The sequence below is a fragment of the Phocoena phocoena genome, chromosome 7, assembly GCF_963924675.1.
Source record: "Phocoena phocoena chromosome 7, mPhoPho1.1, whole genome shotgun sequence".
NCBI classification, from domain to species: domain Eukaryota; kingdom Metazoa; phylum Chordata; class Mammalia; order Artiodactyla; family Phocoenidae; genus Phocoena; species Phocoena phocoena.
In genome coordinates, this window is record NC_089225.1 from 85,280,850 (window position 1) to 85,408,829 (window position 127,980).

Below are 127,980 nucleotides of genomic sequence, written 5' to 3' on the forward strand. Positions count from 1 at the left end.
CTGGCTAATGGTTTATCAATTTTGTTTACCTTCTCAAAGAACCAGCTTTTAGTCTCATTGATCTTTGCTATTGTTTTCTTTGTTTCTATTTCATTTATTTCTGCTCTGATCTTTATGATTTCTTTCCTTCTGCTAACTTTGGGTTTTGTTTGTTCTTCTTTCTCTAGTTCCTTTAGGTATGAGGTTGGATTGTTTACTTGAGATCTTTATTATTTCTTGAGGTAGGCTTGTATTGTTATAAACTTCCCTCTTAGAACTGCTTTTGCTGCCTCCCATAGGTTTTGGATCGTCATGTTTTCATTGTCATTTGTCTGTAAGTATTTTTTGATTTCCTCTTTGATTTCTTCAGTGATCTCTTGGTTATTTAGTAACGTATTGTTTAGACTCCATGTGTTTGTGTTTTTTATGTTTTCTTCCCTGTAACTGATTTCGAATCTCATGGCGTCATGGTCAGAAAAGATGCTTGATATGATTTCAATTTTCTTAAATTTACTGAGGCTTGATTTGTGACCCGAGATGTGATCTATCCTGGAGAATGTTCTGTGTGCACTTGAGAAGAAAGTGTAATCTGCTGTTTTGGGATCGAATGTCCTATAAACATAATTAAATCTATCTGGTCTATTGTGTCATTTAAAGCTTGTGTTTCCTTATTAATTTTCTGTTTGGATGATCTGTCCATTGGTGTAATTGAGGTGTTAAAGTCCCTCACTATTATTGTCGGTTTCCTCTTTTAGAGCTGTTAGCAGTTGCTTTATGTATTGAGGTGCTCCTATGTTGGTGCATATATATTTATAATTGTTATATCTTCTTCTTGGATTGGTCCCTTGATCATTATGTAGTGTCTTTCCTTGTCTCTTGTAACATTCTTTATTTTAAAGTCTATCTTATCTAATATGAGTATTGCTACTTCAGATTTCTTTTGATTTCCATTTGTGTGGAATATCTTTTTCCGTCCCCCACTTTCAGTCTGTATGTGTCCCTAGGTCTGAAGTGGGTCTTTTGTAGACAGCATATATATGGGTCTTGTTTTTGTATCCATTCAGCAAGCCTGTGTCTTTTGGTTGGAGCATTTAATCCATTCACGTTTAAGGTAATTATCAAGATGTATGTTCCTATTACCTATTTTCTTAATTGTTATGAGTTTGTTTTTGTAGGTCCTTTTCTTCTCTTTGTTTCCCACTTAGAGAAGTTCCTTTAACATTTGTTGTAGAGCCAGTTTGGTTGTTCTGTGTTCTTTTAGCATTTGCTTGTCTGTAAAGCTTTTGATTTCTCTGTCAAATCTGAATGAGATCCTTGCCAGATAAAGTAATCTTGGTTGTAGGTTCTTCCCTTTCATCACTTTAAATATGTCATGCTACTCCCTTCTGGCTTGTAGATTTCTGCTGACAAATCAGTGTTAGCCTTATGGGAGTTCCCTTGTATGTTATTTGTCACTTTTCCCTTTTTGTTTTCAATAATTTTTCTTTGCCTTTAATTTTTGTCAGTTTGATTACTATGTGTCTTGGAATGTTTCTCCTTGGGTTTATCCTGCCTGGGACTCTCTGCACTTCCTGGACTTGGGTAGCTTTTTCCTTTCCCATGTTAGGGAAGTTTTTGATAACGCTTCAAATATTTTCTTGCGTCCTTTCTCTCTCTCTTCTCCTTCTGGGACCCCTATGATGAGAATATTGTTGCATTCAATGTTGTCCCAGAGTTCTCTTAGGCTGCCTTCATTTCTTTTCATTCTTTTTTCTTTTTTCTGTTCTGCCACAGTGAATTCCACCATTCTGTCTTCCAGGTCACTTATCCATTCTTCTGCCTCAGTTATTCTGCTATTGATTCCTTCTAGTGTATTTTTCATTTCAGTTATTGTACTGTTCATCTCTGTTTGTTCTTTAATTCTTCTAGGTGTTTGTTCTTTAATTCTTCTAGGTCTTTGTTAAACATTTCTTGCATTTTCTCGATCTTTGACTCCATTCTTTTTCTGAGGTCCTGGATCATCTTCACTCTCATTATTCTGAATTCTTTTTCTGTAAGGTTGCCTATCTCCACTTCATTTAGTTGTTTTTCTGGGGTTTTTTCTTGTTCCTTCATCTGGTACATAGCTCTCTGCCTTTTCATCTTGTCTATCTTTCTCTGAATGTGATTTTTATTCCACAGGCTGCAGGATTGTAGTTCTTCTTGCTTCTGCTGTCTGCCCTCTGGAGGATGAGACTATCTAAGAGGCTTGTCAAGAAATGGAAAATTTTATTCAAGCCAAATTATAACCCAGGAAGAGCATCTCAGAAAACTCTGAGAACTGTTCCACCCGTTAGAAGTCAAGGCACGGTTATAAAAGTTTTCTGAGACAGATAGCTGTGCATCAAATGATGTATTATTGACAGTTTACACAATCCAGATCTAAGCATCATTGTGGCCCCTTACAAGGTCAAGAAGCAATGTTATCTTATAAGGAGTTGTGTTATTGATGCTGGAAGAATGTTGCTCTTTTTGGCTGAGGATGTATTTCTGCCAATGTAGGAGGTTTGGTCGATGCATAATGCAGAAACACAATGCACAGTCAGGGGAGAGCCGGGAGGTCAAAGGGCAGAGAAAAAATGTTTTATGTTTAAATTTTTCCTGTTTTGCCATAAACTATGAATTTTATTTCACACATGTAACCTAGCAGTAAAGAGACAGGACTGTTAATTTATCCCCCAATGCTGATATCATCATTTTGGGAGAATGGGGGAGAGAAAGACAGAGTGGAGGGAAGAGTGTATAAGGAGCTAACTCCTCAACTACCAGGAAGCCAAGAGATGTGTCCAAAATGGATAAGTACTACACAGTAACATGAGCATATTATTTATCAATATGGACTAAATACAATGGGGGCCTATGGAGAGTAGACAGAAATGGAGCAGTAAATGAATGTTTTTCTTTATAAGCCTTTTGATACACGTTGACTTTTCAGCTATGTGTACGTATGTCTTTGACTAAATAAAAGAAAAGGAAATAGACTAGAATGAAGGAGATGCATGGGAAGGTATGGCAGATAGTGAGATCTGGGGCCCGGGGTTGCCTTCCTTCTCCTTTCTGATATTTCCAAATTTTCTGTAATAAAAGTGTAATGTGTTTATAATTGAAACATTTCAACAAACACTTTTTAAAAAACATACTTACAAATATTTATGCCAAAGTCATAGTCCCAAAATGTTGATGTGCATAGACATTACCTGTGGAGTTACTTAAAATGCAGAAGCCCAGGTTTTACCCTCTGAGATTCTGGACCATTATGGATGCCCTAAATAGACCAGAAGTGCCACATATTGTTCAAAATATAAAGCAATACCAAGCCAGGAAACTTTTCTTTAATTTCCTAAATTACCCAATCCATAATACATATAGAATGGATAGGACGCTTAAATAGTGTTTTTCTAGACTGGACGATTTTCTAATCTGTGTGTGTTCCTGCAAATGCCTCTGCTTTGCTAGTGCTCCCAGCAGCTGCCAGCTGGGGTACAGAAATGTGCATTGCAGCACTCTCCCCGGTTACGTGAGAAACACTGCTCCGGGACCCCATTCCACACGGGGGCGCTCTCCCAGTTTGGTCCCTGTACCTCAGAGTCCATACGAGATCCAGTTCTTCCTTCCACTCCCAACATCTGGGACCACTCCGTAACCACAGGGGCAAGAGACACACTTGGAGCTTTCCTGGAAAGTACAATTTGTTTCAGAGCAGGAACAGCAGCTAGTAAATTCAACTGAAAAAAAAAATTAGCATAGTGAAGCAAGTTCCCTCAGGCAATGGGAGTCCCAGCCTCCGCTGGAAGTGTTCAAGCATTACTCATTCTGCTCTACCACCCCCCAACCCCTCATCAGGGGGTGACATAGAGAGCTTCCCACAGCCAGGAAATGGCTGGATTTCAAGGTCCCTCATAACCCGAGAGTGGTAGTTACCTACAGCAATTTTGCCTTTCCCCATACCACCCCCACAATCCCCCACACCCACCCACCCCCAGGGACATTTAACAATGTTTAGAGACATTTTTCTTTGTTACAACTGGGGACTGGGGTGGGGTACCTACCACCTTCTACTAGGTAGAAGCCAGGACTGCTGCTAAAAATTCTACAATGCACAGGACAGCTCCCTCCACACACTCCAATAAAGTATTATCTGACCCAAAATGTAAGCAGAGCCTAGATTGACAAACCATGTGCTAGAAACTGTGATACAATTATTCAAATGAGGTTAAAAAATAAGCTGTCCTCTTCTTTTACCACAATAAAGCTCTATTATCTATTAATACTTGGCTTGATAAAATGTGTTCTATGTGCAGAAATTAAAACCATTTACAGACAGGTGCATCAGTCAACCTTTCCCAAATAGGATCCAAACACACATTATTGCCACCTCTCCTTAGCAGGCACAGCTGTAATCTCATAAAAGATGCTTTGCATGATATGCTTTTCTTTAAGTCTTATTTCACAACAGAAGCTGGAGATGGTAAAAAATAAAATCTGTATACAAATCTAGTGAGAAAAACAATTTGACAAGTGATGTCCAATGCTAAAAATAAAGTAAGAGGTGTTGGTTTACTAGTATTGAGGAGAATATAAGATGCTATAAAGCAAGTTCAAGAATATAAGATGCTATAAAGCATGACATTTGTTGGAACGGATGGTACAATTGCGACATCATACCAGAAATAAAAGATCTGGCAATGTGCTAAGGTAAGGTGGTCTGTTATGTTTTATTATCATGTAGATGTGGTGAGGCCAACAGATTAGGAGATGACTGATTGTCACTGAAAAGGATGTTTGTAACTCATACTTCTCCAGAGGAGAGGGAATGGTGTGCCACACAGGGCCACACGATGAAGCACCAGTGTCAGTTAGGAGGCAGAAGAGGGAAGCAACAGCAAGAGTATTGCAGTTTTTATGGGAAGGAATGGGTGAAACAGGGTAAGCAGACTAGTTTGAATAATTTCATCAGGCTGGACACAAAGGGTGTCTCTAGCTGTCTGGTACCTGGCCCCAGGTGAATAGGGCAGGTGGATAGTGGTCCAGAGTGTGACAGCCCCAGTGAAGGAGGTGATTGGGGTGTGGGCTCTGGATCCGTTTCTTTCCTTCTGACAAGCACACTGGAGGGCAAGCTGTTTACTATCTCTAGGAATTGGCTAACCCTGGGAGGGGCAGTCCCCTCAGGGTCATCAAGGCCCCAAATAACAAAGCATCAGAATACAGAAAATAAAAGACATGGTTAATACACAAAGGGAATGTCAGAATGAATAACGAAATATCAAAACAGTAAGCTTATTCCTGTTGAGTGTACATGGGTCCATGGGAAGGAGATATATGTCCAAGAAAGGTGAATGAAGCATGAGAGAGAGGTTTCTCTCTCCTCCGTACATCAGGTTTAATTCAAATGGCTGGGTCATATAATGGGTGAACAAAACCAGACATACACCCAAGCGCACATCAACTGATGAGTGTATAAATAAAATGTGGCATATTCATACAGTGGAATATTATTCACCAATAAAAAGGAATGAAGTACTGATACATGCTACATCACAGATGAACCTTGAAAATCTCATGCTCCGTCAAAGAAGCCAGACACAGAGGGTCACATATTGTATGACTCTATGTATATGAAATGTTCAGAACAGCCGTTGTACATAGATTAGTGGTTGCCAGTGCCTGAGGGGAAGGGGGAATGAGAAATGATTGCTAACAGGTACAAAGTTTCTTTTGGGGGTGATGAAAATGTTCTTAAATTAGATAGCAGTAACGGTTGTATGTCTAAGAATATACTAAAAAAATTAAACCGTACACTTTAAAAGGGTGAAATTTATGCTATATTAATTATATCCAAATAAAGTTGTTATTAAAATAAATAAATAAGCAGACTGTGCAAGTTTCCTCCTAAGACACAGTGATGGATTTATAGTGACTGAATAAGAAGGTAGGGCTCGGGGCTGGCTGTCAGCCCAGGGGAAGGGCCTGCCCCCAAATCCCTTCCCGACTGCCTGGTGTGGGTAATTGTATTCCACCCGTAGCTATTTATAACTTTGAGACTTGAAGGCCTTTGATACTCGAGAGCCTCCTATTAACATGCAAATAATCCTGGGAGAGTTGTAAAATAGCAATCACTCCCCAAAGTGGAATGCAGTCTTGCAAAAGAAACTGCTGGCCACCTGCATTCAAATGTGTTAGTGTAGGTATTGCAAAAACTGCCGTGAGCCTCAGCTCAGTAGGTGACAGCAGGTAAAAGGACGGAGGGTGTCTCAATCTGGGACAGAGAGCGAAGGAGGTGGAGCCTGGGAACATCCCGGGCTTCACAGGGAGGCATGGAGGTGAAGGCAGAGAGTGGCAGAGACAAGCCCGCACACCCCACGCCGAGAAGACTCTCTTCATTCTCCCTGAGTTGACAGTACGGCCACCCACATCAGGATGGGACTAGGGTACAGACTGGAAAAGACCTCAAGTAGGCTCGGGGGAAAATGGAGCAGGACAGGAAGTTAAAGAAAGGCACAGCATCACAGGCCAAGAGGCAGGGCAGGGCTCAGCTGGCCTCAGCCAGGTAGGAGAGGATAGAGGATGCTGAGTTCCAGGGATGGGACCTTAAGGCAGCAGCACCAGGACAAGCACAATGAGCCTGAATCTCTCCCCATATCAGGTTCTGACTGTGGTTCGGTTCTGTACAAAGTGAACACCAATGACAGAAGGACCAGGCCAGCCCTCACCAGCCTCAGTAGAAGGGTGTGCTCTAAGAAATATGTTGGTGATCGATAGATTGCCGTGACCTCCCTGTGTCAGTAAACATTACTGACGTTCTACCTGACACAGGCCCTGCATCATGTGGAGAGATTGACACTTAGTCCCAAAACGGAGCGGGGAGCTAGTTACACCCAGAGTTGGAAAGAAGGCAGAAGATGTGCCTCCTGTGGTCCCTGGCAGAGAAAGGCATCCTCCTTTTAGACTTTGGAGCAGCGTCACTTCAGACAAGAGGGCTGGGGGCGGTGGCATAAACCGTGTCACTGCCTCCTATTTTGTGAGCAGATATTATCTGACAGCCTGGAGAAAAGGTACTTAAGAAGGGGAAGGGGGAAGGCACACACGGAGATGCTGCTGTACCCAGAAGCGGGAAAGCCATCCTGCATCCTGGTCTCAAACTTGAGTGAGAATCGGAGTCACCTGGAACAGAAAGGCACATGGCTTCGTTAAGTCCGGGGTGGAGCCTAACAATCCCCAGACGACACTGATGCAGATACTGCCCATCCCGCAGCCAGAAATTATGAACCAGCGCCCTGGATAAACTATCTCACCTGTTTTCTCAGGTCATCTGAGCAGACGGGTCCTGAGAAGAAACACACACAAGTCTACAAGGAAATGTCCAGTGCCACACAAGCTGGCTAGGGAGAAACAGAGGGAGAGCTTCCACTGAAAAACACAAGTAGTGGAATAATAACAGCAGCTAACATGGATTTATTGTGCCCTTAGCGTGTGGGGAGGACACTCTAAGTGCTCTATGATTTATCTCATTCAAACCACAGGACAAGCCCACAACGGTGGTGCTATTCATATGCCCGTATCCCCTGTTTAGTTGGAAAGGGAAACCCAAGAACAAGGGTGAAAAGCAGCTGGCCGGTGCCAAGATTCAGTTCCAGGTCAAGTGGACCCACATCCTTAACCACTGTGCCCTGCTGTTGGCAGAGGAAACAGAAATGACACTGGAAACAGAGATGCTAGAATCTTCTTTCCCTCATGAATCCTCCTGCTAGGCCTTCAGGAAGGCACCTCAACTTTGCAAGCTAGTCTCTTTTTGGAGAGAAGGAGGTGAAAAGGGAAGTGTATTCATTTGGTAGAGATGCCCAGCCAAAGTACCACAAACTGAGTGCCTTAAACAACAGAAACGTAGTGTTTCCCAGTTCTGGAGGCTGACAGTCCAAGAGAGAGGTGCCGGCAGGTTTCCATCCTTCTGCTGGCTGCAAGGGAGAATCTGGTCCACGCCTCTTGCTTAGTTTCTGGTGGTTTGCCGGCCATCTTTGGCGTTCCTCGGTGGATGGACATATCACCCCATCTTTGCCTTCATGTTCTCACGATGTGTGTGTCTGTCTCCAAATTTCCCCTTTTTGTAAGGACACATTCATACAGGATTAGGGGCCTCATCACACCTGCAATGACCTAAATTCCAAATAAGGCCATACTCTGAGGTGCTAAGGGTTAGGACTTCAACATATAATTTGAGGGGGACATAATTCAACCCATAAGAGGAAGCAAAAATCTTCCTGGTATGAACTCCAAATGCTAGATCCTAAAGATATCAAAAATACTTTGGGAATTCCCTGGCAGTCCAGTGGTTAGGGCTCTGTGCTTTCACTGCCGAGGGCCCAGGTTCAATCCCTGGTCAGGGAACTAAGATCCCACAAGCCACAGAGCGCGGCCAAAACAAAAATACTTCCCTGGGCAGGGCCAACCCACCATATGTATACACTAAATAAGAAGCCCCACTTTTATCCAAGACTTTAGAAATCAGCGCCTACGATGTAGAACCAAGTAGGAAAAAAAGAGGAGTACATTAAGGGAATTTTATAATGAGAATTCTTTTTTTCCTAACACTTTTCTTCAACTTTAATGCTTCTCTTTCAGGTATATCTACCATCCAATTATAAAGTAGGAATGCAGCAAGTCAGGTGAAAACGGTCTTTTGGTACCTGCCACTAACCACTGTGTGAACCTCTCCTCTTTGAACAGCATTTGAATAAAAGCTGTGTTCATTTGAGGAGAGCAAGGTTGAAACAGAGAAGATGGATGTGAAGATTTCTCGGAACAAAGGTCTAAGAAGTAAAGCAAAGAGAACTGATGTTCTGTATCAAAGCGCCTGGGAAAGACAGCAATCCAGTGATTTCATTATTTGACATTTTCCCACTCCCTTCCACGACTCAGGGTGGGGTGTGCCAAAGGTAGAAAAACGCAGTGTCTGAATCTCACAAGAAGTTCCTGTGACTGGGGACGGGCAGAACAACTTTTCTTTGGGGACAGAATGCAGCATCCTAATTAATTGGAGAGAGCACGGCAAGGGCATTCTTGAGGATGCCAATTTACATCCAGCACAGAATTCAATCTGCCTTCATGTATATCATGATTGTTTAGAGAGGGGATGATGAAGAGACTTGGGGTCCAGCCTTTGCTATAAATACCTCATTCACTCTCTCCTTTATTCACTGTTTGTTGGACTCCGATGATGTGCCAGGTGTTGTGAAAACAGTGAGTTAGAAAGTGAGATTGAACCAGCGCCTCCTCTTGTGGGGCTCTTCGACCTTCAGCAGTACTTTTCTTCATGTGTTAGTTCCTCAATCCGAAATTTGAAAATTGAATTTCCCTAAAGGATTCAACTCGGGCTTCCCTGGTGGCGTGGTGGTTGAGAGTCTGCCTGCCGATGCAGGGGACACGGGTTCGTGCCCCGGTCCGGGAAAATCCCACATGCCGCGGAGCGGCTGGGCCCGTGAGCCATGGCCGCTGAGCCTGGGCGTCCGGAGCCTGTGCTCTGCAACAGGAGAGGCCGCAACAGTGAGAGGCCCGGGTACCACAAAAAAATAAATAAATAAATAAATAATAATAATAAAAAATTATTGTAATAGCATCCTCCAGGCATATTAAAGACCACAGAAGTGAGCTCTGCCCTACAGGGTGCCACAGGTGAACATTTGCATATGTCAGAGTAAAGAGCATTTCCACCAGCCTTCCCTGTTCTCCAGAGACAACCCTGGGGCCTCGCAAGTATTGGCAGAATTTTAGCAGACGGTGAAATGACACACACATGTACACTCCCACTGCATGTGTGTGTATGGTGAATGTGTGTGTGTGTGTACACGTGAACACAGATATCTATGATCTGTTGGGTTGATGATGCTGGCAGTGAGGCAAGGTGGGGAGGAGAGAAAAAAAAAGTGTTGAGAAAGAGGAAAGCGGAGAGATATTTAATCTAAATGTAACCTTTCAGTGACATTTCTTTCTGCAGTAGCCATCTAGCTAGTGAATGATGCAGCTATTCTTGGGTTAACACCTTAAGAGAATTTTTTGATTGAAAATGTGGATTCTTTTCAAGAAAATAGGGAAAGCTACATATTTAGATGCAAGCCATTCAGGCCAAAGGCACAGCAGGCTAGGCCTTATTGGGTATGAATGTGCCAATGACAGCCTTGTCCTGTCAAGCCTTTGCTGTAATTAATTACACACGCCCTTCGAGATTTCAACAGAAATGAAGCTCTGAGGGTTTCCTGGGGACGATCCACAAAAGCCACAAAGCAGATCTCTTTGACACAGACTGAAAACATCAGGTAGTAAGGGGTTCCCTCGGCTTGATTCATGGGAAATAAAAGGAAAAATAACTTAATTTTGGTATTTGTGACAGGCAAGGCCTAAAAATCTGCAAAGGCTCCACAGGCAACAATCTGGTTTCCTCCTTTTCCATGAATGATGCGCTGGGAAGGCCGAGCCGGAAGAAATAAAAAAACAACAGCCCTTCATTCAAAGTAGTTCCTTGGAGGAGCAAGGTCAGAGGGGTGAGAAGGATGGGAACATGTGACCCAGAGGACACACAAAAGCCAGGGAGGGGGCAGGGTGGGAGGGCTGTCACTGCCAACCCCCCCCCAGCTCTCCCCACCAAAGCCAGGGTCACAGTGTCAAGTTCTCCCCTAAGATCTCTTTTTACTCTCAGGAAAAAAATTTTTTTTCTACTTGACATCTATTTTTAAAGATATTTTTCCTCCTATAGTGTACATGCTCAGGTCAAAAAGTTCACTCAGGGACTTCCCTGGTGGTCCAGTGGTTGAGATTTCACCTTCCAATGCAGGGGGTGCAGGTTCAATCCCCGGTCAGGGAGCTAAGATCCCACATGGCTCGGGGCCAAAAATCCAAAACATAAAACAGAAGCAATATTGTAACAAATTCAATGAACACTTTAAAAATGGTCTACATCAAAAAAAAAAATCTTAAAAATATAAAAGTTCACTCAGTCCGCTTTCAAAATGCCCCTGTGGTGCCCTTGTCTGAGCAGCTGACACAGGCGCTGGGGGCTGGGGCTTCGAACCTGCCCAAACTTACTTTGCAATAGTACAGAGTAAGAAAGGGCCAAGCAAGGGATGGGGCCGGGGAGGGAAAAGCACTGACTCCTGGGCAGAGAGAGGCGGGAGTGTCTGAGGCCAGCTGCTACCTCAAGTATTTCAGCATCAAAAGCTGATCCAGCTGGAGTTACGGGAGCTCCATGTAACTAACTAGCATTTTCTCTTTTCTTCCTGGCTAATGGCGTGTGTGTGTGTGTGTGTGTGTGTGTGAGAGAGAGAGAGAGAGAGAGAGAGAGAGAAGATCCACTCAAAGTCCTGTCGAGAAACAACCGAGGGACTTCCCTAGCAGTCCAGTGGTTAGGACTCCATGCTTCCACTACAGGGGGCACAGACAGGTTAACTGAGGGGTGAAACAAGATGTTTTCTAGCCAAGAGGAGAATACACATAGATGTGTGTGTGTGTGTGTGTGTGTATGAAATGGGTATTTGTATCCCTCAAACATATATTTCTCAATTATTTTGTGAAGAAATTGAGAGTAGGAGATAAAACAGAGCGTTAATATTCACTTCTCATTTTCAGCCCGAGGAGTTCATTGGGCCTGAGCAGGTCTGAGGCTATTACTTAGATTGGGCTTGTTATTCGTTTCTCCATTTATATCCATTTATTGCATGTATATTTATTTTCTTTATGAAAATCATCGTTTCTATGTACAGCAGAATATCCATGTTTAGTTCTCCCTCAGTTCCCCTCATTCTTTTTTCTGGATATTGAAAAATCTCCTTTTCAGAAAAAAGTTGATTAGACTTGTTTACTGGGTGAAAAAAATCCATTCTCCAAGTGTAAAATGAATTAGTAGGAAAGGAGCTTTTTGGAAAAAATAGAATTATTGAATCTAGATTGGCGTAACATATATTATACTGCAGTTTACTCTGAAGAGAGAGATGAGATATGGATGACATCATTCTAACAGAAAATCTCTCTAGAAAAATAGTTTCCTGCTTTGAAAGAATTTTAACAAATGGTATTTTAGATGTAAGATTGAATCACATTGTAGGTCAAAAACAATTAAACATCCACAATTTCAATGACTGATTCGAATACAAGAGGACTGAGAAAAGCGTCATGATTTTTTTACTTAAATACAAAAAGTTCCGCTTGAATTGTACATTTAAAATGGGTGAATCTTATGGCATATAAATTACATCTCAATGTTGTAAATTAAATGTTTGTGTACCCTCCAAAATTCATGTCAAAACCCTATGCTTCAGTGTGGCCTTTGGGAGATAATTAGGATTAGACGAGGCCATGAGGATGAAGTCTTCACGCGTGGGATTAGTGCCCTAATAAGAGTGGGGAGAGAGCTTGCTTCCCTCTCTGCTCCCTGCCATGTGAAAATACGAGAAGGTAGCTATCACAACCTGGAAGAATTCAACCATGCTAGCACCCTGATCTCGGACTTTCGACCAGGGAGAAATAAATTTCTATGGTTTACAGGCCATCCAGTTTATGATACTTTGTTATATAGCAGCCCAAATGGACTAAGACATGCGATAAAGCTGTTACAAATACTATTGAGTTATTTATTCATAACTATTTGCAAAGCACTAACCCATTATTTATAGGTAGGAGATCTACTGAGGGTCCATGAAGCTCTATGAGTTATCTAACTTATCCAGAGAAGGGGAGAAAAACAAGCCACAATGAAAAGCCCAGACCTTGCTCCTCTTGGCTCAGTCCCCTACCTCACAAGACTTGAGTGTAAAAGGGCCCAATCTATTGCCAGCATTTGCAGTTCTCCAGGACAGGAGGATAATTAAGCCAAGGTCACAGAAGTTTGTAGAAAAAGAGCCAGAAACCAAAGTCCACCGTCTCAACTGCTTCTTTCTCCATGGTAAGTTAACCATTAACTTGAGACCAAACAGGGACTTCGTCTTTTTCTCTGAGGCTTCCCTCTTCTACTGTGACACACCTGCTTCTCCCTACCCCACCTCCTAGCCCACCCTGGAAAGTGTTATCAGACAACAGCCTCCCTGTGGAAGTTCACCTCAACCCAAAGGGTCCATGCTGGGAGATAGGAAGAAAAACAGAATTGGCAGTAACACTCTGAAAGTCTCTTGGGTGCTGTCCAGCATGCCACCCGCTAGCATGCTTTCCTGGTAGCAGATGGATCCACTAAACCTACAGGAAGCCCTCTGAGAGGTGCTTCTCAAATTTGAATCTGCAGCAGATCTAAAATGCAGGTTCTGATCCTTTAGGTCTGGGCTGAGCTCTGAGAGTCTGTATTTCTCGCAAGATCTCGGGAAATGTTGATGCTGCTTGAGCAGGTACCACACTAAGCAGTGAGTTTTTGAACAGCACTGCTCAGAAGAAATGTAAGGCAAGGCAAAAACGTGAGCCCCGCAGACAATTTTAAATTTTCTGGTAGCTACATTAAAAAAGTAAAAAGAGGGACTTTCCTGGCAGTCCAGTGGTTAAGACTCCATGCTTCCACTGCAGGGGACCCGGGTTCGATCTCTGGTTGGGGAACTAAGATCTCACATGCCACCGCGGTGCGACCAAAAGAAAAAAAAAGTAAAAAGAAGCCGATGAAATTAATTTTAATACTACATTTTTAATACATTTAATAAAAATGAACTTATTTACAAAAGAGAAACAGACTTAGAGAACGAACTTATGGTTACTGGGGGAAGGGTTGGGGGGATAGTTAGGGAGTGTGGGATCGACATGTACACACTGCTGTATTTAAAATGGATAATCAACAAGGACCTACTGCATAGCACAGAGATGTCTGCTTAATGAAACGACCTATATGGGAAACATTTAGGTTTCCCACTGAAACAACCTAAATGGGAAACAACCTAAATGGGAAAAGAATTTGAAAAAGAATAGGTACATGAATATGTATAACTGAATCACTTTGTTAATCAACTATACTCCAATATAAAATAAAAAGTTTAAAAAAATTTTAATCCTACCTTTTTATTTAACCCAATAGTTCAGAATGTCATCAAAACTAATGTAAGAATTTATTTTTGAGGTGTTTTACATTCTTTTTTTCATATTAAGTATTTGAAATCTGGTATGTATTTTACACTTACAGCACATCTCAATTCCAACAAGCTGTTTTAAGGGCTCGGTAGCCCCATATGACCAGTGGCCACTGTTACAGGACAGCTCTAGGGACCTCCTCACGTGGCCCTGTAATGCCTGGCCAGGCACCCCACAAGCAGCAAATGCTAAGGGGAATTATTCCCATTCTACTCTATTCTTTCCTGGTGAGAGGTCTGCTAAGAGTTCCTGGAGACTCAGAAAAGGAGACAAGAAATGTCTTGTCTTTTAGGGAGGGGCATGATTCCAAGAGAGGAAGGAGGGCATTTGCATTTGGGAGCCTAGCAAGGACATAGGAAGTTCAGGGTGGCCAAGTGTGGTGGGTGAGAGGCAAGGAAGAGGCCCCAGAGCTCCTGAGCTGCTCGCCGGTCCCTGACTCTTCGCCACCCATCACTGACCTGGTGCTGCATTGGTCCCTGCCCCAGACTCTGAGGTCACGGCCAAACTCACCAACCTCTGACTTGAATTTAGTGCCAAAATCAAAGAGGGTAAGAAAGAAATTAAAGAAGTATAAAATAAAGAGAAAAAGGAAAGTGAGACAAGTGGGAGATAAAAGAACCCCAAGGAAAAGAAAAACTCCTCTAAACACTTAACCTCTATTTACTTTCTCACTTCCTCACTCTTAGTTCCCAGACTACACACAAAAAGATAAATTTTGGAGACTTTTTTTCCTGCCTTAGCCTAGAAACAGGAGGAGGCTTGAAGCTACAGCATTTAGCTTTTACAAAACAAGCATGAGAGTATCCTTCGTGACTCTTCTACAGAATTGGTTTCTGGAAGTCATAGAACTGGAGGACCATCGACTTCAAACTCCCTTCAAGGCAGGAATTCTTTCAGAAACAAGGACAGCCAGCCAGCCCTTCCATGAGAACTTCCAGAAAGAGTTCACTACCTCCATAAGACATCCTTTTCCATTTTTAAGAAATGTTACAAAATTGTTTCTATCAAGTGGAAATTTACCTCCATTTAATGTTCATCCACTCATCCAAGTCCTATTTTCTGGAACTACGCAAAATATATGTCATCCTTATCCTTTAAATAATTGAAGACAGACGTTCTGGTGTGCTTGTCCTAGATCTCTTCCTGTTCAAGTCTGCCAACAGTTTTATATCAATCTGAGACCAATATATATAATATTATAATTGTCCAGAAAGAGAATTAGTTTAGTAAATTATAGTCCTTACATACAATGGATTATTATGCAGCCATTTAAAAATGATGATGGAGATGTAGATTTATTGACATTGAAAGATTTTTACCATATGTTAAATGATTAAAAAGCAGGCCAGAAAACCATATGTATAGTAGGATCCCATTTTAAAAATACATATGTAAGTATAGATAAACAGAGAGAAAAGTCTAGGAGAATACACACTAAAATATCACAGAGGTTATTTATGGGTGAAGGCGTTATAGATATTTTCATCTTTTGGCTTAACAGCATTTTCTCATTCTTTTACAGGAACATGTGGTACTTGTATAGTACAGTTAAATAATGTTTTCTGTAAATAAATTGTAACCAGTCTTCATAGCAGATAAGGATCAGTGACAAATCATTCATCATTCATTTATTCATTCAATGAATGAATGTCTAGTATATGTCAGACACTGTTCTAGGTGCTGGAAGACAACAGTGAACAAGACAGTCAGAAACCCCTGCACTTCTGGAACCGACATTCTAATGAAGAAGACAGATATCAAAAAAGAAATAAGAAAAATATATAGCATATTAGTAGTAACAAGTGGTCTGGAATAAAAATAAAACAGGCAAAGGGTAGCAAGTGTACGGGAGGTTGAAATTTTAGGTAAGATTGTCAGGGAAAGCCTCACAGAGAAGGTGCTAATTGAGTGAAGACCAGAAGTAGGTACAAGGATGTGCCAAGGTGTGTGTGGAAAGAGAGTCAAGGGAGAGTAAGTACAAAGACCCTGAGGCAGGAGCATGGCCCACATTCAGAAACTATCAAAGAGCCCAGCAGGGTTGGAGTGGAGGGAGCTGGGGAGAAGGAGACAAGGTCAGAGAGGAAACAAAGGCCAGATCAGCGGGGCTTCGCATCACTCTAAGATGGGCAGCCCACGGAGGTTTCTGAGCAGAGGGCTCACGTGATCTGACTTGTGTTTTAACAGAATCACTCTGGCTGCTGCTGTTGAGAATAGACTGAAGTGGGTAAGACCAAAAGCAGGGTGACCAGGTGGCCTCTGGAATCATCCAAGCAAGAGATGACAGTGGCTTGGACCACCATGGTAACCGGGGGGTTAATCAGATTAACCAATTGTTAGTGACCAGAGTATATTTTGAGAGTAGAAGCCTCAGGACTAGCTGACGGGCTAGACGTGGGGTATAAAAGACAGAAAGGAGAGCGGAGGTTTTGAGGAGGAACGATTGCAGTGATTGTATTTGAGATGGGGAAGATTGGGGAAGGGGCAGACAGGGTTAGAAGTCAGGAGCTCAGCTTTGAACATTCAATCTGAAAACCTCTTGGTGGTTTTCACCAAGTGGAGGTATCAAGAAGATAAATGTTTCTGGAGACAAAAGGAAAGACGCTGGATAGAGATATGTTAATGAAACAAAATTCAACTGAGAGACAAAAAACATTCAACTGAGAACATTTGAAAGATCTTACCGGCTTCAGGCATTGATTCATGAATCAGGCAGCCTCTAGTCTAGCAGATAGAAAGGAACCCCAAGGAGCTGTACAAAATGAAAAACTTTTATAGGCAGAAGGGTGCAAGAACAAGAAAGTCAGGCAAAAATCGGATCGATTATCACAAGGTTACCTTCCCTTTCGGCAGGGGCCTATCAGGTAGATTATCTAACTGGTGTTGATCAGGGGATTCCCGACTGACTGGTTCAAGGTTCCATCTCTGGGAAAATCAAAACCTTAATTAAGCTAAATCTCGGTTTTGGTGACATGGGGCTTCGCATAAGCAACTCCCTTTGGGGTCCGTTGTTCTTAATAGACATAAATCAGGAGCTGTCAACAGATGGGACTTAAAGGTATGAGACCGCAGGAGATGACAAGACTGTCAGTGTAGGGAGAAGAGCTGCAGGTCTGAGCCCTGGTGCACCCGACGTTATAAGTTCAGGGAGAAGAGGAAGATCCAGAGGGAGACTGAGAAGCAGCTGAGTGGAGAAGGAAAAAAGATGGAGAAACTCTAGCATCCTAAAAGCTAACTGAAAAAAGAGATTGAAGATGGAGGGAATGGTCAACTGTGTCAAGGGCTGCTGCTAGGATAAGTGAAGGGAGGAACGAGGGTGACCTTGGGATTCAGCAACACAGAGTTGTGAGTGAGCTTGGCCAGAGCAGTTCTGGTGGGGCAGTCAGGGCTGGAAGCAGTGGTGAAAATCTCCTAGGAGTAGGATCAAGAGAGGCTGGGAGGAGAGAAACTGGAGACAGCTTTCTGGGAGCTTTGCTCTAAAGTGAAGAAAAATAGAATCATAACTAGAGAGGAGGAATCCAGAGAGGGTTTTTTGTTTTGTTTTTTCTGAGATGTGAAACATAACAGCATGTTTGTCTGTAAGTGGAAATGATCCAGTAGAAACAATAGGGAAGAGAAGGGGAAATTACCGGTGCAGTGTTTTGGGTAGATGAATAGGTATGGGATCCAAGCACCAGTGGAAAGCGAAGCCCTTGCTAGAGGCTCAGGCTCATCCTCCACGGTACCAAGACAGAAGGAGGAAATGGGAACAGATGCATCTACCAGTAAGTAGATATATTGTAGGAGCGTGTAGGGTTGGTCTCTGATTGCTTTAATTTTCTTACTGAAACAGGAGGCAAAGGATATCTGCTCAAGGTGAGGATGAGGTGTGAGGTGAGGTTGGAGGAAAGAGGAGAAAGTGTGAACCTATCATCTAGGAGAGGGAGAAGAGTAAAGGGATTACGGTACTTGTTTGCTAGGCAGCATTAAACGTAGGCACACTTGAATTCAGTGACCATAACATCATGTTTGAGGCCTCTGATTTATAATTCCTTTTTTTTTTTTTTTTTTTGCGGTACGCGGGCCTCTCACTGTTGTGGCCTCTTCTGTTGCGGACCACAGGCTCCGGACGCGCAGGCTCAGCGGCCATGGCTCACGGGCCCAGCCTCTCCGCGGCATGTGGGATCTTCCCAGACCGGGGCACGAACACGTGTCCCCTGCATCGGCAGGCGGACTCAACCACTGCGCCACCAGGGAAGCCCCTACAATTCCTTTTTAAAGAGTAACTAGGAATCAGTCAATGGAAATATTGACTTCACTACTAAAATCACAGAGCCCTAGACTTTTTGAATTGGAGGATACTTTAAATACTATCATTCAGCTTCTTTCTTTCAAAGAGAAAAACATAGGAGACCAGGGAAGTTAAGATGTTTACTAAACGAGGTCCCTAAACAAGTTAGTGGCAGAACTCAGATCCTTATGGAGGCGAAGAGAATAAATAATTGAGTGGTGTGTCCCCCAAATACAGACTACACATTAATAGCTGGAATGTATATAACACTTCCTTGCTAGAGATGTACAATAATGGCATGGGCTACCTGAGAGGGAGTGAAGGTTAAAAGACATCTTTTAAGTGTTGTGAAGGATGGTTCATGCATTACAGAGTTAGTCTAAATTACCCTTCCAATTCCAATGTTCTACCCTTCAGATGAAAAGTTCAAGAATACTATGCATGAGAAAAAGCATACCAGGGGCAGCATTAAGGCTACTAGGGTAACTAAGGCCCACAGCTCACTTAACAAGCCTCCTCCCCTAAAGTCTTCAGTTACGACTTTTGAAATGGCAGAGCTGACTGAAGTTCCTTATCTCCCCTGCCTGTGCTACGGTACCTGTGCTTATCCAGCAGGAAACGTCTATAAAGCAAGTAGCCAGAGGAAGAGGTAGGAGACCTAAGATGCTTGAATATTAACAGGACAGATAATGAGTCCTTGAATAATCGATGCACTTAGGCTCCAAGGCTGTTATTCTGACAAACATTCCTAATGGTGCTAAAACTAATCCAAAGATTTCCCAGTGCCAATCAATGAAAGGACCACAAGTTTGCTCCAAAGGAAGTGTACGGAAATGACGATTATGTTGCTATTCTAATAAATAGGAATTGCCACAGGAGAGAAGTTGCCTTTAAACAAAATCTGGGGAAGTTTCCTTCAATCTAGTTTGTTTCATAGCATGTTCGTAGTTTTTAAATTTTTCTACAGCATGTTGGAAAAGAATTGGGGGAATGATAAGGACAGATATAACGTGTCCACTGATAATTGCCGTGTGTCAAGCGGGGCTGGCAGATTCGGCCAGAGCCCTGTTAGATTCAGTTTATTATTTACATAGCAAAAGAGCAAGGAGCCAAGGTGCCAGCTCCTGCGTCCTCTGTCCCACAGAGGGGGCCAGGTGACTACACCATGGACGATAGGAAGCCCTATTGCAGAGGAGTCATCACCAAGCTCAGCTAAAGAGTTTAAAGCCTGCAGTTGTGTGCTCACGGTAGGGACAAGGCCTCAAACCTCATCAGAGGCTGGGAAACAGTGAGGAACTGTCTCATGTTGGCTTCCCAGGGAGACTGGGAGGCAAGTGCGAAATGCCTGATAGCATCTTCTCACAAGCCTCTCATGTTCTGAGACAATCACAGGGCCTGCGTGGAGACATGCACAGATCGCCACAGCGCCAGGGCGGGGCCGTCCCCTGTACCATGGTGGACTTAGAGTCTCTTGGGAAGGATGGTGAAAGAGAGGGAGGAATGACATGCAGAAATCAGTAAAAATAGTCAAAAGAGCTCTGATTAGGAAGCTGAGTCACTGACTAGTCGGCAAGAGAAAGAGGACCTAAAGGCAGCATTGGCTCATTGAGGGGGGACCCACTAGGGGCAAGGAGCTGACAAATAGCCCATTGGACACAACATAACGGGAGAGTCCAGGGCATCCCCAGCACATGGATCTGAAAACACTACTTCACATCAACAAAATCAAAAGCTATTCAGAACAAAGAATTTTTAACGGCTAACGAACCATTCTGAGAAACATATTATGTTATATAAATATGCAATTGAAGAGTTTCTGTCATAGACGGTGCTCCCTAATTGTTGTGCTCAACAGACTTTGTTAGAATCTGGATCTTCAGACCCTACGCAGCTACAGCCTGGTGGAATAAGCAGGGAAAAGTATAATTTAAAACGAGAGACAGGGCTTCCCTGGTGGCGCAGTGGTTGAGAGTCCGCCTGCCAATGCAGGGGACATGGGTTCAAGCCCTGGTCCGGGAAGATCCCACATGCCGCAGAGCCACTAAGCCCATGCACCACAACTACTGAGCCTGCGCTCTAGAGTCCGCGAGCCACAACTACTGATCCCACATGCCACAACTACTGAAACCCACGTGCCTAGAGCCCATGCTCCGCAACAAGAGAAGCCACCGCAATGAGAAGCCCGCGCCCCGCAATGAAGAGTAGCCCCCGCCCGCCGCAACTAGAGAAAGCCCACATGCAGCAACAAAGACCCAGTACAGCCAAAAATAAATAAATTTTTTAAAAAATAAAAAATAAAATAAAATTACCTTTAAAAAAAAAATCACTTTTGTTCCCCTACTGGACTAGTTCCATAGCATCAAAAATAGCTTCCATTTTTAGTAATTTAAGCATTATTTTATCAGAAATTTAAGAATATGTGACTTTAATGTTTCATTGCATTATCTACCAATATTTTAATTTAGTCTTAGACCCAAAACACTTTCCAAAGGAGAGCATCTCCAATCTGATAATTTATGTCAACAAGAAAATATGATGAATTAATATAAATCAGATTTACTGCCAACTTTTCATGAATAAATTTATTTTGTTAAGTAGCTTATTAATTAGAGTATGATAAGATAAATAAATGATAATAATGCAAATAAATATAGCCCCAAGTTTCTTGTTATTTTCAGAGAGAAATGTTGTAGGTAATAGCCATGAACAGGGAAACATGTTATACTTTCAATAACAAAATTCAAAAATAATTTTGGCATAGCTGCTCCATCAGTATATGAAAATTAATAAATAAAAAAGACACTGGAACACATTCTTTTCTTTTTTAATTTGTTTATCTTATTTATTTATTTTTGGCTGCATTGGGTCTTCGTTGCTGTGCACGGGCTTTCTCAAATTGCGGCGAGCGGGGGCTACTTTTCGTTGTGGAGCACGGGCTCTAGGCACACAGGCTTCAGTAGGTGAGGCACGCAGGCTCAGATATCCTTGATTGTGGCGCATGGGCTTAGTTGCTCCACGGCATGTGGGATCTTCCCGGACCAGGGCTCGAACCCGTGTCCCCTGCATTGGCAGGTGGACTCTTAATCACTGCGCCGCCAGGGAAGCCCCTGGCACACATTCTTAATGATTAATATTCCGCACATAGTTTGAGCGAGACAAGACATGAATAAATGAATGCTGACAATCTAGCATATGCTGTGACAAATGAGTGTCATAGACAAGGTCGGCAACTTGGAATATCAAGATACATTTGAAGATTCCTGGTCTTCTCCCTACCCAGAGAAACCAGATGTATTATTTGGCTTCTGCTAAGCACCACAATGAGCAACAGTTTATTGAGGATCGGCTGTAGGCACTGGGCCACCATCCCAAAACAAGGATTTTTCAAAGACAGCTATCCTAATGTAGCTTGTTCTTCTTGAGCAGACATAGGACATAGAAAGATAAAGAAGTCAAGGAAACATATTTTGCATCAAATTATCACTACAGGTAATGAGTGTTGCCGAGGGAAAGTAACTAAGGATTTCTCTGGAGGAGGAAGTCTTCTTGAGGGTAGGATGGCTTGAAGGAAGGTCGCTCTTAGATATGCAAAGGGCAGGTCTTCCCAGTATGCACTGTCACAGGTCTAGACAGGACTATGGGTATATGCACTCAAGTGTGTATAGATAAGTTTGGCTGGAAGAGAGGAGCTGTGAAGGGAAGCACATTTGTTGTTGATGATCATGCAATGAAATGTGGTTCATACAGGTTAGAAGAGACAAGATGTGGAGCCTTGAAAACCAAACTCTGTTGGGAACTTCCAACAGGGGAATGGAAGGAGATTGAATGAAGGACGTTCCCACTGGAAATCATAAATTGCTCTTGGCCGATTTGGGAGTGTCGTGGGAAGGTCAGTCTGGCAGGAGTATACATAAAGGATGGGTTTGAGGAAGGAGAGATTAGAAGCAGGGATACCAGTCAGAAAACTAATGTGCTGGTTCAGTCACCAAGTGATGAAAAGCTGGGAGGCTGGGAGAAATCAAGATCACTGAAGATTCTAGTGTGGATGACTAGGAGTCTTTATACTTGCTGAATGAATGATTGAACAAGGGAGCGAGGGCAGAAATTCAGAGTGAAAGCTGGTTTAAAAGGGATAGACGGTAAGTTTGGATTTAGACAAACCAAATTTATTGTGATGACTGAATATGGAGGTGGAGGTCCCCAGGAAGCAGCAGGAGATGTGAGACTAATCAGAGCAGTCAGAGCTGTAGACACAGGTTTGGAATTAATCCCCAGGGAGGTCAACGTTTAAGCCATGGCAGTAGAAGGATCCTACACTGGGAGCTCATGTACAGAGAAGAACAACAGAGAAGGCTGAAGAATGAGGTTGAGACATGTTCAAACTTAGGGAGAAGAAAGAGGAGTTGGAACTAACAAAGAACCCAGAAAAGACATAATCTGAGAATTAAATGGAGAAACAGGACAATGAAACGTCGTCAGTGCTGACTGGATCAGAGCGGTTAAGGAGAATGACAGCAAAGATCATCGATAGCCTTGGAAAGAATGGCTTCAGGAAAATAACAAGGTGAAAGCTAAACTGCAATGGATTAAGGAGTAAAGGTGGCAAAAGCAAGTATAATGCTTAGCAGTAGAAAGAAATGACAGCAGTTGAAGGGAAAAGAAAGTAAGGGAAAGATCTTAAAGAAATATCTGTGGTACAGAGCGTAAGTACTGCAGGGCACCATGCTTGACCTCTATGGACTGTGGAGGGGATATATGGTTTGACTCTTTAAATCTGATTTCTACTTTTTAGTTTAGCAGTTGACATGCACATCTTTTGATAAAGGACCCTCTACTAATTCTTTATACTTGTATTTTATTTTCTTAAATACTTTTTAACCCAATGTATATTCTACAAGTAAGGATACAATGATATATTTTGTTCTATTACATGATGCTTTGTACTATATAAGGTTAAATGTAGAATTTATAAAAGTTATAAAGCAAAAGACAAATATATTTTAGTTTACAGGGTTTCAGTAACTGAATACATCCTAGAATATTTTGGAACTTGAGTAAGAGTAACCCTATTTGTTGGTTACCCATGTCCTCTTGCATTACAAAAATCAGCACTCCTTTATCAGACCCTTTATCTTCAGACACTTCTTACCCAATCTTCGTGCCTATCCTCATCCTCCTTCTCCACAGCTAACTTTTGTTCTTTTGCTCATTTTCTTTCCACTTTCCCCTAGACACCTATGTTGTTTGTATCTTCAGTCTTTTCTTCTAGTCATAAAATGAGCATAACTAAAATAACAAAGTGCTTACTTAGTATGTGCCAGGGACTACTGTACATGCTCTCCATGGGTTATATCATGTAATCCTCCCAGTGCATTTTATGGATGACGAAACTGAAGCAGGGAGAGGTTAAATGACTTACCCAAGATCACATAGTTTGTAAAAACAACGAAGCCAAGATTAGAAAACAAAGGAAGTCTTACTCCAAAGTCCATAGCCTTAACCAATTGCTACATTGTCTCTCACCAGATCCTGTAAGTCTCTTCAAATCTGCATTCCTTCCAGTCATGAACTTCTTCAGAGTACTAACTTCATTCAGTAATATTTTCCTGTGATTATGGGCAACCCACATCGTGCCAGGGGCTGGGGGTTCAGGCGCTAAGAGTATGGACACTGGAGCGCCCTGTCCAGGTGAGGTGAACGAGAAGTCATTAGAATGGAGTGTGAGGGGTGAATGCACGTTCACAGGCCCTCACAGGCCAGCGGCAGGGGAGGGGCTGACTTTCCTCAACACCATCACCCCTAGGCAAGTCAGCCTGCTAGCCTTTACTAGATAAGAGACTGGAAAAACTATTGAAGTTCTTTTCAGGTCTGTAAGTAAAATATAACAGATTATGTAGTGTTCTCCAAAATCTGTCCTTATCTTTCTTCTCCATCACTTATAGCTGGCTTCAACAATCAACTGTCCATAGCTTCTGCAACTGCCGCTCTTCTGAGCCCTAACTACAATCAGTTGTCCATGCCAATGGGATGCCCCTGCTTCCAACTCAAACCTTAAGTATTTAAAACCCATTGAGAACCAAACCAAACCAACCCACTGACTCTCTGAAACCATTGTGTGTAGAGAGTGGTGCTGTCCACACCTGCCACCAGCACCACTATTCTTCCAGAAATCCAGGGGAGAAGCCTTTTTATTCTTCCTTCTCCTCCCTTGGTCCTGACATCTAGTCAGTATGTTTCCAAGTTTTTTTTTAATTCCTCCTTCCTTTCCATTTTTTTTTTACTGCCACACCAGTTTCAACTTCCTTAGCAAGCTTAACCATTGCAGTAGCAGCATCCTAACTCACCTCTGCCATGAACCCTGTCTCTTAAATGAGGCCAGATTAGTCTTCCTGAATCACAGCTGACCATCTCTCCCTGTCCCGCTGCCTAGTCTATCCTTCCATGCTCGTTATGCTCTCACCCCCATTAACTTCTCACCACTCTCCTTCATACATCTTATACGTGTCAAGTTAAACTGCTCCCTATTTTCAAACAAACCATGAGGCATCCTGTGTATGCAGCTTCCTGCATCTGGAATACTTTATTTTTGGATGTCCAGATACTGCTCATTCTTTTTTTTTTTTTTTTTTTTTTGTGATACACGGGCCTCCCACTTCTGTGGCCTCTCCCGCCGCGGAGCAACAGGCTCCAGGACACGCAGGCTCAGCGGCCACGGCCCACAGGTGCAGCCACCCCGCGGCATGCGGGACCCTCCCAGACCGGGGCACGAACCGGCGTCCCCCTGCATCGGCAGGCGGACTCCCAACCACTGCGCCACCAGGGAAGCCCACTGCTCATTCTTGAATGCTCTGATCAGATGCAGAATTTTCTCTCTCCTTTGGCTGGAAATGATCTCTTTCTGACATGAACTTACACAGCATTCTATTGCACTTCTAAGCACTTGACGATTTATACCTTGTTTGTGTAGTCGTGCATCTTCTCTCTTCTACGTGGCCGTCTTGGAGTGCACAATCCCGCTGTGATTCATTCTTATATGAATATATACTGTCCTTAACACAAAGTGCTCAAAAATATAAACAAGTGAATAAAAAGAAAATGAATGGAAGGGCAAAAAAGACAAAAGATGGAATGACAGAAGATTGGAAAGATGGAAGAATAGAGGCAGTAATATAGCATACTACCATGGGCTAGAATGACCTTTCAGAATTCTAAGCAGTAGGCATCTTTCCATCACAGGGATTTAAAGTAGGAAAAATAACTGACTATAGTCACATGTTAGAGAAGAATTTTCCAAGAAGCCAGTTATGTGAAAGAAACAAAGCTGAAAGCTAGAAATTAATGCAAATAAGTAGGCTTTTAAACAATACAGGGTTGTTTTTTTTTTTAAAGAATTGTTGTTTTGGAAGGTTTTTAAAAATTAATTTTTATTGGAGTATAGTTGCTTTACAATGTTGTGTTAGTTTCTGCTGTACAGCAAAGTAAATCAGCTATACTTATACATGTATCCCCTCTTTTTTGGATTTCCTTCCCATTAGGTCACCAAAGAGCACTGAGTACCCCGTGCTATACAGTAGGTTCTCATTAGTTATCTATTTTATACATATTAGTGTATATATGTCAATCCCAATCTCCCAATTCATCCCACCCCTCCTTCCCCCCTTGGTATCCTTGTTTGTTCTCTACGTCTGTGTATCTATTTCTGCTTTGCAAATAAGTTCATCTGTATCGTTTTTCTAGATTCCACATATAAGCAATATTATACGATATTTGTTTTTCTCTTTCTGACTTACTTCACTCTGTATGACAGTCTTTAGGTCCATCCACATCTCTGCAGATGGCACAATTTCGTTCCTTTTTATGGCTGAGTAATATTCCACTGTATATATGTTCATCTTCTTTACCCATTCCTCTGTTGATGGACATTTAGGTTGCTTCCATGTCCTGGCTATTGTAAATAGTGCTGCAATGAACATTGGGGTGCATGTATCTTTTTGAATTATGGTTTTTCTCCAGGTATATGCCCAACAGTGGGATTGCTGGGTCGTATGGTAGTTCTATTTTTAGTTTTTGAAGGAACCTCCATACTGTTCTCCATAGTGGCTGTATCAATTTACATTCCCACCAACAGTGCAGGAGGGTTCCCTTTTCTCCACACCCTCTCCTGCATATATTGTTTGTAGATTTTTTGATGATGGCCATTCTAACTGGTGTGAAGTGATACCTCATTGTAGTTAATAAGGGAGATGAAAGAGCAAGGAGCTAGAGATACGCTAATGAAGGAGTTAAGAAAACATATTCTCTTCTAAACTTGAATTTTTGCTTGTACCTGGCAATCCACAGGCTCTCAGCACCACCCCATTAAACACTGCCTAACTCAAACATTTCACTAATAAGCTTATCTCCTTAAGGCTATTTTTAAAAAAATCAAATCAAGAACTCAGCACAATCTCAAAAGTTTCTGCATTTACACAGATATCTAGAAAATTATCCTTAAGTAGAAAAGGAGTTTAAAATCAACTACTGTATAGCTGAAGAAATGGACAGATCAATTTCAAGCATTCTTCTTCATACCCTGTCAATTTCAAATGCAGAGAAACGGAACGAAGCTGTCAGTGCTGCCATTTCACTAGCACTGTGGTCATCTGCTTCTAGCTGCAGAACGTTAATTTCTTTCAGAGAAGCAAAGTGCAATTTTGGAATGTATCTTAAACATGCCTGGATTAGACAGAAATCGAGGAAAAAGTACAAATGTCCCACAAAAATTAAAAATCATAAATCTCTACACAAGGAATGTGTGATTAGAAGATTACTAATTTTTCTTTGTGAATTTTTTCCTAGCCTCTATTTGTACCACAAAATCCCTCAGTACAGGAAATGAAAAGTTCCAATCCACATATTTAAAAAAAAAAAAAATTCAATTCCAAGGAGATACAAGGCACTTGGCAATGCCTTAAAGCAGCGGTCCCCAACCTTTTTGGCACCAGGGACCGGTACCCATCTGTGGCCCAGGGGTTGGGGAACCTTGCCTTAAAGGAAGAGTGTTTCTTCCAGTTTTTTGTTTGTTCTTATACTTATGAAACTATGAAAATGAACAGAGAAAGGGCTCCTGATTAAATGAAATAGAAATTGGCTTGTAAGACCTCCATTATAGCATATAACAATTTCCAATGCAACTTCCAGTTGGATTTCAAGGTTGGATACCACATTAAAGTCATCTTGAGTAGCATTTAATTGATCCACGGTTATTACACAAATATTAATCATTGTTAGTCTAACCATAAAGTACCATGAATATAGCATCCTGGGGGCTTCCCTGGTGGCGCAGTGGTTGAGAGTCCGCCTGCCGATGCAGGGGACGCGGGTTCGTGCCCCGGTCCGGGAAGATCCCACATGCCGCGAAGCGGCTGGGCCCGTGAGCCATGGCCACTGAGCCTGCGCATCCGGAGCCTGTGCTCTGCAACGGTAGAGGCCACAACAGGGAGAGGCCGGCGGTACCGCAAAAAAAAAAAAATATAGCATCCTGGGGTTCTTGACAAAATATAAGGTATAAATAAATAAATAAATACACACACACACACACACACACACACACACACACACACTATTTAAATAACAAAGGGGAAAAAATACCTACCCTGGATTAGCAGCTTCCATCAATATCCAGGCAAAAGAAATTAAACCAAAAGCAAGGCTACTTCACAGCAAGATTTATTAATACATCCAAAAGAAAGAAAGAAAAATCATTTTGTCACACTATATACAGATAATACATACAGTGTTTTATACACATATTACATCAGTTTTTACACAAGAAAAATATACATAAAAATGTAAACCTTTGTATACAAAAACCCTTAAACAAATTAAACAAGGACCAGATAACAAAAGGAGACCAATCCATTATTATTTCATCAAATTTTTAAAACGGTGATACAGTACATTCATTGAGATATATATGGAAAACGTGAGCCATCTCTTCTTGTTTAAAGGGAAATTACAAACCGAAAGCCCATCATCTCCCAAAGTGTGGTCTCCCCCAGCACCTGCACACCCAATGCTATAGATATGCCTTTCCTCAGAACTGGGGCCTCTTCCCAAAATCTGCCAGTCTCCTCATCTAGCTCCTACAGTCTGTGCAGAAACAAGTGGCTCCTAGCTTTTGTGCACATAACTAAGCTTCCAGCCACTACTTACACAAATACAGAGAAGATTCTCGGTTTGTAAGTTCCCTTTAAGCAGCTTTTTTTTTTTGTATATATTTTTCATGTATGGCCTTAAAACATACTTGTGTGCCAAGGTGAAGGAGAACACTGAAAAAGAAGGGCTTTGAGAACGGCTAGTCCTTGCTACCGTGCAGTTACTTCGTTAGAAGAGATTTCGAAACTGTGCAACCTGTCATTTTACCGGTTTCCAATAAGCTACCTCACCTATGATTTCCCACTGCAACTTGGTTTCAATCTGTACTTCAGTACTCTGGTTAGTACCATACAATTGCCAAGAGGCTTGTTAAAGGCTGCTTCTGATATCAAGTTTCAGCTAAGCTACTGTGTGAAATCCCTCAAACCCCAACTTCTAGAGTCTTCAGGGGTACTCTTACTCCACCTGTTTTTTGTTAACATCTTAAGATTTAGGATTGTCCATTTACACACTCCTCTCTCTATAAGGTCTTGAAATGGAATCTGCTGCCAACTCATCACAAAATAAAATATGTAACAGTTTTCTCATAATAGTCTTTCATTCAGTGTATCAAATCGATACACTAATGAAAAATACCTGAAGCTGTGGGGAGTAAGAATTAAATCTAGGTCAAGTGCGTGCAGACTTGGAGTTCTTTAAAAAAAAAAAAAATAATAAAGTCTGGGAAGACCTCTAACTAAATAAATGCAAAACCTACTTAAGACAACTGCATGAGAGAGCTGCCTTCTCTCAAAGCTGAATTTTGAACAAGGCTGAATAACAATTAGGTGATATATTTCCCTGCAGCTAGAGAGTAGTTAACTTCCCCCAGGCAAAATGATCTTAATGATCATTATTTATTAATGAAAGGAAGAGGCAAGTTGGTGAATTAAGTTGGTCTAGGAGATGGTGGATGACATACAGTAATGGAAATGTTAGGATTGCTTTATAACTGAAATAAACAGGTTAGTTTGTGGTACATCTCCATTTCAGAGAGAGGAAAATGCACAAGGTTCACCAAGTGAATCTCCAGCTCTCTTCCTCTCACGGGACAGATGGCATTTTAAAAATGACAGTCTCCCTTTCAGTTAAAAAAAATAAAAATAAAAGGAAAAGGAAGATAAATAAATAATGTGTGGACGTCTTTAGATGAGACTTTTAAATGTTCTTTAAATAACTTTTGATAGTGTATTTTAAATCATTACATACAACTGCCATTGCAGTGACAATATTCCAGTAGGGGCAGCATTTTGCTAAATGTAAAAGATTGCCATTTAAAACTCATACATATACATATGTATATACAGTATATCAACACTATTTATATACATATATATCTAGAGAGCAACATTTCATTGCCTTTGAACATCTATATATCCACTCCCACAATATATACTAGAGACATACTGTGTGAGTATATATGAAAGTATATGTACACATGCTCCGACATGTATATATACACTTTTGTCTGTGTGTGCATAAAAGCTTAAAGGCACGATATATAGGGATGCAAGTTTTCTAGAGAGCTGCAGCAAAGTTAAGACAGGATGTCACCAATGTGAGAAAAGTCAAAAGGAAATATAGCAGAACTCATTACACACGAATTCATTAAAGCAGTTTCATCATGAATAAAATGAATTATAGAATTTAAGAGGCTTAGGTTATAGAATTCAAGAGGCTTTCCATTAAAACGAAAATGGTAAATTTATGATTAAATCACAAAGTAAACCAAACTTTTGAAAGGACAAATTAATGACAATAAATGACAAAATAAACCTAACACTAATGTCAATCATAAAATCATAATTATGTTCTTTTTCAATTTAAGTAAAACGTCCCAAAATTATCTAGGTAAAACTTTCGAAGTGGTCTTGTTTGAATGTTGTTTTTTGGGTTTATTGGTTGTTTGTTTTGAGACAAAGATGATGCCCAATTCTCAAAATTACTATAAAAAGTATTATAGGGCTTCCCTGGTGGCGCAGTGGTTGAGAGTCCGCCTGCCGATGCAGGGGACGCGGGTTTGTGCCCCGGTCCGGGAAGATTCCACATGCCGCGGAGCGGCTGGGCCCGTGAGCCATGGGCGCTGAGCCTGGGCGTCCGGAGCCTGTGCTCCGCAACGGGAGAGGCCACAACGGTGAGAGGCCCGCGTACCGCAAAAAAAAAAAAAAAAAAAAGTATTATATACAAAATTTGTATCTTCTGGGAAATTTCAGAGACAAAAGCTATTTAAAAGAAATGAGTGAAATATTAATGAAATATGGCTAAGCCAAATGATTCCGGCTAGAAAGGACATAATAAAGGGAAAAAAACACAACGAAGTGTGATTTTTAAATGTTGAGAAATTGACTTAGAAGGTAATGAAGATGAAGAATAGTGAGACTGGCAAGTAAGTACAGTTCTAAGAGGAACTCATAAACAAGACTATAATCCTAAGGACTTCCATCTTTGTATGCTCTGACGATTACCCTAGACTGTCACCTCTTCTTGCTTATAGAATAATCCAGAATTTTCCATAGACGTATAATCTTGCTTAACAAAGGCTGTTTATCTATTATACACACACTTTTTTTAGGGAAATATATGTATATATATATTTATCTATACACACACATATACATACGTGTATATATAGATTTATACAAATGTATAAATAAACATAATACTTCTCAATCTTTCCACTGACAAGGCAAGTTCACATTCAGCAAAGTGCCACCACATCCCATATACACATCTCTGTACAGATATACACAAAAGGGTCTATTTTCACCCTTCAATCGGGGGAATTTATTCTAGCAAATCCCATAGTAACTGAAGGGAGAAATGGCACCAATACAACCTCCCTTCTTTCATTTGCATGCATATGTACAAGAAATACGCAGATTTTAAAAACCTATAAAGCAAAGAGTGAATGAAACTGGGAGATGCTGCAAAAAATACAACTGTAAAAAGAACAACGTACAAAGCTTTCCCAGGTCTTGAGTTATCTAAGATGAATGAGGCTTCAAAGGTAACTACAAACTCAGATGGATTATTAGAAGTTGTTTTGACATGTTTCAAAGTATATGATTTTTTAATATTAAAAATAAATGTGATCGGAGCATTTAATAACAACTCTAGCTTTGACTATTTTAGACCACCAGATACTTCAGTAATGAATGTATAGCAAAAAGACAAAACTCAAAATATAGGAATGTATTTTTTTTTAAATTCCAGATAAATCAGGTAAATAGTCAAGGGTAGCAGAACTTTTCATATAGCCAAAATATGGGGGTTGGGGGGGCATGCTAACTTCATAAATAACAACACAACTGAGTAACTTTTTTTTTTTTTTAATTTTGGAAATAACTGAAATCAACCCCGCTTTGAAATGTTCATGGTGAAATGATCCCACCAACTCTTTAAACAAAGCAGCCCCTTAAAAAATGGCATTCTTTATAAAAGGCCTATACTTTTCTTAATTTCACCAAGAAAAGGTGATCAATAATATCTTATAACTCAGAAGATGAAGAAATCTATTATTAACATAAAAAAGGTTCAGCTGATCTCTGGTCCCATCACCCCAATAGATAAACACAGCTCATGTCCAGGTCTGTTTCTCTTATTTTTACTCTCAAAAGTGAGAGGCTGGTCTTTAGAACCTGCTGTTTCTTGAGTTATTTTAAAAACATAGCATAAGTTAATCAAAAGGTTAAAATAAAATGCACATGATATCAGAGCTAGCCTTTTAACATAACATAATCAAGAATTTGGTGTATTTATACAACAGAGACGATGAGAAAGTAACTCCAATACCCTCAACTAAATAAATCATATTTCTACTATACATTGTTACCTTTTTCTCTTTTTACCTAAGCACACATTCATCTCTCTCACACACGTGCCCCCAATGTATATTTTTGCATGTGTGTAAAAGCACAGACATATACATGCACACAAGTACTTTAATTCTATTTTTAAGTCACAGTGGGAATTCCTTAGTGAGGAGGGATAAAAAGTTCCTGAATAAGACACTGAGAACATCTAGATTTATTATTTTCTCTATTTTACTTCCCAACTTAACTGTAATTAAAGAATAAATCCATAGGAAATAAAAGAGGTTTTAAAAACTTAAGTTTACAAATTCCAGCTACAGTAGTTGGGAGCTTTACTTGATCTATGTATTTCTATTTACCCTGTAACTAAGCTTCTAGCCATCGTAAGTGTAAACCACAGATCATTTACTAAAGAGACATCATTCTCAACAGTTCTATGAGCAGTAATAAATGGTCTAAAGGTGTTCTATGTTTTGAGGCCCCAGGATATCCTTTTATTTTATATATCTGCAAGGTAGCAAAGGATAGCTATACACCTTGACACGGCAGAGATCCAGTGTAAAAAGGTGCTTCACTAGTTTGTTTTGTTTAAAAAAAAAAAAAAAAGCTCATATATAATTTTTTAGCTATTAAACACATAGGCAACATAATTCATTACACTCAATACAGCTTTAGTATAAAACTTATAATTTATGAGGTGATGTTAATAGTATAAATTAATATACCTTTTCTCTTAAAATCTACAATAAGTATTCTGAAAGCTCATTGGGGAAGGAAATTTTTTAAATAAAAGTTTTAAAGCTGTGCGTGGTGGGAAAGGATTCTGTATGCTGAGGCTGAGATGAGAGCCTGAAGGAGAAGGAAAAGCGTCCCATGCAAGACACCGTGGGCTACGAAACCAAATGTTTTCTCTTTCTTGCGCTCTCTTCAATGATGAGTCACCTTTAGCTTCTTTTAAAACTATTTTCTTATTTTAAAAACTGCCCTAATTTCCACAAGGAATCCCTGAGACATACTCAACACTATACAGTGAAAAGAACTATCACTGTTGAGAGGAACTGATTCAACCCTTCAGAGCAGATGAAGACACCGTCACAAGCACCAAACCTCCCATCCCTTCCACACTACTCAGCTGGAGCCAACTGTACCTCAACAACGCAGGGTGGAGTCATTTCAGGGCAAATCAGTCTATCCCCCAAGTAAAAGCAAGTGTGGCATTTAGCTGCATTAGAGCCTTCTGCACGGCATGCCGAAAATTTTTCCAAGGGTTAACTTTGGGTGCATATAGAGCTTACTTCAGTGGTCCCCAGCTTAAAAAAACAAACAAAAACCAAGTGAAAGAAGATTCTATTACTCTTAGGCCAGGAGCAGTACAGATTGTGTGTGTGTGTGTGTGTGTGTGTGTGTGTGTGTGTGTGTGTACTTCAGTGCCGGGTCTCTAATAAGACTGTTTTTGGACTGAACTTCAGATCACCAAAACCCTGCCACTCAAAAGTAGCCAAACAGCCCCAAGATTTGGGAACCTGGGGTAAAAAAAGTCATTTCAAGTTTGCTCTCTTTTTTTCTCTCTGAAATGCCATGTTTCTTTTTATTTGCTCTGTATCACAGTGCAGAGAGGAAAGCTAACAAAAAATAAGAGCTGGAGTGAAAAGAGAACTTTTGCTATTTAGAAATAAGGCTAAGTCTGACCCACAATTTTCACATTAATGACACCGGTCATTAGGAGAGACATAATTATTCATTTATGTTTTATGTTTTCTTTCCTAACTCACTGGTTAGGAAAGAAGAAAATGCTTAACGGATATCCAACTATGTCCTTCACTGATATCTTATTACACATCTTTTGAAAGGTGGCATTTAAAAAATGCTACTTTAATCTACTGAACATGGATTTCGGGCCCCTCTAGAATATGATATTGGAAAGCTTTATAAAGTTCAGAATATTAAGAAGTCATTACATTGTTTTACTTTTCTATAGAATGCCCATGAAAATTCAGCTGTTTTCAATGTATTGAGAGAAAAAAAAAAAAATCTACGTTCTATCACATATATATTCCCACCACCCCCCTCCACCCCATCCTCAAGAAATATATTTCTTGTCAGGAAAAAATCCTTGGAGCGATGTAGGTGTCTGTGATGAAAGATCTGGTATGACTACATTTTCTTCCAGGGAATCCTTTAAATTGCCTCATTAAACTGCAGAGTTCTGTTGACCATTTAAAAGACCACTGTATTATTTATTCTATATATACCAGATTAAAAACAGAATTTAACAGAATGTTAAAAGAAGGCTAAAAAGAAAAAGGATGAAGAAACTGGAAACGAGACACCTAAACAAAACTTACAGGAATTTCTAACCCTATAAAACTTGAACTGGTTCGCCTGGTGGTGTTAACATCCTCCTCTTCTTGCGATACCATCCACAGCCATCTTTTGAACTAGCGGGAAGAAAAGGCAACGTGCCCCACACAAGCACTGCCGACGAAGCTACCACCCGTCACCACCGCTCCCACCATGCAGGGGCACAGGAAGGACTGCAGGCAGGTATCAGTGAACTCACAGGATGGGCGTGACCTACATAGGCTCAAATTCTAGTGCCCAATGATAAAAGCCCAACGGTAAAGGTCAACAGAAATACAAATTTCTTCATGTAAGAAGCAAATTGTACAGCTAGGGCATCTGCATGTATCACGGACACTGTTTCCTTCCAAATCAAAGAACTGTCTTTGCCTCTGTGGATTATGATCACTGACTGAGAACGAGCTCTGATAAGGAAAAGCTTTACTGTTAGTCGCAGAAAAGTGATGATTCTTAACTTGCGGTTGAGAGGTTGGGCTTATTAAAGAAATAAATCTTATAAGTAACTATTTGGCAAAGATAAAGTATTAGCTTTCGTTAGCCTTAAACCGCTCAAGACAAAAACTACAAGTTTAAGGAAAAGAAAAAAGTTTTTTCCCAACTTTATCTCCATACCTACTATTTGCTTCTCATTAAATTATACTCTTTTCATGGAAGGACACTAGACACGCCGTACTGCCTGCCAACATGGAATCGCTCAGGAAGTCGTTTATGAAGCAGTTCTGTCTCACATGCTGGGTTACTGGGGAAAATAACCCTTTGCCACATAAGCTATGCGACGATAATTAGAAACTTTTTCCATTGCATAGTCTGTCGCTTGGTGGGTTAAATGTAATTGCTATTTACTATTGCGAATTGTTAACTAACTACATAACCTACCCAGATGTGCAAATTGCTAAGCCATTTGTACAGAAGAAAAACAATGTCTTGAGTACTTTAATTAAAATAATACTAACAATTATGCAGAGGGTGTAAAGGAGAAAAACACATCTTTCCTTCGGATGCTACAGATCACAGCCAGTGAATATTATACATTAGAATGGAATTCTCAGAGCACAGAACGTATCCATTAACTGCAGCAACTTTGTAAATTAAATCACATTAACACAATCTAACTGGCCTTTATGAATGGTCCCAAAGTACTGCAGAAACAGAGTGAACCTTCTCTGCCACTATTTCTCATGAGTTTAACACTAGAGTGAAAGCTAATATCCACCTAATTAAATAGAACCTTATATAAAATTTGTTTTTGATTCCAGTATTGCCTTATTATAGAATAAGTGCTATTTTAAAAGACACTGATTTTCATATTTCTGGAGTAAAAGACACTTCATTCCTTTCTTTACATATTAATAGCCAACCTACTACTAATAGACTAGAATTGCTCCATTAGCTAAAAGAACAACATAACAGATATCTCTGGGTTCATAGATGTTCTTCTCTCTTCCAAAAAGGGACTCACAAGAAACAGCAAGAACAAACAAATCGCAAGCTCGGATATTTGTTTTGAAGTAGACGAAACGAGAAGAAAAATTTGTTTTTTTTGCTAACTCCTCAAACCTACACTGGTACTTTCTACGGGTGCCCTTTCTTCAGCTATCATCGTGGGCATCTACACAAAAATGAATTTACTCAAAGTTTTTGGTGTGAAGCTGTAACTGGCAACATTCCTGATCATTTCATGCCTCCTTAGCAGAAAGCAGAAGAGGGCTTAAAAATGCACAGAAAACAGAAAATTGCAAACAATAAAATGTGCAACTTACTGCAAACTCAGTTTTGATAACTGAAGAATTTTAAGCAGCTACCACAAGGGACAAATAGCCAGAAAAATTCAGATCAACGTCCCATGACTTGCCCTTCACTGTCAAAGAAAGGCTGATGAGAAAGTCAATGTGTATGTACCACTTTTACCTCCGTAAAAAAGAAAGTCAATGGGCTGCTCTGCTACAACCTTTAATTAGTACACAATGGAGACGGAATCGAATCACTGGGAATGGACAGTTATCTCGTGATGATTGTAACGGGATGTGAAGAGTTTAGCAAACTAAATGACACTTTTGAGCAGAGGTAACTACTCATAATCATTTCATTACAGTACATTAAAATAAAAAAGCTTACTAACAGGTTCACAGGTGAAAAATATTCAGATGATCTCTTTTCACCCTTCAGAATAGAAATTTACGGTGCTACCAAATATAATTTTGCTTTGTGACATAATTTTATAATTTAGACATTTCTCAATCTGCAGAAAAGGCAAAGCTATTAAAAAATAAATCTTCCAATCAATTATCATGATTAAAAAAAAAACTAAATATATTACAAACATATTTTTGGCCCACAAAAAGAAACTTCAATAAATACAAAATAGGGCATATAATGATTTCATACAGTCATGTGACATTTCCCCTCCATAATCTCAGGCACGTTTTATCTGCATAATGCCTGCTGATTACCATCATTCCTTTAAAAAGCAGAGAAAGGAAAGCTTTCAAAAGAAGGGACTGGTTAGAATTAGCACGGCATAAAGAGCACACATATAGGAAGTAGGAAAATACATCCAAATCTTTACCTATTGAAAAGGAATTAAGATCAAATATTCCCTGACAAATGAATTATTATATCCCATCATTAATAGATATGTTCTCTCTACTCATCTTAAAATATATATATGTAAATTAGACTAGACTCAGGTATAAATAGCCAATGGTATCTCAAGGGACAGTGAAACCTCTCAGCAAAAGCAGAGTACAGATGCCTTTAAAATCTAGTTCCACCCTTGGGCTGGGGGATCGGGGGTCGGGGAGAAGGCAGGTAAAAAGAAACCTCACATATTCATTTCATAGTCACCAACTTACTAAACTATCCAGTGGGATTTTTAACCCTAAAGTTCTGGTACTTAAAAAAAAAAAAATTTCCCCAAACTTAAACCTAAATACTTAAATTATTTTAAAAGTACCAAAGGGTGGGTAAAATTTGTCTAATTTCCATATTCCGCTTTGAAAGAAACTTTAAAATGTGTATCCTTCAGATATTACACATCACTTCACAACTGGTACATTGATTCTACAAGTGTCTTCAACATTTTACAAATCTTACCAAAGAATCACTACTGTAAACATGAAAAATTCAAAAGCAAAAGATGGATCAAGGAGTTCACAGATCCCATCTTTCCAAACCTATCTGACCTATCCTGCTTTTCACATCAAAATATTTTAATTACATCTTGCGAATATACTCCATGGAAGAGGGGTTTAGAAACAAATCCATGTCTAAAAAAGGCAATATAACCAACCACCAGACCTCAGAATCGCAGCAACCCTGCAGTCCCTCCAGGCAAGCTTTTCACGACATCTGCAGGGCACTGACATGAATTCAGCTTTTTGTGTTCTGGGCTAACTTAGCAGAAAAGGGTTGTGCTATTCACGCCACCAGACCACCACCCTTCTCCATTCAGGAAAGTCAGTTAACTCAGTGGGAAAGAATGACCAACCTTATCAGGGCTGTGAGATGTGGGAAAGGAGAAGAGCCTTCTACTCATTAGGAAAGAAAAAAAAAAAAACAATGGGACAGCTGCTTCCTGCCCTGCACAAAAACACACGCGTGGGTGCACACATACACACAGGCAGTTAAAAGACTAATTTTTTTCTTTTTAATTAAACATGATCACAATTAGGAATGGAATCCTGGCCTCACGTGATGTTTAGCAGTCGGTGCTGAGTCAGAGCCTTGATCTGCCTCTACACACCATTTGCCGTCTCTCACACAGGAACTCAATGAATAGGCTCATTCCATTTAGAACCACCTATGTAAAGACCTGGTATTAGAATGGAAAGCATTGATCTGAATACTAGGAAATAGTAAAGGGCACTGGTAATCTGAGGTATCTTTCACTTCTAGGACTTGCTGCTAAAAGTCGATTCTATCCAGTCACTGTGCTGAGCCACGAAGGAAACCACTGGGGGAGAGTGGACCTGCCAGGAGGGAACGAGCACCAGTGCGAAGGAGCACACGTGAACACTGAAGCGAGGTCCACTGCGGGGTAACCTGCTTAACTGGAAAAGGGAGTTCTCCTCTAGTCCCCATCTGTTATTTTTAAAATCTTCTTTAGGAAAAGGGGAGAGGGGTGATAAAGAGGAAAACAAGATAGAAAACACCAGGTTCCCCACCTGCCTGCAAGCACACAGATACGCTCAGTTAGGGGAGGTAAAAGGAGAAGACGCATTATTGGTACTTGTAGCTGTGGCACCTGTCACTGTGAAGCCTGTGGGAGGCGCTATTGAGCTGTGGCTGGGCTGCAGGTCCTTGGGGATGCCACTGTGAGAACTCAGCTGGTGGCCGAAGGCTGCGCTGAACTGAGGGAGTTGCTGCTTGGGAGAGGTGGAGGCCAGCAGTTCAGCAGAAGGCCCCATGCCACTGAAGCTGGTCTGCGGTAACCCCGGAAGCACACTGGAGCTGCTGGGGGTCACGGTGGCGAAGGCAGGCTGTGTGGTCTCTGAGTTCGAAGTGGTGGGTGGTGTGGATAGGGAAGTGGAAAGAAGATGTCCATCTGCGCCGAGAAGGTTGCTAAATGGAGAGGGATCTCCGAGGCTGACAGGGAGATTGCCCCAGTGAGTTCTGGGGTTTACGACTCCTCCAAGTGGCACCTCAAGTTGGGCTGGGAGCAAGTGCTGCGCCATGATGGGCATCTCTGCTGAAAAGGTAGCTGCCATATTATCACCAGAGTAAGATGCTGTGTGGGGAGAGGTGATATGGTCGCTGTAGGGAGACGGCACGCGCTCACTATCATAATGGCTTCCGTGGGGCGAGGAGTGTGAATGATCACTGCTGTATTGCTGTCGTGAGGTGATTAGGTCATCTGCCTTGCTCAGCAGCTGGGCAGGATGTGGCCTCTGCGAGGCATGGCTGCCATCATGAAGTCCATGAAACTGTCCTGGGAAGGCTCTCTCCCCAAGTGCACTCTGGCTGATCAGAGTGGCAGAAGTAAGGCCAACGTTGGCTGGGGCAGAGAACTGCCCCTGGATCTGCCCTGCCAGGGGTGTAGGTGGGTTAGACAAGGTAGCAGAACGGAGCAGGCTCTCATCCAGCTCTAGACTAGAAAAGTTGTCGTGTACTATACGCCCATTCAGCAGCTCCCCCAGGTCCGTGTTTACCTCTCGGCTCAAGGACTGAATTCCTGAAGCTCCAGTCCCTGTGGAGAACACCCCTATTCCTCTGTCTGACAACTCCTGGACGGGCACACCATCTGACTGGGTGAGCACCCCAATGGTACTCAGGCACTCAAGAGACGTCACGGCCTGCAAGGCCCGCTCAAGCTCCTCGGCTTCTTCGGTGGTGGGGAGGAGGTCCCCGTTCTTGCCTGAGTAAACGAGAGCCATCAACAGTCAGCAGAGCTTTCACCGCCCCAGACCACAAAAATCATACAGCGAAATTATGTGCAACAATATTCTATTAAGGATCGGATGGAGAGGAAAAAAGTGAAATATTCAGCTGCAGGACAGGTGTGAGGGGTCAAGCTGTCCCGGAACCTGAATCACATCGTCAGTTCATTTACAGCACTATCAAAATCCGTCTGAGAGAAGTGTTCAGTGCTTAGGAGTCTAAGCATTACCAATTTAAAACACGTGGTGACTATCTGATTTCACGTATGTTTTTACCCGAAGCTATATTAACGTCATTAAAACGGAAAACATGTCAAATCAGTTCAGATCTGAGACAAAAGGCTGTGTGGGAGGAACCGCCTTTGTTCCTCTACTCTTGGGCTCTTCCAGCTGGAAGGGCAGCTGTGAAGCCTACGATACAGAACTCACGTGCATATCTCAGCGCGACACCAAGCACTCAGCTCACTTCATAGGTTACCTTTTGAAATGCTTTTGCGTTACTCTCTACTCTTCCCCTCTCATCCTTCTCCCCTTTCTAAGTGATTTTCACAAAATGGAAGTCACAGGCCTCACTGATTTCATTTCCAATATAAAAAACCCATTGTTAGGAACTTGACTAATCACCCCCAAAATATCCAGTTTTTAATGGTGAAAGAAACCTTCTTAAGAGTAGAAAAGATTTCCCCTGAAAGCACTAGAGAATTGGCAGTATTAAGTCAACTTTGTTCTGGAAAAGTGCACTTCAATTGAAGTACATGGTGGGGTATTAAAATGAGGACAAGTTCTGAAAGGTTTCAATAAACTCAAATTTTAAATGTCTTTGTTCAAAAATAAACGAAGGGTGTATATGTATAACTGATTCACTTTATTATAAAGCAGAAACTAACACACCATTGTGAAGCAATTATACTCCAATAAAGATGTAAAAGAAATAAAATAAAATAAATAAAATAAAATAAATGAAGGTAGGTGCCTTCCCTGGTGGTCCAGTGGTTAGGACTTAGGGCTTTCACTGCCACGGGCCCACATTCAATCCCTGGTCGGGGAACTAAGATCCCGCGTGCTGCGTGGTAAGGCCAAAGATAATAAATAAGTAAAGGAACGGGACTTCCCTGGTGGTCCAGTGGCTAAGACTCCACGCTCCCAATGCAGGGGGCTCTGGGTTCGATCCCTGGTCAGGGAACTAAGATCCCACATGCTGCAACTAAGAGTTCGCATGCCACAACTAAGACCCGGCACAGCCAAATAAATACATAAATAAAAAAAAAATAATAATAAGTAAAGGAACAAAGTTATAAACCTAGCTCTCAAACCTACTGATCCACTAAGGCTAGGATATCAGTCTAAAAACTGTACATGCCTCACCTTCTAAAAAGAGTAAAACAGTTTTAGTGCTTTACCTTTCCTGTCTCTGGTGAAAGATGTTACACGTGAGGAGGGATACTCCAAACATATCTCAAAAACCTACCTCCCCCTTTAAAAAACTCATTTTAAAAAACAGTTTTCTCCAATCAAAACATTGACCATACCTTCAAAAAAATCAAAATCTTGTAAGTCATCAGGTAGCCGTGGCAGGACGTCTGAAAAGTCCTCCTGGTTCAATTCCAAGTCATGTGGAATGTCAGTGATCTCATTGGCAATGTCATCCGGCAGCTCATCAGCACTCAGCTCTGGCGTGGACGGGCTCCTGGGAAATACGACACGATTGGCCCCGCCCCCCCCACTTGACCTCCACATCAGTGTCCCCAAGACAAGTCTGTCGATGCAAAAACGGAAAATCCTAACTCAAAATGTCTCCCTTCCTACTCTAAGAGAAGGAAATCGGAAACCAAAACGAAAGACCTCACCGTATGCAGTTACACACTTCTGCAACGCTTACCCATGTATTAAGAGAAGACAACCATTTGGAGGTACTATTTTTACTGCAAATTAGAATGAATGACAATTTGGTGCACTAGTAAAATGAATTACAATTTGGTATATCGAGTGTGTCTTAGTACTTTATAGTAGAATTTAAAATCTGGTCAAAATAATAATTAAAAAAAAAAAAAAGAAACAGGGCTTCCCTGGTGGCGTGCTGGTTAAGAACCCGCCTGTGCCAATGCAGGTAACACGCGTTCGAGCCCTGGTCTGGGAAGATGCCACATGCCGCGGGGCAACTAACCCTGGGCGCCACGGCTACTGAGCCTGCGCTCTAGAGCCTGTGCTTCGCGACAAGAGAAGCCACCGCAATGAGAAGCCCACGCACCGTGACAAAGAGTAGCCCCCGCTCGCCGCAACTAGAGAAAGCCCGCGTGCAGCAACGAAGACCCAACGCAGCCAAAATAAATAAATAAATGATGAATGAATGGATGAATGAATGAATGAATAAATAAATTTTAAAAAATGAAACAGATAAAACTGGGATGTTTAGCTGAAACAGAAGCCTCATTCATCTGGTCAAAATGCTTATTACCCCTGACAAAGTTAATAATGCATCAGATTTCTGATGGAATATTTCTGTTGGAACAGAAAAACCTGAGAGTAGTCAATTAAATTCCCAATATCAGCATTTGCTCTCTTGGTTATCAAAAGCTTTACTTCAGATATTTTGTAAAAAATCATATTGAAAACTACAAGTCTAGGCTTATATACCAAATGGTTCCTTTAGCCTACTTCCAATACTAGAAAAGTAAAGGAAGCCAGATGTTCTGAGAACAATCAGAACACGTAAAGCAGACGTAAACTCTGGCGCCATCACTGACCGGATGTGAGAGGCCTCCACTGGCAGTGAGACGCTGGTGGGCATGCTGAGGTTCCCCTGAGGAACTGCAGGGGGAATGGGCTTTTGGGGTCGACGAGGTCCACGCCTTCTCTTCTTCTTGTGTTTTTTGGTAAGTGCAGGAGGCTTGGTTTTTTTCCTGGGTTTCCTCTGCTGCTGGTGCTGAACTTTACGGGAGCTATCTCCTCTCAAGAAATTATCCTTTGGAATGAATAAATGGGTATTTTTAAACTGAGATTATTTGGGAAAAACCAAATAGCTATCTGAAAAAAATACTTATATCTCTTAAAATTCTACATAGTGCCTAAAACGATGCATAACGATAATTAAATGAATAAGAAATTCATTTTAAAATTTAATTCAAATCAATTCAATATATACATACAGCTCATCCCACATTTACAGGCATTGTCATAGGTGCTGTCGTATAAAAAATTGAATAAAATTTGATTTGTGCTCTCAAAGAACTTAGTCTCCCATGGGAAAAACATGACTACAAGGATACATAAATACAGTAGAAAAAATTGGGCAATAATGATATAAACACCTTCTAAGGGTACACAAAAGGAAAATCCTTTATTTGTAGTTAATGTGAGATTAAAGGATAAACAGGATTTTAAGTTGTTGGGATAAGGGGGAAGATCATTCTAGGCTAAAGGAAATGGCACAAACAGACAAAAAGGACAGCAAATAATTGGGTATGACTATTGCTCGGGGTATAATGGAGGACAAAATATAAAAGTAACCTGTAAAGAAGTCTGGAACCAGATCCTGTATGACTTTGAATACTCTGTTAAGTGGGGAATGAGTTTTGATGACAGGAGTACATGTTTTAAAAGGATTAACTATCCTGCTAGCAACGTAAAGGGATAAAGAGAAGAGGCAAGTGAGTGGAGGAAGAAGTTCCAAACAGAGGGCTATTTCAACAAGTATTACGAGACTGATAAATAGCTGAGGGCAAAGTAAGCAGGAATGGAAAAGCGACGGCCTGTTGAGAGAGAATTCTCAAGATGTGACAGATCCTTGGATGTGGTGAGGATGCGGGGAATATAAAATTCTCAAATGTGTCCAGGATTTCTAGCTGAGGTGATTGTTAGGGGATAATGCCATTAGTTGGGATACAGAACACAGCAGAATAAACAGAATCAGGAAAAAAGTTAAGGAATTCAGCTGGGCTCCGATAGAGTTTGAGACGTGAAGACGTCCAGGGAGGCAGGAGAAAACCGTATCTGGTGCACAGGAAGGAAGACAGGGAGACCTGGAAATCGTGACAGTAAAAGTCCTTCAAATAATTTATAGGGACCAGGGAGACATGGTAAAGAGAGAAGACAATGGGCACACAGCTTTATAAAACTGTTGCAATTAAGTGAGGAGGCAAAGGAAGAAGAACCAAGAAGGAATAGAAACCTGCACTACAACTAGCTTTCTTCAGCTAAGTACCCTTAAGTCTGAAGACCCAGATGCACATTTTACTCTCTCTACAATTGGAAAGCATTTTACGATGACGGCATATTATTCCTGCCGTCAGCCAGGTGATGGTCATTACAGTTGGTGCTGCCTACATGTTCAAAGTTGGTCATAGCTCTTTGTACTGTCATTGTTTGAATGAAGGTATATGCATTGTTGGTTTTACACGCAGAGGAAAAACTGCTGTGTATGCAGAAAGGCACAAAAAGTGGCAGTGTGTAAAACTGTTACTGGTGAAGCAAATATTCATTATTGAAGAACTGTCCACAATACCCCCCACCCACCTTTTTATTGCAAAGCCACAACCAAAGGAACAAGGAAAATAATCCACAAAGTGGACAAAGCTGTGTTATAGTAGATGTATGTAGAAAATACTGCCTTTCACACACCAAGAATTAGCTGAAACCAGGGGTGCTACAGAAGATAAAAATATCTATGTCTATCTATCTAAGACTAAAAAAGCTATTTTGGTTAAGTATAAAATAAAAATTTTAAGTGATAAGAAATGCACTGTGCAACATTTTTTCCTTCTTGGTGGTATATAAAACAATCGTGGTTTCTACGATTGATGTCACCTTTGAGTTGATGAACTCAGCAATAACTCTTATAATCAAATACATAAAAAGACCTGAAGACTAGTAATTATCACTAACATCAAACGAATTCAAAGCAAGAATAAAATTAAGCATGAATTCAGGAAATCTAAAAGATGTTTAATCCCAGACAAATACTTGAATCCAAACACAATTACAGACTCAAAATTCACAAATTTAGAAAACAACAAAAAAGAGGCTGCTTCCCAGCCTCTGTAATTCCTTTTGGTTCAACACGTGACGTCTACTTTTTTTATGCCCACTATGTAACTGAATAAATAGTGAATAAGCAGCTACCAGTACCCACCAGGTGCTGGCATCCATTCCAGGATTTCCCTCTAGGACCAGTGTGAATCTTGAGCAGGAGGGAGGAAGAGAGCTCTAGCCAAGAATATACTAATCCTACCGGCTCTGCTTCTAGGCTTCTGTCTTACTCTCAGGCTTATGCTGTGTAGCCACGCAACGTGTTTGGTAAGGTGCCAGCTCCTCCACACGGAAGTGCCCATGACTGAGACCCTGCCTGGCCCTTGGTGTTCCCTTACTTAGCTCCTCCAAAGAACACCTGTGTCCTAGAGGCTTTCCTAAAGCCAACTGTTCATTTACCTACACTACTTACAAACACTGTTCACTCCCAGCATTCTCACTGTCCCATGCTACTTCTATGCAGGACAACGCATTTAGTAACTTACCATCTGTTGTATGGTCTCATACCTGTTGAATACCATGTTCTGTCTGCCAGCCTGGACCTCGGGCAGCTCTAGCCTCTTCTACCAATGGCTGTCCTATCAAGTGGCTGAGTCTAGTTCAGAATCTCACCCCTATCCCCCACAAGCCATGTGCCTAACCGATAATTTATTCAACCATTACTTATGGAGCATCTGTGTTCCAAGCACTGGGGATACAGTAGCATTGAACAAAAAATGTTCCTGCCTTTGTGAAGTTTACATTCTAGTAGGGGGATTCAGACAATAAACAAACTAATTAATACATAATGTTAGGCAAATATAAATGTTAGGAAGAAAAATAAGGTAGAGTACAAGGATAAAAAGTAGCAGGGTAGAGGGGAGGCAGAAATGAACTGACACTTGATCAGAAACCTGAATGAAATGAAGGAGTGAGACATGGAGAATCTGGGGAAAGAACACTCCAGGAAAAGAGAAAAACAAGCAGAAAGTCCCTGAGGTGGGAGCATACTTAGAGTGTTTAAGAAAGAGCAAGAAGGCCAATGTTGCTGGAGCTGTGGAAGTGAGGAGAGGGTATAAGACGAAGCTGGAGCGGTTGCCAGGGCCAGATCAGGAAGTGCCTCATAGGCATAGTAAGAATTTCAGATTGGATTCTAGATGCGATGGGAAGCCAGTGGAAAGTTTTGATCAGGGAACTAAAATGATCAGATGTATATTCTAAAAGGCCTGTTCTAAAGGCTACATACTGAATGATTCCATTTAGAAGACATTCTGGAAAATGTAAAATTATACAGACAGAAACAGATCAGTGTGGATAGAAAAGGGCCGACTACAAAGGGCAACACTAGAGACTTTTGGGGGGTGATGGAATGATTCTGTATCTTGATTATGTATCTGTATGCATGTCAAAATTCATAGTACTGGACACTAAAAAGAGTGAACTTTACTATATGTAAATTCAAAGACAGTGGGACCCACATGCACAGTCTACCCTGGCTGATATGTGAGCAACACATCGGGGCACAGGGGGCGTGGCAGGAAGAAGGGAGACTAATTAGGAGGCTACTACAATAATGCAAGCAAAGATGATGGTAGCCAAGGCTAAAATGGTAGCAGCGAAGTTGGTAAAATGTGTGTGAATTCAAGATATAGTCTGAAAGTAGAGCCATGAGATTTGCACAGTTTCTATCACCCAGTGTTAGCCTCTCACTGGGGGATGGATGGAATACAAGTGTTTGCTCTACTCTTATGTAATTTTAAACTTAAAAATAGCTCAAATGAGGGCTTCCCTGGTGGTGCAGTGGTTGGGAGTCCGCCTGCCGATGCAGGGGACACAGGTTTGTGTCCCGGTCAGGGAAGATCCCACATGCAGCGGAGTGGCTAGGTCCGTGAGCCATGGCCGCTGAGCCTGCGCGCCTGGAGCCTGCGCATCCGGAGCCTGTGCTCCGCTACGGGAGAGGCCACAACAGTGAGAGGCCCGTGTACCGCAAAAACAACAAAAATCATATGGAAGTCATTCTTTAACCGTGATAACATCTCAATAAGCTAACAAAAATGTCTATATTTTAAATGTTTTAAAATTAAAATGGGAAAGTAATTATTCAATATTTGTATACATAGTTTAGTATACAACTTTTCAAAATATATGGTCCATAAAGGAAATCTAGAAAACAAAACAGGTTCCTAGAGAAGAAGCCGGTAAACTTCATACACGGCTACTGAGGTCTAGAAAGGAAGACTCATTAGTCCATGTTATACATATAGCTAGTGGCACAGCCAGGACCACAGTGTTACACTACTAAGTCCTGTCCAATGGCCACTTGGTTACCCTGATGCATCCCTGCAAACTAAAATATGCTCATAGCAGGTAAGAGTTGTCTTATTCAATTTTTTAATACATAGGTACCTAGCACAATACCTTGCAAATAGCAGAACAACTCAGTAAGTGTCTGATGGGTGAAATGCATTTATTTTAAGTGATTATATAATTCAGGTAGTTCACTAATTCAGACTTTTCTCTCCAAATTATTCTGAATTAATTAGGGCTTATGCTACCAGCATTAACTAAAGCAATAATTAAGTCCAATGGAATTATAATAAGGGTTGGTTGGTTTTTGGCTGAAATTTCATCAAATTTCCAAGACATTCGCAGAATTATATATAAGAAAAGCAAAATCCTAGAGAAATGGAGAAAAGAAAGATCTTGGGAAATCTGCCTATGTATAAAAAAATGTATCTTGAGGAGAAGAGAAGTATAGACTAGCTATAGATAATAAACAAAATGACCACATCTAACTAACTACTAAATACTTTCTAGAACAGTGTTTTCTTTCAGTGAGGGTATAATATTAATTCAATCAGTTATGACCAGCATTTCTTTTTCTTTTTTTTAGTGAAATAGAAGAGACTACAAAATATGAGGTACTAAAAGAGTATTGTTTCACAAAACTCGTTTCAGTGATTTACATACACATATAGTTTGTACTAAGTCATAAACTATTTCCTACTCTGGACAGCTATCAAAACTTTGAAAGCCTCAAGCTATTATATATAGGATGGATAAACAAGTTCCTACTGTACAGCACAGGGAACTGCATTCAATATCCTGTGAAAACCATAATGAAAAAGAATATGAAAAAGAGTGTATATACATATATGTATAACTGAGTCACTTTGCTGTACAGAAGAAATTAACAGAACATAGTAAATCAACTACACTTCAATACAATTTAAAAAATATATATATAAACTGAAATCCTCTGTTGCAGAAAATAAAATCTGAACTTACCATTTTTTTGGCATGTTCTTCACACAGAGGTGTCTGGTGTATAATGTCAAAAACGGGCACAGAGCACTGCTGTCCATCTGCAAACTTGGCCGTGCAACTTGAGAAGAGTTGCTGAGAGCGGTTCAAGAGGATATCTGGGTTTTTTTTAAGTTAGGAATAAAATACACTGAAACCATTTAATTTTTCGAGTTCTACATAAAATTTGTTTCTTCCCTAACTTGTGCTTAGTAAGTATAAATTTTATAATCTATAAAAGCTAAAGAACCAACCCAAATACTAATAATAGGAAAATGATAATAGTTGAGCTTATCATCTTTATTTCTCAGAATATACTTCTGAAGGAGTCTATTTTGCTAATGAGCTTCTAACATGAGTCTCCCATTGTGATTTATGGCCATTGTGATTTGTTATTTAGAGAAGCAGGGTCATTTCCTTCCTAACACACTGACTCCTAAAAGTTCCACTATGATGATAAAAAACAAACAAAAAACTTTCTTTTAAGGAAAACTTTTGCCTAAGATACTCATCAAGAATAAATATTTAAAGATATAATTACAAAAAACTTGACTATCCAAATTTGAATTTTTCATTTCACACTTCCAACACCAAACAAACTTATAGCTTATGAAAAATTACTTTTAAATCAAAACTGTACTGTTAAAATTGGAACATCAGCTTTTTATCATCATCATTTTTAAGCATCTATACTTTTAGCCAGCCACTAACTACATTTCCATAGATTTACTTTTTATCTATTAAGGAAATGCCTTTCATTTTTCCTTTATGCTTTTACGGTTAAGGCGATTTATAAAGCCTTTACTGCATAGAAACTACTGCTGAAAAAGCTGTGAAAATACAACACCAAGAACAGAAAGGAAAGCAAAAATCAGATAGATAGCAAAGAAAAGTAATTGCAACTATACAAATTTTTAAAATGCTACTCAACTTCAAATGTTTAATAAAAGTGAAAGTAACAAGATTTCATAACCAGTCTGAAGCTCCTTAACTAGGTTTTCCTCAAGTATATCCTGTCTTAAGATATATTCTTTCCTAGCCAGTGATGTTTGTTATCTTTCATCTCAAATCAGCACCATATCCTATGAAAATAGCAAATTAATACCATACCAAAAAGTGTACTGTAAAACTGCATAACTTTCTTAGAAGACGAAAAACAGTTCCCATCAATGAGTGTCATGGTTGCCTCATACGAACTACCTAGAACCACTGGAAGGACCAGAATCCTATTAACAAAATTTATTTAAGTGACAGCCACTGGAAAAACCTACTACTTGCTGTCAACTTTGCTCATTTTGATATGATTCTTGAATACAGAGTCACAATGATATAAGCAGAAAAAAACTATTCAGAGGACACCAAGAAAATCAGAAGTAATATAAAAATTATTTTCAATTATTACAGTTATGATTTCAAAAGCCATTCATCACTTGGCCTGAGAATGAAATACATCACCCCAATGAATTAGTACTTTTCAATGCACACTTGATTTAGTTAAGAGGATACGTTGGAAACAATGTCTGGTGAATGGAAGGGCTTTGTTGGTGCACTGTTCACCCTTCACGGTCCCACTGCATGCTGCTGGCTCCACCTCCTTCAACTTGGTCCGGCTTATGCTAAGGAACAAAAGCCACAAAACTGATTTTTAAAAATGGTTTAAGAATCCAGGGCAATTATTTAAATAATGTTACTACTCTGTAACACCCACATTTTTAACTACATTCATTATTTAAATGCAAATATGGGGGCTTCCCTGGTGGCGCAGTGGTTAAGAATCCGCCTGCCAATGCAGGGGACATGGGTTCGAGCCCTGGACTGGGACGATCCCACGTGCCGCAGAGCAACTAAGCCTGTGCACCACAAATACTGAGCCTGTGAGCCACACTACTGAGCCCCTGTGCCACAACTACTGAAGCCCGTGCGCCTAGAGCCCGTGCTCCACAAAAAGAGAAGCCACCGCAGTGAGAAGCCCACGCACCGCAACAAAGAGTAGCCCCCACTTGACACAACTAGAGAAAGCCCACACGCAGCAAGACCCAACACAGCCATAAATAAATAAACAAATTTATTTTTTTAAAATGCAAATATGAATTACAATGACCAGTTCCAATCCTTTTCCAACCTACTGACAAAACAAATATTACATTATAATTGGTCTCAGCTATGTCTATCTGTTTTTGTTTTTTTGCTTTTTTAAGTGATATTTTGGTTCCTTTTACTTTACAAAGAGGCAGTAGAGAATAGTGATGAAGACCATAGACTAGATCAGACAGACCTGGTTCTGAATCTCCGTTCTGCCTCTTATTAGCTCTCTGACCTTGGGCAAGTTACTTAGCCTTGCTTAAGCCTCAATTTCCTCACCTGTAAAGTGGAGATAAGAGTACTTCTAGTCGACAGGCAAGCACCAAAAGACATAACACTCCTAAAACACTTACCACATACAGTATATAGTATGGTAAATAGATAGTAAAGAGTCAATGGTTGTTAGCCACCACTATCATCATCATTTTTTTCAGTTTATTTTTTTAAACATCTTTATTGGAGTATAATTGCTTTATAATGGTGTGTTAGTTTCTGCTGTATAACAAAGTGAATCAGCTATATGTATATATATCTCCATATCCCCTCCCTCTTGCGTCTCCCTCCACCCCTCCCATTCCCACCCCTCTAGGTGGTCACAAAGCACTGAGCTGATCTCCCTGTGCTATGCACCTGCTTTCCACTAGCCATCTATTTTACATTTGGTAGTGTATATATGTCAATGCTATTCTCTCACTTCATCCCAGTTTACCCTTCCTTCCCCCTCCCCGTGTCCTCAAGTCCATTCTTTACGTCTGCGTCTTTATTCCTGTCCTGCCTCGTCAAGCTGCTAAACAATACAGCTGCAGAAAACTTAACCTAATACATGAGGAATGGGATACAGAACAGAAAGCTACGCAGTGAAGAATCTCCTTTCCACCCTCGTCTTGATTTGCTAGTTCCCACTCGCTCTATAATAAGTATTCTTTTTTTAAAGGAACTCCTTTATTTATTTATTTATTTATTTTTGGCTGTGTTGGGTCTTCGTTTCTGTGTGAGGGCTTTCTCTAGTTGCGGCGAGCGGGGGCCACTCTTTATCGCGGTGCGCGGGCCTCTCGTTGCGGAGCACAGGCTCCAGACGCGCAGGCTCAGTAATTGTGGCTCACGTGCCTAGTTTCTCCGCGGCATGTGGGATCCTCCCAGACCAGGGCTCGAACCCATGTCCCCTGCATTGGCAGCAGATTCTCAACCACTGCGCCACCAGGGAAGACCAGTATTCATTTTATTAGTTTGTGATCCTTCCATAGATTTATACAAACATAAAAAAAATTTAAAAATAAACAATATTTACATTCTTGAAAGTATCAATATAAAAACTATGCTATCTATGTAATTCTATAAAGCATCACAAACTATTAGGTCTTTACACATGCCTGAGCATGGAAAAAGAATCTACTTAATGCACTGAGTCACAAGTCAGGCATCAAAAATAAAGAAATATTTTGAATTGTTTGTTTCTAATATCTTTCTAAGGATTTAAGTGGAATGATTTACACTAATTAGAGAAGGTCATATAGAATAAGTTACATATGAACTTATTACATAAAATCTAAATAAAAGAATATTTTCATTATAATTGTAACTTTCATATAAACAGTAAATGCAAATAGATGCTGCCGGGTGCTGCCATAGAAGTTGCTTCAATTAAGAATTCTGCAAGGGCTTCCCTGGTGGCGCAGTGGTTGAGAGTCCGCCTGCCCATGCAGGGGACACGGGTTCGTGCCCCGGTCCAGGAAGATCCCACATGCCGTGGAGCGGCTGGGCCCGTGAGCCATGGCCGCTGAGCCTGCGCGTCCGGAGCCTGTGCTCCGCAATGGGAGAGGCCACAGCAGTGAGAGGCCCGCATACCAGAAAAAAAAAAAAAAAAAAAAAAAAAGAGTTCTGCAAGATTTGTCAGATCACAAGAGTGAGGAACTAGGTCATTAAGGCCTGTAAAAAGAATACACACTTTCAAAAAAAAGGAAGCTTTACTAATTTGGCAGCTAAGCCTAATTTCTCTTGGTCTAGATTTAAATAGAAGGTACCTCTCTATTTTGAATGGATAATTTTCATTGAACAGTTTAATAATTTGCTCAGCCAGCTACCAGGCCTAGTGTTACAACACGACCCTCACTTTCTTTAACCTAAACTTCAAAGTAAACCATTGGTTTCATTTTTTAAAATCACCATTATGTTCCAATTCACCAATCTTTCTCTGAAAATAAACCCAAAGTCAGAATTTCAATATCCCCATGGATAATTAAGGTAAAAATGCCTGCTGTGATGTTAGATATATTTTATTATCCAAATAATCCCAACAAAACAAAGGTTTTGATGTTGTTAATATGAAAATATCTACGACGGGCTTCCCATTTGTATGCTCTACTGGATACCCCATTAAAAAGGAAGTTTTCACACAACCAACACTATCTCTCTGCAGGATTGTGGGTTACAAGATACTGAGATTTGGGTTTACATACTTTAAGCTATTTCAATGACTTGTTCCACATATTCACCAATAAATATGACAAAGTTATTATACAAAGAACATTTTAATGTTGTTCAGTTTATATCTAAACTATATTTAAAGAATACCTATTAGAAGGTAGTCACTATAGTTTTAATTTCTAAAATATTTAGTGACTTCCCTGGTGGCGCAGTGGTTAAGAATCTGCCTGCCAATGCAGGGGACTTGGGTCCGATCCCTGGTCTGGGAAGATCCCACATGCTGCAGAACAACTAAGCCTGTGCGCCACAACTACTGAGCCTGCGCTCTAGAGCCCACAGCCACAACTACTGAGCCGGCATGCTGCAACTACTGAAGCCTGCATGCCTAGAGCCCGTGCTCCGCAACGAGAGAAGCCACGGCAATAAGAAGCCCACACACCACAACGAAGAGTAGCCCCCGCTCCCTGCAACTAGAGAAAGCCCACGCACAGCAACATAGCCAAAAATCAATAAATTTATAAATAAATAAAATAAATTAAATATTTAACAGCGGGACTTCCTTGGCAGTCCAGTGGTTAAGACTCCGCGCTTCCACTGCAGAGGGCGCGGGTTTGATCCCAGGGAACTAAGATCCTGCATGCCATGCAGCACAGCCAAAAAATTTTTAAAGAAATAAAATTTTAAAAATTTTAAAATAAAATAAAAATATTTAACAGCAACCTTTTAAATGTCTTTTGTGGAACTAGGTCTTTGAGAACAAAAAGTATTAAACACAGAGGACATTATTCAACTGACAGCTGATTTCTGCAAACCTAAAATATATGTAATGTAAAGCAGCTAGTTACTAATCACCAAGGAATGATTATGGCACACTGTCATATGATTATCAGTGATGCCCTGAGCAATAAACTTTTTACTAATCATGGGAGACATAACCAAATGACATCACATAAATCTGAGAACTATAATCAAGTTCATCTTGGTGTTTGTTTTGTAATACTTAGTTATCATGAAATTTTCTTAAAAACATCACTAAGGGTGGTTTGGGAGATGTTCTGAAAAGGAAGCAGTCGATTCTGCCAGTTAAAAATCATAGGCAAATACAGTTTCCACACAAACAGCGAATTGTCCCAAGCTCACAGTATAGTCTCTTTCATCTCTGACAGGGTCATTATAATATACGAGACCCGATATATACAATGGTCTACATCTAGATTGTTTTATGTTGGACAAAACTCAAATTTCTACTGAAATTATACTCTTGAAAGCATGATATAATATAAATGTTAGATACCATTATTTTAAAACCTATGTCAAACTGAGTGAGTTCTTTCAATAAACAGAGAATAGACCTTCACTTGTTCAATTCTGTTCATTCATTAACACTGGAGATTAAAAACAAAATATACATTGTTCCCGCCCTCATAGAAACCACTGTCTAGCATGACAGACAGACATTAATCTAAGTATAAATTCTACAGTGAAGCAGAGTACAGAGCACAACAGCATATATATCAGGGGGACCCAACACAGTCAGTGGAATCTGGGAATGCTTCTCTGAGAAAGGCAAGTCTCTGAGTCAGAAGTAAGCTAAGATGTTCTAAGATGATCTAAGATGATCTAAGATGTTCTAAGATGTTCTATGATGTAAGCTAAGATGTTCTATGACAGACACTACCTCCATTACGGGGGACTGGGAGCTCTTAAGAGTGAGGGGAGCTTTTTTCGTCTCGGCCGCCGACATGCCATCCAGACTAAGGAAGACCCGGAAACTTAGGGGCCACGTGAGCCATGGCCATGGCCGCATCGGCAAACACCGGAAGCACCCGGGAGGCCGTGGTAATGCTGGTGGCATGCATCACCACAGGATCAACTTCGACAAACATCACCCAGGATACTTTGGGAAAGTTGGTATGAGGCATTACCACTTAAAGGGGAACCAGAGCTTCTGCCCAACTGTCAACCTTGATAAATTGTGGACCTTGGTCAGTGAGCAGACACGGGTAAATGCTGCCAAGAACAAGAATGGAGCTGCTCCTATCATTGACGTGGTGTGATCGGGTTACTACAAAGTTCTGGGGAAGGGAAAGCTCCCAAAGCAGCCTGTCATCGTGAAGGCCAAATTCTTCAGCAGAAGAGCTGAGGAGAAGATTAAGGGTGTTGGTGGGGCTTGTGTCCTGGTAGCTTGAAGCCACATGGTGGGAGATTCATTAAATGATAACAAGTGCTTTTCCAAAAAAAAAAAAGAGTGAGGGGAAATACTGCAGGCTGCAACCACTATGGAGGTATATTAGATATATATACACAGTTCCAAACAACTTAAATATGCCAAGAAGCAGAAAAATCTTAAGGGCATAGTATTTTTTGAGATATCCAACTGAAAAATAGGTTATCTTTTTACAGCAAATATAATGAAAACCAAATTACACAAAATGAAATTTCAAAAATTATATAGGTATGTAAGGAATATGATCAATAGCTACAAAGCAAAGGTTAATTTTTAGTTTTCTGCTTGTTTTAAACCCTTTTTTCCTCAAATGACTCATGCATGATCACTACAGAAAAATTAAAATACACAGACTACAAATTTTTTTTAACTTTATCAATAATTCCACCAGTATCTCTACCAGTGGTTAGAGACAACCACTGGTAATATTTAGGTATATAAACCCCGAAATGTGTTATCTATATAAAGTTTATTTGCGCGTGTGCCCACATGGGCACACACAGAGAAAGACTAGAAGGAGACAGAATCAAAATGTTCACAGTGCTTGGTCTGTTTTGTGAATGGTGACATTATGGTGACTCTCTGCCTTTCTCTAGATTTTTCAATTTTTCACAATAAGCAAGTATCTTCATTATAAACAGAAGGGATTCCCCCCCCCAAGAAATCCAAAGTAATAAAACATTTTGAATACATGATATATGGGATTATGTAAATATTAACAGAAAATACAATGAAAAGAAAATTTTAAAATAAGTAAAAGACATAGAATCCTACTTTTGTGGTTTAAAAAAAGACCTAAATATTACTTTTAAATAACACAAAATTTCTAAGCATTGTATTTTTTTAAAGACAGGTAACATTCTCAAATCCTCTACTGAATAAATTCTAATCAAACTCCAGCAAAATTATAGTAATACTTTTACTGTCACCTCATGGCACGATTATTTTGCCATCATAGAACTTTGAGCAACAAAACCAAAATACAATGCTTAAATATTTCAAGATAATATGCCCACCACTCATTGTGTCGCGACTATCCTCTCAAAAATTAGAGAAAACAGACTGAGGTGAGTTCTTAGAAAGCGGTGGCGGTGTGAGGCTCTGACCTGGTCCGACTGCATGCAGCTCTCTGTAGCTCCTGAATCAACTGGCCAGTACATTCTGGCTCTCTACTGGCCGCCTGCAGCAAAGCTTTCCTAAACGTGTGCCGGCATTTCTTTTGACGAGATTCTGCCCGCTCCAGGCGGCAGAGGTGCTTATATTTCTGCTGAAAGTAAGTGCAAAGTTGGGTCACCCTGGAGCTCCTACTCTCTGTATCATCATCATCCGACCTAGAGAGTGCAGGGAGAGAAGCAGAAAACTTGATTACACGTTAGGCTCATTTTAAAAAGGGGAAAAGCAGATGAGGAAGGGGGTCTGGATGCACAGGGCTGAAACTTGTGGCATGTGAGCACACAGTTAACAAAATTAGAGGAAGAGAATTTCAGTAGAGCCGCTGAAACTCAGTACAGTGTTTTTACAATAAGTGAGCAGTAGAGACAATCCAATGCTCTAAGAAGCTTAACCTTCTTAGCGTGTCACGATTAGACACTCAATGCATCAGTGTCTTCCAAGTTTTAAGTGACTAGGGATTTTGGGGAAGAAAATAATTTCTTTACCTCTACTTACTAAAAAGTCTGAGTAAATGACACGACGGTTATGAGGAAACACTCAGCATAACTGATAGGGCATACCAGAAGTAGAGCAGTGAATTCCAATGGAGCAGTGAATACTATCTAAGAGCTGCTCTTTCAGATGTACTGGTTTTTAACTACCCTTTGTTTGCTAAGCACTTAAAAGAATTTTGATTATAGGGATCACGATCATTCTACAGTATTCTTTTAAACTACAGGAGATATCCTAAACAACATTTCATATAACAGGGAATTACACAGAGGCTTTTCTATCATTACGCTAATGTTGATTGATTTGTGGCCCCTGCTGGAGCACTACACTGAAAAGGATGCTGAGGGCACATTTAGGCTCAACAAGAAAGAGAGCTGTGGTTAGTTAGCAATGTCTACCACCAGGGAGGTTAAAAAGGTCACCTTTCTACAGAATAAATGTGACCTCATTTTTTTTTTACTGTTAGGAATAATGCACACAAGACTTGAAAACTGACCTGTGTTATTTTACCTTCCTTCTCTTATAACATAAACAAACAGCACACATATGACACTACAGATGACATATTTATTATCTTACTAATATTCTGTAAATCCTTTCTTGGTTTCTCTTCTTGAGTGGTATTACCTCTTTTTTCTTCAGAATAGCCCATAACAGGCTACTCTGTAAACTTCTGTTTGGTATATGTCTTAAGAGTCATGTTCTCTTCAGTATAGTTTCTACTACAGATATACCAATTGAAGGATCTCACTTCAACCTTTTCACCTATTAGACATTTACTCTATGTCTATCATGCTTTGTGAAAAAGCTAAGAGCTTTTTAAAATTTCAGTTTCCCAAGACCTACCCTACATCTACTGAACCAGAATTTCCATGGGATGGGATGCAGGAATCTCTATTTTAATTGTTCCCCAAAGTCCCACAGCAGGTCTCCATTTGGGAATTGTAGTAGAGCCAGTACATGCTGTTAGTATCTTTAATGTGAGGTAGAGAATAAGAAACATAGGAGAGGTACAGATAAAATGCTTTTAAAGTTCCCTAGAAAGACTGCTGGATGAAAGGCTTTTTGTAGAGGAGATGACAACAGAACTGAACCTTGAAAAAAGGGTAGAATTTGAAGATGAGCACAGAAAGGTACCTCACAAGGATAAAGCAATGTAAGCCAAGATACAGAGATGGACAGGATGGGGAACAGCAAGGACTGAGTAGCTTGGTTTGGCTAAGGCGTGGGGAATGCAGGGGAGTGCTGGTGGGTTAGGTAGACTTTCTAAAGCTAAAGGCCAGATTAAAGAGTTCAACCTTTATTCCATAGGCAATGAAGAACCTTGTAGATTATTAAGAAAATAGCTAACAATAACAGAGCTATGCATGAGAAAGATTACACTGTCAGCAGATATAAATGGAGGAAGAGACAGAAGAAGAGAACAGTGAGGAAATTATGATAAAACTCCAGGTAAGAAATAACAAGGACCCTACACCAGGGGGGCAGCAGCAGGACTAGAGAATATGAGACGTAATCTGCATGTATAAGAGACTCTGGGGACTTCCCTGGTGGTCCAGTGGTTAAGAATCTACCTTCCAATGCAGGGGACGTGGGTTCAATCCCTGGTCGGGGAACTAAGATCTCAGATGCTGTGGGGCAACTAAGCCCTTGCACCACAACTACTAAGCCAGCGTGTTCTGGACCCCGCATGTTCTGGACCCCGCATGGTGCAACTAGAGAAGCCCACGCACTACAACAAAAGATCCCATGTGCTGCAACGAAGATCCCATGTGCCACAATGAAGACCCGAAGCAACCAAATAATTAAAAAAAGAAAAAAGAGAGAGACAAGACTTTGTCAGCTGGGCAAGGAAGATGGAAGGGACAATAATCACCCAGCTGTTTCCACTGGCAAAAAGAGCAGGAAACAGGAGCAAGAGCAGATCTGGGGTAGGAAATAAATTCCATTTTAGACCTAGGTAATTTAAAGTGCAGATGAGGGGCTTCCCTGGTGGCACAGAGGTTAAGAATCCGCCTGCCAATGCAGGGGACACGGGTTCGAGCCCTGGTCCCGGAAGATCCCACATGCCGCAGAGCAGCTAAGCCCGTGCGCCACAACTACTGAGCCTGCACTCTAGAGCCCGCGAGCCACAACTACTAAGCCCGCGTGCCACAACTACTTAGCTCGCATGCCTAGAGCCCGCGCTCCGCAACAAGAGAAGCCACTGCAATGAGAAACCTGCGCACCGCAACGAAGAGTAGCCCCCACTTGCTGCAACTAGAGAAAGCCCGGGCAGAGCAACGAAGACCCAACTCAGCCACAAATAAATAAATAAATTTATTTTTTAAAAAAGTACAGATGAGGCAACATAGGGAGTGGTGGAAAAACAGTTGGAAATTATAAACTTGGGCACGTTTAGAGAAGAGATACAGATTTCAGAGTCAACGGCTAACAACTGGGAGTGACTAAAAGTAAAAGGCCACAGAGATAATAGAAAGAACACAACACATAAGGGCCATTATCACAAAAGAATTTGGTGACTGGGTATGAAGGATAAGAAAGTCAATAATGACTTTGAATCTGTACAACTAAGAGAATGGAAGCGCCATAACAGAAAGATGAAAGAAGAGAAGCAGTAAGTCTTAAAGGGAAAATAAAGCTAGGGTGGAAAATCAACTGCCAACATTGTTATTTAAAAAGACTCTTATTACTGCAGAGAAAATGGACTAGATGAGTGTTTCTCAAGTTAACCATGTACATCATGATAAAAGTTTTCAAAGCTTATTCATAACTTCCCAAATTATCTTGCTGTGGTCCAGTAACAAGCAGTTTGCAGACTAGCACAGATCTACAGACCATCCTTGGCACTGTCCTAAACTAGAAAATCTTCGATGCCTCCCACTTCTAAGATGCTAGACATTAATATTTCAAATCTGGTTGCTGAGGAAGAGTAGCAAATTAGGAAGAGAAAGGCCAGTTCCCATAATATACCAGCAGTGACAAGGGCTGGTAGCTACAGCATTTCTCGATATGTGTTAAGTTTCCTTCTTTCTTTAACTTTTCTCATCTGGGTGAAATGGAGACACAGCTGGCTCACCTAACTCCCATGATCAAGAGAAAGAAATGATACATGTGAAATCACAATATAAGTACAGGTATTATTATTAAGATGCTACTAATAGCTCCAAATAAATACAGAGCAGTAAATTCCAAACCTGATTTCGTAAAACTTCAGGCTTGTCTGTAATCTCAAGGCATGACGTGAAATTTTCCAAATAAAAGTCACTTTATCTTATTTTATTAAAACAACAAAAGAGCGAAAACTTCCCACAAAGAAAAGATTCATGACCAGATGGCTTCACTGGTGACTTACACAAAATGTTTAAAGAATTAGGGGACTTCCCTGGTGGTCCAGTGGTTAAGACTCTGAGCTTCCACTGCAGGGGGCATGGGTTCAATCCCTGGTCAGGGAGCTAAGATCCCACATGCCACGCATATAGATAAATAAATATTAAGAAAAGAAGGCGTAGTCAGAGCTGAGGAAAAAAAATAAGGCATAGACAGTTACACCTCAATAAAAAATAAATTTTTTAAAGTGACAGCAAAATAAAAACTTTTTCAGACTTTCAAAAGCTGAAAGAATTTATCACTAGAACACCTGCACTACAAGATATATTAAAGGAAACCTCTCATACAGAAGAAAATGACATCAGATGGCAATCTGGAACTACTCAAAGAATGAAGAACTCTCTAGAAATTGTAAAAACGTGGGGGATTATAACATGGGTAGAAGGAAAACGTACGACAACTATAGCACAAAGGATGGGAAAGGAGAAATGGAAGTACACTGTCATACGGTTCTTATACATGAAGGGGTATAACACTTAAAAATACACTAAGGCAATTAAGTATGTATACTGTAAACCCTAAAGCAACCACTATAAAAATAAAACAGAGAAATGCAGCTAATAAGCCAAGAAAGGAGATAAAATGAAATCATAAAAAAATAATCAAAAAAGAAAAACAGGGGAAAAAGGACAAGAACAAATAGGACAAATAGAAAACAAATAAAAGATGTTAGACTTAAATCCAATAGTATCAATAATCACATTAAATTTAAATGGTCTAAATACCCCAAATAAAAAGTAGAGATTGTCAGAGTACATAAAAAAGTAAGACCTAATTATATGCGGCCAACAAGAAACCCACTTCAAATATAAAGACTAAAATAGGTTAAAAGTAAAAGGACTGGGGCTTCCCTGGTGGCACAGTGGTTGAGAGTCCACCTGCCAATGCAGGGGACATGGGTTTGTGCCCCGGTCCAGGAAGATCCCACATGCTGCGGAGCGGCTGGGCCCGTGAGCCATGGCCGCTAAGCCTGCGCGTCTGAAGCCTGTGCTCCACAACGGGAGAGGCCACAGCCACAACAGTGAGAGGCCCGCGTACCGCAAAAAAAAAAAAAAAAAAAAAAAAAAAAAAGTAAAAGGACTGAAAAAAATACCAAGTTAGCAGTAACCAAAAGAAAGCTCGAGTGGCTATACTAATATCACATAAAGTAAGATCTCAGAGCAAACACTATGACTGGGATAAAGAGCGTCATTTTATAAAAATAAAAGGATCACTTCATCAAGAGAACAGAACAATCTTAAATGTTTATGTATCAAATAACAGAACTACAAAATGGGTGAAGTAAAAAGTGAAAGAACTCATACAAATCAATAGCAAAAAGGCAAAAAATCCAATTTTGCAAAAGAAGACATACAGATGGCTAATAGGTATATAAAAAGATGCTCACCATAGTTAATCATCATTAAAACGCAAATCAAAACCACAATAAGATATCACCTCACACCTGTTGGAATGGCTACTACCAAAAAGAAATAAGTGTTGGTGAGGATGCGGAGAAAAGGGAATCCTTGTACACTGTTGGTGGGAATGTAAATTGGAGCAGTCACAATGGGAAACAGTATGGAGGGTCCTCAAAAAATTAAAAATAGAACAGAATTACCACATGATCCAGCAATCTCACTTCTGGGTAAACATAACCAAAGGAAATGAAATCACTGTCTCAAAGAGATATTAGCACCGCCAGGTTCACTGTATCATCATTCACAATAGCTAAGATGTGGAAGCAACATAAGTGCCCACACACAGATGAATGGAAAAAGAAATTGTATGATATGTATACAATGGAATATTATTCAGCCATAAAAAAGAATGAAATGTTGCCATTCATGACATCATGGATGGACATCAAGGGCATTATGCTAAACGAAACAAGTCAGAAATAGAAACAAACACCATATGTTCTTTCTTATATGTGGAATCTTTAACAAAACAAAACAGGGACTTCCCTGGTGGTCCAGTGGGTAAGACTCTACGCTCCCAATGCAGGGGGCCCAGGTTCGATCCCTGGTCGGGGAACTAGATCCCGCATTCATGGTGCACCTAAGAAGCCCGCATGCTGTAACTAAGATCCTGCATGCCACAACTAAGACCCAGTGCAGCCAAAATAAACAAAGAAAACAAAACAAACAAAAACCCCCATCAAGCTCATAGATACAGAGACTTAATTGGTGGTTGCCAGAGACAGGGGTAATGAGTAAGAATAATAGGTGAACTGTGTTTTGGGGGATTTTGTTTTATTTGTTTTTTAGTTTCCATAAATTTTTAAAAATTTATTTATTTTAATTTATTTATTTTTGGCTGCATTGGGTCTTCATTGCTGTGCATGGGCTTTCTCTAGTTGTGGAGAACGGAGGCTACTCTTTGTTGCAGTGCACAGCCTTCTCATTGAGATGGCCTCTCTTGTTACGGAGCACGGGCTCTAGGTGCACGGGATTCAGTGGTTGTGGCACGCAGGCTCAGTAGTTGTGGCTCACGGGCTCTAGAGTGCAGGCTCAGTAGTTGTGGCGCACGGGCTTAGTTGCTCTGTGGCACGTGGGATCTTCCCAGACCAGGGCTTGAACCCACGTTCCCTGCATTGGCAGGCAGATTCTTAACCACTGCACCACCAGGGAAGCCCAGTTTCAATAAACTGAATAATAAAAAACGATCCTGTTTAGTCTCTCATGGTAGAAATAAGACAGCAAAAGAAACGTTGTGAACAATGATACCAAGAGTCTTATTCAGGGGCTGAAGGTCGTCCTGCTCTCCATCAACATTGCCTCACCCCATCTTTCACACCCAAGCATACATATGTTGTTTTTATTGGCTACAAAGCAAATGTGATAATATTAAGGGATAGTTTAAAAATAAAGAATGTAATTTTCAAAAAAAAAAAAAAAAACGTGAGAGAACTAAAAGGAGAAATAATCAAATCCGCAAGTAGAGATTTCAACATCCCTTTCCAGTAACTGACAGAACAAAATGAAAGAAAATCACCAAAGATGAAAAGAAAGCAAATTAAAGAAGACCTGAACAACACTATCAACCAACTTGACTTAATTGACATTTACAGAACACTGTAATCTAAATGTGGTCTCTGAACATAGTACAATTAAATTAAAAACCAATTCCTGATAAATCCCCAAATATGTGGAAACTAAATATCACTTCTAAATAACCCATAGATCAAAGAAGACATCAAAAGGGGTATTAGAGGGAATTCTCCGGTGGTCCAGTGGTTAGGAACTCTACTCTCTCACTGCCAAGGGCCTGGGTTCAATCCCTATTCAGGGAACTAAGATCCCACAAGCCACGCAGCGTGGCCAAAACAGAAAAAGGCGGGGCGGGGCGGGGGAATTAGAAAATACTTTGAATTGAATAAAAATGAAAACATGTCGTATCAAAATTTGTGGGATGCAGCTAAAACCAGTGTTTAGAGGGAAATGTATAGCACCAAGCATCTATGTTAGAAAACAAGAAGGACTTCCCTGGTGATGCTGTGGTTAAGAATCTGCCTGCCAATGCAGGGGACATGGGTTCGATCCCTGGTCTGGGAAGATCCCACATGTCGTGGAGCAACTAAGCCCATGAGCCACAACTGAGCCCACGTGCCGCAACTACTGAAGCCCGCATGCTGCAACTACTGAAGCCCATGCGCCCAGAGCCCATGCTCCGCAACAAGAGAAGCTACTATAATGAGAAGTCCACGCACCGCAACGAAGAGTAGCCCCCACTCGCCACAACTAGAGAAAACCCTCGCAGAGCAACCAAGACCCAAGGCAGCCAAAAAAAAATTAAAAAAAAGAAAACAAGAAATATCTCAGATTTAACTGATTTAAGCTATTACCTTAAAAACGTCAAAAAAATTAAAGCCAAACAAAAGGAAACAAAGAGCAGAAAGCAATGAAATAAAAAACAAGAAATTAAAATTAAAAAAAAAAAAAAATCAATGAAACCAAAAGCTTTCTTCAAAAAGATTAGAATCTGGGCTTCCCTGGTGGTGCAGTGGTTGAGAGTCTGCCTGCCGATGCAGGGGACACGGGTTCGTGCCCCGGTCCGGGAAGATCCCACATGCCACGGAGCGGCTGGGTCGTGAGCCATGGCCATTAAGCCTGAGTGTCTGGAGCCTGTGCTCCGCAATGGTAGAGGCCACAACGGTGAGAGGCCCGTGTACCACACACACACAAAAAAAGATTAAAATCTATTTGAAGCTATTTTTTTATATTTATTAATTTATTTTTTGGCTGTGTTGGGTCTTTGTTGCTGTGCGTGGGTTTTCTCTAGCTGTGGCAAGTGGGGGCTACTCTTCGTTGCAGTGCGTGGGCTTCTCATTGCTGTGGCTTCTCTTGTTGCGGAGCACAGGCTCTAGGCGCTCGGCTTCAGTAGTTGTGGCTCAGCGGGCTCTAGAGCACAGGCTCAGCAGTTATGGTGCACGGGCTTAGTTGCTCTGTGGCATGTGGGATATTCACAGACCAGGGTTCGAACCTGTGTCCCCTGCATTGGCAGGCGGATTCTTAACCACTGCGCCACCAGGGAAATCCCTACTTGAAGCTATTTTAATTAAAACTTTGAAGTTATTTGCACAAGGACAAATAGGCCAATGGAAGAGATTAGAAAATGCACAAACAGACATACACATTTATGTCAAGGCTTCCAATGCAATGAAAAATAAGTGTTCAATAAATAGTACTGCTTAAATAGAGAAGCCATATGGAAAAAGAAAAAAAAAAAAGATCCTTGGCCCTAACTCACATCATATATAAAATATACAAAAATAGATTCCAGAAAGATTGTCAGTGAAACAATAAAGCTTCTAGAAGATAATATGAGAAAATAGCTTCATGACCCTGGGGTAAGCAGTGATTTCTTAAACAGGTCACAAGTTAACCATACAGGAAAAAACTAATAAACTGTACCCATTGAAATTAAGAACTTTATTCTATCAAAGACATCATTAGGAATGTGAAAAGGGAAGCAGTTACTGGCAGTACTTACTGTTCCTTAATACTACATTTAAGATACCAACTTATTTCTGCTACTGAGAGACCTAAGTAAAATCTTAAGAGCTCCACTTTGGCATATGCATCTACAACTAAACTAAGTAACCAAGGCACCTCTGCCAAAACAAGGCCAAATTTTCTCCCCAAATCTAAGTACAATTTTGGTTTAGGAAGAAAGCTCATGAAAAGGTTCTTCGGGGGGAATGTAGCGATCACGCCGCTGTGCCTTTTTTTCCCCCAAAACACAATGAACTCACTGAGCAATTTTAAATGGCGAAATCTTGAGAAATTTCACATGGCCAAAACTTCTTGAAGATATAATGGACAGGCTAGGTAGGGCCAATTTTCTACAGCTCTCCATTTTCTACTACACTGAAGCACAACAAGAAGCTGGAATAAAGTAGTTCTGTAGGTAGCCTAAAACAGAAGGACAGAGGTTCCTGTGAGAGAGCACAGTGGCAGATGCAGATGTGCAGCTGCAGGCACAGAAGGGATGGTAAACCAACGCAATCCCAGCTTCACCCAAGGAAAAGAATGTAGTGCCCCATGCCTGAAGCATAATACTAGTTCAACAAGAATACGCTGAACAAGTGAATAAACAAATGAGTGAAGAGGAAAAGATTAAAGGGACAGCTGGGCAGGAAGTAAGGAAAATTGCTTGTAAAAAGGAGAAATATATACTGAAGGAAAAGAAGAGCCAGTCAAAGAAGAAGCAAGTTAGCCAAACTGGCCACGAAAGTAAAATGCTACAGAGATGAAGACAAAGCTGATGGTCACAAGTCTATAACAGCAAAAGAAATATTCTGAGAACTGCACTAGAAGGCAGAAATGGAATATACATGGCTCCTAATCAAGGGCAAATACTCCCAATACTAACGTTCAGGTAATTTTCAGAATTAAAATAGGATTCTTAGCTATCATTTATCATTTCCCATGAACCAGGTATTGTGCCGAGCATTTAGTTATGTTATCTATTTATAGCATTTGGAAAATTAACCCAAAATATCCCAAGTCAAGCTAAGCTGATTTGAATTATCAACCTTAGGAAGCACAGTTGATATTATCTATAACTTAGAAAGCTTAAGCTCAATTGTACTTCTGTCTGAAAACAAGAAATGCTAATGGTGAGGAAACAGTCTTAAATGACATATAAAATGGAATCTCAGAGAGAGAAAAAAAATATATAGCATTTTCCAATAGTAACTAGGAGACAGGGGAGACAGGGACAACTATACAGGATATAAAGCCCAAGAGTGGAAATGGAGGCATCAGGCTGTTATAGTTTAATGACACTGGCCATTAATAAATCCAGCTAACTCTCCTTGCTCTAATTCCATGTCCAAATAAGCTTCTGACTATAATTTGCTTCCCATATAGTTTTGCTTAGTGAACATCTGTCCTACTTAATGATGATACTTCCTACTAAAAACTGTCATTTTGGCTTATACGTTAGCCTCTAGTGAATCAGCTCCCTAAGCCTAATCATTTCTGGGTGTACTAACAAATCACATTTTTAAGCCTATAAATTCAGAAACCGGACCTTAGAATGTATATGCCTACTATGATACTGTGAAATTCTAGGAGTCGGCCTGGGTGCAGATAGTCTCCCCTCTGTCTTGCTGAACACCTATTCAAACCACAGTACTTAAACGAAAATAATAATTAGCTGAGTCTGTGAGTCATCTTTTAGCCCCACAGAGAGGGATCTATCTCAGTCCTGTCACACCGCACCAAGCATATACCTATGATGCTGAGGCAATCCCCTGAAAGAGAACTAGTCTTCTTACCACTGAAGGGGCTGGGCATTAACCTACAGCTTTCTGATAAGGTAGATATTGAGAACCTCCAACGAGATTATTTCAAAAAAAATATTTTAACATAGAAATATTCAGCGCATTAGAAATATCAGAGAATGGATAGGGATATCTCTCGTGGCACAGTGGTTAAGAGTCTGCCTGCCAATGCAGGGGTCACAGGTTCGAGCCCTGGTCCAGGAAGATCCCACATGCCGTGGAGGAACTAAGCCCGTGCGTCACAAATACTGAGCCTGTGCTCTTGAGCCCACGAGCCACAACTACTAAAGCCCTCGCACCACAACTACTGAAGCCCGTGCTCTGCGACAAGAGAAGCCACCGCAATGAGAAGCCCGTGCACCGCAATGAAGAGTAGCCCTCACTTGCCACAACCAGAGTAAGTCCTCGCACAGCAAAGAAGACCCAACGCAGCCATAAATAAATAAATTTATCTTTAAAAAATAAAATGAGGGCTTTCCTGGTGGCGCAGTGGTTAAGAATCCACCTGCCAATGAGGGGACACGGGTTCGAGCCCTGGTCTGGGAAGATCCCACATGCCGCGGAGCAACTAAGCCCGTGAGCCACAACTACTGAGCCCGCGTGCCTAGAGCCCATGCTCCGCAACAAGAGAAGCCACCGCGGTAAGAAGCCCGCACACCAGAATGAAGACTAGGCCCCACTCGCTGCAACTAGAGAAAGCCCACACACAGCAACGGAGACCCAACGCAGCCAAAAATAAATAAATTTATTTAAAAAATAAAAATAAAATGAAATTAGCATATATAGGAAAAATCAATCTACTACAGGGGAAATTTAAGAATAAAAAGAGGGCTTCCCTGGTGGCGCAGTGGTTGAGAGTCCGCCTGCCGATGCAGGGGACACAGGTTCGTGCCCTGGTCCGGGAAGATCCCACATGCCGTGGAGTGGCTAGGCCCGTGAGCCACGGCCGCTGAGCCTGCGCGTCCGGAGCCTGTGCTCCGCAACGGGAGAGGCCACAACAGTGAGAGGCCCGTGTACCGAAAAAAAAAAAAAGAATAAAAAGAAAAGGAAGACTCACGTGTGTCTTTCGTATCTGAGGGTCTCTCGGATGGACCAGGCAACCTGGTATGGTGAGGCCTGCTCTGAGTCCTCCAGTTCTTCTCCACTCTCTTCAGACCAGTCCAACCCTAGGACAGAGGAGAGGATGTTGCAAGTTAGAAAAAATGAATATTTATTTAAAATTTACATAAAAAGCTACCTGAAATACATAACCCGACACCTATAGCAAGTACTCTCATAGTGTGAATAAATCCCTCCTGATGAGTTTCAGCCCTGTTCTGGCAAAGGTATTAATAATGAATGTATGACATGCACTCGCATTTAAAATAATGACATTACAACAAAAAGGCTATATTCCACGGATGAACTTCTTTCGTCAGATACTTCACAAATGGAGTAGAAACAACACAAAGCAAAGAGAGAGTTCAAGTCAAAAAAAGGGGTAGAATTTCTTAAATATCAAAATGTTATACACTAAAATAATGTCGAAAAACATAAAACATGTTCAAAATGACAGGAAAAGAAGCCTAATTCATGTTCAGGCAAGAAAAAGTCAAAAGGTGCCAGTGGACTCATGCTATACGTCATCAAAGAAGGGGCCTAGAATATATTGTGAAAGGCAGGCACACTCCATCCCCTTTTCCCAACATCATCTCTGGAGGAAAGGACACCATCCACTAGGCAGGGCCATTCCCAGGCTCTTGTCCCTTACGGGAAGAGGGAAGGGCAGGATGGCAATGTTCTATTTCTAGTGTCGCTTGGGGTTTCTTTCAGTTCTTTTAAACAAGAGCTGTCACATTTTGAGTTCCATTTGGAAAACAAGGTTAGAGGGAAAAGTGGAGAAATACAGTATAATAATGCTTATTTATTTTGTTAAATCCTATTATTTTTAATGACTGGATAATTGTTAGCTTCCAACATACAGGTTTTGCCTTTTCTTTTTTTCTTTTTTTTTTTTTGGCCCCACAGCAGAGTATGCGTGATCCTAGTTCCCTGACCAGGGATCGAACCTGTGCCCCCTGCAGTGGAAGCACAGCATCTTAACCACCTGATCGCTAAGGAAGTCCCAAAGGTTTTGCCTTTTTAATTTTGTATCTTGAAGAGGTCTTAAATACTGATGTTGCATAGCCTAAAATACAACAGTGTGTGGACTACATAACCTTAATAAACTCATACCACTATGAAACTTTAATTAGATACCTTGATGACTAGTATTCTATGTCTTCCTTCTTGAGACCCTCAAAAATCAAAAGACCATCTTCATTAGGCACAGTTAGTTAAAAAGGACCTCACAGATTTCTTCCATAATTTAAATGAGTTTACATGTGCCAAATTGGGAAATTAAGAAAAGGTTAATTGAAATGCAAATTATAAATGCTTAAAATTAAATATTGCCATTGGCATAAAGAAACGCCAAATCTAGTTCCAAGATGACTATTCAAAATGTCAGGTCATCTTAAAAACTAAGTTACTTTCTCTAACTAAAATAATTAGTAGTTTGTTAAAGAGTAAATCAAAAAAATAAAAAAACAAATAAGTGACCACATCATCACCTTCAGGATGTTGAAAGGTGAGATCCTTCAAACACAAAGTGAAATCAAGGCACCTTTAAAAATTAGAACATTGAGTTGTTATTTTTTATATTTTCTGTAGAAGTCATAATAATGTCTACTAAGATACCCATGCTTTCTCTGAAAAAGTCAAGATCTAAGTCATAAGAAGTAAGATGGAAGTGTTTCTCCTGTTGTAAAATTAACTGTCCAATAAAGCAAACCTTTGATCTTGGCTTCGTTATCACTAGTTTCAATGTAACTAATTGAGATAACCAGCCCAACAGGACTGTAGAAGCCAATTAAATACTGCGTTTTTCTTTAAGTATTCTTTGCTGACATGAATGCAGAGTACACTTGGTTATAATAGTGCACTGTAATTTCTGGTTTCTCCAAAATAAACTGTTTTAAAAATTTGGGTCCCTCATATGCTTGAATTTTTAAAAAATAAAAAGACAATACTTTTCTATGAGTTTTAGTTCTGTTCAAAATGATTGAAAGTCAGCCCTCAACACAACATAAAATGTCATAGTTTCATAAGTTAAAATATTATCAGCATCTAGAAATAAACAGAAATATAAATAAAAATTTAGCAGATGAAAAAAAAAAATTTAGCAGATGATATGGGTAAAAGGTAGAATAAAAGGCAAACATTTGGAAAGAAAAGTTAGATCTCTGCCTCAAAACTAACGCCTAATGAGTTCCAAACAGATGACTAAAATAATAAAAGGGCTAAAAGAAAATATAGGTGAACATATTTATATACTCTTGGAATGAAGAGAGCCTAAACAAGAGGAGAAAATAAACCTGATTCAAAAGGAAGAAATCTTTAAAAAGAGAGAGAGAATACATAAAAAAATTTAACCTCTAAATTCCAAAACCTTTATAGTAGATACTAAAAGCAAGTAACAAATGGGAGTGAGGAGAGGTTTTGCAACAAACATTAAATATGTATAAAAAGCTCTTACACCTATCAATAAAAAAGAGAAATGCTTAAATAAAAATGGATGAAAAAACTGACAAGATAAAATAGGAAATACATATGTCCAAAAAAAGTAGTATGAACCAATATTCAAAACTACATTAATCTAAAAGAGCAGTCCTTACTCAAAAGTATGGCCCACAGATCCCCAGGGGTCCCTGAAACACTTTTTAGGGAGATGCTTAGGTCAACACTATCTTCAAAACAATACTAAAATGTTATTTGCCTTTTTTACTGTGTTGACATTTGCACTGATGGTAAAAACAACAACAAAAGACCCATGGTGGGTGAAACTGCTGACGCCTTAGCGTGAACCAAGGCAGGGGCACAAAACTGTACTAGTTGTCAATATATATTCCATACCATGACTTGCAATTAAATGAAAACAAGTATACAAAAAACAATTTAAGACCATCCTTGATAAAGCACTCATTTATTAAAGACTTTATTTGATTATATCTTCATTCTTGTGTATATGTCTTTATGATGCTGTGTGTGATGAAATGTGAGGTATATATAAAGCACCTCTACTGCATCCGAAGAAAGTACAGCAGCTGTCTTGAGGAAAAGCACTTTGTGGGACTCTTAGTTGTGACCTGAACTAGCTGCTTTTCCCTCATTCAACACCAATTTTATTTGAAAGAGTGACTGACAAACTATTGGCTATCTGGCAGTCATTTTTTTCTAAAATGAACATAGTGAAACCATCACCCCAAGGAAAACAATGAACAGTATTTATTGCCAATAGTAACATTCAAATGTTCACTTGAAAGCTCAGTTTTGGGGGAAAACTTGAATTTATCACTGAAAGTATGACAAATACCTAAGAGTTGGACTTCTCCGGTAAGACTGGTGCCAATATTAATGAATGCAATCTAAAATTTTTGTATAATGAAATGTGTCAACATTTGGGACATCTGTGTAACTCAGTAGAGCAATATCTTCCAAATGACCAACATACGATGTTACAACATCACTCATGGGTAAAATATTCATTCAAATATCAATGGAGGGGGGCTTCCCTGGTGGCGCAGTGGTTGAGAATCTGCCTGTCAATCCAGGGGACACGGGTTCGAGCCCCGGTCTAGGAAGATCCCACATGCCGCGGAGCAACTACTGAGCCTGCGCTCCGCAACAAGAGAGGCCGCAATAGTGAGAGGCCCGCACATCGCGATGAAGAGTGGCCCCCGCTTGCCGCAAGTAGTGAAAGCCCTCGCGTAGAAACGAAGGCCCAACACTGCCAAAAATAAATTAATTAATTAATTTTAAAAAAAATCAATGGAGGGCTTCCCTGGTGGCGCAGTGGTTGAGAGTCCGCCTGCCGATGCAGGGGACACAGGTTCGTGCCCCGGTCCGGGAAGATCCCACATGCCGTGGAGCGGCTGGGCCCGTGAACCATGGCCGCTGAGCCTGCGCGTCCGGAGCCTGTGCTCCACAAAGGGAGAGGCCACAACAAGTGAGAGGCCCGCGTACCAAAAAAAAAAAAAAAAAAAAAAAACAATGGATTTTAATGTAACAGTATGCAAAATTCCTAGATATGGTTTCAGATTCCATGTTGAAACTAATTTTTAAGAAACTACCACTTGTCAAGTTTTGGTGTAGAACCAATTACAAATATTTACAATTATTTGGAAAAAACTATTAAAATATCCCTCCATTTTCCAGCTGTTGAAACTAATTTTTAAGAAACTACCACTTGTCAAGTTTTGGTGTAGAACCAATTACAAATATCTACAATTATTTGGAAAAAACTATTAAAATATCCCTCCATTTTCCAGCTACAAATGTGTAAGGCCATATTTTTATCTCCTAACCAGAAAAAAAAAAAACCACATATCAGGACACATTGAATGCAGAAGCACATATCTAGCACATCAGACATTAAGATTTGCTAAACAACATCAAACAATACTGCTCTCCCCATTATATGTGTTTTTGTTTTGGAAAACAGTTATTTTTCATAAAAAGAACATGTTAACATGCAGTAAATTTATTGTTATTTTAAAATGAATTAGTATTTTTTTAATTTCTCAGTTTTAACTTCTAATTCAGTAAATATAACTCACATATACAAAATCTCTACCGTGTCCTCGATAATTTTTGAGAGTGCAAAAAAAGTGATTCTCAGGCCAAACACTTGAGAAACACTGATCTAAGGTATGCAAATTAAAGCAAACTTTCTATCAAATTTGCAAAGGCTAAATAATAATAATAATATCTAATATCCAGGGCTATAAAGATGTAGAGAAACTGTCATTCTCATACACTGCTGAAAGAAAAGTAAACTGACAAAACAATTCTGAAGGAAAATTTGGCAATATACATCAGAAACCTTTTTAAAAAGTGCAAAAGCTTGGGATCAGCAATTCTGCTTCCAGGAATCTATTTGAAGGAAAAATTAAAGATGTGACGGTAATTATTTTACTGAGAGGGCTATATAGCTACAACACTTTACACTTTAATAAATTGGAACTGATTTAAATTCAAGAAAGAATTCAGCTGTGACAAACTGTGTATGAAAAATTACTAACGTGATAATACATTACAAAACATTTTAAAACAGGTTACAATACTGTACATACAACAGGAACTTACTTTTATGTATCTAAAAGAATATGCCAAGATATTAACAAATAGGTATTAATAAGGCTTGGGGTGTTTTAATTTATTACTTTGCTTATCTATATTTTTTCTTTAAGTTTTATTAGTTTTTTTAATTACCAAAAGTCATACATGGTTTAATAACAAATGAAATAATAAGCTATAGAAGAAGAAATATCACTCCCATCTCCCCAAAACATATCCTGTCCAATTCCATCCCCCGCCATGGTAGCCAATGTTAACAGACTGATAGTGTACATCCATTCACACTTTAACTATGCTCATACCAGAGAGGCATACATCTATCCATATGATTGATCAATAGATATACTGGTGTCCCTTGTTTGTTCACTTTGCTTATTTTTACAAACATGGGACAGTACAATACCTCTTGGTATTTTTCTACTTGTTAATGTATCATGAGCACATCCAGGTAAAAGATGGAGATTTCATTCATTCTTTTTAATAGCTGCATACTTCATAAAATGTATATGTACCAGAATTTACCCAATTCTGAATTTCCTATAGGTTATAAAGGTTGTTTTCAGATTTTTAATACTGCAAGCAATACTGTAAGCAATGCTGTAGTAAACAACCTGGAACACATATCCTTACGTTCTGATATTTTTTTTTATCCATAGATAGAGTCCCAAAGGTGAGCTTGCTGGCTATACATATACTTTTAATTAGTATATACTGTTGCATTACTCACCAGCAAAGTATGAGATCCCATATCCTCATCAACAACAGATATACTTTTTGCCAATATGATAGTAACTCATTGTTACTTTAATTTGCGTTTCCTCGTCTGTTACAAGGATTGAGGTTTTCATTTGTTTATTGACCATTTATATTTCTTCTTCCTCTATTCCCATCCTTTTCCCATTTTTCTATTGCTGTCATATGTCATGCAAATAATTTTTCCTAAAGTTAGAATCACAACTCACAACACATTCAAGAATAAATTCCAAGTGAATCAAAGACTTAAATGATCAAAAATAAAACAAACTATTAATAGAAAATACAGAATAACTGTATAAACTCGCTATCAGAGAGATTTTCTTGAGTAAGATAAAACTCAGAAGCAACAAAGGAAAGACAGACATCTGACTACATTAAAGTTTTATCTGTAATTTTTTGCTTTTCAATCGTGAACAGGTATTACTTTAAGAATTTTTTTTTTTTTTTTCAGAAAACTGTCAGCAGATATTTACAATGCTATCTTATTCCAAAGTCCTGTGATAAGACATGTGGAGAACTTCATTAGACACACAGGGACTGAGCTCAGAGGCACAAAACCAAACACAACTGCTTTTAATACTGCTACTACTACCGCTAGAAGCTATAACTGGAATTCTAAATTCCCAGCTCCTATTTCTTCTGTAACCTGTTCACCAGTCACTGTCCTGTCCAGTAGCGTATTTACTTTAAAGAGGTCTACCTAAATACGAATCTTTAATTGACCACTCTGTCCAAGTATTCTTTTACTCCTATTACATGAGAAGGTTATGAAAATAAAACCTTGTGCAATAGGCACATCTTGTCACATTACACACACATGATATGGTAAAACAGACGGAACTCACCTAAATGGGGAAACAGATCAGTGTCCAGCTGATGTTTTTGGGTGCACAGTTTCACCAGTCTCTGCAGTCGACTTATACAAGAGAAGTGTGGAGAGAAGGCTGTGGCTTTCATAAGGACCCGGTCAGTCCTGGGCGGGTCCACGACGGGAGCCCTACTAGATGGCAGGAGGGGCAGAGGCCTCTTGTGAGACAACTGCCTGGCTTGTGCTATAGTGTGTGGAGTGGGGGCCACTCCCTGCATTGGTAGGCTGGTGTTCTGAGGTTGAGGTGACTTGCACACTAGACCCTGCGGTGGCGCTGGAGGTTTTAAAGTGGATAAAGGTGACAGGTGGGAGTGCTGCTGCGGAGGCTGCTGCTGAGAAGGTGCAGGAGGGGGACTAAAGTGCTCTTGTCGAACTTTTAAAATCTCTGTCTCTCTCTGGCGCTGCCGATTCTGGGCCAACTTGCTCTGCAACTTCTTTCTCACAGTTGCCCCTTTCTTTAGGTCATCATCTTCCTCGTTGAAAGCAAATGGGTCTTCCAACTCAGTTTCCAGGTAGTGGAGAGGGACCCTTGCCCCCGGTGGAGAGAGGGACATTCCATCCAGTCCATTGGGCATCTTCAAGGCCAACGTGGGCACCGTCAGGCTAAAGGCCATGGTATCCATTTGGTGCCTGACCTTTACCTCATCTAGAGGATCATTCTTTTTCTTCCTCTCTTTTTTCGGGATAAAGCCAAGTACCTGCAAGTGGCTGTTGCAGTACCTTTAAAAATACACACATATACAGGAAAATGTTCATGATACATATTAAAAAAGGAGAATAGAAAACTACGTATCATAAAATGTGAATCCTAATATGTTCCAAATGCATGACTCTAATAACTCTTTGGCATTCATGGATGTGATTTATACAACTTCCACTACCCTCAAGCAACCCTCAAAGTCTGTGCAATTTTGCTAAAGCAAATATATGAATTGTACATGTGAAGAGGCTGCCAGACAGAAGCAAGTCATTCAAATAGTGAGTGGCCCTGGATAACCAACCACCCAGCTATTGCTTCTCACACCACTTTGTTATTCTCTATTCATAGCATACAAAGTAGCTCATCAGGAGTCTAAAGGATCACTTAAAATTCTCTTATGGAGAAAAAAATATATGTCCCAAAGCCGTTCAAGTATTGGAGATTCACAAAGATCTGATGACAGAACACTTCAGAATGTTAAATGTCAAAGAAATGATGCAAATGAACGTATTTACAAAACAGAAACCGACTCACAGACTTAGAGAATGAACTTATGGTTATGGGGGGAGGAGGGAAGGATGGAGGGAAGGGATAGTCAGGGAGTGTGGGATCCACAAGTACGCACTGCTGTATTTAAAAAGGATAACCAACAAGGACCTACTGCACAGCACAGGGCACTCTGCTCAGTGTTATGTGGCAGCCTGGATGGGAGGGGAGTCTGGGGGAGAATGGATACCCGTATATGTATGGCTGAGTCGCCTTGCTGTGCACCTGAAACTCTCACAACGTTGTTAATCGGCTATGCTCCAATATAAGATAAAAAGTTTAAAAAAAAGAAAAGAATGTCAAATGTCTACTGTGTGTGTTCTACACACACACACACACACACACACAGAGAGAGAGGGAGAAGGAGAAAATAAAATAATAAAACTAGTTAGTGCGATAATCGATTAAATGAGTTTCTCAATAGCCAGCCACGTGTTAAGTACAAGGATTATCTCCTCTAGCTAGTTTCTACCTGCAGTAGGTACTAAAATAATGCCCTTTATACAGATGAGGAAACTAAATTTTATACAAATTAAATAACTTGCCCAAAGCCACCTATCTGGAAAGTGACAGAGCTGAGACAAACTAAAAATCAAAGCTTGTATAGCACAGGAAACAATATTTAATATCCTGTGATAAACTATAATGGAAAAGACTATGAAGAAGAATGTATATATATGTATAACTGAATCACTGTGCTATACAGCAGAAATTAACACAACATTGTAAATCAACTATACTTCAATTAAAAAAATAGAAAAAAATAAATGTCAAAGCTCACAGAGACTCCATAAGTCTTCAACAATGAGCAGGTTACTTCTGTAATATAAATGCTATTTTTAAAATACTATGAAAAGACAGAATCCTTCTACATAATGAGAAAGTAGAACGCATGTTATTCCAATAAATTTCACTGAAATCCTGTGAAGGCTTCTAACCAGTAGAAAAGTAGTATTTCCTGAACTGGTATACCTCATGCAGTTCCAAGGTATGTTAACAAGTATGTCATAAAAACAGTATTCCATGCTTAAATAAATTTGGAAAATGCTGGCTTAAACAGAATTAGATAATGATTTCATCATTTGTTTCTGCTAGACAACCTCTCAAAGCATTTTGTATGATAATGTGCATTATACACCAAGGGCAGAAATCTACCCATATAGCATTGCTTCCCAAACATATTTAAAATGGCACCTATTTTATTGCAGCATATTTATGATATCTCCATAGAACACAGTTTGGGGAAAAAGGCAATAAAGTAAATAATGTCAATCCCCAAACTCAATGGGCTGCAACAAAAAACTGTTTTAATGATTGTTAAAAACACAGATTCACCAAAAATCAGGACACATGGTTTTGTTGGTGTGTCTTAAAAATAAATCTATCAGAGGCACTCTTTAATTTTAAATAGAACTATTAAGAAAAAGCTTTCTGGACAGTAAAGAGACGTTACACTGTGTTTGTGTGTGTGTGTGTGCGTGCACGCACACGCGTGTGCCTAGCAGGTTTGAGCTAGGTCCCTTACACGCCTTAAACAGAACAGATTCATAAAGCTGCAGCCAACAAGGAAAAGGGTTTCAGGGATAACTGTACTAAGCTTCCCAACAAAGAGTTAATGCTTTTTGTTATTTTCTACTCATTTTCAAATTAACAAAAGGATAAGTACTATTAGTGGGGAGAAGTGAAGTGGGTTTTTTAAATTTAGAAATCAAACTCTTCTGCTCATTTACATGGGCAGCCTGGACTGGTAAATGAGGCTACTATGTACTACATTACCTAATCCAGCAGAGGTAAATCCGCATGTACAGTCCTCCTTCAACCCCACCCTCAACTCCCACTCCAGCCACTGTCACACTATCACAACATTTAGCCTGAACTCTTAAAAACTCTGCCTCTTCTAAAAGGGAAAATTCTTCGTAACTAGAATTAGAACAGCTTAGTTATGAACAGCATTTAAAGTAATGCAAATATGAACTTCCAGTCTAAAAGAATACAGGGGACTGACTGCAAATGGGTTGTTTGGAGGGGATGAAAATGTAAAATTAGACTGTGTTGATAGTTGCACACTCCTGTAAATACACTAACAAATACTGAATTGTACGCTTCAAATGCGTGACTTGTACGGTATGTGAATTATATCTTAAGTTGTTTTAGAAAAGAATAAATATAGGAAACAAGAAAATTTCTTGGTAAATACATACCATTAAATAAATATATATATAAAATTATACCAAACTTAAATTTAAAGTACTATATAAAATAACCAACTTAATATACCCATTTATCTCTAAACTATCAAGGCTACAGTAATGGGCCTTAGCTTCCCACTGTATATTAGAAAATGGACTTTTCAATTATACCAGTATTTCTACTGAACATAACACTATTCTATCGAAAAGACGGAATCCCATAAGTTAGCACTTATAATACATACCAGGTTAAGTTACACACCAGATATTAAGAAGTTTCCTCTAGCTGACTACCAACCAGATAATTCTGTCAATTAAAAGTCCTTGGGAATCTGTTTTCTAAAACTATACATAAAACTATGTCAAATCCCTAAGTGTCCAAGGAGTAACTGCCTTAACAATGATAAAAGCTTATTTTCAAAAGAATATTAATCTTTTCTACATTGTATCATATAGTACAGTTATAACTATTATATTTATACACAGGTTTAAACATACTATTACATGAATTCAACCTGGGTTTCTTGAGGTAAAATATTACCTCCTACTAATGTCTACTTTAATCTGTTTTCAATCAACCCTACAACAAGAAAAGTAATCATAGCATTTGTGTTCATGTGATTTTGGACCAATTCTGAAAAAATGTATAACTTAGCATTTATTAAGCCTAGTTTCTCTTGACACAGCAACACAAAAGTCCTTTCCCTTCTTGTTCTAAAAAAAGAAAATTACTTCAAATATAAAGGTGAAGACGTATGGTTCAGAGAGTTAATATTTTGGAGAAATTCAGAGTGACTCTCACTTTACTTCTTGCTGTTAGCTATTAAGATAACACTTGCTTCGACTGAAATAAAAAAAATCCAAGGTTGACAAAAATTGCAACTGTGTGTGATAAACTAAATTTAAGACAAAATTATAGAAATGTGATTATAATGGATCTTGAAGTATAAAAGTTAATCCAAGTCCATCCATTCTTCAAGTTAGAAAAGGGCAGCAGTAAGAAATTATTTTCAGTCAGCTAAAACCAACTGGACAGACATGCTTAGCCTAATACCTTGGTACCTTTCTCACCTGAGATTAAAATTTTATTCCTTTCCTCACTAAACAGCTGTTTCTAACTTTCAGGTATTGTAATCTGACGCCTACAGTGCTCATTAGAAATTCTATGAGAGTATTCCCAAATCACCACATTATACTGTACTCATTTTGGTGGGATATTTATCAACACAAATTATTTATTTCACCCTAAAAGTTTAAAAGTTGCTCACCATGACATATAAAATACATGATTCCTTTTCAACCAATTTACGTAGGTGACATTCGCTTATATATAGGAACAAAAATAAAGGTTGTATATGTATTTTTTAAAGACAAGTAAAAAGTTCAAATTTCTACCTAAAGATAACAAGTATTTGAAACTTTTAGGAAAATAAGCATGCGTCTCTCTGTAATATCCTACAATGATCAGCATGGTTTCTGGAGAACTGAGAATAAAGAGACATGAAAAAAAGAGATTACATGTGAAATCATATAAATTTTCCTAAGAATATGAAAGATGGATAATCAGCGTAAGACTCCTTTAAAAACACCTCCACATTTTATTTAACTCAGAAAAATATAAATTCATAATCCTAGTCAAAAAGCCTACTTTACTATGAAAATACAGTTTCTAAATTATAGTAAATATAGTCTATATGGAACCCTTTTTAACCAAAAGAAGTCTGAGAGGAAGTAAATCTGAATGATTCAAGTAATCATTCTTTTGAATAATTCTTTTTCAGTAAGTACATACCATTTGCTACTTTTCAAACGAAGATTTAAAAACTCTAAAATTATTATCATTAATTATAACACCTAAGTAGTTCCTATAATTTCTCTCACTTTGGCTGATGAAATTCTAAGTAGAGAAATCAGGAAATACTTTCTAAGGCTGCAAACCAAACACATCAGTGCCAAGACTTCAAGCAAAAAAAATTTTTTTTCAAAATAATCCTAGAAAGTCTATTAAGTAAAAAAGAAGAAAACAAACATACTTTTCAAATAATTCCCCAAAGTTACTACTCCATTTCTTAAATATTGCCATCACTCATCTTTAGAACCATTCTAAAGTTTACTTAGATTACCCCCAGAACTCAACATTTAAGTTCATCATATCAAAACACAAACAAACAAAAAAACCCAACTCCCAAGCCTACTAATTAATAATCAAAGATTGCTTCCCACTGTCAGCGCTTACCTGCGGTCCTCTGATTTAGGGATGGGGTTGGTGCAGCGCTGGCTATTATACTTGGCCACATATTCACATTGCTTGAAGGGGGCAGTCTTGTCCTCCAGAACGTGTCTGATACAGAAAGCGTAGCCGTTGAGTCGCCGCTGCTTGCACAGTTTGGGGCTATATGAGCACAAGGGCTTATTGTCAACCTCAGAGAAGTGTATATGTTTCCCTTCATACATCACGTGACTCTATTCCTTGTGAACATCAGCTAAAAGACCACCACAAAAAAAGAAACCCAAATGATAAATCAGAGAGTATAATGCAGATTTAAGTTGAGAATTTCACTGAGGGACTTCTGCCCCACAGCCATACCTGATTTTAAATCTTCTGCACCATAGCAATGTTAAGAGAACCCCAAGGATACCACAGTTTGGAATGCTGCAGAATCAAGATGAAGCAGATTGTCTACAAAAATATCAAAAGGCCTAGTTAACAAAGAGAAATAAGCAAAGCTCGCTCATCTGGGAAGTAAAATACTAGGATATCACCCTTCCTAACAGGATGGATTCTTCATTGTAGTCCAACATCTCAATATTGAATTCAAATAATAAGACACATTATAAAATATTAAGTTGCCCTACCACTCCAAATTGAACTAAATAATTTTTGCTTTGGTTAAGTTTTGTAAATAACTCAAAGCAGCAGGGCTCTTCCACCAAACTAATATCATAAGGTGGCAAGTCACTTTTTTCACTACTGATGGTTGCATGCTATGCCTATTTTCAGAACCCAGGTCTCTTTAAAATGACAATGGAATGAGCTCATAGACCCAAAACTTCCCCCAGAACTTGAACTACATTTTTTGATATGTTGGCAAAATATTTAGCAGCTTATAACAAATGTTTCTATAAACTACAAAAAAAGAACAAATTCCTGTTTTAAAAAGTCATTTTCCCTCTAATATTCCCCCCTACCTATCCCATCCAGACTGTAAATTTCTTGAGTCCAAAGACTATTCACCACATTTCCACCATTCAGTTGAGTGCTCTGCAGCACACTGCTATAGTATAATTATCGTGGCTTACAGAGTCTTTGGAGGTTTAAGAAGAAAACAGAAGGAAGCAATCACACAATAGTCACTATCTCTCTACACACAAAAGGTCCAGCAGTAACATTTATGTACCATAACACCATATAGTCTGCAATGAAACTGAAACAACTAATCTGTCACACCAGGACATAGGGGGCTGCTGTGGTCTAACCCAGGGATCCCCAACCCCCAGGCCGTGGACCCGTGACGGAACCCGCGGCCCAGCAGGTGGGCAGCCGGGGAGCGAGCGATGCTGCATCTGCCACTCCCCATTGCTCCCCATCGCCCACATGACCACCTGAACTATCACCCCCACCACCCCGCCGGTCCGTAGAAAAATTGTCTTCCACGAAACTGGTCCCAGGTGCCAAAAAGGGTGGGGACCACTGGTCTAACCCACCTTCTCCACATTCCAGAAGTCACCCAGACAGCTGATGAACAGCTTAGATACCAGCTACAGAGAAACTCAAGAAACACTCTCTCACTTGCAAAACTAAATATGAAACTCCTTATACCAGTGAATGACAAGATACATAAATCCTTGAAGAGTCAGAAGATAAGTCTGCTCAAGTCTGATTATCTGCCAAGGTAACTACAGTATTCACCTTGAACAAATCATTTAACCTCAGTTTTCTCATCTGTAAAATAGGGATAATATTAGTAGCTATGTTATCAGGTTGCTCTAAGGATCCAATGATAAAAGCACGCAACACGCGAAGTACCATGCCTTGTATAAGTTAAGCACTGAAGAAATACAAGTTATTAGTCATAAACGTTCTTATTATCACTACATTTTACCTGCTGATGATAAAGGTAGAGAATTTGTATTACCTTTGAGAAGCATTACACTTACTTTAGCAAAAAAAAAAAAAAAATCTGAAACATTAGCCTGGTTAATAAAAATCACATTTATTACTGAGTAAACCTAATCATACATCAATGTAAAACAAAAATAATAGCTTTCCCTTTTCACTTTATCAGGAGGCAAGGAAGAAAAGTTGGACTAAAAATTTAAATTTAGCTGCCCCGAAGGTCTGGATGTTCAGGACAGGAAATTATTTCAAAGCAAACCCATGCTGTTTCATTTTTACACCCTCTCTTTGGCCTGCTCATCCACCTGGCAAACATAAATCTTTCATGAATTAGTCCAAGTAAATCTACATGAACTTCAGGAAATAAATAGGCTGGAAATAAGTGACTGAAAAAAGTAACTGCCATTATGAAAAAAGTAGCCTATATATGTATGAGAATATTTTATAAATCATATGAAGGATTAACGTTCACTTTTTACTGACATATTCTATCTAGGTGACATCATATCTATCAAGATTGATGATTCCCCCTTTCTTTCCAATGTTTATGCATCTTCTTTTTCCCTATTTGCATTGGCTAGAACTACTGGAACAATGTTAATAATAGCAACCACTGGTACTCCTAACTTTAAGTGAGAACTGCTTCGAGTCAATGGCAGCAATAATGCTGACTCCTGTGTGATGTTAAAGAAGTATAAAGAAATTCCTACTTTATTAAAATTTGTTTCTTTTTAAAAAAAACCTCAGAATTGATGGTTAATTTTTACTGAATTCTTTTCCAGCTTCTAGGGAAATGATCATTTTTCTCTTTTGTACTTTTAAAAATATGTACTAAAAATATTTAGTATTTAGTATTTCCTGATACTGTACTCTTCTTACACTCCTGGGATGAAAGCAACTTGGTCATCATGCATTATTCTTCTAATGTCTGGCTGAGTTACATTTGCTAATATTGAGGATTTCTGACTTTTGTATTTTGAGAATGTCTAGAGTTTTTTTGTGTGCTTTGGCAGAATTAGGTGTTAATATTTTAAAAAACAATTTATAGAATCTATGTTCCTGAACAGTTAAAAAGCATTGTAATTATAATGTTACTTAGAAAGTTGCCTGGGCCTACTAGTGTTTTGTGCAGATCAGGTTTTCAAGTTTATCTGCATACAATTTAGCAATGTGACCTCTTACGTTTAAATTTCTAAATATCTGTGACTTATTCTTGTATTCTGTGTATATCAATACACATACGTGATATTTGTGCTTTCTCCTTTTGTTCATGATTGGGCTCAACAGGAGTTTATCTGTTTATTTTTACCAATATCCTCCCCCCAAAAACAAAAACAAAACAAAAACCTCTTGGATTTATCAGCACCTCCATGTATTTTCTAATTCATCAATTTCTGCTTTTATATGTTCATTCTTTCTGCTTTCTTTCCATTTATTTTATTATTTTGTTAACTTCTTGGGCTGAATTCTTTCATTTTCATTCTTTTCTTGCTTAGTAATTTGTTTTCATCTATAAATTTTCCTGAGTACTGTTTTAAGCATATCCCATAGGTACTAATACACAGAATTCTGATTATCAATACTTTCTAGTTGATTTGGATTTTATTTTTTTATTTCTCCTTTGACCCAAGAGTTATTTAATTTTTTCAGATGGTAGAGTTTTATGCTTCCCTTTGTTTTAGTGCTAGTTAAGAACAAGGAGCATTGGGAATTCCCTGGCGGTCCAGTGGTTAGGACTCCGTGCTTCCACTGCCGGGGGCCCAGGTCCAATCCCTGGTCAGGGAATTAAGATCCCACAAAAAAAAAAAAAAAGGAGCATACTGGTGTCTGAGTGATTCTCTGGGCCCAAAAAAGGAACCAAGTTTCCAGAGCTCTGAAGACAAGGGGTAACACCCCAAAATATGGACTTATTTTCCACTCCACCTTCAATGGCCTAGCAGCTGCCAAGAACAAAGGCTGCATCTCCAGACACCTAGCAAATGAACGCAGTACTGCTTCATGAATTGATTGCTTCTCTGAGGTGCCCACAAGCGTATTTGGGGAGAAGCTTCACAAATAAGTCGAGGAACAGCTGTCTTACGAGACTGGAGAGATTCCACAAAAGAATGGATGTCATGAAGGAGGCAATGGTTCAGGCAGAGAATAGCTGCTGAGATTACAAGGAAGCTGGAGAAACAGAAGAAACACTTGAAGAAGGAAAAGAGAAACAGCTGGCTGCAACTGCCCTCACAACCTTGAGAAAACAGCAGCAGTGTAGAGGAATGTGAGGAAGGACAACGGTGCTGAGACCTTGCTGAGAGCCCAGAGAGCTGACTGCAGCACACACTCATCCCCTGGGCAAGTCCTCGGCTGCCTCCCAGGAGTGTAAGACCCCAAATGAAGAAAAGCAAAAGCCCCAGTAGGCTCCTCAGGAGAATGGAATGGAAGACCCACCTCTTTCTCCAAACCCAAGAAAAAGAAATCAAGAAGCTGGTTAGCAGTGACCTTGAAGAGACAGCTAGCAGTGGAAGTCTTCCCAAGAGGAAGAAATCGTTCCCCAAAGAGGAACCAGTTAGTGACCCTGAAGTCAGAAACAAGAGTGCCCCCAAGAAAAAGAGGAAATTCTCTTCCAAGGAGCAGCCACTCAGCAGTGGACCTTTAGAGTTTGCTGGCAGCAAGAATAGCAGCTCTAAGGAAAAGTTCTAAAAGCTATCCCAGGAAGATCAGAATGGACACTTCCCTGGTGGGTCATAACCCACGGAGATATTTCTCAACCCATCCATCCCCTATATCCTAATAAAAACAAATTCACAAGGAAAAAAGAAGGAGCATAATCTGCATATATTTCTGATTTTGGATTTGACTGAGTTTTTATTTGGGGACTAACAGATATTCCTGGGAAAGAGTATTCGTTGTTTCCAGGGTATGTTGTTAGTTGTATCATATATCATGCTATTAACATTCACTATGTTATTACTTATTTCGTTTGCTTTCTCTATCTACCAAGAGCTGGAAGAGATGAATTAAAATCTCCTACTATCATCTTATTTGTTTCTCCTTGTATTTATTTTATAAATTTTAAAGCTGTATTATTTGATACCGAGATTCATGATCACTAGACTGTCACTCTTTATCATTAGGAAATGTAACTCAATTGATGCTTTTTGTCTTGAATTCAACCTTGTCTGACACTAATACCTGGACTCCATTTTTTTGGATGTGAACTTGCTGGTTAAGTCTTTGCCCATCATTTTACTCTCAGGTTTTCTGAGGCACTGTTTTAGATCACAGGTCAGCAAACACTGGCTTATAAGACAAATTTGGCCCGCTGCCTGTTTTTGTAAAGTTTTATTGGAAGGCTGTCCTGTTAATTCATTTACACATTGTATATGACTGCTTTCATGCTGTAACAGCAGAACTAGTAGTTGTACCACAAAGCCTAAAATATTTACTAAATTATTATTTGTTGGTCCCATTTTTAGATGCATCTCTTAACAGGTTTGACTTTTTTGCTCCAATCTGAGTCATTTTCTTTTAATAAATGAGTTCATCCAATTAATAATTTTGTATTTACTTACATGACAAATGTTTCATCTTAATTTTATTACCTTATTTTTTGTATTGTTTTTAGCTTTCAATTCTATCTTTTTATTACATATTTCACTATACAGTCTATTTTCCTGGAAGATTTATAGTCTGTGTCCTTTAAATAACATTTCTTTACTCCAAACTAAGAAAATTAGTATATTTAGCATTATTGTGATTAATCTCATGTTATGAATGAGAAAAATTTCCATTTTTGTTAACTACCTACCCATTCCAACTCAGTGTTTCTTCCTCAGATTATTATTTCTACATTGCTATAGCTTATGACATTTTAATGTTTGTCCTACATTTAAAATTATTCGATGCTAATCACTACTCTTTTAACTTCGTTTTCAATTCATTTCTTGATTCAATAGTTTATAAAATAGTTACCTCCCTTTTCCACATTCCCCACCAAGGACTGACTTATGGAAAATAAGCCATGGTTTTTGTTTAAAATTATATGTCAACTGAAATTATACTTAAACTATAGCTTGCCTGGACATAAAGTCTTGGATCGTATTTTTTTCTTTTTTGTCTATTGACTTTGTATAATTTTTTTCCATGTCTCCTAGAATGAAAAAGCCTGAGGCCAGCCTCTTTTATCGGAGGTTTGATTTTTTTCCCCCCACTTTAACCTAACAATAAAAGTCTTTATGGGAATTCCCTGGCGATTCAGTGGTTAGGACTCAGCACTCTCACTGCCGGGGCCAGGGTTCAATCCCTGGTCAGGGTATTAAGATCCTATAAGCCATGTGGTGTGGCCAAAATTAAAAAAAAAATTTTTTTTTAAGTCTCTATATTTAAATACTAGAAGCCATTCTAGAATTTCATTTTTTATTGTGGGAAACTCTTCCTTAGTATCTTGAATTTTTTTTTCTACTTCATTTATTCTATTGTATCCTTCAGGGGTACCAATTATTGGTATGCTAGATTTACTGTCTTCCATATCTGTCTCTGTCTCTAGTCTTTATTTTTCGTTTATTTATTTATTTGCGGTACGTGGGCCTCTCACTGTTGTGGCCTCTCCCGTTGCGGAACACAGGCTCCGGACGCGCAGGCTCAGCGGCCATGGCTCACAGGCCTAGCCGCTCCGCGGCATGTGGGATCTTCCCGGACCGGGGCACAAACCCGTGTCCCCTGCATCGGCAGACGGACTCTCAACCACTGAGCCACCAGGGAAGCCCTCTAGTCTTTATTTTTATTTTTTCCATTTTGGATTATTCAAATTTCTCAAGCTCACCTCCATTATCATCAGCTATAGTGTATATGTGCTGCTTTGAAAGTGACCTTCATTTCTACAATGACTATATTTTCCTCTTTTATTTCATACCCTGGTTCCCTGAGCTCACTCTTATATCTTATTTATTTCTTGAGCTTTTGTATCTCATCTTTAAACTCCTGTATCAGAGGAGCCATGTCTCGCCCCCAACTCTGCACACCACCTCCCAGCATAAGGAACTATTTATTCATAATTTTCACTTTCTCTGTTCTTTCTGAAAATGATCATCTCCAACACTCCTCCCTTAAGGCTTGACTCAATGTTGGATTAGTCTCCCCAACTCGCAGGGGCCCACATGGCATAGATGAGGGGATGATAATTTAGGCTTTATTTTTGTTCAGTTGACCAGATCAGCAGCTATATGGCTGCATGCTGCCAGTTTCTCCTCTACTCTCAACTTCTTGCAAAAATAGTACGACTCTACGGTTTGTTATTCAACCCCACCTCTCCTGCCACTCAGGGAGCACAATGTATATACCAACTTTGAGATTCCTAGTAAGGGGATCACTAGTTTCGTCCTCATGGTGCGTCACCTACTTGGGAGGAAGCTGCTCCCCCCACTTTGCTTGAGTTCTACAGAGGAAATCATCCTCTCCTTGCATCCTCTCTTGCCCTGGTTCCATTCCCACTGCACTTCAATAGCACTAATTCATATATTCTGATTACAAGGTTTTTTTTAGTTATCAAAGATTGAGTTTTTCTTCTGTTTCTGATTCTCCTTATTCTTTTTAGTTGGTTTAGAGAACAGAGATGTCAGTATTCTGACATCATTAACCAGAAGTATCTTTTAAAATTCTGTATAGTAAAATGTACCAAAATAAAATCAAAATCATAAAACAAATTATCTAATTTTTACAACAAACATATTCCTTACGTTATTTTCTGTTTATTTTAAAGAATCAACATGTTATTAAAGAAGTTACTAAACTTGATTCATTTTCACTATGTCAAATCCATGTGATTCTAGCTTTAATGACAAGTATTTATTTATTAAACACTGATGGCAAGTCCATCATTTTCCGAGAAGCTATAGAAGATATTAATAGTAAAAGACATAATTTTTTCCCTGAAAAGATTATAATCTATGCAATGAGAGGCACTCAATAGAAAGGAAGTGAATAACTGGAGGACTTCACCCAGAGCTCTGAGCACCCAGGCGCCTCTGGTCTCACTAAGCCCAAGGATAGGCCCTCTGTGCAGAGCAATGGATGTCTTCCTCTTTGTGCCCCCTCCTCCAGCCAGCCCTAGCCTCAGAACACAGCTCAGTTGTCACCACATGCAGATTCCCTAAGGCTGAGTTAGTTACATGCTCCTCTGAGGTACTCTGTGCAGTTCCCTGTTTTAACACTTATCACATTCTACTTTAATTGCCTGTTCTTCCTTTGTCTTCCCTCTTAGGAAATAAGCTCCTAGAGGGATAAACAGTTTTCTGTTCATCATTATATCCCAGAGCTTGGCATAGTGCCCAGAAGTTAATAGCTGCTCAATAAGTACATGCTGCCTACATAAATAGCTTGTGTAGTATCTCAATTCTAGGTTGTCTACCCAAAACAGATTACTAGGTTCACCCACCAATCATTAATTTTTAAAAATCACTAAATTGGTACTTCAGACAGTCTACACAATAATTTCTAATAGCCATAGCCATATACCAAGAGAAAGTATAATTTAGAAGCTTTAAATTTTTTGAATATTGCAGTACATCTGAGGTAACACCAAACGTTTCATCAAACAGATTCACATAATTTGCTACCCAATGTCTATCTGGCAAATAATGTTTTTTAAAACAACGTAAGGGGCTTCCCTGGTGGCACAGTGTTTGAGAATTTGCCTGCTAATGCAGGGGACACGGGTTCAAGCCCTAGTCTGGAAGGATCTCACATGCCGCGGAGCAACTGGGCCCGTGAGCCACAGCTACTGAGCCTGCGCGTCTGGAGCCTGTGCTCCGCAACAAGAGAGGCCACGAGAGTGAGAGCCCACGCGCCACGATGAAGAGTGGCCCCCGCTTGCCACAACTAGAGAAAGCCCTCGCACAGAAACGAAGACCCAACACAGCAAAAATAAATTAATTAATTTATAAACTCCTACCCCCAACATCTTCTGAATTAAAATCTACCTATTCAACTTCCTCCTAACTCTAAGAATTCATTAATCTAACCAACTGCCCTCTTTCAGCATTTGCCACAAGGTGCCAAAGCTCTTGCTAATGACCTCTATGCCATTACAAATGGGTGTTTAATTGCAATATCTTATAAACAACTTCTCTTCAACCTTAGTTTTTTTTACATCTGTTATTTTTTTCTATTAATATTTCTTTGATTTTTAACGTATTAAAGTCCTACTAAAAGCCAACTTTCCATCTCCTTTTTGAACAATCACCTACCTGTTCTCCATTTTCAAATCCCTCTTTTAAAAGCCCAATTCAGGGACTTCCCTGGTGGCACAGTGGTTAAGAATCCACCTGCCAATGCAGGGGACACAGGTTCAATCCCTGGTCCAGGAAGATCCCACATGCCGCAGAGCAACTAAGCCACTGCACCACAACTACTGAGCCTGCGCTCTAGAGCCCGACAGCCACAACCACTGAAGCCCGCATGCCCTAGAGCAACTACTGAGCCCGAGTGCCTAGAGCCCATGCTCAGCAACAAGGGAAGCCACCGCAGTGAGAAGCCTGTGCACCACAACGAAGAAGAGTATCGCTGCTCGCCGCAACTAGAGAAAGCTTGCACGTGGCAACAAAGACCCAATGCAGACAAAAATAAATTAAATTAATAAAAAAAAATTTTAAGCCCAATTTAATCTTTATACTTATATTTTCAATTCCTTAATGTATTCAAACTCACTTTATATACCATAAAAGGAAAGAATGTTGGGGGACGATGGCCCTCTGCTTTGAAATCTAACTTCCTTCTTAATGAGTATTATTTAATATCAAAACCACTTTGTCTATAGGGACTTCCCTGGCAGTCCAGTGGTTAAGACTGCACTCCCAATGCAGGCGGCACTGGTTCGACCCCTGGCTGGAGAACTAAGATCCTGCATGCCGCATGGCATGGCCAAAAAAAAATCACTTTGTCTGTAAACTGGAAACAACTATTCATCTGGTCTTCTCTACATTAACAGGTTTTTCCTTTTAAATTAAAGAAGAAATCATCACAAAAGCGCTAAGGTAGATCTCGGGGGAAGAAAAAAAAAAACTATATATTTTTCATTTTTTACGTCTAGCCTCCCACCACTTAAGTTCTTTACCCCTACTCCACCAAAGATGAAGTTCACACGGCCTTCACTCATTGACATTCATTGTAAGATAAAATAAGAGATGAAACATATAATTTATAAAGTCCACATGATCTTAATCAAATGTCTTACAGACCCTAATATTTAAATACAATCCCACTGAATAATCCACTTAGAACTATACCTAAGCTCTACCTTTTAATACACGATGAATATCACTAAAAAAAATCCTAACCAGACTAAATTTATCACAGCTATAGTACATACTGTATTCAGCTATGGAAATAACTTGTTTAGATTTAGAATACAAACAGATCTATGCTCCCTTAAAGAAGAGAATTAAGGTAATTAAGCACTTAAGAGCAGCAGTAGAATATACACTCATTAATTATTACCAAAAAAGCAAAAATAACTTATTACTGAGAATAGACCCACAGAAAGAATACTTTCACAGCAAACATATCCATATACTGAAATTCAAGAGAAGGAAATATGGGTAGGTGTAAAACAAAACAAAAAAATCCTTCTTGATATTACATGCTGAGTTTAATGAAAAATAAATTCCTTTCCACAGTTTCTTTCTTCTGCAAAAACGGAGGAATAAGACATTAGCAGGGAGAAAAGTAAGAAAGATAAGCTTTTTTTTTTTCCTGAAGTCCCTGTTTATATATTTTTTTAACATCTTTATTGGAGTATAATTGCTTTACAGTGGTGTGTTAGTTTCTGCTTTATAACAAAGTGAATCAGTTATACACATACATATGTTCCCATATCTCTTCCCTCTTGTGGAGACAAAAGACCTGTATGCAGAAAATTATAAGACACTGATGAAAGAAATTAATGATGATACAAATAGATGGAGAGATATACCATGTTCTTGGATTGGAAGAATCAACATTGTGAAAAAGACTCTACCACCCAAAGCAATCTACAGATCCAATGCAATCCCTATCAAACTACCACTGGCATGTTTTACAGAACTAGAACAAAAAAATTCACAATTTGTATGGAAACACAAGACTCCGAATAACCAAAGCAATCTTGAGAATGAAAAATGGAGTTGGAGGAATCAGGCTCCCTGACTTCAGACTATACTACAAAGCTACAGTAATCAAGACAGTATGGTACTGGCACAAAAACAGAAATATAGATCAATGGAACAGCATAGAAAGCCCAGAGATAAACCCACGCACATATGGTCACCTCATCTTTGATAAAGGAGGCAAGAATATACAGTGGAGAAAAGAGCCTCTTCAGTAAGTGGTGCTGGGAAAACTGGACAGGTACATGTAAAAGTATGAAATTAGAACACTCCCTAACACCATACACAAAAATAAACTCAAAATGGATTAAAGACCTAAATGTAAGGCCAGACACTATAATACTCTTAGAGGAAAACATAGGCAGACATAAATCACAGCAAGATCCTTTCTGACCCACCTCCTAGAGAAATGGAAATAAAAACAAACAAATGGGACCTAGTGAAACTTAAAGCTTTTGCACAGCAAAGGAAACCATAAACAAGACCAAAAGACAACCCTCAGAATGGGAGAAAATATTTGCAAATGAAGCAACTGACAAAGGATTAATCTCCAAAATTTACAAGCAGCTCATGTAGCTCAATAACAAAAAACCAAACAACCCAATCCAAAAATGGGCAGAAGACCTAAATAGACATTTCTCCAAAGATAAGCTTTTAACAAAAAAAGCAACCTACAGCCCTTTCGGTCTTCCAACAGCAACCATAAACCAATTTGCAAAAATTTGAACATTATTCTCTTTGGGACTGCCACTGTATCACCTCCATGTGAAATCTCTGCATGTCATTACTGTTCTTTTGAGTCTCAAGTTTCAGAAGCACGTTCATTTCACTGCCACAGCATTTTCCCCTAATTGCCATCTGTAACTTTATATTCTACCCCCTTTTAAGAGCCTGGACCTACAACATACCTTACAATTTTTTCTAATCCAACATGAACCTAAATTCTCAGAATGTTAGTTTTCTAATATATTTAATACAAACGAAAAGAATTTTTACTTATCTCAGATCATATAAAGTCTTAAAAAGCATGTCCCCCCTACTTTAAGCTTTTTTTGAAATGAATTTTAATTCAACTTCATGGAGCATAAAAATGCGATACTAAACAGATTATTATTATTATTGATTTTTTAAAAAACCAGCAATATCCCACATATCAATGTGAAAAGTAGTAAAATTAGACTCAGAAATGATAGAAATCTATGAACTGATGTGATTCAAAGAGATCAGTGAGAAAAACTGCCTATCACCCCAAAATATAAACAATATTCAACATGAAGTTCAAACTTCAACATGAAGTTCAAACAGAAATGATAAAAGTCTATAAACACATGTGATTCAAAGAGAAAGATCAGTGAGAAAAACTGCCTATCACACCAAAATATAAATATTCAACATGAAGTTCAAACTAGAATATTTAAAAATAATTGCTTATTGAATGTCTATTATGTGCCAAACACTGTGCTCAAACAACATTGTACAAATAAGTTTGCACTGTGAATTTTAATTAAAATGGCCTTTATGCTAGTCGAATTCTTTACCTAATTTACTAGAAAGGTAAGGATAGCTCATGCAGCAGTTGAGAGCACTTACTGGCTTTAGTGGGCATCAGAGATGGTGCTTCAATCTGGCTCTGCTAATTACTGGGTGTCTGACCTTGGGCAAGTTATTTAGGTTTCAGTTTTCTCAGTTGTACAGAAAGGATTACAATGGTATGTACCTCATTGAGTCACTGAGGAGAATTAAATTAGGTATTTCATGGGCATGGTACCTAGCACATACTAATCACTTAATGTTAAGTACTATTAGAAGCAGTAAGTAGTAGTTTATTGATATTATTTTAATCAAAGACCTGCAGGGCTGAAATGCAGTCTCCAGCTGCTGCTGGTTTTCTGAATGTTACAACATAATTCTCAGTTAAGTCAGGTCCTCCCACTTTCTTGAGGCTAGTGTAACAGAATCCACTGAGACCTGTTTTCTATAATCCATATTAAAAATCTAATATTAAAATATCTTCTACATTCTACAGAACATCTATATTTCTGGTGTTCTTAGGATGACAATACTAGCAGAATGAGCAGTGTTTGATTGGGTTACAGCATTTATTAGCTCCAGTTAACCATCCTTTACAACAAATGCTTTCTGAGTTTCTATCCATGCCACAGTCACTCTCAATTGTTACAGAAACCCTATATTGCAGGACAAGAAGAAAGAAAAATTAAGTTGTAGTTACAGTCCTCAAAGTTCTTTTGTTCTAAGAAATCTGAAACCAATGGCCTCTTTGTTGCTAAATTCCAGGTCCACCTTTCCATCCTTATCTCTCTTGACCTCTCTGCAGCACCTGACACTTTCTCTTTCTCGAAAACTCTCTTTCTGGCCGCTCAGTCATGGCTTCTCTTGACCCCAGACTTAAATGTCAATGTTCCCCAAGATGCTCTTAATCTTGTTTTATAGGGATCCAAGATGAAATGCCTACATGGGCCACAGGGGTGGGCCATGGCCGGACTTTGGCAAACTTTGCTTATCTAAAGGCAGCAGACTCAAACCAGTTCCAACAAGTTGTCGCGATTAAAACACACAGGCGCGCATGGACCCAAGGGTTCCAGATCTTCCAATTTTTCAAAGACAAAAATCCAAATTTTCCCACAAAATCTTTTCCATGTCAGCAGCTCATTTAAACTGTTGAAATACAAGATGCCTGACCTTGAGCAAGTTATTTTACAAATCTGTTTCCTCATCTATAACGTGCCAATGATAAACTCACACACAAAGAGTGAATGTCAGACAAAACATTTTTACAGGCTTTCATTTTAATGTCTGCTCTACATCTACCCCAAGATTAGATTATTCCAAGTTTCAAGCAAATGTATAAAACTGTGAATAGGCATAAATGCATTTTACTGGAGAAGGGGCCAGAAAGATCATCAGATTCCCAAAAAAGACTAAGAACCACTGACTAAACCAAATTTTTCTAATTCTACAACTTCAGCTGTTATTTATGCGAGGATGGTTCCCAAATCTACATCCCGTCAACCTATGAAGACCGCTTTTTACCTCCGTAAAACAGCCTCTCCACTGACTTCTCTCCATCTCCACTGCCACCTCCTTAGTCCAAACCTTCAATCTCTTCTCAGCAGCTGTCTCACTTGCCCTCCTTCGTTCCACTTTTTGTACAATTCAAATCTTCTAAAATGCAAATAATTTATTTGGCCAAAGGCCTACATAAATGTAAAATGAATCCAAATCCCTTGGCCTAAGTACAAACTCCTTAGGACCTGGTGAGGCTGACCACTCCCTCTTCCATTATAGATTCCTACTCCCCCAATTCCTACAATTTGCAATACAGAATACTCCTTTGTCCTTAGGCATTTATTAGTACTTGCAGGTCCCACCTCCTGGAATGCCTTTCTAACTCCTCCCATTCGCTCAGGGCAGAAATCCCCCACTGGAAAATGCTAACGGCTTGCCCCTAGGCCAGAATAAGTAGGTTTCCTTCCTCCAGGCTAAACTATCCCTCACCATTCAAAGATGTAAATGTCAGCTTTATTTTTCTTCTCCACTAGACTAAAAACTCCTCAAGGGCAGACAATGTGTCTTTTTATTACAAGGCCCAGGGCTACCACTAAAGCAGCTGATCTGTTAAATGAATGAAACACCACTGGCTTCAGCAAGTCCTACCCGTCACCTCAGATAAACATCCTACCCTCCCAAGGTGAGCCTACCAAAGCCACATACTCAGCCCTTCAAAGCCGTGCAACACACACAGCTGCAGGCAGATAACTTCTAGAGTTTAAAAAGGAGCTACAAGTAAACCCAACCTTCTCTGCCCACTGGTGTACTTACCACTCCTTTACATTTACCAACTCAGAGTTCAACGACAGAGACGAGGCTAACATCAAGCTACTGAAACTTTCTATGAATATACTGCTGATTTTTACTGGCACAAAAATATTTATCTGCCCCATGAAAGTAATTATTATATTGTATCTGTACTCAAATACGTATTAGTATTAATATATGCTGAGTCAAGCACTCATTCACAGTGAAAAATTCACATCGAGAATATTAAAAAATCTTTAAAGGAAAATATTATATAGAGGTCACGCGCCAGGCACCACTTTAAAGGCTTTATGTGCAATTCCGCATTTAATCATCACAGCAACCCTATGAAAAGTGTTATTATCACCCCCTTTCACAGATGAATAAACTGAGACTTAATGAGAGTAATTTACCCAAGTTACATAGGTAGAATTCAAAGCCAATTTGTCTCCACAGCCCAAGCTTTTAAGCAATACAAAACTATACAACACTGTTAAATGGAAGATCCTGAAATTATGCAGTATGCACAATCACAAAATAGGGAAAAACACACACACACAACAAAATGTTAACAATGGTTATCTCCTGAATGGGATGAATATAAGCAAATATTACCTTTAGTCAGAAAAAAAGCAAACAAACGAGAAACAGTATAGACCGTGCTAATAGAAAAGTAGAGTGGGCTAGGGGAATTAGGAGCCAAGCACATGGGCTATCTCATCTAATCTTTACAACAAAAAGAAGTTATTTCTGTTCTATAGATAAAGGCTGAGAATCTGCCCAGTGGAAGAACTGGGATCAGAACCCAAGGCCCAGCCCAAATACGGCTGACGGCAGGATACTATGCTACAAATAAAATGCAACCAAAAAGCTGTCTTAAAACCAAGTCACATTCTGGGAAAGAATCAGAACCAAGTAGCCTGGCATCTTAAGTGCAAGGAGGGGAAAAAAGGGAGACCTAAGGTTTTCATTTTAAGCTGATCAAAAGTAACTCTTCAAGTATCCCCAAAAAGCCAGGACCAGCCATTACAGTCAGAGTTCTGGAACAAACTCATACCTAAAGGAAGTGGGGAGGAGACTCCACTGCTGTTTGTTTTGCAAAGCACAGAGTCACATTAGCATAAGTTAAATGGACTTGGATGGGACACCATTGTATAGGCAGTGGAGTATCTCCACTGGGGACAATTTGCTGCCTCCACCCCAGTCTCACCAATTCATCCATTGTTTACAAGTTACCAGGTGTGTGTGGGGAGACACGGAGTGCTACCCGTCTCAGAATATTGCTGTTAACTGTATTCACATACAAATATCTCTCATTATCAAATAACTACTGTTCCAAAACTGGACAGTGAGAGCTACTAACCCTGGGGAAACATTTCAGGTAAGAATGAATGGATCAGCATTTTTTTTTTGAAATGACATGTTTAATTTTGGGTGCTCTGACTTGGAAATTTTTAAATCCATCTAAACTATAATTTCATTTCTCTAAAAATAGTACTAACATTACTCACTGAGAAAAATGGTTGGGGTAGGGTATACAAATTTCCTTACACAATCTTTTGGAGGAAATAAAATGATTACTTCAGACTTATAAATGAAAATTAAACATCTGTTTTTGAAACTAAATATTTAATAGTGAAAAAGTATATTACCTCAGCAACTTAAAATTCATTCAATTTTGCCTTGAAAGTCTTTTCTTAGTTTCACATACAATGTATTTGAAAACCACCATTCCTTCAAAAATAAAGTAGCCCATGGGGTGATTAGATCAGGAAAGATGTGTAGGCCAGGGAGTTCAAAACTTTTGGGATTTGTTCATATACAGATTTTGAAAGTCTGGGAATATGACGCCAACAATATACCTTAAAAATATCAAATTATGAGGCAAAGAGATTTTTTTAAACCTTGATATGTCCTAAGAGACTCATAGACTGATTTCTTCCATCCAATATGCTCCAAAAATAAGGACAAGCTATAACAGAAGTAATAATTTTGGGTACACAGTATATGAAAACATCAAAATCAATAAGCAATTTCAATTAATCAATAAAGTTAAACAACCATTAAATGTAATTTGCATTTTTGTAAGAAATCCATACAATCTCAAATATCAAGCCTTTCTTAAGTAAAATACTAAATGGCTGGATGGCTGTCATTGTGGAAAAACAGAAGGAGTTTTATTTTAGGCAGACAAAAGGAAAAGAAGACACACTAAGAATCACAGAAGGAATCTCACTTCCACGCCTAACAGAAGTCAGCACTGACCAAGTCCGGGGTTACCCCTTGCCCTCTGCAAGTACCACCTTGTCCCTGGGTAACAGTGTTCTGGGTGGGTGGGGGAGGAGGGATGAGCGGTCAGAATGTGGAACACTTCTGCCAGCCAACTCCAGCCTGCTACCAGGCAGGACACACATACCTACACACAACCTCCTGTCCTAGGTCTGCTAAAAAAAAGCTGGGAAGAAAAGGGCGAATGAAAGAGGAAAAATCACCTCTCCAAACATGCCCACGCTGGGGGCTGGGAGTGGGGGGCAGGGCACATTAACATTTCGACTTCCACACTAAAGAACACCAGGAGGTTAAGTGTAGCCACAGGAAACATCCCATCCCATCCCCGAAAACCAGGAAATCTAGATTTGGAAATTTAAGTTTTCGATTTCTTTTCTTTTTTTTTAACTTTCAAAACTCACGGCACCAAAATATAGCTAAAATTGGATCCGTTTAAACATAGAGAGAGAGAAAAAAAAAAACCCATACCCAAACCACACCGTGTCAGCTATGTTCTGTCCCCCGAGGACTCTTCCACAGACCCTTCTGAGTTGTGGCAATAACAAGTTTCCTTAAAATGCCCATTTTTCTATTTCTAGGGTCGAACCTAAGAGTATCACAGAAATCCAAATAGCTGTTATCAGAATAAATAAACGACTGATCCTTAAACTGCAGACTTTGTTTCAGGAGCTGCCCTGCCCACCTCCACTCCCATCTCATTCTTAATGCTTCCCAGCAGGGTCCGTCCTGAGAACCTGGGTCTCCCTCTTGGGTCCCGTCCCCGCGCTTGTTCTCCCGGACATTGACCAAATAGGACAGAAAACTCCTCCATCTGGGGGCTGCTCGAGACATCCAGCCCCCTCTCACTGACAGGCTCCTCACCGCTCCCTACCTCTCTCCCTCAGCAAGGCTGTCCAGAAAAGGGGGCTCGAGACCCAAAGGAGCCAGGGATGGGAGGAGGGTGGGTGCTCAATCTGTACATAACACCCCCGGTTTCCGGGGTGAGGGCTAAAAAAGCGATTAGGAAAGCCTGCCCCGTAGAAATACCACCTGAATTTACCTCCTCCCTTCCCACTGCAACAAGCCCAGTCACTAACTAATAAGCTAAGACAAATCCCTGGAAAACTTTTGCAAACGGGCCGAGCGGGCCCTCTCCCCAGCCGGGGGGCTCCCGGGGAAGGGGCTGGAGTCTGCAGCCCTGGAAGGGCTCGCCGGGGAGCGGGCGAGGGGTGCAGGGGCGGAGTACCTTCCACGGACAGGAACTGGCAAAGAGTTTCAAAATAGCCGAGTGCTCTCCCCCACGCCCTCGGGGGTCGCGAGCGCTAGGACCGGGGCTCCCCGAAAGGAGACCAGCCCCCAATTCGGGCCTAAAAGGAAACTTTCCGGGCCGCGGCTGCACCTGACTCTTCACCACCCCTTCACCCCACCCCACGCCCGCCAGGCCGCCCGCCCCGCCCCGGCCTGCCCGCCCGGAGCGCAGAGGAGGGGGAGAAATAAATTCAACTATTACCGGAATCGGGGGTGGGGGGCGTCGGCGAGAGAGCGGGGGAGGGGGGCGGCTGGGCGCCCATTCCCCGCTCGTAGGCCCTGACGCCCCGGTCCCGGCCACCCGGGCCTGCCGCCCCGCGGGGGAGCCTTCCGGGACCCCGCGCAAGATTCGGCCCAGCAGCGCCGCCGTCCCGCCCGGAGGCCCCGGGAGACCCGAAGGGGCGCGGGGAGGCCCAGGGTGCGGGGGCAGGGCGCGGCCGCTGCGGCGCCCGCCGGCCCGAGGCCTAACCGGCGCCCCCACCCCCACCCCGGCCCGCGCAGGCCGCGCCGCTCGCCCCGCTCCGGCCCCGGCTGCACCCCCGCCCGGCGGCCTGCCGTCGTCAACCGTGGGCGCCCCCCAGGCCCCCGAGTCCCCAGCCCCCGCCACCCCGGCGCCGGCCCCTCTCACCCTTTCATTCTCTGCCCGGGGCCTGGCGCGGGCCGGCGAATCCCCGGCCTCACGTAAGCGCGCTCGCTGCCCGCCCTGCCTGCGCGGCCCAGCCCGCCGCCCTACGGGAGCCCGGGGATGTGGGCCGGGCCTGAGGCCGCCTCTGCTTACCTTTCAGCTGCTTTTTTTTTTTTCTCCTTCCCCCCTTTTCCCTCGGCTGGTCTGACAGATCAGAGTGAGAGGCGCTGGCAATGGACTAGGAAGCTCGGCCGCCGCTGCTACTGCTCCCCCCTGGGCTCCGGCGAGAGCCTTTCCCTGTCAAGCAAGAGGGGTGAGGATCATATTTTTATTTTGGAAACTAAAAAGTGCTCCCAGGGTCGGTGATTATTAAGGGGAAATCCCTGAATATACTCTCCAGCCAAGAAGGCAGGGCTGCCGGAGCTGCACAAGAAGAGGCAGCAGCCTCCTACAGCACCACTACAGGCACTGCGAGGACATAACACCAGAGAGCAGCTCCTCTGCCCTCCGAAACGACAACTTTCCTACCATCTTGGAGGCAGAGGAAAGGGGGGCCGGGGGGAAAAGTGCACCCGCTCCCGGTAAAGTACAAATTTCGACTTCTCATCTCTGGAAAAAAGTCCACACCGGCCGTCTACACCGGCGCCTGGGGGAAAAAGCGGGGAAGAAACTGGGGGTGCTTGAGAAACGTTTGCATTTGCACCAGGGGGAAAAATGTTTCTGCATCTTCTGATGGCAAGAAATCTTTACAAGACACAGGTTTTCCGGTGATTATTGTTTTCTATTTTCTGTTTAATTTTTTCCATGTTCGTGAGAGTGGTGTTTGATTTTTTTTCAGGCTAATAATGATTTTTTTTTTTCCGTTACAGATCTAAGTTCTGGGTCTGGTGGTCAGTTTATAAATTTGGACTTCAAGAGACTTCCTAGCCACTTTATTTGTCTACTTATTTATACGTTTTTGTATTGATATACAGAGAGATTTATATGTTTCCTCATGTATAAAAATTTGTGTTATATATTCCCCTCCAAACTGAGATTGCTGGAAGACAGTTGTAAATGGATGGCTTTTGTCTCCTTTTCTCAAAGCAATGTAAATAAAACCTATTGACTGTCCAGAAGGGCAAGATACAGCTGTTTATTTTTCACAGTGCAAATTAAGGCAGAGATCACTGGGGGCATAAATACAACTTAAGTATAACTGACCACCTTTATAGAAATAATCCTAATGCTGTTATGATCTGCCCATGAAGAAATGTTACTGTAAAACTGAAAACAAATTTTAAAGACAGCTTTAGATTTTCTCTAAGTACAATTGCTTATTTAGAATTATGTACAGGCATTTTATTTTAATTTAGATCCTTTAAGGTTTAGACCTTTTGTGCATTACACATGTTGCTGTCCACTTTCTGTGTCACAGAATTGAGAAATGTGTCTATTGTTGTTAGAGTTGAAATGCTCAGAATTTCTAATGTGCTGCCAAACTGTGTGAAGTGCTTTTAATATATTGCAATGGATGTCATAAATCTACTTTTTTCCAATAAGCAAAGATTAGTAGATAGATGGGAACAAAGTCACACAGTGCAGAGCTAACACAGAGGTGAGGGAGAGAAGGGTGCTGCCCACTTGCAGCAATTCCCATAGAACTCTTACTGGAGAAGAACAAATTGCAGAGATATTTTGCTGTTTTTATGAAGAAAGAAAAGAATACTAGAAAATGAACAAAAAGTCTTTTTGTATGTTCTACAGGGAATGATGAATCTTGTACAAAGAGTTATTTTTCTGATGCAGGTTGGCTGACATAGTGGGAATGAATTTGTAATAGTAGTGCCTTGCATCAGTAGAATATTTATTTTTAATTGGGGTATAGTTGCTTTACAATGTTGTGTTTCTGCTGTACAGTGAAGTGAATCAGCTATGTGTATACCTATATCCCCTCTTTTTTGGCTTTCCTTCCCATTTAGGTCACCACAGAGCATTGAGTAGAGTTCCCTGTGTAGAGTTCTCATTAGTTATCTGTTTTATACATATTAGTGTATAAATATCAATCCCAATCTCCCAGTTCATCCCACCCCACCCCCCTTACCCCTTTGGTGTCCATACGTTTGTTCTCTATGTCTGTGTCTCTATTTCTGCCTTGCAAACAGGTTCGTCTGTACCATTTTTCTAGATTCCACATGTATGCGTTAATATACGATATTTGTTTTCCTCTTTCAACTTACTTCACTCTGTATGACAGTCTCTAGGTCCATCCAGGACTCTACAAATGACCCAATTTAGTTCCTTTTTATGGCTGAGTAATATTCCATTGTATGTATGTACCACATCTTCTTTATCCATTCATCTGTCGATGGACTCAGTAGAATATTTAATTTCTTTCATTTAAAATTTATTACAAAGCATTTAGAAATAACTGATGACTCAGTTTAAAATGTTTTTTGAGCTTCCAAATTTAGAAATTCCCATAATGTTAAAATGAGTTCAGATAATGCATGTAACAAATATTTATTATTTTCATGCTGACCCCCATCTTTATCATCTATATTTGAATACAGTACCTGAATAGTCTTGGTTTTCTTTTGCAGTTTTTTTCCCTTACTCTTTGCTAGAAAAATCTAAAGTAATTAAAGTAAAATTAACTGATTCTTATCATCTCAGAAACCTCAGTTATGAAGTTGTGTTCTACTTACTTATTTTTTTAAAGTTTGGAAATCAAACACTTCGGTCACAACAAGGAAATCCATTCCCTTAATGCAGAAATCTGGTGGACTTGAAAAACGTGTTTTTGAGCAACTTGTTTCTTATATGTGACATGACATGACTTTGTAGATATGCTTTGAATTTTTCAAGAAATTAAGATGTGTTTGCCTTAAGCTGACTGCACCCTTTTCTGCAATCCCTCTTGTGACCAACAAGCTTGTTTGTGTGATGTCCATCAGGGGATAGGGATATGGTACATAATCTTAGCATTTCAGTGTCTTTCTCTTTATAAAGCTTGACTTGTACAGGGCTGTGATCCATGATGTTTATCCACCAGCTGAGCTAAATAGCCCAGACTTGGGCAATTACAGCCCCAACAAGAAGAAATCCTGCTAGGTTTGTAACATTGGTGAATTTGATTGGTCACTGTTTATTTCACTTGATAATTGAACTCATTTCCGGTGTTATTTCTAATTCCTAGAAACTACAGGTGCTGACAAAACTACTGACATAATTAACCTTAAATAAACGTATTTTGCCCAATAAAATGCCCAATACTGTACTCAAATTTGGCTAACATTGAGCCCCTAATACATCTTGGTAACCTTGCTGGACACTTTTATGTATGTGCTCTGGTTTAATTCCCCCAAGGGCTCCAAAAAGTATTATTTTTCTTTCCCTTCTCCTCTCCTTCTCCTCCTTTCCACTTCTTTCTTCTTTTAAATACAGTTGGGATAATCGTCTTCAATTTCAAGGAATGTAGACATTCTTGGCCCTAAGGCTTTCAATAAGATTCCAAATCCTTTAGCTCTGTAGTTTCTGAGGTGCCTTCCACAGCTCTATACGCTATATCTGGAAATGCTAAGTTTCTGCCACTTACTCTTTGCCAAAGACAAAACTGAGTAGCCGGCAGCTGGAGCCCCTTCATTCACCAGTGGCAACCAGCGGCTTATTTCACCTTCATGAAGTCTAGTACCTAAGTCTATCCATTGTTTTGAGACAAATATATATTTGTCAATTGAAATGCACTGTGTTTAAGAGAGATTTCCTTCCTGATCCTGAAAGGGAACAGTACATGTAATGCACTAGCATAATTAGAAATGTTACCTATGTTGTAAAGTTATGGTCTTTTCTGAAAGATCTAGTCAGTGGATGTAGTGACTTGGAGCCATGAATGCCAGAGTTTTACCTATGTGATACTTACAGCAGTAGTGTCTTTTATTTATTCTGTTATTATGCCTTAATTTCACCAGTAGCTTGTTTTGGCCTTTAGTTGAAATAGGAGATACTTGCCTTAATATTTTTATAATATAAACTTTAATTGATCTGCCTTTTGGTATTAATGATTTTAATTTTGTAAAAATTGACCACCTTATTGTGAACACTATAGTGAAGAAAATACCACCTAGGGAATTCCCTGGTGGTCCAATGGTTAGGACTCCACACTCTCACTGGCAAGGGCCCAGGTTCAACCCCTGCTCCGGGAACTAAGATCCCACAAGCCACAGGGTGTGGCCAAAAGAAAAGAAAACACAACCTATATCCTTAAAAGAGCTCATTCACAGATTGTGTGGATTTAAAGTGAAAGATTTATGCATGTTTAATATATTAGATGTTTTTAAGCAATAAAGCCATGCCTTTATTGGCGAATGTTTTGCTGACAGCATCACCAAGTGTTTAAAAAGACACTGACAGCAGACATGATTATACAAATTTAGTGGGGGGGGTTTTGGGAGAGTAGGGGTGTGATTATAAACCTTCCCTAATCACAGAAATGTTTTTTTCTAACATTTCTAAAGGCAAACTCTGAAGTGATACCAAGAGGTCCCTAGTAGTTTGAAAACTTCCAAGGAGGTGAAAAGAAGTGTGTGTACAGAGCCTAAAAGTTTTCAAAAATCATACTATTATGATGGCCATAAATGTAAATTTTTTTCACTCTAAGCATTTCTGTTTTGGAAACATTTGTTGGTAATGTTTCTATCTAAAACAAAGATTTTTAGTTTTATTGTGGTTACTGTGCCCTGAAGAAAATGTTTCTGAGACAAGCATTGTATTTGGGAGACATCCACATCATAGCTTTAGGTTATTCGAATATGAAATTTCTATAATATAGATGCAACTATAGTCAAAACACACATGATCAGGTAATCTCCAAGTTCTGACACCTACCCAGGGGCACTGAGACCTGGGGACTACTACCTAATGCCAAGCCAAAAACCAAGAAAGTCTTTTTTTTGTTTTTTTTTTTAAATCCCCATAAGGGGCAAAAGATATCCTCTAAAAACCAGAAGGTCACTGGCAGCAGCAGGGGCAAGTTTCCCCACCTTCTCGTCACGCTGCAGGCAGAGGATGCGCCATCGCCTTGGCCATAGCATTCTTGGGCCGTTTTATTGACTCCTTACCTTACACTGAGGAAAAAAAACACCTCTCCAACTGAAGCCGTTTTTAAAGTAATGGTTAGTAAAAACACCCCAAAGCAGTATTAAAGATTGGATTTGGGCAGAATTATAAGTGTTAGTCAACTTTTTCTATAATTCATAATGAGAAAACTGTGTCCCAGAGGTGGTGGTTAGCTTAAACATTGTAGTAAGAAGAGAAATCCATAGAGTCCTCGGAATGATAGGCAGAGATCAACACAAAGGTGACTGTTCATTTCTGCTAGGTTCCTGGTTAAGCAAGCTTTGTAGACCCGCTGGGAACTTAACCACTATTTCCATGGGAAAATAAACCCCAGGTTCCAAATAACTAGTTCACAGTGATATTCTGGAACACCGCCCTTTAATAAGTTTGGACTTCCTGTTCTATAATAACTTTGCCATATATTTGTTACAGGCTGCCAGAATTCAATCGTAAGGGAAAAGGGGGAAATCCTCTCATTCAGTTAAGGTAAGGAATAACTATTTAACACAATTTAAACAGCTTGATTTAAATTCATGTAAGGAAGATTATCAAAGATACAATATGGTGAGGCCAGTTGTAGTACACCAGGAAGAGGAAAAGACCTCAGTGAAAAATAAAAATTGTACTGTTTACCTTAACCGTATACACTGGTGTTTCTGTTTTATATATACCTGGGTGCTGTATGGTCTTACAGTAGGTATTTGCATTTTGTTTTATTCTTAAGGAAAACCAGAAGGAAAAAGAAATGAGGGCACAGAAGTAGATAAGATTCTACTAAAAATTACCCAACCTAGCCTCCTCCTATTAGGGTGAGGCTGTTTTTGCCCTACAGAGCAAGCCACAGCCATTCTTGTGATGCCTCTGTTCTCAGCTCTGCCAGGTAAATCCCGCTCTGCTCTGAGGACTTGTTCAAAATCTCGTTCCTGAAGGCTTCTGGTGCCAACCTGAGTGTACAGTGACCTTATTCTTACTTTAATGCCTTGAGTTGTTTTCTAGGATTTTTTTTTTCCCCACATGCGTTCCTTTTGTGCAGGAGGAGCTGTAATGGTTTAAGAGCTTAATCTCCAGTCCAGGCCATCTGGTTTAGAAACTTGGCTCCACCATTTTCCTTGGTAGTGTGACCCTGGGCAAGTACTTAACCTCTAAGGAATAAGAACAGTACCTACCTCATTGCATTGTTTGAGGATTACAGGTCATAGTGCATGTAAGGCACAAGGCGGGTCTTAGTGCCGTGTAAAGCTCAGCTGCTCTCTCTGGTTGCTTGCCAGTAAACACCTTACAGGCAGTACATCCCAAGGTCAGGGAGTACTGCTTTGTTTGTGTTGTGTTTTGTTTTTAAACACTACCAAGACAGTGGACTTAGCAGCAGTAGTCACAAGTTGAATTAATTCAATACAGAAAAAGATAGAAGACTATGATTATGCCATACCAAATACCTACAAAAACAATCCATTTTTTTTTCCAGATATTTTTGAATACCCAGATAGTTGACAGTCAGTAGCAAAGATTTTTAAGTTTAGCTGAGATTTGGGTGTCCTTCAGACTCAATCAAGATCTTAAAGAATATGAAAGGAGGACTTCCCTGGTGGCGCAGTGATTAAGAATCTGCCTGCCAATGCAGGGGACACGGGTTCGAGCCCTGGTCCAGGAAGATACCACATGCCAAGGAGCAACTAAGCCCGTGCGCCACAGCTACTGAGCTTGCGCTCTAGAGCCTGCAACGCACAACTACTGAACCGTGTGCCACAACTACAGAAGCCCACACGCCTAGAGCCAGTGCTCCGCAACGAGAAGCCACTGCAATGAGAAGCCTGCGCACTGCAACAAAGAGTAGCCCCTGCTCAGAGCAACTAGAGAAAAGCGTGTGTGCAACAACAAAGACCCAACGCAGCCAAAAATAAAATGTAAATAAACAGATATATATATATATATATATATATATATATATAAAAAATGAGATACAGGAAGAGTACATATAGAACATATATCAAGAGAAGTATTGTTACCAGTTAATGCCTTTTCATTAGCCGTTCTAAAGAGAGAGATGCATTTAAATTTCAATATGAGATATTGGAGAAGACTTTTCTGACAATAAGGCATAAAAAGGTTTACGAAATATCTTCAAAGCAAGTCATCCTGGGACTTCCCTGGTGGTGCAGTGGTTAAGAATCCGCCTGCCAATGCAGGGGACACAAGTTCGAGCCCTGGTCCGGAAAGATCCCACATGCCACAGATCAACTAAGCCTGTGTGCCACAACTCCTGAGCCTGCACGCTAGAGCCCGTGAGCCACAACTACTGAGCCCATGTGCCACAACTACTGAAGCCCACACGCCTAGAGCTGCGCGCCACAACAAAGAAAAGCCACCACAAGGAGAAGCCCACACCGCAACAAAGAGTAGCCCCTGCTCACCACAACTAGAGAAAGCCCATGTGCATCAAGACCCAATGCAGCCATAAATAAATAAATAAATTTTAAAGAGTCATCTCACAAAGGGAATAGTAGGTGTTTGACACATTTAATGTTTCCAATGAACTGTTTGATAGGGCAGGTACTAGTTTATTGTTTTAAAATGCAGTGTTAAGTAGTAGACAAAGTGTGGGGTTTAGATCAGAAAACCATGTGTGAATTCCGGAGCTAATATTTATTTACTAACTGTACAAACTAAGGCAGTTTCCCTAGACCCTCAAACCTCAGTGCCCTCATTCTCAACACAATTGCTTGAATAAGATGATTTATAGAACCATATGTAGTATACTATATGACATATAACAGCCACTCCACAACTGTCCATTTCCATTTTTTGTTGCTGAATTCATAGAAAGTGCCTAGAATTAAGGCAGGACTTTAATTAGAAAACTATAAAAAGGGGTCATGCTCTAGAAGCAATTTCTCAAGTACTGAAGAACAAATATCAAATTAATTAGAACCCTATTTACATATTTACTACTTTTTTGCATGATTTGTGTGAGATTTCTCTGGTTAGTTACTAGTGCTCTTGAGAAAATGATTAATTATTTTTTAAAAATATGTTCAAACTGTATATTTTCACAGTAAGAACAGGCTCAGCCAACACAAAACCACAAGCATTTATTCACTCAGCCTTGTGCCAGACAGCTATGCATTTCCCTGGCACTTGGCTCTAACAGAAAATGATTATGGGGTCTTCTTATTCAGGGTACTGGGTGATACAGTGGTGAGAGACCTCATCTCAACTCTGGCATAGAGTCTTTACAAGAGGGAACTTAAATCAGTTTGGCAGCTTATGACCTACTAAAAAGAGTAGAGTGATATAGAATAGAAAATACCCAAACTCATTGCAGTCGAAGTATTAGTTCACAAAAAATTTCAGTTGTAGATACATATATGTATATTTTTATGGTGGGTTAAGGACAAAAAGTTGAAGAGATACTGCTATATCTTATGAGGCTGACGTTCGTAGCGTCCTGCAGTGGTTAAGTAGTGAGCAAGACAGGCGGTCCCTGTCCTCATTGGCTTTACAGTCTAGGTACAGGATAAGGGTCTGAAGTGCCCTAGTTGAACACTAGAAGGAAGGTGAGGCCAGAGAGGAACTTGGAGACCACTGCGCTTAAAAATATTTTAAGTTTTTTTTTTTTTTTCCGACTCCCGGCCAAGCTGGACGCATCTGTGGTAAATGTGCTGGCTGTTGAGAACATTTGAGCCTGGATAGGTTATCTCATCAAAATACAGCTTGTCCATGCAGTTTAGCTGGCTGTACCTCTAAGACACGAAGGAGTGGTTGTATGGTCAGAGAGAACCTGGAAACACTAGGTCTTCTCTGGTATAAATAAACTGAACAGGCTTGTAATTCAAGTCAATGAAGGAAGTAGATCAGCTGAACATTAAATTGTTTACCTACAAGTCAAAGATAACTTGCATCCCCAGTGGTTGAGAGCAGTGGTTGAGAGTCTGCCTGCCAATGCAGGGGACACGGGTTCGTGCCCCGGTCCAGGAAGATCCCACATGCCGCAGAGCGGCTGGGCCCGTGAGCCATGGGCGCTGAGCCTGCGCGTCCGGAGCCTGTGTTCTGCAACGGGAGAGGCCACAACAGTGAGAGGCCCGCGTACCGCAAAAAAAAAAAAAAAAAAAAAGAATTTGTTGCAAAGGTTAACTCCCGAGTTGGTTAACCTTCTCAGTTAGCAGGGTATTTATTGAGTGCTCAGTGATTATGGTACTCGGTTAGGCTCTGCAGGGAAGTAAAAGAAAATATAATACACAGTAGTACACAGGGAGTTTATGATCTACTTGCAAGGTAAATGACATCTGGGAAGCCCTTGGAGAACAATCAAGGGCTCAGTAGGGAACAAAAGGGGCAGAGTAAGAGAAGCCTGCCTTGGGTTATTGTGGGAGATCCGGCCCTAACTCAGTAGCCGAGGGACCCCTGGCTGCTCTCAGAACGGTGAGCCTCTCCCACTCTTAAAACCAATGAGAGTACGTGTATAGATTCAAGAAGATCCGTGGACGTCTCTAGCACAGTCCTGGCGCATAGGAGATACTAGATAAGTGTTTGTTGAATTTAGATGGAGAGAATTTTTATTTACCTGGACAGAGAAAATGGCATTTGGTAAAGCAGGAGTGAGCATGTCTCAACAGAAGGTGTGTGCGGAAAAATGGAGGAAAAGACAGCAGTAGGGTAGGGCCCAGTTAAGAGGACTTTGAGAGCCAAGCTGAAAAGTTCAAACAGATGTAACAGGCAAGATGTTCTGGACTTCCCTGGTGGTCCAATAGTTAAGACTCCACGCTCCCAATGCAGGGGGCCTGGGTTTGATCCCTGGTCAGGGAACTAGATCCCACATGCTGCAACTGAAAAAGATCCCGCATGCCGCAACTAAGACCCAGCACAGCCAAACAAATAAATAAAAGTTTTGTAAAAAAAGATCTGCTATTTAATTATTCAAGGAGTACCTGTGAATCATTTATACTGTGCTAGGCACAGTGGTTAGGATATTAGGGAAACAGCAGTCCCTGCCCTCAAGTGTCTTACGTCTGGGCAAGAAAGGAAAGAATTATTGTTTGGGGGATGTTTTATTTTTATACAGATCCTACTTTTTAAAATATAAACTGTGGGGCTTCCCTGGTGGCGCAGTGGTTGAGAGTCCGCCTGCCAATGCAGGGGACACGGGTTCGTGCCCTGGTCCGGGAGGATCCCACATGCCGCGGAGCGGCTAGGCCCATGAACCATGGCCGCTGAACCTGTGCATCCGGAGCCTGTGCTCCGCAACGGGAGAGGCCACAACAGTGAGAGGCCCGCGTACTGCAAAAAAAAAAATATATATATATATATAATATATATATAATATAATAAAAATATATATATATATAAACTGTGTATATATATATATATATATATATATATAAACTGTGAAGGCTAGGGGTTTTTTTGTTTTGGTTTTATTTATTTATTTGGCTGTGTGGGTCTTAGTTGCGGCATGCAGTATCTAGGTCCTTGACCAGGGATCGAACCCAGGCCCCCTGTGTTGGGAGTGTGGAGTCTTAACCACTGGACAGCCAGGGAAGTCCCAAGGCTAGGGGTTTTGTCCTTTTTTTTTTTTTTTTTCCTCTTGAGCTATTTTGTTGACTTAGCATCTAGAAGAATGCCTAGCACAAACTATGCCCCATAAATATTTGAATTAATGAATATTTGAGATTTTGAATTTTTAAGCAGTACAATCTCTTTGAGATTGTTAGATAATCACGATATGGCTTCTGGATAGGTTAAATAAGAAAGGTTCTAAGGAAGCAAGTATGGACTTTCTGTTGTCAATCTCAATACAGGTCCAAGACGATTAGTAAAATATCTGTACAATTTTAATTATGTCAATAACCTTTGAGCATTATATTCCATTTGACCATGTTATAGTTCAGTTAAAAGTATCTGGGATTGGTGTTAAGTATTCTTGGCATATTTCTGTTGTACATTCTTTTTTTTTTTTTTGACCACACTGTGCAGCTTGCGGGATCTTAGTTCCCTGACCAGGGATCGAACCCACGCCCTTGGCAGTGAAAGCTCAGAGTCCTAACCACTGGACCGCCAGGGAATTCCCCAATTGTTGTACATTCTTCATTGGTAAAAACACTTAAAAGTATGTTCTATTTTTGTTTATGTATTTATTTTCTGTATACTCTACTTTTGAATGACTAATGTCACTTAATATTGAACACTTGACAGGCTAATAAATACAATATAAGAGAATCACCCGAAGTAAAAGGCAAACATACAAGAGGGAAAAAGTATGGCTTGCATTAAAGCCTTTTGTGTGGAAACGCTCAAGCATATTTGAGCAAATGTCTTGGAGTATTCCCTTCCCCCATTTTGTAGGACGTAATCAATTATACCATCTGCTCCTCCAGGTAACTTGGCAGCTGTTAATTAACTAACATTGTTCCCTGAGTTTTGCTGTCACCATAGATGGTTCCAGAACATAAGAACCAAAGATTTGTCAGAATAGCTTTCATACTACAAGTTTCCTTTAAATTAGACGAGAAAAAAAAAATCAATATTGACCAACTGGGAAGAATTAAATAAATATTTACATAGTCATAAATCATTTCAGTTTTCTCAGAGCTTATTACCATGATGTTTTATATATCTAAATGTTTTAGGTGTGCACAGCCAGAGCAGTTAAGTAATTTAATACCAACACAATTTATACTTCAGATGGGGAAAGAGTGGATCATCTCGGTTTATGGTAAGATACACAGATGCTTCCTGTTGCTCCGTCCAGAATGATGTTAACATTAACCTCAGAGGAGGCCGTTAAGCCAGCCTTGAGCTAAATGTTAGGCGCTATGTTTCTCTCTATGGAGGAAGAGGGAAGAATTACGTTACCTAAAATGTATAAGCAGCAAAGTCAGAGTACTTCATGCAATAATCACTGATGCGGTGATAAATTATCACTCAATCTCTACAGGATGTGTCCAGTTCTCTGAAATAAAGCAAGAAAAAGATTATAGGGAAAGGAGACGCACGATACCATTCTTAGAAAACTGATGTAAATACTCCATGCAGGTCATTTGCACTTTTTTTTCTCTACTGGAAGGGCATTTCTATCTTGTCTGAATCAAACTGTTCAAACAGTGTTTTTTGCTTCCCTCCCTCTGTCTTGACTTGAATTCAGGAAACTTCTGAAATGTTGATTTTTTTTTAAGTTGTTGAAAGGATTTTGTGTATTTATAGTTTTACATGCCAACTCCTTAATTTGAAATAATAGTAAAAAGCAAATCTCAAAGCAACAACCACAAAAGCGTCCACAATATACTAAGTTGTCTAATTTTTCATTTTTGGATTGCATCCATTCATAGTATTTGTTTTCATTAATCTATACTGTTGCATCAAAGCCATTACAATGTTGAAGCATACTGAGTCTTCCAAAACACAATAACTCTTCCAAAATTTAGCCATCTTAAAGGAAAATAGAAAAGACAAACAGTAAGCAACACAACTGTTACTATTTCAGCTAAGAATCCTAAAGCACACTACAAATGCTTTTCGTGTTACCTAATAACTGGAAAAACATTCTAGAGGCGAATTGCTTAAGATTACATAGAGTTGCCTGATTCTATAGAGGAATAACTTTGGGTATGTTCTGTTGTAATTTTTGTTGTTGTTAACTAAATTACAGACTTTATTCTGATTTTGCACTAATGCATCCACTCTTTATTTCTGATATTCTGATTTTGCACTAATGTCCTTTTTCTGCTTCAGGTACTCAGTCTGTTCTTGTCTTTCATGACCTCCACCCTTTTGAACAGTACCAGTCAGTTATTATTTTTTTTAAAACATCTTTATTAGAGTATAACTGCTTTACAATGGTGTGGCGGTCAGTTATTTTGTAGAATGTCTCTCAGTCTGGGTTTCTCTGATATCTCCTCGTGATTAGATGAGGGAATGTATTTTTGGCAAGAAAATGTCAGACGTCATATGTCCTTTTCAGAGCGTCCTATCAGGGGGCACGTGACGTTGACCTGTGTTACGACTGGTTGTACAGCTTTGTGCTGCTGCTGTGACACGTCCCCTCAGACCTGGCACCGTAGAACAACACTCAGCTTTTTGTGTGTGTGTGTGGTACGCGGGCTTATCACGGTTGTGGCCTCTCCAGTTGCGGAGCACAGGCTCCGGACGCGCACGCTCAGCGGCCATGGCTCACGGGCCCAGCCGCTCCGCGGCATGTGGGATCTTCCCGGACTGGGGCAAGAACCCGCGTCCCCCCTGCATCGGCAGGTGGACTCAACCACTGCGCCACCAGGGAAGCCCAACACCCAGCTTCTTATCTCACAGTTTCTGCAGCTTAGAGGGCCAAGCTGAGTGCGGCTGGGCTCCCCGCTCAGGGTCTCCCAAGGCCAACATCGACGTGTCAGCTGGGCTGTGTCCTCAGCTGGAGCTTGTGGTCCTCCAGCTCGTTCATGTTGTTGGCAGAATTCAGGATGGACTGTTTTCTTGCGGGTTGGCAGCAGGAATCACTCTCAGTTCCTAGAAGCCATTCTCAAATTCTCACTGGTGGCTTCTCCATTTACAAGGGCAGCAGGAGAATTTCCCTCCCCTACAGTCCCTCTCACGCTTTGAATCTCTGACTTCTAGACCCAGATTTAAAAGGCTCATATGATTAGGTCAGGCCCAAACCCATACTCCCTTTTTTAAAGTCAACTGTGTCACATAACCTAGTCACGGATTAAAATGCATCGTATTCACAGCCTGGATGGTTATGAAAGGCATGTCGAAGGTGGGGAGGAAAGGGAGGGAGTGGACATCTTAGAATTATGCCTACCACACTAGTGCTATTAGCCCAATTACTTGGTTTGGCTGGTGTCTTCTGGTTTCTCCGTTGTAACGTTACTGTTTTGCCATTTGTAATTAAAAGATACCTTGAGGGAGATACTTTGAACTATGCGAATATTTTATTTCTCCTCAAACCTTCCTACACTAATTTTAACATTCATCAGTGGAACTGTCCATTCTCCTCCATTTATTTATTTCATTGTGGATGCATGGATATATATTTTATTTGGGGAATTAGAATCCAACACTATCATTATTTTGTTGTTCTAATTGTTCCAGCTTTGGCCATTGGGAGCTCTTTCAGGTTAGCTCCTGTGCCCTTTCCACATGCTCTCATCCTTTTTCAGCACTTCTTTACTTTCTAACACCATAAGACACTCTAGATTCACCTTGTATTTTTTCCTGCTCCAGCCCCAGAATAAATCACTTTTCCACGGATAACTCCAGTTTTAATCCAAGAGAACTAGAAGTACGTTTCAGTTTGTACTGGCTACAAATTGGTGTCTCCACAGGTTAGGTGCAGATTAATGAATGTATTCGTTTCGACTTGCTGTCCTAACAAAGTACCACAAATTTAGTGGCTTAAAACAACATAGGTTTATTATCTTACAGTCCTGCAGGTCAGAAATCCGAAATGGTTTTACTGGGCTAATATCAAGGTGTCAGCAGGGCTACGTTCCTTCTGGAGGCTCTAGGGGAGAATCTGTTTCCTTGCCTTTTCCAGCTTCTAGAAGCTTCTACCTGCTTTCGTTGACTCCTGATTCCTTTTTACGTCTTTATTTATTTATTTTTTGGCTGCACCTCATGGCTTCTGGGATCTTAGCTCCCCTATCAGGGACTGAACCCAGGCCCTAGGCAGCAAGAGTGTGGAGCCCTAACCACTGGACCGCCAGGGAATTCCCCTTCCTATGTCTTTAAAGCCAGCAACATAGTGTCTTTCAACCTCCTCTGACTCTTGTCCTGCCTTGCTCTTATTAGGATCTTTCTGCTTACATTGTGCCCACCCAGATAATCCAGAATAATCTCCCTATCTCAAGACCCTTAATTCAGTCGCATCTACAAAATCCCTTCTGCATGTAAGGTAACATTCACAGTTTAGGGGATTAGAACATGGACATATTTGGGGGCCATTATTCTGCCAACCACATAAATATATTTGGACTAATGGGACTATCAGTCCACATAAATCAGGCAAAAGGAAAATATCCCTTTAATAACAGGTCCCTTTTTACTTTTTCTTCTTAGCCCAGTAGGTCCCTTTTTTAAAAATTGCAACATATTTGCACATTTGTCTAAATCCTTTGTAAAAGTAATGTCATTAATCCTCCATTGGTAGGACATTGGTTTTGATTTGTCCTCCAGAAGCAGTGAAGAACTCCTGTTCATCTGTCTCTCCTCCTCCTTCACTGTCACCAACAGCACAGATTTTACAGGATCACACCCAGTTGTAAAAGCAATTATTATAGTTTACCATGATACATTACTCTGCTGTCCAAAGAGCTCGGCTTCTATAACCTGTGTGTACATTATTGGTTGGAAATAACATTGCCAGAGATAAATGGAAAAAATTAAATGTTCTGGGCTTCCCTGGTGGTGCAGTGGTTGAGAGTCTGCCTGCCGATGCAGGGGACGCGGGTTCGTGCCCCGGTCCGGGAAGATCCCACATGCCGCAGAGCGGCTGGGCCCGTGAGCCATGGCCGCTGAGCCTGCGCGTCCGGAGCCTGTGCTCCGCAATGGGAGAGGCCACAGCAGTGAGAGGCCCGCGTACTGGAAAAAAAAAAAAAAAATGTTCTCTTCATACTCCTGCCTGTAACTGTGCATTTACTTTTTATTCATTTCTGACTGTGCAAGACACTAGATAGATATTAGTGATGACCAGTAAGATGTAATAAATCATGGTTCAAAATATGGGGATATTGCTTTTAGAAGCTTAACCTCAGGGAATAATTCAAATATCTAATTCTTATATACTTATTTTCTGCCTGGGAGTTCGTTTCTAAAACCAAAGTTTTCCCATTCTTACTACTTTCAACAAACTAGAAATACAATTCTTGATGTAAAGTATTATGTGTGAAAAGCCATTTAGGGGCTTCCCTGGTGGCACAGTGGTTAAGAATCCGCCTGCCAACGCAAGGGACACGAGTTCGAGCCCTGGCCCGGGAAGATCCCACATGCCTCGGAGCAACTAAACCCATGCGCCACAACTACTGAGCCCATGCGCCACAACTACTGAAGCCCGCGCGCCTAGAGCCTGTGCTCCACAACAAGAGAAGCCACCGCAGTGAGAAGCCCGTGCACCGCAACAAAGAGTAGTCCCCGCTCGCCGCAACTAGAGAAAGCCCGCGCAGCAACAAAGACCCAACATAGCCCAAAATAAAAACAAACAAATAACTTAATTAATTTTTTAAAAAACCAACAAAAAAAAGGAAAGCCATTTAATGCTTTCTATTCTAGTACTAAACTATAGATTGGTTGCATACTAAATCACAGGCTTCTAGGTATACTTTTTCATTCTTTCTTTTTAAAGGATGAAATATCAACAACTTATTAAGCACTTATTCCTGCCCAGTGCTTTACACATAATATGTTATTTAGTCAACTCTATGAGGCAGGTGTTACTATCATCATCACCCCCATATCAGTAGGTAACAGTAATAGAGACGACATGGCTGCTAAGCAGTAGAACCAGGACTTAAATCTAGGGAACCAATTCCAGAGCTTTCTCCTCTAACACACAGATCAGTGTGTACAGTATCACATAGTGTTGCCACCCAGTTAAAAAAAGAAAACTGGATATAATGATTGTTCCAAATCCTGCTCGTAACTGGATCATTTTCCCCAACTTTGGCATATAGCTGAAAAACTATAATCTCAATAGACTGTGATACATACAAACAGAAACTTTAGAAACAGCCTAAATGCTGCACAGACTTAGTAAATCTAAGTCCTATTGAATGCACATACAATAACTAGAGCCCAGGACATTTCAGACCCAAGTTCATCATTACTGCTGTTGAAATCATCTCTTTAATTTGATGGCATTACTCAGGGAGAATGTAGCTCCCAGCACAGTTATTCAGAATAAGGTAGAACTATACACTAGTATCTTTTGCCATTGGCCGTTACTTTCCCATATTTAAGTTGGACTGCTATCAGTTTAGGTATTTGCTATGATTTGAATGTTTGTGTCTCTTTAAAATTCATATGTTGAAATCCTAAATGCCTAAAGTGATGATATTAGGAGGTGGCGCCTTTTGGAGGTGCTTAAGTCATGAGGATGGAACTTTCATGAATGGGATTAGTCCCTTCCATGTTGAGGACACAGTGAGAGATGGTAGTCTGCTACCATCTGTTGCAGACCCTGGAAGAGGGTTTTCACCAGAACTTGACCCCAGCCTCCGGAACTGTGAGAAATAAATTTCTGTTGTTTATAAGCTACCTAGTCTGTTGTATTTTGTTAATAGCAGCCCAAACAGATTAAAACAGTTTTATTTCTCCAGTTCTTGGGAAAATCCTGGATGGAAACTTAAATTTTTGCTGCCTCATGATAGATTTTTTTTTTTTTTTTTTTTTTTTTTTGGCACACGGGCTTAGTTGCTTTGGGGCATGTGGGATCGTCGTGGACCAGGGCTCAAACCCGTGTCCCCTGCATTGGCAGGCGGACTCTTAACCACTGTGCTACCAGGGAAGCCCTTGTGATAGATTCTTAACAATATATTCTGTTCACATCTAGTCAGAAAGAATGCTTTTCATGTTTACTTTATACATTTGAGTACTTACATATTTCATTCATAGGAACATGTAAATTTTTCCATTCCAGAACACCTGAATCAAAAATATTTTCATGTTGAAGTTTGTAGATATTTCCCAACCTAGTTATTTTTTTTTTAATTAATTAATTTATTTATTTTTGGCTGTGTTGGGTCTTTGTTTCTGGGCGAGGGCCTTCTCTAGTTGCGGCAAGCAGGGGCCACTCTTTATCACGGTGCGCGGGCCTCTCTTGTTGCGGGGCACAGGCTCCAGACGCACAGGCTCAGTAGTTGTGGCTCACGGGCCTAGTTGCCCCGTGGCATGTGGGATCTTCCCAGACCAGGGCTCGAACCCTGGTTATTATTATTATTTTATTATTAGTTATTGTCTATCAATAACTTTAAAGAAATAGAAGATAGTGTCCTAAAAGACCAATAAAAATTACACAGCATGAAGAAATGGCTACTAGTCAATAAATGGATTATTTTTCTACATTTCTGTATTTTCCAAATTTATAGAGAGGCAGTTACTCAACATTTGACAAACTAGCTAATTTCAGACTTTTTGCTCTGGATCTTTTTTTTTTTTTTTTTTTTTATTGCGGTACGTGGGCCTCTCACCGTCGTGGCCTCTCCCGTTGCGGGGCACAGGCTCCGGACGCGCAGGCTCAGTGGCCATGGCTCACGGGCCTAGCCGCTCCGCGGCATGTGGGATCTTCTCGGACCAGGGCACGAACCCGTGTCCCCTGCATCGGCAGGTGGGCTCTCAACCACTGCGCCACCAGGGAAGCCTGCTCTGGATCTTTTGATTTATTAGTTTGCCTGAGATCAAATTTCAACACCCTTAAACTATATTATGAACAGGGTTCTCCTAAAGAAGATACAGATATTTATTATTTAGGGGTAAGACAAAGTTTTGTTTTTTTAAGAGAGGACCTTAGCTTTAGCTTTGGAAAATTTATGCATGGCCTTGAAAACTTTATTAATTTATTCATAAAATATTTACAGTGAGCCTACTTAAGGAAACTGTACTAGGACTTATACAGATGGTCACATACTATAAGGGGCTGAGAAATTATTGTCTCTGATAGTTTCTGGTGCAATAAAGCACATGTATGCTTTTAGTGACCAGAAAGATAGCAGATCTCAATTTCCTATTGGGCCCATAGTTCTTTCCCTGGTCCCTGGATGGGTAACCCTCCATTATGTGTTTTCAGTGATACATATGAAAAATGTATACATTCATATTTGTGCCTCTAAATCCATAGGTGGTAGATAAAGTAGGTGGTACCTAATATCCCCATTTTACAGATGAAAAAATATATATCAAAGACCCAGTCATTTAAATCAATAACAACTGCTATGACCCAGGGCCTATTTGCTTTAGTTTCCCTGTCTCTACTCCTAGTTAAATAACAGAAATGATGTGAGAAAAGAACCACCTAGATGGTAAAGCACTAAGATGACTTTCTAGTACTTTTGCAAGCAAAATTTTAAGTGTATAAAGAGGATGGCTTACTGCTCTAGTAAAATGCTCCCTCCTCCAAACAAATGATAAACTTGGAGGAGAAACGTTTTCTCTTCAAATAAAATTGTGCGGCTCTTTGATCCCATGATGTCATTTCAAGGAATGTGTCCTAACGGATGTATTTAGAAAAGTATGCAAATGTTTACATATAAGGATATTTATTACTACATTATCTGTAATAGAAAAAAAAATCTAGGAAAGCCCTAAATATCCCATCAATAGGGAAGCAGTATAGCATAGTGGTTAAGGATCACCTGGATTCAAATCCCATCTCCATAATTTACTATGTGATCGTGGACAAATTATCTCACTGTGCTGTTTTCTTACCCATCTGTAAAGTGAAGCTAGTAACAAAATTTACTCCACTGGGTTGTGACAGTATTTAGAACAGTGCCTAATCCACAGTATATGCTCAATACATTTTAGTTATCATTATTGATAGGGAATTGGGATACATTTTTGTAGAGGCACACGACGGAATACTAGGCAGCTTTTTAAAAAAGACAGCTTTATGCACTACTTAACCAGAAGGCAGTCTGTTGCTGACTCATTCTGTCTCCCTCCCTCCAATGCCCCCCAAAATATGTAGCTAGAGAGGGGCTAAATTTGGTGCATATATGTTGAAGAACAGAGAGTAAATTGGGGGGGCTCTGGTGGAAAAGAGTAAATTTCGAGGGTTTGCAGGGGAAGGAAGGTGAGAGGCTTTGCGGCAACATGGAGGGTGAGAAGAGAAAAGACCAGCCAACTTTTCTTTTTTTTTTAAAGCAAAGAAAACTTATGTTTATTAAAATGTTTGTTAGGTGATACACACTTTGCTGCCAATTCGACATGAGTAAATAATTCCATTTAGTCCTCAGGGTAACCCTAAGGGGTGGGTGTTCTTGCTGGTTGACCACAAAATCATAGAGGTGAAGCGGGTTGGTTAAGTCACACATGGGGCTTGACCAGGATCTGTGAAACTCCAAACCTGTATTAGTTCATGACTTCGAGATACTTTTCTCAACTGGATGCTCTTCACTTAAATGTCCTCTCTAGGTGAGGAGGCACATCCATCAGTGCTTCCAAATAAAGCATAAGTTCCTTCATGAAGCAAACCACACTGTCTGGCATCTACAAACCTTTACGGCACCATTTTGTCAGAGCCGCTGTTTTCCCAAAAGGGCATGCTTTCTCAGATCTCTGCGTCCTTGCTTGCTGTGCTCCTTCTGTCCACTTTGCTTACTCCTACTCAACCCACAAGACTCCTCACAGTAAGCACTTCCTCTTGAAAGCCTTCCCTGATAGCTCTTGACACCCTCCCTGTCAGGGCTGTCATGAAGGTGCCTTCTCTGCTGTTCCCAGAGCAGCTTGTTCTTGTTCTGTCACAGCACTTGCACATAGATGCAATCATCAGTGACTTGTCTGTCTTTGCCACTGATGACCGGGTCTATCTCCAGCACCTGTACAGTCCTCAACCCATGATAGTTGCTCAATTAACCTACAGGAACTGGGGATGGATATTATCCCTAGTTATCACTCTTGAGCTTTTTTTTTTTTTTTGAAGTATAGTTGATTTACAATATTCTGTTAGTTTTAGGTGTAAAACAAAGTGATTTGGTTATACATATATATTATGTATATATCTATATTCTTTTTTTATTCTTTTCCATTATAGTTTATTACAAGATATTGAATATAGTTCCTTGTGCTATACAGTAAGTCTTTGCTGTTTATTTGTTGTATATATGGTAGTCTGCATCTGTTAATCCCCTACTCCCAATTTATCCGTTCCCTCCTCACTCCCCTCTGGTAACTATAAGTTTGTTTTCTTTGGCTGTGAGTCTGTTTCTGTTTTGTAAATAAGCTCATTTGTACTATTTTTTAGATTCCACATATCAGTGATATCATATGATATTTGTCTTTCTCTGTCTCGCTTACTTCACTTAGTATGATAATCTCTAGGTCCATCCACGTTGCTGCAAATGACCAGCTAACGCTTTTGATGTATTAGTTTGGTGGGTGGGTTCAGGGGAGAAAAGGGACCAGGGAAAGAATTATGGGCCCCATAGGAAACTGAGATCTGGTGGTCTTTTTGGCCATTAAATGCATACATATATTCTACTGCAACAAGAACTCTAGCAGAGACAATAATTTCTCAACCGTTTATTGTGTGGTAAGCATGCTAAGTCAGAAGTGAGTCAACACTGCTCTCTGGGAGGTGCTTGCCAGGGAAAAGGAATGACTTCCTGGGCTGCAGGGCCGATTTAGGAAAATTCCTTGCACAGCGCCCTAATCAGTACCTTGGTGCCTGGGAAAAATTAACTTATTCCCAGGGGTGAGCAGTTGACTTGCTCCACTCAAGCTTGAGGATTAGGCATTATAATTTGAGTTAACATCACAATGTTCAAATTTAAAAACTGAGCAGGTACAGTCCTTGCCTAGTAGCCTTAGTTGTAAAGCTATTAAAGATAATAGCAGGTTGGTGTATTAGTAGCATAGAAGCTCCTAATAATCTCTTTGGTAGTTTGCCTAGCAGAAATGTCTCTGACCCCTTTTAGGGTGGTTTCTGTTTTCCTTCTGAAAACTGCTTTTCTTGCACAGGGACTTAATGAATTAACTCACAAAACATGAAATGGAAGAACCAATTCCAATCAAAAAGATCTTAGTGGAATAAGATGTGGACTATCAAAGAATCAAACAAGTTATTTAAAAAGATTAGGTATCTCTTTTCTGGCAATCAATAGATTTATACAGGGTACCACACTTTCCTGAAACCACTCCCTTACAAAATATTTATCCTAATATTCCAGTTTTGGATGAGAATCTGAGAATCGTTCTGGTTTAAACAAAGGGCAATATATTTTGTATTCTGAGTCACAATGAAGGAAAGGTACAGATTACATGAGATGACAATGACAAATGTGAACCTGTAGAAAATGAGCCTCATATATGACTGGGAACGACGTGAGAGGAGAAGTATTAGCTAAGAACATGAGAGACAAACCACTAGAGATATAAAGAGTGGAAGAAGTGAGGAGCAAATCCCACCTCTTATGGAACAAGAGGTTTTAAGAGAGATGGACACCTGCATTTGACTAGAAAGTGAAGGGTAAACATAGGGGAGGGCACCGGTCACAGAGTAAAGACATACGCAAGTTACTGAGGAACAACCCCAAATTCCCAAGGGAATGCTGCTGCCCCTCACTCCTCATTCCCTCTGGGTTTGCAGATACAAAACAAGCTCCATCCAATGACGGGGTGCAGCTGTTTAGTAGTGGCTACTAAGCAAACCATAAATTTCCACTTTATGCTTTATCGGGATTGTAGTTTGGGGTTTGAGGAGCTATCTGAAGGCTCTATTATGATTTAACTTTATCCACATAACAACACATCTCAGATCAAGACCAGGTTACTTTCAGTCTTCAAAGAAAAAAAGCAAAAACAGGCAAAAAAAATTCTGGCCTTTATTTTTCTTGGCAGGGGAAATTGAGATTAATGAAATTTAGTCATGCTTTACTGCTCCTTTTAGATTTCCAACATTATCCCAGGGCTTTCCAGCAGCAAGGTATATGCTCCTGTTCTAGAACAATGGGACAAGGTCACCCTAATCCTAGGCACATAAGGAAAATCCCCAAGTCTTGGAAGAGTTTAAAGACCTCAACAGACTCAGTTCCTCTCCTAGTTTGCCCATGACTTGCCACCTTTTTTTAATTCAGAAAATAATTTACATTAATAATATACAGTACATTGTCTGGCAGGGGGGTTGCTTACCCTGCTGAAGAATATGGTAAGTCCTGTGAAGTGGAAATGGAATAGAAGATACTGAAAAAGTACACTTGGGGTTCCACTACTGTACTCAAACTGTGATACTAAATATATTACTTGAGGAACATTACTCCATTTGGCCTAGTACTTACCCAATCTGTAGTAACCCAGGGTGGACAATCTGTAGGCAACCTAACAAAGGCTCATTTCCTCCTCTAAATAGCCTTCATCCCCCCAAAAGCATTTCGGTTATAGGTGCCAAGGTTCTTGAGTTATATTTAAAAGCTTAAAGAATTAGAGCCAAAGAGAAGGGCCTGAACTCTATCCTATATATGAGAGGGGACTTACCAACTTTATACTAAATACAAAAGCAGTCGAGTTGTGGTAAGTAATGAGAAAATAGCTATAGATTAATTGGTATATTATAGAAACTTCACTTTATAGTTGATTATAGTCATTTTTTCCTGTGTATCTCCCTCTTCATTACTGCAGTATGTATCACAGGGCCGATGGCAAGAACTAATTGTCCCCCAATACCTATTCTCCCTTTGTGGTGGTTTTAATTATTTGACCCTCCTCCCATCAAGAGGTGGGATGTATGCTTCCTCCCCTTGAATCTGGGTGGGCTCTGAGACTGGCTTGACCAATAAAGTACAGTGAAGTGATGCTATATAACTTCTGAGGTTGTCATATAAAGCCTTGCAGCTTCCTCCTTGGTCTCTAGGAACACTCTTGCTCTTGGAGCCCTGAACCACCCTGTGAGTACAACTGTCCTGAGACTGTTATGCTGAATAGGCCACAGGTAGATGCTCTGTAAGACAATCCCATCTGACCCTGTCCTTCCACCATTCCCGCCCAGGAGCCAAACATGTAAGTGAAAATGCCATCTGGGGACTGAAGGTCCTCCAGCCACAGCTGCTCCAGTTCCCAGCTATTTGAGTCATCCCCAAATATTCTAGTCATCCAGCTGTGACTCCATCTCCCTGTGCCCTTTCTATATTTTGGATCCACGGAATCTCATGAGCATAATAAAATGGTTGTTGTTTTACACCACTAAGTTTTGGGGTGGTTTGTTACATAGCAAAAGATCAACTAGAACACCTCTTAGAATTTCTGTTTTAGTTGAGTAGATGGCTGTCCAGCTGGAAGCTGCATTTCCCAGCATCCTCTCATGCAGGTGAGTGGCTATAAGTCTTGCCTATGATATGTGAATGGAAGTGATGCAATTTCCAAGTCATGTCAATAAAACATTAGTGCTTGTCCTCCACTTCTTCTCGCTCACTCTTCTTGTTGGCTGAGACATAGTGATAATTGGAGCAGCTACGTATTCACAGATATTGGATCCTACATAGGATCCATAGATATTCTACATGGCTGTCACGGTTTGGATTCCCCAGGTAGCACACTCTGAGCAGAATTCAATGTGCAAAATATTTATGAAGGAGTTCCATGGGGGTCAACACCTGTAAGGGAGAGGAAGAAGGCAGGAGTGGGCGGAGGGAAAAGTTGGGCTGCAATGCAGGTCCAATGACAGCCTCAGCCAGCCCCACAGAACGCTTGAGAGCTAAACAGCCTTTGAGAAGTGTCCTCCATTGGGTCTAGATGGCCAGGCCTTTATACTCCCACGTGAGTCAGTCATTGGATGTGGGTACCCTGGTGTATGCCTTTGCCTGGTTGTAATCATAGTATATTATCTATTACTGCATAACAAAATAACCCAAAATTTCGTGGTTAAAAACAACAAATATTAGCTCATAATTTCTGTGTGTTAGGAATCCAGAAATGTATGGGGTTGCAATTAGGCTGTTGGCTGGGGCTACAGTCACCTCCACTCAATTGGCAGCCAGGATTCAGCTCACTGACTCGGTTACTGGAAGGCCTCTTCCTTACCACATGAGGCCTCTCCATAGGCTGCCTAAGTATCCTCACAACATGGCAGGCAGTGATCTGAGAGGGAGAGAACCAGAGAGCCCAAGACAGAAACCACAGACTGTTTAAAACTTCATCTCAGCAGAGGCATCCCTATTCATTAGAAGTGAATCAGGAAGTCTAGCCCACACGCAAGGAGCGAAGATGACAAAAGGGTGTGAATCCCAGGAGGCAGGATCATTGGGGCCATGTTAGAGGCTGCCAACCACATGTAGTATGCATACAATTTTGCATCCTATTTTTAGTTTCCATCAACTTAAACGTCTTGTTTTGCTATTTTTCATTTAAACAATGTTTTTAAAAATTACAGAAGCAATATATTCTTATTGTAAAAGCCTTCAAATGCTCAAATGTTGTGTTTTTGTTTTTTGTTTTTTTTTTTGCAGTACACCGCCTCTCACTGCTGTGGCCTCTCCTGTTGTGGAGCACAGGCTCCGGACGTGCAGGCTCAGCGGCCATGGCTCATGGGCCCAGCCGCTCCGCGGCACGTAGGATCTTCCTGGACCGGGGCACGAACCCATGTCCCCGGCATCGGCAGGCGAACTCTCAACCACTGCGCCACCAGGGAAGCCCCAAATGCTCAAATGATAGACGCATACAATCCTTTTCTTTATGCTATTCCTCAGACTAGTTGAACTACCTAGAGGTAAACACAATTGTTTTTTTTTTTGCATCTGCTGAGATACTTTTCATATATGTATTTCTCTTTGTAGTCCTAATACTTAATATTGTATTCACACACAGCAGATACTCTGCAAATCTTTAATAAATGTTGGAGCTGAGTTTCAGGCTTTGAGATGTCACTGAATTGGGAGTCGGAAGGGCTGGTTCAAATCACAGGATCTGTTCCCTCATTTACTCCTTATTCTCCTTGGCCTCCATTTCCATAATTACCAAATGTATGTGTGATACTAGATTTTTTTCTACAGTCCTTTTCAGATCTGAAATTATATGCGTCTAAGAAGGAAATTAGGGACTTCCCTGGTGGTCCAGTGGTTAAGACTCCGTGCTTCCACTGTAGGGAGCATGGGTTCCATCCCTGGTCGGGGAACTGAGATCCTGCATGCCGTGCAGCATGGCCAAAAAGAAATAAGAAGGAAATTGTTATTCATCTCATGATCTCTTTATATACCAATTCAAATTAAATATTGTAAACTAATTACTAGTTCTAGACTGTACATTTTACCCTATGTTTCAATATCAACATATGCTTTTCAGTGTAAGTTATTTAAAAAAAATTAAGATGTCAATGATTTTGAATATCAATCATAGTTTGAATATCAGTCATAGGTAAGTCTTTAATCTTTAAAATTTTTCAGTAATAAAAACCATAAAACACTTTAAGCAAAAGGGTATTTGGCTCTGAGATCTTTGTTCTCTTACAATCTAGATCTGAGGTCTAATCAAATTTCTCATCAACATTCTTGTCTCTTGGGCTAAATGAAATAAGCTAACATACTGTGCAACTGTTAAGACATTTTAAAATACTGGTTATTAGAAAATTATTTGGGGATTACTGTTTTATCTTTTTATAAAAGGTGGCCATATATGTATACACACATACCTTTTTGGTTCCAAAATGTCTTTATCAAGGTTCATTTTTTTCACATGTACTTGTTTCCAAAAGTTGGGTCAATCACAAACCTAAGGTCTAGCTATGCTAAGGTAGGATTAACCTTACAAAATGTCTAAAAAATTGTCATACTCATGCGTGTCATTTATTTCTGCTTGAACTATTCCCCAGCCACACTGGGCCTTAGGTAACAGGGGTTTGTAATCACTTTGCTAGTGACATTTTAACAGTGGTCATGAATGACATTGTTAACATTAAAAAAAAAAACCCACCTCTTACCACTGCTTTCGTTGCTAAGCTGCTTTAGTTCTTCTCCCTGTGGGAGCTTGAATCGTGGTGGGGTAATTTGTTCCGGCAACAATAAAGCTGACAGTTTATATTAGCCAAAGGTTCATGTTGGCAAAAGAATTCACCTGTCCCCTTTTATGCACATCAATAGCTCTTACCCTCCTTCAGTACCCTTTCTATCACCAGCATATAGTTTTCCCTCTTCTGATTGCATTGTTTTTTGTTTTTGCTTTCAGAAGTAGTCTCTTTTAAGGGTTAAAATCCAACAGACTCAGTAAATCTTACTGTGACTAGTAAAAATTCCATCAAAATATGCAGAGCTCTGCATAATAAATTAATCTTCACAATCCTGGTGGACAGTTTGTAGTAGCAGTATTCTGTTACTTAGGTTGACCTTGGACAAGTCATTTAATTCTCAAGTCTTAGGAAAGAAATACATTTCTTTAGGAAAACAGAAGCTAGAGGTTATATTAGGCATGACTTTCCCTCACAATCAATGGAATTGAGTTTTGTACTCAATTCACTTAGAAGGGGGACTTCAAGGGCTCCCATGGATGGTTAGTTGCAACCTCCTGAAACATCCCGCAAAGTTCTGAACACACATTTTCCTATTATGATGGTTCTCAGTCCCTAAGCACACTGAGCAGTCACTGTGTCAGGAAATAGGCCAAGCAAGTTTTAGAGGCTTTCTGACTTGCTCCTCATAACAACCCTATAAGGTTGGAGGTAGGTACAATTATTAGAACATTTATCCTCATTTTACAGATGAAGAAATAGTTAAATTTTTCCAAGTAATATTTCCAAAGTTGAACAAGATCTGTCTGACCTGGCAAGAAACAGTGTTTAAGCAACTCAGCACCAAACAATAATAAATTATTGTATACTGAGTATTGTTAACAAGGTATAATACTTTTTATTGATGTATTCATTATAATACAATTCACAATAAATTTGGGGGGCATTCTGTATGAAGTTTAGGCTTTAAAATTTTTCCTGTATATCTATTCAATTCTTATAGTGGTCCACAAGGTTTTTTGAGGCAAAATGGGACAGTAAAAACTATCTCTAATTAAACATTTTTGCCTTTAGTCTTTAACTGGGTAACAATGGGCAAGTTATTTGATACTTCTTGGGTCTTAATACCGATTGTTAGCAGGGTTTTGTGAAAATTAGACACAATGTACTTAAAGCTTTAATGGCACGTATTAGAATATCTTTTCTAAATGGTATTATTTATTATTCCAGGGTCTTCCGTCTTCACCTAAAAGGACTTGGCCTTGATCCTTTGTAGATTTCTCATTGTTGACTCCCTCATTGCTTAGAATCAAAATTACATCAGCTGAAAAAAAAAAAAAAAAAAAATTACATCAGCTGTTATTCTTCTCATCTATATGTATTTTTCTTCTATCTGGGTCTCTTCTTCAGAAAGTCTTGCAACCATCTTCAATGTTTATGGTCACAATAACCTTAATATTTAGCATTAAGTGACTAATAGGCGCCCATGGGACAGACTTTCATGTTTACTTTACGTAAAAACCAACAAATTTTATTGAGTACTACTTAGCCCAAACAAGGTATTCTTTACAGAATTCCAAGTTCGACACATGCTGCCTAGATGGCAGTCCTAGGATCCTGGACCATCTTAGTTATATATCACCTTTTCTCCATTTGAATGCAATATTCCCTCACCCAGAATCCTATGAAGTCTACACTCATTCATTGAAGAGTACTGTGCAAAACACAAAACTGAAAGTGTTTGCCCCCTTGAGGTCAGCAACAGTGCTAAGGGATAAAGAAGGTAGAGAGAGATAAGAAGTTTGTATTAAATTCAAAGACTTTCAGCAAGAATTTATACAATTTGTACA

At 40.1% G+C, this 127,980-nt stretch overlaps 1 protein-coding gene and 1 pseudogene across 1 annotated transcript; one reads left to right on the forward strand and one right to left on the reverse strand.

Annotated features, from left to right (window-relative positions):
- Window positions 1-38,882: 38,882 nt before the first annotated feature.
- Window positions 38,883-80,606, reverse strand: INO80D (INO80 complex subunit D). Its single transcript, XM_065880835.1, has 9 exons — window positions 80,389-80,606; window positions 74,695-75,437; window positions 67,995-68,103; window positions 56,217-56,441; window positions 49,884-49,993; window positions 48,363-48,496; window positions 42,815-43,032; window positions 41,600-41,757; window positions 38,883-40,048 (listed from the first exon to the last, which is right to left on the reverse strand). Exons 1-9 carry the CDS (start codon window positions 80,604-80,606, stop codon window positions 38,883-38,885), a joined length of 3,081 nt encoding a protein of 1,026 aa, XP_065736907.1.
- On the forward strand, window positions 54,626-55,072 carry LOC136125851 (large ribosomal subunit protein uL15 pseudogene; annotated as a pseudogene).
- Window positions 80,607-127,980: the final 47,374 nt, after the last annotated feature.

Excerpts from the sequence above, each read along its gene's own strand:
- INO80D (XM_065880835.1), bottom strand. The coding sequence starts at position 80,606 with ATGTATGAAGGGAAACATATACACTTCTCTGAGGTTGACAATAAGCCC. Across the intron at positions 43,033-48,362 it reads AAGAACATGCCAAAAAAATG|GATAATTTCTTGAGAGGAGA; the intron begins GTAAGTTCAGAT and ends TTCATTCCAAAG. Across the intron at positions 41,758-42,814 it reads GTGGAGGCCTCTCACATCCG|GAGCCCGTCCACGCCAGAGC; the intron begins GTCAGTGATGGC and ends CGTATTTCCCAG.